Here is a 144,179-nt window from a genome sequence, read left to right on the forward strand (position 1 = left end):
CTGCTCTTAGCGCACATTTTCTCTCTCTCTCAAAGCCTTTGTTCTCTCACCACTCCCTTTTCCTTCATGACTGCTTGACTGAAGCTACACACGACTTGGCTGTTAAGAGACTGTCAGCATTACAGCTAATGTCCAGAGTAGAAAGGTCAACAAAGTTATATGTTGGAATTTAGGTACAATGGCTGAAAGCGTAACCGGCAGCAAATAGAGACACTAAGTCAAAATGGCAGCAGTAGTGCATCAGGTGATATGTTCCCAGTTTTGGAGTTTAAAAAAAGCAAATACCTACAAAGTACAAAGGCTGTCGCAGAAGAAGATATAAAGAAATGTTTCTAAATCAGATGACAGGGAGGAAATTAATTACGAAATATAAAGGGTGAGGCTTGATGCGTTGACAGAATGACAGGGTGTGTTTTTGGTTGGGTGTGAGGGTGGGGGAGGTAGAGAGTAGAAGGGCGTTTTCCCATGAGCATGTTACAGTTCTGCTGAACTACCACGTCCTATAACAACTGACTCAGCATAGAGTGTCAGAGATCACACTCCTTTACTTCTACTTTTCTTTTTGCCCCCAGCGTCTTTATCTCCCTCCCTCTTTCCCAACTCTGTCTCTCTTTCTGCCTTTCTCTCTCGCCGTCTCTTTCTCAAATGGCAGAGCTCTTTCCTCTTCTTTGTTTCAATCCTTCTTCACCCCCCCCAACCCCTCCCCCCAGGCCTCTTTCACTCACGGATCGGGTTTTGGCAGTGTGTCCAGATGGTTTCAGTTACAGGAGGTCAGAATAAGTGATTCCCCCTCCTCCTACTCCTCCTCCCTTGACATAACAAATGGTGCACAGTACACTAATTCACCCAGGTATACAGACATGTACACACACGCAGGTGCAGCTATTCATTCTGCTCAAACAGGTTATAAAAACTTTTGGTCACAGAGTTTTGCCAAGATGTTTGTGGATGATGCTGTCGAAGAAGGCATCAGACACATTACCCATTTATGTTTTTTTTTTTTTTTTTTTAATGTTCTTAAAAGTCTCTGAAGTATGAAGAGCTCACCTTCTGTTGGGCAATCCAGGCCATGGCATCATTAAAGATCCTCCCCCCCTCAAGGGAACCCACGCTGCCTCTGTTCCGTCGTATGGTCACACTACTGACTAATTGCTGTTGCAAAGCACCATGCATGTGCTGGAACTGTTCTAAGCTGTAGAGTTGTACAAAAAAGGAAAATACTTTGTGAATCTTCTAAGGCACAACGATGGATTAAGAGCTTAAAGAGCTCATCTTGGCAAATACAGCTGAATGACAAGAATAGTCAGAGAGCATATAACTCCTCAGAATTACTTTGTCTTTAAAATGGTTGGTTTAACTACAAAATGAAATTCAGATGCTACTCTAATATTAGGGGTGCACGATTCAGAAAATGTCACGATTCGATATCGATTTTTAGGCTCAAGATTCGATTCTAAATCGATTTTCAATTCAAAAAGGATTTTCCATTTAAAAAACGATTCACAGTATGTAAATGTAGTTACTTTTTCCCATGTGATTGCAGTAAACATTCAATTTAAAAGAAAAGAAACACAAAAAAATGAATGTAGTTTGATATTACTTTATATGTCTTCATATAAAAATAAAAACATATGCAACTAAAAACTTTCAAATACATTTAATTCAAGTATAAAATAAAACTGTTAAATAAAAAGAGCTTTTCGTTCGGTGGGAGGTTAGAGCTGGCATGTTAGTTACTTTAGGTCGTTGTTCGATCATGTCTTTAATGTTAATCTCTGGGTGTACCATGTGAGTTCTCAAGTTTGTGGTGTTTCCAAAATACTTAACTTTCGCTTTGCAAAGCCTGCATACAGCATGATTCCTATCAAGTTCCGTCTTCCCCTCGAGGTTATAAAAGCCAAAATGTGCCCAAACTCTCGCCTTCAATGAGGATGGAGGAGGTTGAATAATTCTTTCTGTGAGGTTTTCCATTGTTTGCGCCGACTAAACTACTTCTGCTGCACTCGTTCTTCTTTTGTAGAAGAACGAGTATATATATATATATATATATATATATATATATATATATATATATATATATATATATATATATATATATATATATATATATATATATGAATTGATTTTTGGAATTCTATGAGTCGATTTTGAATCGGTAGAGCTTGAATCGCGATACGAATGTGAATCGATTTTTTCGCACACCCCTAAACTCTATGACCTCAAATATTGGCAAATTTGACCCATTAACCTGTAGGAAGAATGTCATGAATGAACACGTGCAAATGCAAACATGCAAATACAGCAAACAAACTCACACTGCACTTTTCTTTTCTTACCTCCTGAAGATGTTGTTAGGTATACGCATTTGCTGCAGCTCTCTGCCATAGGCCTTCATCTGCTCCATGGTTTCTGCAGCCATGATCAACAGTTTGTCTACCTCCATGGCTGGACCCCCCTATAAAATCACACAGTATAGACACTGAACTCTAGCCACCAGCAAAATTATACTTCATTTTAACTGGCTGATGATATTATCTGTTTTTAAAAATCTGATATGGCATTATCATGTTGATGCATTTAAACAGAAAAAATTATAATAATGAAGTCAATATCATTCTAATTACCACCAGAAGTGAAAACAAACACTTGAGATCAGTGTAATCTGTGTGCTACACTTACACCCTGGAATATCATATTCGCTCTCTCCAGGAAATCCTGGCACTGGCTTGTCAGGAACAAAGCTTTTTGCTGAATTGCCAGGACACTACACATAAGGACAAAAACAAAACAATACATTTTCAGAGCTCGTAATACGTGTTTTAATCAATCAATTCTATGTACGGCTAGCTTTGTTTTATTTGTTTTTTAAAGTTTTGATTATAGTGTTTCAAATACAGATACTGTTAATTTAGTTAATAAGTTACTAGATTGGTAAATGCTTGTAAATGATCATTGGATTTCATGGAAACTAAAATGAATACTATCTGATGCAACATTCTTAATGAACAACATAACAACAACAACAACAACACCAGTAAAGTGTTAAAATCAAAGAAAGGACAAAGTAGTTTCTAATGAGGCATAATCCTTTAACAATTATAAACTTGTATTTTACTCTAACACAAACTCGTTTATTGTTTTTACTCTGTGGCTGTGGGACATGGAAACAGGTCACCAAAGGGTCACCAATTAAAAAACTAACCACCTCTTGACTTTCTCTCTTTAAAGAGCTTGCAACTCCCCCATGCACATCCTGTATTTTACTTTTAACCTCTGTCCATCATGAGTTAAGAATGTGGGAGATTTTTTTCCACACAGAAAAGGAAATAGTTTGAAAAGCTCTGTCACAGACATCACTGTTATAACATTAGACACTGACATCATGATCGATGATAGCAGTGGGAGGACATTCAAGGGGAGTGTTCACATAATCCCTCTACTGTAATTCAGAATATTATGAAACACATCAGGAGTGATACACCTAGGAGTACTTAGAAACACGTTACGAAATCAAATTAGAAAATACTTCTTCTTGTGTTCTTGAGCTAGCTCTACAGAATTCAGTAACATGGTTGTGCTCTTCAATGGAGCTAGCAGTGGCCTTTATTGGAACCGTTTGGTGACATGTTTCTCTTTAAATGGTAGTAGCCTACTGATAAAGACATAATCCCCTAAAACATTTCCAAATGGATTTTATGGCTTTGCTTGGACACGGTTGACATAATATTTCTCAAGAATTTGCATGAATTTGTAGTTTATGGTGAGCATTTTGTTAACTATAGGAAGAACAAGCTGCACTTTTTTTTTTTTTTTACATGAACATTTAATGGCAAATTCAAACGCATGCTCGTGCCGTAACACTAATTTCAAAGCAACAGGTGATAACTTACTTCATTCCACCACCTCCGCCCGCCGTGCCGAGGACTTGTGCTTTCGCTGCCCCCCCGCCGTGCATGGAGGTCCTGGAGAAGGAGGTGTAGGTGGTGCCCTGTCCTTGGTAATCTCCCTGGAAGCCGTTTCCACCGACGAACACGTCGTTTCGACCTGACAAATCTTGTCGCGAATTACTTCTCTGGACCCCGGTGACCAATCTTGGGTTCGAGCCGTACAAACTCATGTTTGCCGAGTTGTTGTTGTTGTTGTTGTTTTTTATGTTTGAAGAAAGTATTGAAGTTTGAGTCGTTTTTCTCTGCTGTACAGACAGAGGACAGACCGCGCACCTCTCCCCTCACCGTCTCTTGTTGCGCAGATAATGGTTTGCTGTGAATAGACGGAAGCTGACCGCTTTTGGACAGAAACCACACCTTGCTTGTGTTTACGAAACACTCTGCACCCTCTTGCCTGTGTGGGAAGATATAGTGCTTGGGCTCAATGGGTTCTCGGTTCATTCTGCTAAAAAAGTTATGTTGCAATCAGAAGTTGGATTTCTCAGTTGAATTATTAGGAATTACAACATGGGTTTAACCGTACGAATATAGTCCCGTGAAAGGGAGCCTATTTAAAGCGTGTTAAATAGGCTAATTTGGATATTAACAAGTTGCCTATCTTGTTATAAACAAAGACATTTGTTTTCCATCTTCAAAACATGTAGCCTACTAGAGGTTTATACAGACAGCTTAATGTCTGAGACATTTAATCATCTGGTGAATTTGAGTTATGCCTATTGTTACAGTAGGTGCACCTCATAGCCTATTTTGTGAACTCTAATTGGAATAAATTGATCTTTTCATAAAGCTGTTGCATCTATATACATCTAATTTGACTGCAAAAAAACTGGACAAGTCTGCCTTTTACTACATGATTTACATAATTTTTGTTTTTGCATCTGGCAAAGGGACAGCAGTTGAAAATCAGCTTTTGGCCGATACTAACACATTCACAGTGATATTGATCACTGTGCATTTTTCCTGTAATAAAATAAAATAGAAATAGAAATACATTCTAATAATAGTTTTGCTGTGGACTCCTTGTCCTTTCATTGAGGCTCACTGAACCTCATTTATACACCCCCTGAAGAATTATTCTAAACTCATAATGGGATTTCTTCTTACATTTATGTTCCCAACAAATTATCTTGCTCTTATTCTTCTCTGTTATAGCTCAGGAATGTTTGCTCATTTAAAGTCTGGCGAGTAATAACGCCACACACAGTTGACAATAATTAAAGAATACAGCAGCCAACACATTTAATCCCCAGAAGAGTGAGTAGAGATAGTGGTTGAGCAAGGAATTTGTCATCCTGGGTTCAACATTCTTGAGGTCAAAAGGAGTCCATTTGAGAGTTCAGTGCTTTGCATAGCTGCTTAAAGCTGAGCCAAGTCCACCAAGTAGATTTTTTGTTTCCATTTTTTTTCTCACTTTGTCCTCTAAACACACCACACATGACAGATAGGCCTTTTGAAAAGTGAAAGGGAGTGAAAAAGACGAGTGTGGAGGGTGACACATACCTTTTGTCAAGTGTCAGGCAGTGTTTAAAAAAAGTGTGGGAAAAGAAAAGTCTGAAGCATAAACACTTAACAATGCCTGAAGTGCTTTGGTCTTACGTCATAATAAACTCCTACAGCCTTTATGACCGATGCAGAAAACAATAGTAGACTAGGCTGACAGACATATTGTGCCCTCTGGTGTTTTATCCTTGAGCTATAGCCATTGAATCCACACAACTACTACACTACATCACATAGACGTGTGAGAACAGAGAGAGATGGGGGGAGATGGAGGCATGGGTCATGGAAACCAACACCCTAAACTAGAATTTTCAAACCATTTAAGCATTACTATACTTTTTTTTTTTTTTACTTTTTAAATGCATATATTTGAAAAACCTGACCTGACATGTGTGACCTATGTCTCTTGAAAGACCAGTTTCAAACATGAAACACACCCAACTAAAGACACACCCTACATTTTTTTCTCCCTACTAGGTTCAGGTGGGTTGCTTTACATGTTTGCTTTTTCCACTCTTAATGCATGTCCTCCAAAGAAAAGACACTGCAAGACTCAGCATGTACACTTTTCCAAATTTCAGTGTAATAACAGCTTTCGTGCCAAGAGAGACAGACTGAACAGTAGGGCACTGAACCTTGCTGTACTGTTTAATGAGATAGTGAAGAATAGTTGGAAGCACACATTAATTATAAGCTCTTCAACAGAAAGGGTTTGGCCTTATTAAAACAAGACACACAACTCACTTTTCTTCTTCTTTTTTCTTCTTTTTTTGTGCAAGATATGAATGTTTGTGGGCAATTTCAATGTCAAGGCAGTTAAAGTGAGGTGTGGCAAATAGTGCAGGGATGGTTAATTTTTTCAGGTTTTTCTAATACCTGTCTGTCATGCACTGGAGCCAGCCTCTGGTTTATCCTCTTTTATCTTTTATCTCTCTCTTTAATCTCCTTTCTGTCTGCAATGTTCATTTAGATGAACACGCTCAATGGTGTTTTTTGCCCCCAACTGCTCCTTCCAGGCAGCGCTGCGACTGCTGCCTTCAAGGCACGTAACCCTAACCTTAACCTTAACCTTAACCCTAACCCTGACCATAACCAGTGCCTCCCAAAGGTGCCACCACTGGGGGCAAAAAACACAGATAAACGATGAAAACAGGGCTCTTTGCGGAGAAAAAAAAACTTTTTTGACCGTATCTTCAGCTTGGGAGTAAATATTTAACCTAATGTTTGCTTTCTGCACTGAAAACCACTGTGGGTCACTAACTGCTGTATTTCCCGGTTGTGAAGAGAATATTTTTGGCAAAGGTACATTTTTCACTCATGCATGTTTTACCCACACCAAACTGACATCTGGAATATAAAACTAAAATGACTCACACCAAATATATATATATACCATATATCAAAAACAATGCAAGGGCAACACCAGGTTAACTCTCACGTATTATGTCCAGTGATTCACAGTTACTGTCAGACCTGAAGTCACACATATGATATCATTTCCAGACACTGGTACTGATATCATTCACTGAGTAAACAGTGAGAAAAAAACAACCCTGACAGCTGGTTTATTAAATTACGTAGACAACTGACATTGTCATGCTTATTAACGCTGTGATCTGAGTTTCCCCAGCAGCTTGTTAACATACAGATGGTTCCTCAGACGTTCCACTGCTTCAACACTATTGAAAAAGAGTCATGTCTTCAGTGCTGCTTTACAGGACCACTGGTAGATAAAGACAAGTTCTCCACATTGACTACATAAAAAGGAATTTGGCACAAAAAAAAATTGCCATGAAATTATAGATACTGATGATGAATAGTACATTTTAATCTATATATTAGTAGGAAATTCAATATAAACAAATGCCCAATATTTGGAAAAATATATTGGTAATTGTAGAACATAAACTCTTCCCCAGGTCATTACCATCATCCCAAATTTCCGAGAATATTAGGGCCATGGCCTAAGTTATCGACTGGGAAACACATCTACAACATCAGAGGCCATTCTGCAATGATTTGAAGCTAAAACACCTTTGTGTCAACTGCGTTCCCTTTTACTATATTTGCTTATCTGCTGGAAGATTAACTAATGACTCCTTAGAGTATCAGTTTTTTTTATATTATATAATTTATAGTTTTTTCTTACCTATTTAAGTTGATACTAACCCCAAAGTAATAAATCACACAATGGTTCACCAGTCTATCTGTTGGACTTTGAAACAAAGTGCACTAAAAGTTATATACAGTATATGGTTATATATGGTTGCATTGTCTGTGGAAGGATTAGTTGTTTTTTAAATCACAATACGTTATGATACAGTAGCCTACATACGTACATACATAAACACTATTATCTGACTGTGAAAAGTAAAAGTACTGTTGTCTTTTTCACAGCAGAATAGATATGAATCACTCACTGCAGAGTGAACGCTCAGCCACACCTCTGGAATTTTTTTGTTTTACACCAGCCGGTTTATGAGACACAGGCAGACACATAACACATGCATGCACACTTTCACACACACACACACACACACACACACACACACACACACACACACACACACACACACACACACACACACACACACACACACACGCACATTTGAGCTCACTCACAGCATCGCCTGGGCGAGGTCCTGTCCTAGACACACCTGAATTAGTAGGGAGGGACAAGCAGGTTTAAATGATAACAAACAGCACAGTGAGATAGTGTGACGGTACAATGGTTGTCTGGTTTCTGTTGGCCCACAGCCATGCAATATTTTCTGCACACTGCAATAAAACCCATTGTCTAAATGACAGATTTGTAAAGTATGCAGATGGAATAGATCCGGTTAATTGGGTTTCTTTTTGTAAACTTTCAGACAATAGAGCAGCAGGCAAAAGAAAAAAAAAGTCAAATAGGTTATCACTTATATCCTGTCCTTTATTTTGTGAGAATGTTAAACCTGCTTTCAACAATAAAAGAAAATCCCCACTTCAACTTCACAAATGTTAAATTTGTTAAATGTTGTTTATTTTGCATGATTGTTGCCACATGAAAAAAATAGGCTGCAAATGCTGCCATGACGAGAAAGCAGTGCTGTTGCTCCAGTCTGCCTGCAGGGGTCATCAGTGTGTAACTAAACAAGACTCTGCAGGCCATTCAGGGGCCCTCATCATTCCTGGGGCTGCTCAGGACCTAACATGTTTGCTGTGCATGCAGTAATACCTCTGCAGCAATAGCTGTGTGTGTTGATGCTTCAAATGTATATGAAATGTCACGGTCTACTCCAATGTAATGTGTCACAATTTTGGGGTATTTGTTTCTCAAAATAATCAGAAAAGAGAAGAAATGCAGTTTCAAATAGTCAAAATAAATAAATAAACAAATATCTTCACTTGCAGATCTTTGAGAAACTGATACAATTGAAATGTGCATGATCCAACACCTTGAGTAATGAAAGAAGTATGTAATAGCACGTTATGGCCAGGAGGGTGAAGCATTGCTAAACACATTCTGTTCATGAAGTAGTCATCTGGTTATCACATGGTCAGAGAAATAATATAGGCTACGAAGCTAGGGGGTGGAAATCAAACATTATTGAATACCAATATTGAACTCTTTCGTTCAGTTTATCCCACGAGGCTTCCTTAAATCATTTACAATGAATATTACAACACAAATAATCAAGTTCATAATTCAAGACATCTGTGGTCAGGTCAAATCTGAGTGATAATAATACACATAATGAATTCATGTGTTACTGTATTATGTGTGTATTTTGTTTTGTAACCAAATGTCTTATTATATTCACAATAATACGTTAATTTAATTATATGTCTTGCAAAACAAGTGGTGGAATTTCAGTAAAATGAGGACAAGAGATATAATAAAATATACAAGTAATTAATAATCTGAAAATAACAATGTGTAACACAGCGTGTGATGAAAATCTGATGTGTTGCTATAAAGAATGGACCCACTTTCCAATAGGGCACACTTTATAGAGGGTTTATGAGATATGGCTTTATTGACAGGTAATAAACAATGTAATAATTATTTACATATTAATACGAAAACACTTTGGGTTGCCAGGTTGTGATACAAATCAGTTGGCTGCCTGGTGTTTATCTCTCTCCGGCATATTGACCTTTTTAGTTCTTCGGTTAATTAGCAAGAGCCCTACATATTTAGTTCAACCACTCAGCTGTGGGAAAGAGTTGAAGATCATCTGGAACAAAATCCATTAATTAACAACCAATTAACATTTACAACTCAGACAAGATACATGATTAGAGTAGAATCTCCTTATTGATAGTATAATATCATTATTAATGACTTTCTAACATGTATAACTACGAACCTGTTAAATTGAGAAATGCAAGTAAAAGTAGTAATACCAATGTGTACCACAAGTCAAAATGTTACTCAAGTAAAAGCAGAAAAGTGTTAGCGTCAAAATATACTGATATACAAAAGTAAAAGTACTGATTATATAGAATGGCTCATTTCAAAATCACATGTATTGCATTATTGGATTACATGTTGCAGCTGGTAAAGGTGGAACTCATTTTAATTACGTTGTACACTGCTGGGTAGGTTAACATTTAACAATACATTATAATTTATTAGTTGATTTATATTTTGTTATTATTAATGATCTGAATATGAAAAGTAACTAGTAAGGTTTGGAATAAATGTAATGGAGTAAAAAGCACATTATTTTCCTCCAAAATGTCGTAGAGTAAAAGTATGAAGTAACATAAAATGGAAATACTTGAGTAAAGCACAAATACCTCAAAAGCATACATAAGTCCAGTACTTGAGTGAATGGTGTTAGTCATATTTCACCACTTTTCTTTTTTAAATATCGTATTATTGATCTATAAATGCATTGTGAGTAATCTTGAATAAAGGTAATATGGAGAGTTACAAACCCTTTAAGATTTAAATTAGAACATAAAGTATTGTATGGAGCTGCCCAAATTAGGGCAAAAACCTCAGTGAGATTTGGTCAACACAACTGTATAAAGTCATAAGGAAGTAGAAATGACTGCATAATGCTGACTTCTATGACGACCAACAAAGTAGTAGCCTAAACAATAAAGCCTACAATTTATAACAAGACAAATTATTGATTTGCCTTTCTCTCTCTCTTCGATCACTCATGAACAGTCAAAATACAATCTTACTCTGTCAAGCCCATAGCCCTTTAAATGCTGCTTTCAACTGTACACTGTTGTGCCTATACAACAGACATAAGTCATTTTCTCCCATATTAGTGGTTTCTGCTCAAATGTTTGATTACAACTTAGCCTATATAAAGAGTATTAATCTTTTTTTATTATTCACCTTTGCTGGCAGCTAAACAAGTATTGCATGTTGTTTTGTTTGGTACAGAACTGGGCGGGGACAGAGCTCCTCCTCCTACCCATAGGACATCTGTCCTGTGCATTTAATTAATTAAAATCTGAACGTATGTAGGCCTATGCCCTTTTATATAGTCTATGGTATGTATGTACAGGTATGTCTGCAACCTATTCCACAATGTTTGGAACAATGTCACTTGGAAGAGCCTCAAAAAGGCTAATGGGTCTTGTGACTTTCTTGCAAAATTGAATGGAATTCCAATTTCTCCCCAAAATTGGGTGTGGAACAACAGTTGCCATAATTTTGTTGGATTGTATTCTGTCATTATATAGGCTACACATACCATGGTTGCAAGCACATGATTCAACAGTGTACAAATGTACTGGTGTCTTTTTACTGACTGTTATACAACAGGCCAAGGAGCTATGCTAACGTTATTTTTCAGTAGCTCTGCCTTGCTCTAACTGCTGCACAGAAAATGAGAATTTCCATTCCAAAGGGGTTACCAGTGGTAACAGGTGGCCATGTTGAGGTAGAGTCGACAACACAACGCCTTTATGGGCAGGTGTGTTACCTGTGGCTCCCTAAGGAAACACTTCCTAGGGTTCTGCCGACAGCTGCCCGACAGATCAACCAAAGAATGAGACGTCGTAAAAGACCATAAAAATAGTTTTCGTCGTCACTGCTTTAATTTACTGCAATCCGCATTCATTTCGGAGCTCGAGCCGGTCAGACAGCCCCGCACAGGTTTGGGTGGCAGACGGAGGAGGGAAGAACTTCCTGATAATAAAGAGGTGCGTCTTATTTCCATTCCAGTGATTGACTGCGCACGGCTTTCACCGCCGGAGCTGGGGGCATTGACGCATTGTGGAGTCGACAGGGGGTAGCACTGCAACCCCGGCTTCGCTACACAACGGAGGCATCTATCGGCGAAACCGCGATGGCCGTGGTGCAGCTCGACACGGAGGACCATCAACCTGAGAACGGCTTCGTGTCCCCCGATAGTACGTCGGGGCTGCTGACTCGCATCGACGGCTCTGTTCTGCCGTTTCTCGGGGGATTTGGGAAGTACCAGAAACAGCTGATCGTGCTGACATGGATCCCGGCGTTATTCATTGGATTTAGCCAGTACTCTGATAATTTCCTCCTTGCGCAGCCGAACAACACATGTATCCAGCCTTTGGCAAACCTGACTAATCAGACTACAAGCCATTCATCGCTGTTAGACGGTCCAAAAAACACCAGCGCGCGGCCAGCTTATATTTATGCCAATAGAAGTTACAGCGCCCAATACGGCATTCACAATGAAACGGCCAACATGCAGTGTAGCTGCAGTGAGTGGACATTCGAGCTGCACACGGGACTTGTACAGAACGTGGTTACCAAGGTAAGCTGTCCATCTTGACGGTGGACATCCTTTTCCATGTTGTGTTATGCATCTGTTTCCGCCCTAATCATAATATATTTGCATATTAAGAGGGAGCTCTTTGTTGCACTTATCAGCACGACACCCATCAAAAAAAAAAAAAAATCGCACTTTCAAGCAGAAGCATTCATTTAAATAAAAAATGATGTATATTATTTGACTTCTGGATAGTGGTTGTGGTTATGCCCCCATTTGTTCATCCAACTGGCGTACATTTCTTTACAGTGGGTCGTTTAGCACTGGGTCATAGCTACATTCCGTGGAGATTCCCAGATTCGGCTTACATTAGACCTGAAAGTAGTGGGCTTGTGGATATGTGAGAGCATGCACCGTGCTGACAGTGACTGAGTCATCACAACAGCTGACACAAGGTGTGACCTATTGCAGAGAGACGCCGCCATTGGCACATTGGGCAAACCTGTCAGGGCTGGTGGAATTTGCCGGTTGTCGTAATAGACATAATAGACGCGGAGCTTTTGATTTGGAGCAAAGGTCATTAGTGCGCTCTAGAATAATGCAACCCCATCCCTGGCCAAACATCACCCGCCCTATGCTACCCTAACCAAACACCAGTGAGATGTTCTTATAGCTTTCATTGTGGGCATTTTTACCCCGGATCACATCACCATTGTGTTGTAATATTCCTATCTGCACAGGCCAGGCTGAGAAGACAGCATAGGCCTGCAGTCATCATAGTTGGTCTGCTAGCTGGAGGAGGAAGTGTCTTTTATATATCTCATTATGCATATCAGCTCTTCACCCATTGTGGATGCTGCATGATAATATCAAGATATTTGTATTTTTAAGATTCCACAGGGCTCCACGGGATAAACTTGACATTGGTGGAATAACAATGTGATTCAGTATTCATAGAAAATACTCTTATCACAGAATGCAATTAAGACTTTAGAAAGAGTAAATAATTAGATAGTAATGTTCAACGCTCGGTTTTGCTTAGAAAAAGTCTAAAATGTTGATACACACTCTGATAACCTTTCACACCCTTGTGGAGAACGGTCAATTGCATTTCAGTCTGCGCTATCATCCCCTCGGAAGAGTTTGGCACTCATGCCATAATCAAAAGTTTTATCAGGAAGAGTTATATCTGAAGCAAGGCTTTGAAGCTTCTCTGTGCTGCAGGAGGGGGTTGTGGCAGCCTGAGCTTGTGCCCACTGTAATGCCAACAGCCCATCTGCTTATCACTGATAATGTCCCCCATTTAAATTAAGCAAATAAAATGCAACTTTGGCATGTCCCCCTGCATCATAAGCCAGGGGGACAGTTTAAGTCTTGATTTAATTTACTGTCCGCAGGGTAATTTGGGGGGTGGGGTTGCATGAACTAAAGCCAGGCTGATAAACTGATGTTATGGATGGAGGCGTTCAAAATACTCCCATACTGCAGCTGAATATGAAGACATATGTGAGGGAAATCGATTGGGTGGATCCTTATTACTAACAAACAGAAAATGTCAGTTCTCTCATGAGAGAAAAGCCAAAACAAAGAAGTTTCCAATATGAAGGGTTTGGTGCTTAAACACTGTCGGCTCTCCTCTTATGCTGGTGTTAACCTGTAGATACTAATATTTGTGTTGCCTTTGCATGCATACGGATAATGTCATGTTGACACTACCACCACTGCAGATCTGTGTGACGGGCCTGAGCAGTTGGTAAAAGTGTCTCGCCTTCCCTGACCCATGCATTTCACATTCTGACAAGGTCGCTGTCAGGAGAAATTGAATCGGATGGCATGAGGACGAATCCCGAATCAGAGCCAAAATTGAAGCAGAATCGACTCCCCCACGTGTCGTTGGCCTCGTCATCTGTTTTGACGACCTGTCCCTTACTCTTCCAAGTCCCCTTTTTGCCACCACAGAGCAGTAACAAGGATGACACTACAGCAGGAAGTGATGACTCGGCATTTCTCCCTGTGTTTGGATTGCATAGGCATAACTGCACATGACTGGGCTCAGCTGTCTGTGACACTTCATCCCTAAAACCGTGCCAGCACCGACGAAATGCGGTAGTGTCTCTGTCAAAATGTACCAACACACACAATTCTAACCCCATGTTACTCTGTTAACACTTCATATCACATCAGGAAAACATGTAATGTATGTAGATGTTTTCACCTTGTGTCACATAGGGATTGCCTCCAGAATCCGTAGCACGTCTCTGCTCACTCCTTTTTTCTCAGGGCATCACAGAAAGAAGGCTTTAATGGAGGCGGAGGAGGTTGAGGTGGTGGCGAAGCATCCAAAGTGGTTAATGTGGAGACCCATACTAATTGAGTCAAAACTCTCCTCAGGGTACGTCTTAATTGGACTGAGCCTTAGAAATGAGAATGTATCATTACTCAGAGACAGATAGAGTCTCTCAGCAACCTATCCTACTCAGCTCGCATTCAGAAGGCTAGCAGCTGTACACACCTGCCTGAAATAGTGGCCTGAGAACACCATCAAAGCAAATTGATTCCCTGTTGAAAGGTCGGTTCTTGTATAATAATCCGAGACAATTGCCATTTAGGGATTGATGAGGATTGATCTTTGTTCTTTTGTGAACCTTTACTGTAGAATGGCGTTCGGACTGGTACACAAAACCATGACACTGTCATGCATTTAAGCAATTGTTTTTCCTGTTTAGTCTATAAGATGTCAGAAAATGTTAAAAAAAAAAAAAAAGATAATGTCTACAGATTGATTGTTTTGTCTGATCAACAATCTAAAACCCAAAAGATATTCTATTTAAAATGACAAATGAAGCAGGAAATCCTCATATTTTAGAAGCTAGTTGCTTTATAAATGACCACAATGAATAATCCATTATCAAAATTTTGGAGATTAATTTTCTCTTGATTGTTGAGTTAAATTGATTAGTAGATTAATTGGTTAGTCGGTTAGTTCAACAGAATAATAATAGGCAACTATTTTGATAATCGATTAATTGATAATTGTTTAAGGAAAAATGCCAAATAATCTGTGGTTACAGCTTCCAAATTGTGAAGATGTGCTACTTTTCTTTGTCATATGTGATAGTAAACTGAATATCTTTGGGTTTTAGACCTTTGGTCTGACAAAACAAGACATTCAAAAATGTCAGGTTGGGCTTTCGGAAACGTTGGCGTACATTGTTAAGCATTTTCTTACATTTTATAGACCCAACAAATAATTTTTGTCATTGATTAATGACAAAAATTATTAAATAAAAATAATTAGCAGATCGAGCAATTGACAATACAATCAGTACTTCTTCAGTATACATGGTGCAATTGTACACTATGTCAGTGCCATGTTTATATGATTTTTCTTTTAGGTTAGAGTATTTTATAAAAGCGATAAGGACAATATGTTGTAAAAGAACATTGGTGGGTACACCCAGACCCAGTATCACTGTGCTGGAAGTTGCACACCCATAGATCTGAAAGATGATACTGTAGTTGAACACCCATACAGGCCTCTCTGCTCTGTGTCCCTTCATACTGTTTACCCAGCTGGTTGGCTCCTTCCACAGACCCCAGATCAGTGTGGGACACTTTGGAACTGTCTCAGCTGTCGAAAGGCGATGACCCCACTGCAGATACCCAGTCAGCACACAATGACAGCCACTCACAGCGTCAGCTGGGAGGAAAGACACTTGTGTGACCCAAAGATAAAGCTCTGTTGAAGCTCTATGTGTGTGTGTGATAAAAGTGTGTGCTGCAGGCTTGTTTCTGATACGTCTTTTAAAAGGGAGGGGTGAGCGTTGTGGGTTGTCTGACCCACGGCTGTGTTTTTAGGGTTGTGTGATGGAATTTAGGTTGCAAGAGTGTTGGTCGGTTGTTAATACATATCAGGTCTTTTGGTGACAGATATGTGTACTCATGGTTCTTAACTGTCAACAATAGGAGGCAATGAATAATAGATTGATGGGAAAAGGTTAGTTGTTTTACCATCTGTCACTGTTGGTTTGCAGGAACAAACTGCCATCAGCTAACTTGCCAAACATGTTAGTGTTTTTCATTTGGTGTGTTGTATAGTCCGGATGCTACAGTAGTTTGACAGTTATTTGAAACATGGTCACACCTAGATAATATAAACTTGCTCTCAGGCTGTAAGTCCCTCAGGCTACATCTCCAATGTCAGATATCAGTGTGTTGTTTCCTTCTTGTTTTTTTTGTTTTTTTACCCCAAAAGTGCCATGGAAAGAAAGTATGTGTAGTATAGATTTATCTTTTTGTTGTCTCTTTTGTTATTCTCTCTCACCCTCACCTAAGCTACCACAACATTACAGGATTTTAACACTTCGGTGCGGCAGTGTTTCTAAAACTAGCACTCGGAAGCAGTAAAAGTCTGATAACCACGGTGACGGTCTGTTGCTAGGCAGTAACTATGCAGCAGTCTCTCCATGTGTTTTCTCCTCACAACTGCTTTTAAGCATCTCTATCCCTCTCTCTTTAGCTTTTAGTTATCCTTACCCATACTTTCCTTTATTCTCGGCATTACTCTCCCATCTTTTTGTATATTCTGTTTCTACATTGTAGAATCTTTATTCCTTCCTCCTCATGTGCTTTCCACCATCACCCTCCCTCCTTTTAACCCCCCTTACCCACCGCCTTAGTTCAATGAGTGCAGAACTGTGCAGCTGTAGTTGAGAGCGTCTTCATCTGAGCTAGTAAGACTAACTGGTGTAGACTGATCATTGGTGGCCGGTCATTTGAGAGAGGTCAACGGAGCGCCCTGGGGATTTTAACTGATTTGCTTTTGGCCCTTCATTGTTCTGCATTTTCTGTCGGCCGTTAGCTTTATATGCGTATAAACCAACTCTTCACACTGACTTCTTGTCATTAATCCCAAATGAGCAAGACAGTAGCAAAGTAGCAACTGGCAGAAATAGGGGGCATAGCAGACAAGCTGCGAGGATTTGACTTTGACTGAATCACGTGCTAATAGTGTGGATGCCATTAATGATTGTGTATGAGACAGTCTGCACAGTCACCAAACTGTATCCACCATGCCGCCGGTCTGTCCTTCATCCACTCCTTTCATTTCTATATTGCTTTTCCTTTCATTTCCACTACTGTCCCTTCTGTGCATTTAATCTATCCAACACCATTCTGTCCACCATACCTTTTCTAATCCACTTTCCATTATTCCACTACCACTTTTATGGTTTCTTCTTCCTCCATGCCACTCCTTATCCATTCCTTTCATCACTTTCATGCATTCTCCACTCCTGGTTTCTCTGTTTCTCCTCTCTCTCTCTCTCTGTTTCCTCTCTCTTTCTCTATGTATACTCTCTCTTATATATATACTCTCTCTCTCTCTCTCTGTATATATATATATACTCTCTCTTATGCTATATGCTATGATATATGTATGTATATATATATATATATATATGTATATATATATATGTATATGTATTCATATATATGTGTGTATGTGTGTGTGTGTATATATATATATATATATATATGTATATATATATATGTGTATATATATGTATATGTGTGTGTATGTGTGTGTTGTGTATATGTATATATATATGTATATATATGTGTATGTATATATATATATATGTGTATATGTGTGTATATATATGTGTATATATATATATATATATATGTGTGTGTGTTCTGTATATATGTGTGTATTATCTATTATATGTTATTGTGTGTATATATATATATATATATATATGTGTATATATATGTGTGTGTATATATATGTATATTGTGTGTGTATATATATATGTATATGTGTGTATATATGTGTGTGTGTGTGTATGTATATATATATATATATATATATATGTGTGTGTGTGTGTATATATATATATATATATATATGTATATATGTATATGTATATATGTATGTGTATATATATATATATATATATATATATATATATATGTATATGTATATATGTATTTTATATATATATATATATATATATATATATATATATATATAGTATGTATGTATGTATGTGTATATATATATATATATATATATATATATATATATGATGTGTATATATATATATGTATATATGTGTGTGTATATATATATATATATATATATATATATGTATGTATGTGTATATATATATATGTATATATATATATATATATATATATATATATATATATATATATATATATATATATGTATGTGTGTATGTATGTGTATATGCACCTGCTATGGCCACTGTCTGCTTCTTGCTACCGCTTCTGTCGAAACAGCTGGACAACCTAATGTCCACCTTCTCTGTGGAATTCATCTTCTGTTCCTCTCAGGATCAACTATATTACTAGGATCATTGAATAATAATGCCAATGGTAGTAAAATTGCGGGTTCGGGTAGATTTGTTTAGGTATTACGTTTCTTCCTACAAGCAGTTCACATGCACATACTCCACTGGGGTTTACAATTGCTGCTGCACCTCTACGATCATTGCTTGTGCTGTGTACAAGGTCTGTTTTTCAAAACTTGTCACTACTGTGGAATGGGGTGGGGGAGGAACTCAAGCATACTTTATTAATGCAAAAGCAGCCTTATTATTGCATAGTGCATTATTTGCACTCAGAAATTCCTCTGTTAAGAGTTTCAGTAGACAAAGAAAATGAGGAGATTCAGAGTTGACTGTAATAAGAGGAGGCATAAATAAATAATAAAATAAAAGACAGTTTATGTACACCCAATGAATTCTGACTGAGGAAATGATCAGTATAATATATGATTTAATCCCTGATGTTGATTTGCAGAGGACAAATGAGCTTCGCCAAGAGAATCACTGTTTTCAAGACCACTTATATTGTTTGGTAGTTACTCCATTGGAGAAAATCTAAAATATCAAGCCTGTTTGGAGATGCATTTTTTGGGGATTATTGAGCTGAAAGATCAATATTAAACAATGATCAAAACTGAATATAATGTTTGGAATGATTAACAAAGGAAAGGTAATTGTTGGATGAATGACATATTAATGTTCCTATTAGATGAAATACCAGGAAGCCCTGTTACAGAAGTCTACCCTTCTCACATTTCAGTGTTAATGTGTTTTGAATGGTGATAATGCCTAATAAGTCAGTCAGATCTAGTGTAGAGTTAGTCAATATATAAAAACAGTTTCATCTCAAAAAGATATATAGCTGTTGCCTTTTTCATTACCATTACCCATCATACAATTCTTGGAACTAATGCCTTTGTATATTTGTCTCTACAGTGGAGTCTGGTGTGTGACTCTGCATGGAAAGTCCACATCGCCAAGTTTTCTCTGTTGGTGGGATCCATCTTTGGATACCTGACGTTTGGAATCCTTGCTGACTGGTAAGATTTTCAGAACAAAGTTCTTGCACAGCATACAGTTTTATTTACAGGTGTGTAATATCAAAAACTATTTATTTTTTTAACATTGAAGAAAACAAAAATAAGTTTTACCTTGCTCCGTAGGTTTGGCCGCCACCCGGTGCTGATCATATCGGTGTTTTTCATGCTGGTGTTTGGTCTGACTGTGGCCTTCTCTGTCAACGTCCCCATGTTCAGCACCCTGCGCTTCTTTGAGGGCTTCTGCCTGGCAGGGATCACCCTTTCTCTCTATGTCCTCAGTAAGTCTTTATCGCTCAACTAAAAGCTCTGGGCCAATTTACCTATTGCTAAGCCCTACCCCGCTTGTTATTGTTACTATGCCTGTCGAGCTAGCACAGTACATAGACAGTTTACCGAATTTACCACTCAAAATTTATCGTAATTTTTGAAACGATAGGTCTTAAATTTAACACCACAGTATACGAAAGCAGGATTCACATTTCTAGCCAGCCACCATCGATTTTGTCGGCTGAAATAACAGCTTTCGCTAGCAGACTTATAATAGCTATCTGGCTAATTGGTTGAAAACTCAATTTCGAACAGAATTTGTTATGTTTCCAGCTTACTTGTTACGTGTTGTTACTTGTGGAAATGTTTTTATTTAAAAGACATGACTATCCAAACTCAACTTTTAAAATACAGAATCTCGCTCTCACTGGAGTCCCAATCCCATGTACACAACCTTAGCATGTTGACAGAACTGGTTATGGTTGTAAGCTATCACTTACAATCACTTTTCCTGGGAAGGGTTTGGCAACATTTGGTTGAAAAATGAGTACTTATCTGTGTTGACTATGAAGGTTGAATATTTTGCTGACACATTTTGCTTGAGGCCTTTCAGGAAGCACTTGAAACGTTTGAAAGTGTGTAGACAATCCTAACATTTCACTGTTTCACTAAACAGAAGTGCTGAGGAGGAACAACACTAGCCTGGTCCTACCAGACTCTTGTATGTTTCATTTGTACAGAGAGTCTGGCCACTCTCCGTTGACAATTGTTAACTTTCTTGAAGGCGGGTACTCTGTTGAAGTTTAAATCTATTGGATCTGCCCAGAGCCACTCTGGATCTGCCATAACCAATCACTAACGTTTGATCGTGACGTATGTTATGCGCATGTGCAACAAGAGGGGATACCGACAACTATTGGCTTATATTTAACATTAGCATCGCTAGTGTTAGCCTTAGCCAACTCCTTCACCACTAACGGAGCAAGCTGGAAAAGCTAACTTTTCCCGAACCCCGGGGGAGGAGGGCCACAACATCATGTCCACCATCACAACTCAGCAAATATTGTTCTTGCTCAGGCTTTAACTTGTGGATATTCGGCAGCGTTGCCACAACGGACCAAATGGCTTCGCTCACGTCTTTCTACCGCACGTCCTCAACGTCATCGTTCTCAGCCACTCCCTCTGTTCGCTGATTGGACTGCCAAATATTTGGCTGGAGAAAACCCAAGAATATACTGCAAACCCAGATGGAGTACTGAAGGGAAATGAAAATTGAACGGAAGTATGTAGGAGGGCAGAGCCAGGCTAGAATTACACCGCAATAATGTAGCAATACTTTTATGGAAGATCTGTTTTCCTTGGTAGGGCTGAGTAAATATTTCAACATCATCATTTAAAAAATTTACATATCATAAGCTAGGAGAGATATTTTCATTTAATCAACATCTTGCACAGCATTACATTTTACATACTTGAATTCTTGTTTAATTTAAGATTGTGGCCCACTAAAAGACAAAATAACCATTTTGATTAATGTGATGAACATACATTTTTATCATTAGGTTTTGAATAATGATAATCTATGCAATATTAATTTAACCTGTACCGCCCACTCTCAATCCGTAGTATCCTCCCACTCATACTGTTCTTATTTTGACCAGATGCACCTATTCAAAAGCCTATTCTACTTTAATTCTTGTCTTTAGCTGAGGATAGCATTCAGCTAGAGTAGAGTAATTGTGTTGCAGTGACCTCCTAACATTCATTGAATTGAATACCATTGTTGGAATAAATTCTCATTACAGAACAACAACCAGTACCAGCCCATTTACCCTTGAAGTGAACTCTTTAATTTTCATTTAGGTGTACCAGCATGTGTCTTTTCCTGAGATTTTAATCCTTGTTACTGCTAATCAATAATCTGATAATGGCATAATGGGTTGGTGGTGGCGGGGGGGTGTTTGTGGTAACTTGTCTTTAATATAGTTTCACTCATCACTGCAGGAGGAGACTTTAATTTTCTCAGAAATGAAACCTGTCTGTTGATGTGACCTTCTCTCTGCATAGTAAAGGTTTGATAGTGTCCTGATAATTGGCAATGCAGTTAATGCAATGTTCTCATGTGGTGGCAAAAGTGGAGGGAAGGGGAAGATGAGAGGGAGGGAGCAAGGGCGAAATGATGAAGGGGCCCTCAGTGTCCTTGTCATTCTGATTTAGTCCACATTGAACACCTTGAAAAGCTTTGTCGCGCTCCCAAAATAGGACCGTTTATTCTGTTCCTGGGACAAAGGAAAGAGGGAGGGACAGAGGGAGGCAAACGGGTGTAGTTAAGCTGTACATTATGGTGTCCTATCAAATCTAAATTAACTTGACATCTGCGTCGCTTGTTTTCACAATATCCCACAGTTTACGGCTTAGAAAATCAGTGGTTCTCAACCTGGTGGTTGGAACCCAATAGGAGATAGTGGGGTCAACATTTCTCTACATCTCTTTGTCTAACTCTTGATTTTATCTTATGAAATGTAGAATAGTATTCAGATTTAGTCTGAGACTACAATAATCAAAAGAAAGAATAGGAATGTGTAAGTTGTAAATATGTATAGCCTCATGTTAAAGGAACACGCCGATTTATTGGGACTACAAACTGGGAACTATATTCTCAAAAGGTGAAGCACTGCAACTTCTGCTACTTGGGCGGAGTGATTTGCTCGCAGCACCTGAGAAGTCCCGTGGTGAGGAGCAGAGAGTAACAATGGTGCTTTTCAGGTGTTGCGCTAATCACTGCGCCCAAGTAGCAGTGCTTCACCTTCTGAGAATATAGTTCCCAGTTTGTATACAGTTAGAAGATGGCTGCGTCTCATGTGACCTCGTTATTTGTACACCCTGTGACTATACAAATCACAACATGTAAATAGGAAAATGTTGGCGTTATTTTGTCACTTATTGGGAGCTGTAGGCTAGATGGAGCCAATTACCTCCATGATCTGGGCTAAGCTAGGCTAGCGGGGGGTGTGCGTCAGACAGAGTTACGACACGCACGGAGATGAGAAGGGTATGTATGGACTTATCTAACTCTGGGGGATACGGTGAATAAGCTAAAGTCCCAATAAGTCGGCGTGTTCCTTTTAAAAGGTCCACTGCTAAATTGTACAATTCAGACTTGACACTGCAGTTCGTAGTTTATATGTCTGTGTTGTTTCATCTTGTCATGTACTAATATGTGTCCGTTTAATGTGTTGGCCATCATTAAAGATAAGATTCATCTGACATCTGTTCTGCATAGTGGCGCAGTGAACAATGCAACTTCCTTTTATATAAAGGCAGATTTAAATGAAAACATAAGTCATACGCCTCTTTAATGATTAAATGCCAGAGCAGCTGAGCAGTAGCTGACCATTCTGACTAATAAAAAGGAAACAGTATTTGAATATAGACAGCATTCCAAATAAACTTAATTTGTTTCTAAAGAGTCCAATTACTGAGTCAGAATAAAGATTTATATTTTCTCCTGTATATTTCCTCCTCCTTGCTTTCTTCTCTTTCTGTAGTTCAACTTCTATTGTTATTCTATCTTTCTCAGTCTCTACTTAAAGTCTACCTTCTTTACCTCTTTCTTTTGCTCTACCATTCTCCTATTTTTACATTTATTTGCACTTGCCATTTTACCATACAGTCTGCAATCAAGTGATTGCAAAGTAAATCGAGCGGTCACGAGTAATCTGTTGTAATTGTATAGGCATTCGTTATCTTTATTCTGGTAAATGCAACACTTTACCCTCTGCAGTCATATTCAGGTACCTGTGTGGTTGCACAATGGCTTAGAAGTTGCCAAGAATATCTTAAATAGGTTCAAGGTTTATGTAGCTTTATAGGCAAGTAACTCTAAAGGCAGTATTTGTCTAACCTTGTTCACCCTGACAAGCCCAGCATTTACCACCAAGACCAGGATTGTGGAGTCTGGTTAGATAACCCATGTTGATCCATTTGCATCAACAGCAAACACAACTTTACGGTTCCTTGATTCAGGCTGAAACAGGTGATTATATTTCAGGCTATCAGTTTCTCATTTAACAATCATGAAACGATCAGTCAGCCACAGACCTGTCAACAAATTAGACAAATATAATTCTTCCTCACAGTTAAAGCAGGGTTTCCCATTTTATTTGGGTACTTATTCATGAAATAATAATGAACTATAATAATAATAATAAAAATGTTCTTTTTTTTTTTTTTTTACTAATCAATGTCCTAATGATTCTTTGGAAATTATACCTCTGTCTATGAACAGCTTGCTGAAGTACTATATAGTGACGTCAACTTGAGCAAGGCTGAGCTGGAAAGATGTTTGTTTGAGATTTGCATATTTCTATAGGTTTTTGTGTTGCTATACCGCTGCCCTTATTTCTAATCATGTGTGGCCTCTGTCACATGATATTTACCCTGCAGCCACTCTGTATCGACAAAAACTCCACAAGAGCTGTTCCAAGAGGACGAGCACAATCGTTCAATAACCCATTACTGGAGAGGATCAATTGTTTTTATTTCAAGCCGTTCTGTTTAGGGTATGTATTGCATTTGCATGACAGTTGGCAAAAGCTAATGTTTATTGTATTCCTGACACTGTGTCAGTCATATGACATTTTCTGCATGTAACATTATAAACCACATGACCCTCCTTTGTGGCTTGCTTTGTTTAGCTCTGCTTACAAAGAAAAGTCGGGGTCAAATCCCAGCTTCGGATGTGTTTGCACTGGAGACAATACACTAATTCCCCCTTTCTCATCAATTCATGTGCAATTACATTTTAGTTCATGGATCTTGAAGTCTGGCCACAATTGTATGCTGCCCTTATAATAAAAAAAATAGCAATACAGTGATTGCAATCCGTGTACATTTTATACATCCTTGTGAATAGGGTATTGCAGTAATTAGAAGACAACTCCGACCTGCCCCTGCCCCTTGTATATGACCTCATTGTGCCCTGGAGGTATCAATGACAAAACCCATTGAGTTTTCAGTATATGGGTGCTCTTTGTAGAGCAAATTGCACACGGCTACTATCCATTCTGCCAGGATGGCCTGTCGAAGTCAGGCCCACTGCAGGGCCTAACATGGCTGATATGATGTGACACTTATATGCTAACTGGCACAAAGGGACACAAGACATAGGGAAAAGAGAATTGGTTGCCAGGTGGTTTCAGAAAAAGGGAGAGAGTAGTGACTAATAACTAATACGAGTAGGGAAAAGGTGTAACGTAAAGACTGAGAGGAATGTTGAAACGGCATATGGATGGAGAAAGCAAAATGTTTCACCTATGATTCTGAAGAGTGATACAATTTCACCAATACTGCAAGTGTTTTTTGCATGTGTGTAACATTAAGCCCTTTCATGTATAAACTAGGCTAATGGATAGTTGTATGACAATGATCTATAGTATGTTGGCTCCAAAGTATAACAGCAGAATAGCAAAGCTGATGGCTATAGAAAGTCATCTGATGCAGTGCTGCTATTTATACCCTAGTGCTCAATTAGCGTGTGCTAGCTTTTTTAGCATCACAGCACCAGGCGGGACAGGCAAGGCTCATATAGTACATATAGCTTCGCATCATGGTGCTGCTCATAAGGTAAACAACCTCACCACCCCAACCCCCGACCCTCACCTTCTACTCCCCTCACATACAAACACAAACCGCACATCAGCTAGCTGAGTCATGCTAGCTGGCTGCGATGGGTGTTTGGGAGAGAATTGTGATCAGCTAGAGACAACGTGATTGTGTTCTGGGGCATTGGGCCAGAGCTTGCTTTTTGTGTGTGCAGGTTATATCATGCATCCACATCAGCTACTGTATGTGGGGCTAAAATCAGATGCTTGTCTAGACATACATTGCTTTTTTCCCTGAAATATTTATTCACACTAAAAATATGAGTTTGATTGAGTATTATTACAGAGACCAAAGTACACCTACTGTATAACTTAGTGAAACAGTTGTGGGTTGACGTGAGGTTTCTCTCTACAAAAATGCCAGCTGAAGTGTGTACATGTATGCATGAGCTCAATGGTTTTCATCTCACATCTTTAATTTCCCTAAAAGCAAATATTAAATTTTAATAAGAGGCAGGATGTTTACTTTGAGAAGTCTGTATAATGGCCTTACAGTAAAGAGCAAATGTCTTGTTTTTGCTCACTTTCTTGTCTTAATCCGTAGAGGCAAGCCTATACATATCAAGGGTGTGTGTGAGAGAGAGAGATAATATACATAGCAACGGCCTGTTATACATAGCAGCTCTTCAGAAATAACAGGCTGTAGAATGCTGTAAGTGACCAATCAGAATTGAGTATTCAACAAAGCTGTGTAATAAAAAAAGAGCTTTATAACTTCCCTGTCAGTAACCTTTGACATACAGTATTCCGGTATGCTCATGATTGCTCTCTGTGTGATTATTTACATGGAAAAGGTTTTATTTTATGGATGATGTTCTGGGGCAAACTCATGCTAATGGTTTGGGGAAATGACCAGCTCAAATTGTTGCCACTTATGTTTTGACAAGGAATGGTGTGTTCTTTAAGGTTTATTTCCCTTTCTCTTGATATTTACTGTACACATTGTTGATTTCTGAGGTGTTACTTAAACTAGCTGAGGGATATTTCCCAATATATTATGTTTATGTTTCTAGTCCTCTAGATAACTAAACATTTAAAAAATATATAATATCAGTGTCAATTAATTTGGAAATCTTCAATTATTACTATGTGCCACAAAATGTCAATAATGGAGCAACTAAACTAACTAACTAAATATGTTTTCAAGCTGATTTAGTTTTGTGGTTTGCCTCGAGCCCTGGCTAAAATGCACACATAATTTTTTTTTTGTCCCAAGAGGCTTGGATTTTGTTATTCACTGCTTATGGAAGCTTGTCACATCTGGGAGAGAAGACAATGAGAGAGAAATGGACAAAATAAGCATCAGAGAGACAGACAGAGGGTGATTGTTAAATGTATCACATTTTCGTTTAGTCCATGAATGTTACATGACCCCATATTAGCAAGTGCAATTTCTAAAAGAAAATAAGTCTTGTATTCATGTCACTAGGGTAAAATTACTGCTGACATGCCCAGACACTCAGACTGTATTGATTGGGGTAGTGTTTGCTGTCACTCCTTTTATCATAAATAAATAAATACATTTTACTTGAAACAAAGGGAGGGGAAGTACATGAATGTTATATGATGATGGATGGCCTGAGATACAGTGGTATCATAGCAAGGAATCAGTGATCTGATGTACAATAATTAAATGAGCACCATACAGAAATTTGCATGTATGTGTATGGACCACATAGAGATACATGGTCATATAGATATGATTATATATAAAGCATGTGGCTGTAAAAGGATTTATGTGCCATACTCAGCAATAATATGACCTGTATTTACTGTTAATAGGAATGTGTGTAAGTGAAAACATTCAAAAATAGACCACAATACGGGCAATTGAGAGCATTTCCTTTCTTTTATTTAGGAATCATATTCATGATGCAAAACCAAAACCAAATGTTTGGTAATGTGGCAACACTCATTTACTTCCTCTCATCTCATCTGTCCTCCATAAGATTTTACGGAAATGGTCATGTGTGTTCCCCAGCTGTCTGTGTGCATGCCTTGTGATGGTAAAGTAGTGCTCCGACAGGATGATCTGTGGTGCAATGCTTTTCTGCTGCAGTGTTATATCAGGCTAGCCAAGCCAGTCTTGTCCTCTTTCCAGTGTTGCCTGTAATGAGGTGCTTTTTTTTCCTCGTGGTGCCCTCCTATTACCACAGGCATTAAGCTCTCTGCACACAGGTGAAGTGCAAGAGGCAGCACAGAAAGATGGAAGCTATATGTGTATTTATCTGTGTAAATGGCTTTCTTTGTGGCAATGTCCACAAAGATTCCTTTTTGTTGGTACAGTCTGACAGACGGCATGCTTTGTTTGCTTGCCTTCTTCCCCTAACCTGTTTTGCTCGGTTTGTGTGTAATGTCAGTGATGGATATCACTGGGTTTGGCCTGATTCGAGTAGTGCGTGCCATATCTGGACTCTGAAGATTGAAGCTTTTCATTTGCTATCATATGGCTATGCCTCCCTGAGGACAGCAGCTAGGCCCACCTCACATCACTGCAGAGATATTGTGCCATTAAATGGATGTCACTAAAGTGACTTTTTCTTCATTCTGAATGTTAACAAATGCCTAGTCTCCCATTGCCAGACCTTCCTCCACGGCACTGCAGAGGAGGGTCTGGCTAGTCCACACAGCATTCTAGAAATGGGAGAGAAACGTGCTCTGGTTTATTGGCATTTCTTTAAACCAATCACAATCATCTTGGGCGGTGCTAAGCGCGGAGCGGAGCCACGATGCCACTGCAAAAAAGCAAGGAAAAGAAGGAACTTGTTTTGGTGGAAGATATATAGATAGATAGATAGATAGATAGATAGATAGATAGATAGATAGATAGATAATTTATTCATCCCGAGGGAAAAATCTAGCTGCTCTAGCTGTGACCTGAAATATGGGTTAAGGTGAGCTGTGCACACCCCTCCCCTCCTCTCTAAGCAGGGTAAAATTTCCCTTTTGTGCAGAGTTTGCGTTTTTGGTTGCTCAGTGGACTTCCTCCCCTAACAAATTAGGCTACATGCGTATCCTACATCTGTTATTTGTCTGTGTCTTCATTTTAGGAGACCACTTCCTTGCTTAAAGGCACACTCTGTGACCTAATGGTCGTGGTCAAATTTTTAACCTTTGTTGTCTGTGAGAGACATTGCATGACATAACCACAAGCTATCTCATGTTGCAAATTCCTGAGTGAAGTCCAGTGATTGTCAGAAACAGCATGGGCAACCTTTGCACTTTCTTGTTTCAGTTCTTCTTTAGTCAGGCTGATGGATCTGTTGTGTTAGGGCAACTCTGGACTTAGTCTTCTATGTGTGTCAGAGTACAAGCTGTATATCAGTCACTCTTTGTGTGTGGGAGGAAGGGGGTGGCAGTGGTGAAGTGGTGGGTGTAGTTAGGACATACACACTCCCACTTTATCAAAGAAAAATACTCTTCTGGTAGTGTTTTACTTATGGTTTGATTGCAGAAAATTTCAGACTACACAGATCAAAGGAAAGTGCCTGTGGCTTGTGGCTAGTTGGCATTCTTTTCACCTCCAGATAAGGGACTAATCAATGAGTATGACCTTATTCTTAGTCAATAGCCCCTTTTCAGTACTTGGAAGAAAGGAGGACACCATAGGACATTTGTGAGCTAAGGCAATCACACTATATATAAGAAAAGCGAGAAAAAATACTGTGGAATCTCCCTTGGGAGCATTCTTTGGTAGTTACTTGCCAGAGCAAAATTGTAAATAAACTGCAGTTTGTTCTTGCTCATATGTACCCAGAATCCCAATGATCTACCTTCATTATAATTGGCTTTTTGGATGACTACATTCTGTTAACATGTGAAGGGTACATTAAGAGAAATGTGTCCTATTCTCAGAGACTGGTTAGCTGTGGGTTAAACAGTGCTGTGCACTCACCCCCACACTGTGTGGTCACTATGTTCCACTGAGGATGCAATTTGCCTTCACCCAAAAATCTCTTCGATCTGCAGGAACTCTAGACCAAGGTTCATTGGGTCCTAATCAGGGAAGTGCTGTTTGCTGACAATGTGCACTGGCATGTCACTCACAAGAAGCACTCCAAAAACTCATCAGCAGTATGCACATGCCTGAATTGAGTTTGGTTTCACCAAGCATTTCCATCAGTGACCACAGCTTTGAAGGTGTGGAGCTTTAACCAGGCAAGTGAACCAGGCCCGTGAGCTTACACCCAATAAGTACATTACTATGTAGAAGCAAGACTTGGAACGTGAGCATCTATCAGGAAACAGACAACAAATTAAAGGCCTGAATATGTTTGTGGAGAAACCATATAAATGCAGATGCGTCCATACAGGGCACAAATGGGCCCTGGTTTGGAGTCTGAAAATGATGAAAATTACGTGAGTCATTAGCCTTTACAGTCACCCGATCTCAACCCAATTACACCCATGGGAGATTTTGGATGGTAGGCTATTCACCCCATCTTCGAATGTGGCCATTTTCTTGGCCATTTTTCTTTTCTTCACTAATTTGAATGGGTGTGGCTAGGTAGCTAGCTATTAAGAAAAAATGACATTCCTTTTTTTATTTCCACCAACAAAGCTTTGATTGGTTGACAGCGGTAAATGAGCATAACAGCAGACTTATTTTAATTGCTGAACCAATCAGAGATGTGTGTGGTGATTCAGAAGTCTGAAACCATTTGGTACCATTCACCCTGAGGCATGAGAATTTACAGAAGTTCAGGTAAAAGACACGGAAGGAGAAGAGGGAACACATCTGCGGGATGTCAACTGCAACACAGCAGCACTTAATGTTTCACCTGTAACACCTGCAAGTAGGCCTGTAGCTCCAGACTCGAGAAGAAGTCATAGTTATGCCATAAAAATCAATCACAGCAAACAAACCTTGTTATTTTTCAGTATAGAGAAATACTTAAGAGTCTCCCTTATCATGAAGTTATACTTAACAGACCGAGTGGCCAGGATAGACAGTGAAGTCATGGCACCAGGCTATATGGACATCATGTGACCAGTAAAAGGTTGTGACATTAGCCTGTGTGTACAGGGCGTGGCTGCACTGAGTGCATTTAGTGGTCAACCAATCTTTCACTTGTAAAACAATAGGCCTTCTTGACTGAGCTATGTACTTGACAGAAGACTAGTGAGCTACTGTGGAGTGTACCAGAGAGTGTGATTCATATACTTGTTTTGCCAAAGTCAGCAACCCAGCTAAAGCTTCTTTGGGGATTATCTTCATTATTAATTGGCTATTGTTTTGATCAGTGATGATGTCATTTCCACTTTGTACAGCACAGTGTCCAAATGCATTTAAATGGGCCTATTCTCCAATAGCTTGTATGTCCCACTTGTTTTGTCCCCCACCCCCGGAGATCCTCAGTTAGCATCGTCTGTCAGTTTCTTGTATGTGTCATCAGATTAATTAATAGATTTATGTCATGAGAACACAGGCGGCAGCAGGGCATTGTGGGAATGCTGATCTAGTGGGTTGTGGAGGATTAGGGTCAGCAGGAGTAAGGAGCTCAGAACTCCTTTCCTTTCCACAAACTCTGGTCTTCATTCTGCAGCACCATATACACAACACATGCCATATTGTGTATATATATATATATTTACACTTATTTTAATATCTTTATATCAATGATATAGTTTGTAGTGTCATATGTCTGTGTGTGTCAGCAATTTTTTCATACCTCACCCCAGGATCTACCCTTTCGGTCACAATGCACTGGCCTGTTCAGTGCACATGATGCCTTTATAAATAACCGAAAAATTCAAATCCCATGCAGTCTGTAACCAGTGAACCGTCACTTTTCTCCCAGCAGTACACAGAAAAGGGGTCTTGGGGTTAGTTGGTTCAAACTCAGCAGGTCTTGCACCCATCGCCCTGCTCTCAGCTCATTGGCTTTGTCATTCCAGCTGTGATAGTGTCTGTGAACAGAGAGCATTATTCATGTCCTCAGAAGGGGGCAAGTCCTAATTGAAATTCCGGTCTTTTTCACTGAAATGAAGTGGGGCCACCGACACCCACTGTATTATGCTGGCCCTGTCACCTTGAAAGGCCCATCTGGAGACTGTTCACATTCTTGGGCAGCAGAAAAGACCCATTAGAAAACTAAATTGTTAAATATAACAAAAAGGCATGAATGTAGGACAACAGATTTGGGCATTCCGAGAATAGTAGTATTACAGTGAGGTTCACTGTTCTATGGTTTGATGAGAAGCCATTCTCTACACTGCAGTAACTAAAGGGCTGGACTGTCTGTGGTTGCTGGCTGCCCGTGTGGTGTGCATGCTAATGGCTGGGTGAATGAATCAGTGCCATTCTGATAGAGGAGAATTGAGTACAAGGAACCTCTTTCTAGTTAGTTCACTCTGACAGTAGCCTATTGTCGTGGCCTGTCTACTGTCTCCGAACAACAACTGTACATGGTGATTTATCAGGGTTTCTCATTTTTTATACACACAAAAGATTGTGGCAATTAAGTATTGCCACTTTAAGTTTCTTTTAACATAATATTTGTTTAGTTAAACAAGTGTTAATCAGTATTAGGTGTTTCCTGTGTTTAAAAGTCACCGTTTTAATACAGTAGTAGTCATAATGTAAGTTGGCCTGGGAATTGGGTCTATGTGTAATAAGGACAACGTAAACCTCTATTCATGAGCATAATCATCGCCGACAGGAACCATGTTCTGGCTTGTCTGCCTCACCTAGGCACAGGTTGTATTCTGTTTTGATAATTCATCTACTCTGGCCTGTTTCTGTCAGCATGAGGAAGAAACAGCTAATGGTTAAATCTCACGGAAAACACTGGATTGGGTAGCACCAGTTATTTGGGAATCCATTACCATAACTCTCTTTTAAGTTAACTCAACTCTAAACTAATTAGCTTCAAAATAGTGAATTACTAAATGGGCTTGCTACCATTAAAACTTAAGAAATTACTTATCTGGAAAAGTCTAAATAGGTTTCTCGGAAACGTATGTTGCACTTTACAATAAAAAGCAACCAGCTATGTGTACTGGATGTTACTGTAGCATCCCGAGCTGTAGCATAACTTCCAACGATTACAGGGGCCAAACAAGACATTAAAGGGCTAGATTTACTAACACTAGCGCAGTTTGCGCTGCGTCCGTTTATGCGAGTTCGGTAATAGCGCACGCTATGCTTCCACAGTTTGCGTAGTATTTATCAACCCTGACACCCATCAGGCAATCAGCGTCTTTCTCCGCCCACTATACCGTAAATTGCGCTGTAGCAAAGCGGTACTGGTGCTATGATATGGCTGAGTGCAGACTGCGATATTCCCACTGCTGATGCTATGACTGTTTGAAATGATCCTGATGCCAATATTTGTAATGTAGCGAGGAGTTTACGCTGAGTGGGAGATTCAATTTCATCTTTGATTTCTTCCAGTAACTCTAATATTGCATGGCTGCTTGATCTGTAACGCTAAATTATGTTGTGTTCACTGACAAAGTGTGATTCTTCTGTTAAAAATATTTTCAGCCTCGCCTATGTCTTCGTCTTGCTCAAATTGCTGTTGCCATTTCACCAGCGGCATAAAGGTCTACGAGGAAACTCGATTGCGGCTGGTTTAAAGAGGCGGAGAATTTCCCCCGCAGAATAGAGGCGCGCTCTTACTGACAGTCTTTGTAAATACCACGGAATATATAATTAGGTGCACTTTGCGCTTATCCTCCCACCTTTTGGGTGGAACACTTTCCCCACGACCCTCCCACGAACGCATATTGAAAGCGCAACTTGTCTCTTCTCGCTCATGTGGCAGACAATCTGCGATTTTACCCAAGTGCGCCCTGTTTGTAAATAGCCCGCATCGGTTACGTCCGTCTTTGCGACCAATTAGCGCCTGGAAACAGGCGCAAACGGCTTGATAAATCTAGCCCTAAAGTGAGGCTAACTACCAATGCTTTGTAAATGTATGTATTGCTTTATTTAGTATCTGTTTTAGTATATGTGTTTTAGTATATGCATCCTTGGAGAAATATGTGTTTCAGATTTCGTAGTATTCATGCAGTTTAGAATGAGTGGGAAATAAACAGTTGTGTTAACCTAGCTGACGTTTTTATGTCACAGCCTCATCATCGGCAAGACATTTTGTAATTTGTATGTTGTTATTTTTCTAAAATGTAAATCTTCATCTCCATCATTGTGTCAAATATGCCGAATATAATATATAATATTTGTTATTAGTATAATAAAATACTAATAACTAATTTCTACCTAAGAACAATATCACATGCTGCAATCTCTTTTAATTTACTTTGTAAACTAGTAACTAGGCTAAGTTTGAATTTACGAAAAGCTGGTGTCATATTTACAAGAAACCTTGAAAATGGGTTATTTTCCTTGCTGTCATACATGCCCATTTTGTGTCTTTTGGTGTCTGTTGCAGAAAAACCTATTAACACTGTAGTTTCTCTTTCTTTTCCTCTCTGCCAGGGATTGAGCTGTGCCTGCCAGGATGGCGTTTTTCCATGACCATGGTGGCCAGTTTTGTGGTGTTGGGTGGTCAGCTGCTGATGCCCGGGATGGCATACCTCTGCCGGGACTGGCAGGTACTCCAAGCTGTCATCATCTGCCCCCTGCTACTGATGCTGTCTTACGTCTGGTAAGGATAAGAGACGAGCATCACTTTGGCACTAACCCGTCATTCTGTTAACAAGATGTTTTACAGTTTAAATTCTACATGAGACTGAAAAATGTTACCTTGCACGGCAGCTGGAGTCTCACGATATCAAGAGATCACACAAGAATTGCGAGATCACAAATCACAAGATAATCCATCTTGTAAGGCTTCAACTTATTCGTTTTTTGTCTGAACTACCAGCTTACCGAACCAATCAGCGTCCAGTGAGGAGCTACTGACAGCTATTGGCGTGGTTTAGGTGTGTGTGACGGCTGCGACTGTTCGTTCAAAACAACAATAACGGATGTGATAGATATATAGATTGATTGATTGATTGATTGATTGATTGATTGATGGTTCATCCAATCACCTGCCAGGTATATGTTGTAAACGCCTGCCCTTTTCCAAATTCCAATGACGAATTCTCAGGTGGTTCTGTGTAACAAACCGTCTGGCACGTCAGGTTAGGAAATATGTGCCATTTGCAATTAAACTCTACATGTGTTAGATTCTAAGCAACCAGTGATTTAATAATCCCCCCCAAAAAATGCTTAAGCAGATTTACATAGTTCAAACAAGAAACCAGAAAGTCTTTTTCACCAGTGAATTCCCAGCTGAATGTTTTTTTGTTAACTCATTTGCGGCAACCTTTACTGTGAGTGCAATCTCTTTTTTCCAAAGCTCCGGCAATAAATACTTGTGTATTCACCTCCAAAAGTCCATTTATTCTACCATGATGCCTGCCTGGTCTCACAGAATTCTGTGTAGAAAACTGTTAACACCGCATTACGTGGTGGTGGCATAGCATTAAGAGTGACTACGGTAGCGAGTATGAAAGCCCGAAAATCCGCAGAGGGAGGGTGGTTGGGGTGGTGGATGGGTCAAACACAGGACTTTCACCCAGGAGACCGGGGATCGTGTCCCGTGTGTCACCTTTCCTAAACCCAACCGCCGCTTTCTTCTTTTACTAAACCCAACCGTCCCGTTGTTGTCCCACGTCCCATTATTGTTTTCCCAAACCCAACCGTTTATTCTTTTCCTGAAGGCAACCGTCCCATTGTTGTCCCGTGTGTCATGGAAACGTAAGCCCACCCACGACCTTTTCCTTAACTTAAGGGGCCGTGTTCATTTCACGGAATTCTTCTGTGGGCCCATCATGGAATTTTTTGCGATTCCATGAAACTGCTACAGATTTTGAGTTAAGGGGCTGTGTTCATTTCACGGAATTCTATGAGATCAGGTTTGTGATGCACAGTGATCAACACCACTGCTGGTGTGTACAAAGCCAGCAGAAGAAAATCCAAAAATATAGATTTTTATCATAGGTTATCAAAGGCCTTAGCTTTGTTCAATGCTGTGCTGGAATAAAACAGACCCAGAAACAGTCCAAATCACTAATCTGATCAAAGATCAATACTGGTGATATGATGCACTTCAATCAGAGTAGGACACTGAGGGCCAGATGTACTAACGCTTTTGCGCCCACTTCAGGCGTATTAGTTTTGCAATGTGCGAGTAAAAGCATGGCGAGGTATGTACAAACAGGCCGCACTGAGGTAAAAGCGCAAACTGCCAGTTGCGGGGACTGAAAATGGCAAATTGCGCTTTTCCGTCATGCATATGCATTCATGGGAGGGTGCAGGGGAAAGTGGGAGTTTCCCATAAAGAGATGGGAGGAGAAGCGTAACATGCGCGCAAAAGGCTTCATAACTTACAATTTCGTAGGCAACAGCAACTCCACAAGTCAACTCAAGCGACTGAGTGAGCAGACTCAGAGCCGGAAGCTCGCAGACCATGGGATTCATTCGAGAACTCACGAGTCCTCGTTGATTCATGAGCTGTCGGTGATTCATGAGTTGTCGGGTGATTCATGAGTTCTCGCGCGAATCAGCAGGCTACATGAGTGGATCTGATTCAGACGAGCGAGTGAAGTCTCTCCTTGAGCTCAGAGTAAAGCAAATCCACAACAAAAGCTATTCTTTCACTTCTGAAATAACATACAATGTTCTGCATGTAGCCTAGCTAGGCCTACTGTAGGTTTGGTTTATAAACGTAGCATGTTAAAATGCAATTAGGTCGAGCAGACAGTCCGAAACATTACAAGCTCGCCTCGGCTTGGCTGGCTCGGCTCGCAAACAACTCATGAGTTGTCGACAACTCACGAGTCCTCGATGACTCATGAGTTGTTGATGACTCGTGAGTTCTCGCAGGAGTCGGTCAATCCCGCGAAACAGCCGAATCAGCCGGCTACGTTGTCATGAGTGGATCTCAGACAGTCCGAAACATCTCGGACTGTCCGACAACTCGTTTTTTTTTTTTGTCTTCAAAAACCTTTATTATTCAAGTACAGATACACATACACATTGAAAACAGTAAATGCATACATACATGAAAAAGGTGCACATGGAATTTACGTTAAAGAGGTTGTAAGTCATTGTAAATGTTCAGAGTCCGGATGCTTTCTTATTTGTCAGTCCTATTAAAGTTTCAAAATATAATTTCATGTCATTTTTAAATGAATATTCGGTTTTCTTTCAGACCATTTACATTTATGGATATAACGTTTTCCAAATAAAATTAAAAGATTCTAAATGAAAACATGACATTTTATCCAAATCAAAAGCTTGCCTCGGATGTAGCATACAATACTGACAACCCAGATCAGTTTAGTGAGTGACTCAGAATAACCCGAATCCTTAAAAGGAATCGAGTTTGCCAGGCCTAATAGAAAGATGCGCGCAATTTACGGTATAGCAGGTGGAGAAAGCCGCTGATTACCCGATAAACTGCAGGTTTGGTAAATACGACGTAAGCTGAAGTATCACAGCATGCGCTTTCTGCGGGTTGGCCATGGAGCTGATAACGCTACATTCGCAAATGTACATACATCTGGCCCAGAGAGAAGAACCGATTTTTTTACCATGATTCAGAGCAGAGGTAAGAAACCTTAGGCATACATCAGGGTAGTCACTGCACAAACAACAATAACTCAGCAGTCAGGTGGCTAAGCTGTGGAAAGGGTTTTGTTTGTCTGCTTTGATGTGATTATGGCCTTGCTGGCTAAAAAAACTCAAGGACATGAAGCGGGTTGTGAAACAGATATCACACATAACACAACCTGCAAGGTGCAGGGCAAGCTTTTACTGGCAAACCAGCCAACACTTTAGTCTCTTTCTGCACATGTAATAGGGCTGTCCACACAGCACACACTACTGAGATACACAAATGCATCAGCGACACAGCCAGCTGGAGTCAGGCTTCACAAAAGGATTTTGGGAATTCATTCATTCTCTTGATTAAGCCAGACAGCGTTTAAGGGCACAGATTGGATCCATCACTGACAAAGTGGCTGACTCTGCAAATATAAAAATACAGCTGATTGGGCTGAAGAGTTCCAACACAGCAGGTGATCTAAGTTTGCTGATTTGGGAAAACAACTTAAAACCACACTAGTGCAACATAATTAATCCTGCACTTTTACTCACATAGACCGACTGTTCCAGAGAAAAGCAACCAACTGAGGCAACTGTGGCATTGTTTTTGCTGACTGTCTTTGAATCGCCATATGGCTGTGAGGAGAAACCTGACCACTCACAAGAATGTTGCCACATAGTACAACTACCAGATAATAAAGCATGGGAAATGAAATCAGGGATGGGGATAGCAATGGCTGGCAGGCATGTGTTTATTTGTTGTTCCCACTGTAAAGACATCTGGGAAGGCTATTAGGTATGTAAGTGTTTGCGTGTGAACCAGGTTTTGTTTTGTTTGTTCAGGATACAATTTCTAAACTTAGCTTACCAATACGGTTTTCTTTTCTGCATTTAATAAAAACAGAAACAAACAAGATGTGATACTTCTAACCCTGATTAAGAGAGATTTCAATCTGCCTTTTTAAAAGGAGAATTAATTTTGTTTTGACTCATCGTTTTGACAATTTTGTCTTATTAACGAGGACATCCCCCGTCTTTTCGACAGGATCTTCCCTGAGTCACTGCGTTGGCTGCTGGCCACTCAGCAGTACTGCCGCTCCAAGTGGATCATGGGACACATAGCAAAGAAAAACCAAGTGAACATGGAGCTTGACACCGACAATATCCTCACAGGTAACGAGATTAACACTAATTCTGAAGAAATCAGCATTAAAAGACATCTTCCAAGCTTTCTGTTTTTTTTCTTTTCTTTTCTAAAGAGCTGGGTAGTATCCCCAGCTGTGCTTTCCTCAATAAGACAGATTGACAAGGTTATATCTGCTTCCTGTCTGGTTGCCATAGTAACGGACCACTCCAGAGGTAGCAGTGGGTGTTGAACATTGCATTATGACACACTACAACGTTCAGTAATTTCATTATAGCCTGAGTGGGGGGACATGAGCTGACAGGATGGTGTGCGGGCGGCAGATGGACGCAGGTCATGCTCTTTGACCCCCGGGTTAACTGTGTGTACCTAAGACCTGCCAGAGGCAAAGAGCAGAGTGAACTTTGTTGTTGATAAATGTTGTAGCAGATTACATTTGTATTAAACTTTAACCCCACAGTTGACTGTGGTAAGTTTGTCTTGCTATTGCTCACTGTATTTATCAATCAATTTAGAAAAACCAGTGCTACTGCTGGGAAAAGGCTCAAAGAAGAACCACTCAGTGTGAAATTGGCTGCATCTTTTTAGAATTTGGAGACCGTGTGCTGATGCAGCATTGAGAAAAGTGCAATGCAACCGATAATAATATATCCACTCTTGTCTTTATGGTAACTGGCTGTCCTCAACCCTTCCTGTAATATTTACTTTTACTTCTAACTGCTCAGCACTAAATACAACGTTAGGCACTAAATGTAATAACAGCCGCTATAGCAGAGCAGTTGAGCAACTTTTTCAAGCACTCAGACACGACAGATGCATGTGTAACAACTTATTAGGTCATCTTTGGAAAGGAAGCGGATTGATTTGCATATATCTCAGTTGGGATAGTCTTACTCAGAGGTTTGTAGCTGGGCCAGGGGATCACCGGAAAGTCTGAGTGGTGCAGCCCGAGATAACCTTGAGACGGCAGTGTGGAATGTTGTCACATGCCTGAGTCAACATACAGTACTGCAAAGCAGAGGTGTGTTTCTGTGGCAACGCGCAGACTGATACAAAAACATCCGCCATTTGCTATGTCACATCACCTGCGGGATAGGGCGGTTTCCCTCTCATGAATTGGTTTGGTTTCTACCTGTCTCACAAAGCAACGGGAGACTGGTGTGGGATGAAACGTGCTCACTCAAATATACATGTGGACTTTTTTGTGGCTGCAATGAATCAGGCGTGTCCTTGTTTGAATTTAGAGAACCCAGACTGCTGTCGAACTTTCTTTGACCTGAAAACTGAATTTGACATGATGATTAACTAGATTACCTAGAGCCTGCTGGATACATAAGCAGGCTGATGACATTGGCTGAGAACACCTTATTACAGATATGTTGGATTCACTGTACTGTATACGTTGGCTGATATGCAAGCAGAATTGTGGACCACATAAATATTTTATAGGCTGCGTTTGTAGGTATTTTTGACCCTTGTTTTTCTGAATACGTGTGTAAGATATTTTTGTTGTATTTTGTATATTATTACAATTAAAATGTAATTTGTATAATTTCATAATAAAGTTTATTGCCCATAATTTGATGCTATCTAATGTTTACTCTTACTGCCATCCTCAATAGAGAATTGAATTGTTACTGTAAATATCCTCATTAAATGTCTTTGTTAGAGCCCCTTTTCCTCATTTTTGGGTAAAAAAGCGCCACTAGGTACAAATATTATAAACATTTGATAGATAAACAGATATTAAAATGTCAGTTCTGCCTTTCTGTTTTAGTATACTGCTTAAGTCCAACAAATTGCTTGTTGAATTAAAAAAAACTTTTTTTATTGAACAAAGTAACCATGGAACTGAACACAACGGATGATAGTTAAATGTTAAAGTGCCATTTGTACTTATTCTCTTTCAACTACTAAAAATATCCCTGAGTGTCTTTATTATTGTGCACCCCTAATTTACATAGCAGTCATAATACATAAACCATAACATAGACGTAAACTTGTGGGAGAAAAAAAAATCTATACTTACAAGAACACAACACAAGGTATTTTTTCTTTTTACAGAAATAATTATATGTTATGATGCGACAACATAGGATAAATAATAATAATAATAATTAATAATAGTAAATAATCATAAAGCCCAAAAAAATAATAATGCATTCATGCAGTGTCCAAAATAAGCAGGGCAGAAATGTAGCCTATTTTATATACATTGTTGACCATTGCACTTTAGACTACTCAAAATGACCACACTTTGCATTGCTAGACCGAAAGTTATGAAATAACTTAAAATAGATGTTATGCTCAAATATTGACATGGGCCTCAACAGTCCGATATCGGTCAGACTCGAGGATTAACATGTTTGCTTGTTTTCAGAACTGCAGAGAGCTCTTCAAAAGAAACCCAAGAAGACATGCATTGTGAAAATGGTCGGGACGAGAAACCTGTGGAAGAATATTGTTGTGCTCTGCGTCAACTCGTACGTGTCTTTTGTATTAGTACTTTGAAAAACAGTTTGGACATTTACATGTCATGGTGCTTATCTGTGTGGAAAGATATGAAAACTAGATAGAGAAAGTGGGTGTGTGTGTGTTTGTTTTTGTGTGTGTGTGTGTGTGTGTGTGTGTGTGTGTGTGTGTGTGTGTGTGTGTGTGTGTGTGTGTGTCGGGGCGAAGCAATGCCAGTCAGAAGCTCCATTTTGAGCAGTGGAGATAGCACTATTAACCTGGAGGCTCGATACAGCATTGATCAGTAGCTCTCAATGCTTTTGCCCTTCCAAACTGTATGTGTGCTGCTCTCTCTTATCATCTCCGGTGGGATCTCTCCTCTCTCTCCTCCATCTGAGACCTCATCTCCAGCTAGGCTGACCCAGCTTTAGCTCTGCTTCAGTGCACGGTATCCTTAACTCCCCAAGTCAGCATAAATTTTACATGAGCTCTGTCCTTATGAAACATTAGACAATTTGGAGAGAGCCTGTGTGAATGTTTGCTCCTGTTTTTGTGTATGTTTGAGAGGGTGTGTGTGCCTCTGTGCCAATAAGTCAGTGTTTACATGTGTGCAGTTTCTTTGAGATAAGTTGAGATGAGAGAAAATGTGATACATCTCTTCCGCCTCCTCCCAACCTCTTCATCTTTTAGATTTGCTTGGATGTATTTTCTCTGTATCTTCTCCCCTTGTGTTTACAATGTTGTCCATTCCTTCTTTTTCTTTCTTTTCTACCATTCACTTATTTCTCTCCTACTGTACTAGTATCCCCTAACCTAGACCTGTGTATGTTCTTTACCTAACAGGCTAACAGGCTATGGGATCCACCACTGCTTTGCCCGCAGCATGATGGACCCTGAAGCTCAGGAGACAACCATGTTCCATAACTTCTATGCAGATTATTACACCATGGCAGGCATTGCGCTGGCATCATGCATGGCGCTGTGCCCGGCGGTTGGCCTAATGGGCCGGCGCGGTGGCCTTCTTATGTTTATGATCATCACTGCCCTGGCGTCACTGCTGCAGTTGGGCCTGCTCAATTGTGAGTACTTTATGAGTAACGCATGTCCACTTAGGATGATACCACAGGGATGTTGTTTATTGGCTTTGAATATTTGTGGCAGGCTGGTACAAATCTATATTTTTCTTATTACCAACAAATCCAATTAAAAGACCAAAACTGGCAATGACCTGATACTACTACCAAAAATGAATAATGTCTGTGTACCCAAAGCCACATACTGTATATCTTATTCCTCTGTGCCATAGAGCTCCATTGTTGTCCAAAAAATATATATTTTTTTAAATATCAATGAGCCACAATTTGGCACTAGGGGACATGCTTCTTCATTACAATGAACATGTGACTGATGTTTCGAGTCTACATACACATCCTGCTGCTGGAAAAACTCACCAGTGCACCAAAAGTGTGTTCATTCATGGCAGACAATAGTCCACAACAAATGCATTATTTACTCCTGTTTGCTAAAAACAACAGGACCCCTCTCATTTAGGGAATTGTTTAGCCTTTTTAATAAATGAAACATATTTGTGACACATTTTTAAAGTGTATGTTAAATCGTATTGAAAGTACTTGAATTAACTATTAAACAATTAAACAATTAAATGAATACGTAAAATAGAAAAATTTGGCGGTAGGTTTGACACAGTTTGTGAGGAAGCTGTAGTCCGAGAGCAACTTCTATCATAGCGGAGGTTTCCTGTCTGGACAATGACTCATCAGTATTGTTTATTGACTTTCAGTACAATCACTTTATGACGATATGATCATATTGCATAGCACCTTACAGAATTCTGTAAATGGTTCCAAGCTAATTAAAAAGTAATGGCAGAAGTCATTGCAAACACCCCGATATTTTATTTTTGAATCGATTTTTCATTTAATGATATATCTTGATATTGAAAAAATATATTTTTTCATAATATTGACTTCAGCCATCTTGCTTGTGTCTCCTACACGTAAAGTACATTATGTAAGATCTTAGTTTCCTTTAGTTGTTTTTTAATGGAGTAGTCGAACATGTTTACAAACTGTTTTGGTCAATGTGTACTAAAAAGTGTTCTAGGTGATCAAAACCATGCACAAGTCAGTTTATTCAGTTACAAATGAGCGAGCCATAATGTTTAACCTGAGTCAACACATCAAGGTTATGCACATGATTCATGTTCCCCTTTGAAGCTGTTGATGTTGTAACTGTGTGTGTTGACAAGCTTTGCTCAAAATGTGTCCATGTTTTTGTTTTTAATGTTTTACTCCAGATTTTAATTGAATTTACTGTCAGAGCACATGCGATGATTTTTTGTTGTTGTTGCTTTGAATCTCTCACTGATACATATCTGTTCATTTCTCTCATTCTCCTGTAGTGCTGGGGAAGTACAGTGGCCATCTGAACATAGGTAGGATAATCTCTTTATTTCTATTCTCCTTGAGTCTAGTATTTGAGTTGGGTTGATAAGTGATCAATAATTAAGTACTCTTGCATAGTTTTATCAGCTTCACACTCCTTCAAAGTGTGAATTGAATTGTGTCATACCACTTACACCTAGGTTGCTGCATTATCTTGATGAGCTTTTAGGAAATGTGCTGCAAACAGACATCCTGCAATATTTTATTAGGCATATACAAGCCCTGCAGAGACACATAATGAAGTCCTAGATTTAATTATGGCTAGCTTTTCACTATATCATCCCCCTTGTGTTGAACAGGGCGAGTCTCTTTGCTATCGAGCTGTGAATCTCACAAATAGCCTTCTTTTACTGTTCTCATCTGTTTATCAATGTCTTTATCATCTCCTCACTAATCCCTCTGTGGGAAGCAAGAGCTGAAGCACACTCCTCTGATCCACTTTATGCCATATTCAACACGTCTTATTCATAAAAAAAACACTGTATTCAAACTAGAGCTGCCTATCTTTCTCTATAATACCATTCAAATTTCATTTGTTATTTTTAAAAATATTCAAATAATATTCAAATATTTAATACTCAAATGCAGCCAGTTAAATACACTACTCAGGCTTATGCATTGTCAATGCCACTATAAGGCCGGTTACACACTGCCTGCGTGGCGTGAGCATGGCGTTTCTGTTGCGTGGCGGCTGCGTGGATTTTTCTGTCTTACACACCAGAAACGTGTCTGACGCGGTGCTGCTGCTAGCCTTGTCTGGACACATGTATGTTTGTCCCTGAATAAAATGAAATACCATGTTAAACATAAATATATACTGATTTGATTACAACAAAGACCAACCCGTTCTCATTCCGAACTCGTAAAATAAGTATGTTTGGTCAGTGGCCTTCAGCGTCTGATGCGACAAAAAAGTCACCCTTCGGCGTATTTGTGTAACGTACTGGGGAGAGCCGCAGGCGTCCTCCCCCGCTTGCTGGAGTCGCTTTATAGAGTCGCTTTTTTCTTTCCTCCCAACGTGTCACAGAACCGTACGCCCACCCACGACCCTTTCCTAAACCCAACCGTCCCGACCAAGCGCGTCAAAAGGGACGGCAATAGTGGCAACCAAGCACGTTTACATGAGACACTAAAGGAGACTTTTAACGTCAATAAGAAGGAGAAAGGCTCCTGACCAAACGTCCTTATTTTACGAGTTGGGTGTGAGACAACATCGGCAGTATTGACGGCAAAATAGGCTACAGAATATTTTGTTCTGTATGGACAGATTCTTTTTTTTATTACATTTATATCTGCATTTATATCAAAACCTAGAGACTTTCAAACATCAACATGTCATTTATTAATATGTATTCGTGTCTAAATGACATATAAACATCTTTTCCTATTCTACTTTGCCTGGAAATGCTTCCAACACGCTTGCGTGTCGTGTGAAAAATAGGCATTGGTTCTATTTCTAGCAGGCACGCGTTTTCGGTGCAGCTCGTGTCACGCAGGCAGTGTGTAAGCTCTAACCTGTTAACATGGGAGCTGAAATATAAACGGACACGCCACGCAGCTGATACGCTCTTGCAACACATCCAGTGTGTAACCGGCCTAAGTATGTGGTTGTTGTTGTTACATGTTCTGTCCACTAGAGGGACTTCTAACATTAACCTGGCCTTGAAAAAGTTGCATGCAATGCACCATGACGTAGGTACGTCAAACACAATCAACAGAGAACTCTGTAATGAAACATTATCTAACATGTGTAGTGCTGTGGCTCTGTTGTAAAGGCTAACAGTGCTCGGTTAGCACAATGACATCATGTTAGAAAGCACAGCCGAAATCATAAACTAAGTAACAAACGATGCTAACGGCATTAATACCTAAGCCAAACGGTGCTGTCAATACTATTTTAGTGATTTATAAGCAACTTGTTTCTTGCAGATACAGCTATTAGAAGGTAATATATGAAGTTGAAGCTAACTCTGACAGCTGTAGGGCAGCTAACATAAACTTTAGCTTTCTCCATGAAGCTCCCAGCTAAGCTAACGTTACTATAACTCGCGACCCAGTTAGGAAACAAGAACGAGCTAACTAATGTTAACATAAGGACTTTGGTTGACGTACTCAGTAATGGTTACATTTATTAATTAGGTACACAGTTGCTTAAAAATTCAAATTATTATTGCCCTTTAAGCTTCCATATACCTTTATCCTTATTTGTTTTCTTTTAAGCCATCAATCTGCTAGGGACTACAGATGAAAATTAGCCTGCATGGCCAAATCTGGCACATTTACATGTTGGACTCTGTGCTCATGTTGAATAATGTTGGTTGTCCCTTTTTAAGTAAAGAACTCATTTAAAGGGCAACTATTATATAGCATTTTCAGGTTAATACTTTTAGTATTAACCTGAAAGTATTATTAGTAGTATTTTGTGTTTGTACTAGAACATGTTTACATTTTTTAATGTTCAAAAAACACTTTATTTTTCTCATACTGCCAATGGCTGCTGCACCTGTATTCACCCTTTGTATGATACGCTCTGTAGGAGCGCCTGGCTATTTAAGCCCCCCTCCCGACAAAGCCCAGTCTGCTCTGATTGGCCAGAGTGTTTCCTGGAATCAGCGCTTCACTCCACTGTTGTTTCATTAGCAGGGGTGTCGGACTGGGGGGGGGGAAGGGGACTGAGTACCCAGGGCCCTCATGTGAGGAGGGCCCAAAAAAGATGCTAGAATGAATAGCTGTGGATGCGGGGAGGGGCCCATAGAAAATGCCTTTCTACAGGGTTCAGAATTATGTGCTATGCCCCTGTTCACTAGTATCAGCTGGAGCTACAGCAACACAGAAAATAGCAGGACTTTGTACCGTGAAAAATCATCAACAGCCCCCCCCTCCAGCCCTTATTTACATATGCCTTTTATAGACTACACAGTTTACTGAATACAAATTGCCATACGTGTGTCTTCTGCTTTATCTACAGATAGCTCAGTTACGCTGAATAAGAACTTCTCCATCGCCTTCTCCATCATCGGCATGTTCTCTTCCCAAGCAGTCAGCAACCTGAGCATCTTCTTCTGTGCTGAGATCACACCCACTGTGATCAGGTAGGCCCAATGAAACTTTGGGGTGACGAAATGTGGAAACGAAAATGTGTCGACATTTTAAGTGTTTCTTCTACACCTGTTTTAATGTCCTGATTCGTTTATAATTAACTTGATACAGTGGTTGGTGTCCATAGCATCACATATTCCTGCAGATGGATTAGCTGCTCCACCTCCTGTCAAAGGAGGGTATGGAATCATTGACTCTCGCGGTTCAGTGTCAAATGTAATCCACATCTTGTACAAATTAGCCATCCCCTTTGAGAATATATGACACAGCACTGGATGTTCATTATCTGGGGTTATGTAAGGGGTGTTGTTCTGCTGACAGTGCTCCGAGGGTGGCCTCTGGTGGTGAATTTAGGCAATTACAGGAGAGGAAGGGGACTCCATGTAGAGGAGGGCGTTTGGTAGTGCTGCAGCATACATCAACAGAAGAATGAAGAAAAACAAAACAGATCTTCCCTTTTATATGAATGAATATATACGATATTTCAGTACATGTCGATTGGGATTCACTTTAATTGTAGTGAACCGTCTTCCCCTGTGGCTAGTTTATACAAGGTTCATGAGGTTTTTAGGTATGTGTGATCATAAATCATAAAATGAAAAACATTTTCCATCTCACCATAGGGGTGGTGGGCTGGGCCTGGTGCTAGCCAGCGCTGGCTTCGGCATGCTGACTGCGCCCATCATGGAGCTCCACAATCAGAAGGGCTATTTTCTTCACCATATTATCTTTGCCTGCTGCACTCTAATCTGCATCATCTGCATTCTCCTGCTGCCCGAGACGCGCTTCCAGCCCCTCCCTGAGACCCTGGCTGATGGCGAGAGCTACACCCGTCAATCTCTCCTTCCACCGAGGAAACCTGGAGAACAGCGCCTCCTGCTGGCTCAATCCGAGAGCAGTAGGGACTACACCAGAGTACATGACACGCCGCTCCACGAAGCAGCCGCCACCGCGGTGTCCACTATGGACTCCACCGCCTCATCAGCTGTTGATTTGACCGTTCTGTCGGTCGGAAATATGAATGCTCCCACATTCATGGAGGTGCACCCTGGCAAGCCTGAGCTTAAAGACCCCAACGGTCACTCAGTTTTATCTTTATCCACAACCCCCATCACAGCCGTGGGTAAAGACGGCATCATACATGCCAGTAAAGAGCACCTGCTGTCTTCCACTCCATTACACAAACCCCCATGTGTCACAGACCCACTTTTACCCGATGCCGAAGAACCTCCAGCAGAAGTCCTGGAATCTGTTGAGCCATTGACAGATTCTGCCATTCCTGAAATGAATGACATTGGTCCTTCCCCTACAAAAGAGTCAGTCACTACCCCTTCCCCTCCATTAGACCGTTCCACTCCCCCGGTCCCTCAAACTGTGCCTGCCTCCCTATTGATCTGCACCACACCCATCATCGAGCCCCTGCCTAGCTCCACCTTAGAATCCCCCAACACAGTGGGAAATGAGATCGACAGTAGAGCCCCAAAATTCGACCCACCTTTGCTAGAGGCCGTTAATGCCACTTTAGCAGACTCCCCTACTCCATCTATGCATGACAGCCCCCCTCCGTCCCCTACCCCCTCTCCTGTTCCGATAACAGATTGCAACATTTCCACTGACCCTCCACCCTCCATTAGCACACACTCTGACATTCCCATCAAGTCAGAAATAGTGGAGTCATCTACATCTACTCCTAGAGACTCCCCCATACCGTCTGTCATAGACCCCCAACCACCACAGTTAGACTCTACCTCTCCGTGTGTTAATGTCATATCCTCTCGTTCCCCTACTCCCCCTAGCCCAGTCACTGTTTCCCCTTCACCCACTCCCCCTCCACCCATTGAATCAGGCCATACACCCTCAGCGGCCTCTTCCACTTCCCCGGTCATAGGTATTCTCAACACTACTGCACCGATTCCTACCATTCTCCCCGTCACAGACATTCTGCACACCTCCACTCCGGAATCTACCACTCTGACTGTTCAGCCCACGCAGGATTCAGCTGCATCCCTTGCTGTAGATTCAGCAGCAACTTCCATCACAGATTTAGGCGCTACAGAAGCAACTCGCCCCTCTCTTATGGTCTGCACCGTCTCCTCCCCCATAGACTTTGGCGTCCTTTCCATCAGGGACAGTGCCAGCACAGAAAACAACACTGTCAATGGTGTGGCGTTGTTATGATCCAGTGTTGCAGTCAGGAGACAAAGCTTTATGGTTGCATGAGGAAGCAGCCCACGCCACACAAATAACCAAGAAGGGGGCGAGGAGGGGGGCACAAACTGTCCTACTCAGACTTCAGGCACTTACTGAAGATTGTCCTCACCTGGAGTTGAGTAGACATGTCTTACAGAGATGCTGTATGTTTCTCAATGTCCCCCCCCCTTCCTGCATTTAGCCAATAAATGAGACCACGCAAGTGAGAGAGTGCCAGAGGCTGGTTTGTGACAATATGACAGTATCTTCTGCTCTTTATGAATGTCACTGGAAATCACCAGCCTATAAACTACTTTGATGTAAATGAATGGGAAATCACTGTCTGTCATTTTAAAGAGACTTACAACTATACCCACAATCACTGAGATAACTGGCGAGAATACAATGATGCTAAAAACAAACAAACACAAATCAAATCAATGGTACTTTTGCTCAAATGAAATGTCTGTCCAACATATTTATACAAAAATATCGCCTTACCTGTATGGACAAAAAATCTGAATGTTACATCATACTTTTTGCCGTTACAGAGGTAAACAATCCAAATTGGAGTGATTTTTCTAAATAAAACGCCAAAAACTACTCTGACCAAAATTAAATGTAGACATTGTGCCAAAAAAATTAGTATTAGTATTTGCCTGTTGGGGGAAATACCGTTTAGTGCAGTCCCTGCCATAGACTGTATGTGGATTAAAGTGAATCAGATGAACCCTTTTCCAAAGTTCAGAAATACAAAATAAGTAGTAAATTGTTCATCAAATTATTGAAAGACTTAAAGCTATATCACCATTTAATGAATTAGAATTGAGAGATGAGATCGAGATTGCTAAATTGCTTTCATGAACACGTGGTTCATTGTATGAACAGCGATATTAGAGAAAAGAATGACCCATATTTTGTCGGTCTGAAAAAAACTTATTTTTCCAATCGTTTCAGTCAATGGAATTTATGGTATGCAAATGCTTTTATTTGTAAATGTGATATTGTAAGTAAATGCATAATTAGTTGTTGAGCTTGATTAAGTCTTTTTTTCTAATTCAAAGTATTTCGAATAATCTCCCATGGCGTGCCCTTATTGTACAAAGCTATACTACATTCTTACAGTATTTGTGGCACCTCAGTGTGATGCCACCTTATTCTTTGCAGTTGGGACAAAGCATGAAAATAATTGTGAACGTGTCAGCAAAACAAACCTTAAAAGCAAACCTTAAAAATACACAAAAGCTATTTTTAAAATGAAACCAATGGATGACAAAATGTTCGATGTGATTGCCAACTGTCACAGCAAAGCTAACCTTTAGTGTGTTTTCCAAATCATGTTCTCGTTCTCTGTAGTTTATGTACATATGTCAATGTGTTCATACATGCACAACTAAGTTTACCTTACAAAAAAATGCAATACATCATATATTTGTCAAAAAGACATTTTAAAATACAGGTCAAATCCTTATTTATAGGTAGAGTAACCTAATCATAATATTAAATTGAAAAACTCTTGCTTAAGGAGGCACTTTCTCTTCCATAGCCTGTGTCCACCTGTGGACGGCGTTATACTTGACTTGTGTGTAACTTGACCGTTGTAATTACACACGTCATGCTTTGGAGGTTGTAATGTTTGCCAGAGAAAGATGTATGATTATGGATAGACCATTGTTTACAACAACAACAACAATAATAATAATACTACTTATAATGATACATACTAATAATTACACTTTACTGTAAAACTCAAGAGCCAAGTGAATGATGTCTTGTCAGTTCAAATGTGATACAACTCTCTCACAGTATGTCATATTACATTCATCCAGGGAGTATTGGTGATCTCATTAAGGTGTCATCCAGGAGTCAAAGACAACACCAGACTTGTGTTGTTCACACCATCTGGTGGTACGCTTATGAAGAACCTTCCAGGTACTTTACTCACCAAAATCCTCTTTTGCTTTCATCTAAGTCAAATGTGCACAGACAAAGGCGCTGCATGTCTTTAGGTGTCTGAATGATTGCTTCTTTTTTTTTTTTACCTCAAATGCAGCTTGAATCAAAGTATGAAAGCAAATTTTTTTCTCGATTTAATTGATCTTTCAATAGATCATCAAGTCAACAAACTTCCATTTAGTGAAAGATTCATATGAACATTTAATGTCTTACATGTCATGCTGCTAAGCCTCAAAGCACAATGCCCTGCAATCATGTGAAGTCAAATTTAATGGAACTTGGCTTGACAGTAAAAAAAAAAAAAAAAAAAAAGGGAAAATGGAGTGGGACTTTGAATACAGAAATTCTAGTATATTCTACTAGTAACTCATTAACTTTTGCAATAGACCCACATGTAATGTACTTTGTGGAAGAGTGTGTTGACACTGGATGTATTAAGGAATTCTTGGCATCTGCAGTAAAGAGTGGGTTGGCTGTAGTGGTCAGTAGCTTCACATTACTCTGAGTCTGCGTTGTCTGTGAGTATTGTTCTCTCTGTCTCAGTGTGCGTATTGCAAAAATGTAACTGTGTATTGCAAAAAGCCACATGCAGCAACAGTGTAAAGACAGTAACAAGGCACAATACAACCATTGTCTATTCTAAGATCTGTTGCTTCCATTTTCAGACCTCTCATGCAGCTATTTCACGGTGCTGATTAAGAGTAATTTATCTGGAGTAATATTCAAGTACAAATCTGTAAAAGCGATCCAAAGCAATGTTAGCACCAGCGACAGGTTGGACTAGGAGACAGTGACCTTCGGAAAAGCAAAAAAAACAACTGGTTATGCCTTTGTAAATAGTAGATGTGTGGAAACGCCCAGCGTTGCTAAAATGAAGGAGCATAACATGGACTAATGAATAGTTTTGAACCGAGATTAACTCCCCAGTGTACACACATTTCAGGTTTTGCTTCTCTCAACTGTGCGACTCAGATTCTCCTGATGGGAGTTTTGAATGAATGTAAAAACCATGGATTGTACCATTTATAATTTCAGATTGTTTGGTTTCATTTTGTTTTTGTTTTAACAGACATAATGCACTTGTATATAAGCCATACCTGTTGTTAAAATAAACCACTATTTATTGATCAACTATGGATATACCCGAGTGCTTCATTTTATAGCATGGATTTTATTAAAAGTAGATCCTAGGCAAAACGGCAGTCAAATAGTTTCACTGCTGGCTGGAGGGCTTGTACCTTTTTTAAAGAACAATAAAACAGGGAGTGCATGACTGTTTGCTATTACAGTTTTATTTTAGTCATCCAATATGGTTTCAAAGGCTAGATTACCGAGCGACGAAATGTCCCAGACCGTCAGGGGCACCCTGCCAATTACTTTGTGGTGATATGATTAATTAGTGGTTCACAAGGGTTGAGCTGAAACCTTTCAAATCCAGACTAGTCTGAATCTGTTTTGTGTTCTCTGTGTGCGAGTCCTCCCTTGCTGCACAATATATAATTAATTACCAATTTGTTTGGTGAAATGTGTCACTATAGCACAATTAACAAGGCTAAGAGTCCATAGCCATGCTGGCTGTTTAGGCACAGAAATGCTTTGAACTAAATGCTACCGTCTGCATTCACAATTGTGAACCACATTAGTGGGGCAAAAGGAAAAGTCACGGGATCACCAAAGTCACTAGGATTCATCCTATGTGGACAATGAATGTCTATTAAATGTAATGGCAATCCAACAATCCATCCAATAGTTGTTAAAACATTTCAGTCTGGATCATAGTGGTGGACCAACATCAGACCAAAACAGCCTTCCTTGGAGCCTTCCAATGGCAAAAAACTACAAACCAATGGCCAGTGTAGCTCCTGTTTTTTTTTTACCCAATCTTGAGGACCTGTATTATAGAGGGGCCCTGCATGTGTTATAATCTAGTTTAAATACGTATTTAATATTTCAGTTAAAGTGCTGATATTGTGCTTTTTGGCTTTTCCCCTTTCCTTTATTTTGTTATATAGATTTTTGTGCACATTATAGGTTTACAAAGTGAAAAAGCCCAAAGTCCACCCCAAAGGCGCTTACCATCTTCCAGAGAAAACACTGTTCACAAACTGCTCCAAACCATACCTGCCAACATTTGGTGCTGGGTAATCATCAATCAGTCATTTTTCCCGCCGTGCGCTACATTAAAATCAATGCGACACACCTTATAAAAAGCATGGAGGTTGTCGATATGACTAGGTAAGATGCATGTAAATTGTTGCGCCCATTACTGTTGAAATTTACAGCTATATTTCGATTTCTTTGCGGCAACACCACCTTCACCTGCCTTTTTTATCGGCTCGTTTTCGTGTCTGAACTTTCCGCGAAGCTTGCGCAGAGATCAACTGCGCAACTGGGTTTTGGGTTGCCAGGCTGAGGTGACAAACGGGTTGAAAATTGTATATGGTGTGTGGATTGTGTGAATAGGATGTGTTTCATACAAGATCTGGCAACTGGTCAACATTAGACAAACATATTGGTCTGATTATTTATAAAGGAGTTTGGGCCATGCAAATTACGGGAGTTTCCCGGGAGAAATAACAAACCGGGAGGGGTCCGGGAGAGAGGGCTAAAAAATGGGAGAAACCCGGGAGTGTTGGCAGGTATGCTCCAAACTGCTCTATTGTAGTCCAGCCTTTACTTCCGTGACAAACGTGCGTCACTTTGTAACACATGTTATACAGTAATGCTCGCCTAGCTGCTAGCGTGGCACTCCCTAATACTCTGCTACTGACTAGCTAGTAGTAATTACTGCGCATGTACGACTCCCAACAAAGATGGAACAGAAGTGAGATGTCTCACTCTGTAGCTAAAACAGAGAGCTCAACCCACAGGGTGAAAAGAGGAGCTGCAGCAGTGTGCAGTACAACAAATATATTTCTGAAAATTAAACCACATAAACCTATTCTGGTACAACCTCTAAATACAATTATGAACCTGAAAATGAGCATAATATGAGCACTTTAATAGTATGCTTATGTGGTTGATTAAATTATTAACTAAGTCTAACTGACATCTGGGGCAGGGTAGCAGCGTAGAACTACTGGTTGGTTTCTGGGATTCCGGCCAAAATGGGTTGGGGAACATCATGTGTAAGCCCCAATGGATGACCACAGCTCATCTTTGTCCCCTGAGCAAGTTAATCCGGCCCTGCAGCATTTTCTTAATTATCAAGAGCATCTACATTATTCAAACTACAACAAAAACATCTATGAGTTAGGGTTACAATGCCTAATAAGAATGTCCAATTATGTTTTTCAACCTGAAGTTTGAAACAAACAGATTTATTTTTATAGGTTAGCTACTCCTGAACATTGTAGACCTATTCACACAGTCCTAATTGAATCAGCACAAAAAAATAGGCAACATTTCCCCTGAATGGGACAGGGTGATGTCAGGAGGATGATGCGGCATGATCCTCTAGACCACTGCATCAAAGCCGAGCGCTCCTATTGGCAGACAGGGATATTGGGATGCTGCGCTGTGTGTAACGTCATCTGACCAGCAGCACGTTTATCTATCTCGCCGGCTCAACACTCGCTCTAGAAATGTGGTGCAGATTTTGAGAAACACAACGGCAAGAGACGGAAGACTGGACGCCGGTAAAGTCGAGACAGGACGCTCTCTGCCCGCATCCGCAACGCACCATGAGGGAAATCGTTCACATCCAGGCTGGACAGTGTGGAAATCAGATTGGGGCGAAGGTATGGATATTGTCATTCAATTTAAGAAGGGGGATGCATGTACGTACTTCTAATTTTTAATGCGGAACGTGCCACGTGTTAATGTTTCAGTTTTTATTGTTGTTGTTGTTGTTGAATCATTTATAGACTCGAGTCATTTAAATAATTAGTTTGGCGTCTCTTGGCCATTTATAAATAACCATCTCCTTTTTTTTTGTTAGAGATATTGAGATTTTTTATTGATATTATTTATTGTTTATGTAACCTATGTGCAGGGTGCGGTTCAGCTGGGCTGTGCAGTGATGTGGATATTGAGATTTTTTAATTGAGATTATTTATTGTTTATATAACCTATGTGCAGGGTGCGGTCCAGCTGGACTGTGCAGTGATGTGGCCCCCTGCTGCTGCATGTCATTTAGTCACCAAGCAGAATGCGCAATCACTAAAATAAGGCCTGACAGTACGCGCTTTAACTCGTTTTCACACCATGTTATGTTGCTAAATGACCGCAACAACTGAAGTTCATATGATTATGTTTGTTCCATCTTAGTTCTGGGAGGTGATAAGTGATGAGCATGGCATCGATCCAACCGGTAGTTACCAAGGTGACAGTGACCTGCAGCTGGAGAGGATAAATGTCTACTACAATGAGGCATCAGGTAAAGTAAAACAGGGGAAACAGTATGAAAGTTTTAAATAAACCACATGTTTGCATCTGAATAATTTATTATTCCATAAAGCTTTGTTTCCATTGCTCACTACCCTTGCATGACCTTATGCTACACAGACCTCATTTGAATGCCACAGTATGCTCATATCATAAATTTAGCTGCAAGGGGAAAGTAGGTCCCACAATGAGTGCAGGGAAAAATTAGGACAGTGAATCTGCTAAAATTTCTCTCTCTCTCACTCTCTCACTCTCTCTCTCTCTCTCTCTCTCTCTCTCTCTGTCTCTCTCTCTCTCTCTCTCTCTCTCTCTCTAGGGAGCACAGGTATCTGCAGTCTCTGTATAGCTGACCCCGAGCTCACTGTGCCTTGGTCTCATCTCAGTATCTGATTTTTTTGGCGTGGCATGTTGAAGGTCATTACAAATGCATCGCGTGTCATTCCTCGCAGCATTGAACAGTCAAACAACGACGTTCAGTAATTATGCAGCTCTGAAGCTATAGTGATTCGGTCTTTGAACCGATGCTGTCAGAGGACAAGTCAGTGCAGATCTCGATATATGTGTGTAGACAGGACTGAGATTACTCATCGCCTTTGCGTGAATGAAAGGCCTGCGCAAGAGGCACATCTAAGCCTAAGCAGCATATTCACTACCACTAACCTATTTTTCTAGCAGCAAGCATTATTGATTCTTTGTTTCTATGTTGCATGCTGGCATCAGTGTAACCTACTTGGTCACTGTTGCATCGCATAAATTCATTTCTCCCTTTAAATTAAAAGAATAGACTGGAATATGTTTTCAGAAGCAAGCTACATTAGGAATTACACAGGCAAGGAAAGGGAAAAAAGAGGTATGGGTAGGGGAAGATTGCTTTGTTGGAATGCATTCTGCAGTGCTCAGCACTTTGTGAGCCCCACTGGTCTAGAAGAAGCAGTGCAGCATGCTGCAGCAGTTTGCTGTAGTATCCTTTAAACAAAATGCTGTTTCCCTAAAGGATTACATTACTGTACAGTACTGCTGTATTCATATGCCTTTAGATCGGTATAATTATGGAGAAAATACTCTTTAGAGTTTTTTCTCATGGTTTACTACAAATGTTCTGACATCATGCACACTGAGACTGCCGATATATTACTCCACCCTTCCATCCATTACCTCTCTCTGTCCCTCTATCCTCTGCTCTTTTTCATCCAAAGGCAGCAAATATGTCCCTCGTGCCATTCTGGTCGACCTGGAGCCAGGAACCATGGATTCAGTTCGCTCCGGCCCGTTTGGACAGCTATTCAGGCCTGACAACTTTGTCTTTGGTGAGTAGACATTAAATCATGTCAGTGCTCACACTGAACCAACTGCACATACAATATGTGTGTGTGTCAGCAGTTGCTGTCATACCCTGTAAAGCTGTGCTTCGTTTCACCTGACAGCACTGTACAGCAATGTATTTTTCCAGCATAAAGCCTCCGCAGTCTCTCCGCGATGGACCAGTAGTGTGATGCATTGTCCATGTGCAGCTGAGTCAGACCGAGACAGCTTTCATGGTGACTCAGCGAAAAATATATATCTACTTAGAGATGATGCTGCAGTCCTGCTCACAAGTGAGGATACAAAGGCCAATAAACTCCACCACAGGATGACTCCCAATTATAGAATTATAGTTCACCAGAAATATAATTTACCATGTCTGGCTCTTGAAGGAGCTAAATAACTCATGGGCATTTACTAATCATTACACGTTTTATTTTCACATTTATAATAAATAACATAAGGTATTTGAGTGGCTGTTTCTAACAAGGAATACTTTATGAAAATGTTGTAACAAATTGCTCTATTAATGGTTAATACATGATTTATTAATGCTCAATAGATCCTTACATCAAGAAGAACACTAAGAATTTACAGCCATACTAGTTGTTCTGTCAGGCTGTAGGAACAGTGCTGCTTTGAGCTAAATGCTAATGTCAGCCGTTTCACATGCTAACAATGACAATGTTAATATTTTGATTGAGCTTTTTAGCATTGTACCTTGTATTTCCTAATTGGCAATAAATACAAAATAAAGCTGGAGCTGATGGTAATATATGAGGCAAATTTAAAGTTTGACCTTATGATGGCGCTACATAAAATGAGGTGTTCATTAAAGTTATTAGAAATAATCTTGAAGGGGACATGAATGTCTATACCAAATTTCATGGCAATCCAATAGCTTTTGAGACATTTCACTTAAAACCACAAATGTCAGTCTCATGGTGGCGCAAAAGGAAAAGTGAGGGTATCACCAAATTCATTAGGATCCATCCACTGGGGACCATGAATGTCTGTACAAAATTTGATGCCAAACCATCAATAAAGACATTTGTTACAACTTATAAAACCGTTATAAAGTATGCCTTAGCAGAAAGCGGCACCATTATTTGTCCAACATGATTTGTCTTTAAACATTGCGTGCGTCATGCAGGTCAAAGTGGAGCAGGAAATAACTGGGCCAAGGGTCACTACACTGAGGGAGCTGAGCTGGTGGACTCGGTGCTGGATGTGGTGAGGAAGGAGTCAGAGAACTGCGATTGCCTCCAGGGCTTTCAGCTCACCCACTCACTGGGCGGAGGCACAGGTTCAGGAATGGGTACACTGCTCATCAGCAAGATCCGCGAGGAGTACCCCGACCGCATCATGAACACCTTCAGTGTCATGCCTTCCCCGAAGGTGTCTGACACTGTGGTGGAGCCCTACAACGCCACTCTCTCTGTCCACCAGCTAGTGGAGAACACAGATGAGACCTTCAGCATTGACAATGAGGCCCTGTATGATATTTGCTTCCGCACCCTGAAGCTGACCACACCTACCTACGGAGACCTCAACCACCTGGTTTCAGCCACCATGAGCGGGGTGACTACCTGTCTGCGCTTCCCTGGCCAACTCAACGCTGACCTCCGTAAGCTGGCTGTCAACATGGTGCCCTTCCCCCGCTTGCATTTCTTCATGCCGGGCTTTGCGCCCCTTACAAGCAGGGGCAGCCAGCAGTACCGTGCCCTCTCCGTGCCAGAGCTCACGCAGCAAATGTTCGATGCCAAGAACATGATGGCAGCCTGCGACCCTCGTCATGGACGCTACCTCACTGTGGCAGCCATCTTCCGCGGCCGTATGTCAATGAAGGAAGTGGATGAGCAGATGTTGAGTGTGCAGAACAAGAACAGCAGCTACTTTGTTGAATGGATTCCCAACAATGTCAAGACCGCCGTTTGTGACATCCCTCCCCGTGGCCTCAAGATGTCCGCCACCTTCATTGGCAACAGCACGGCCATCCAGGAGCTGTTCAGGAGGATCTCTGAGCAGTTCACAGCCATGTTTCGCCGTAAGGCCTTCCTCCACTGGTACACCGGCGAGGGAATGGATGAGATGGAGTTCACGGAGGCCGAGAGCAACATGAATGACCTGGTGTCTGAGTATCAGCAGTACCAGGATGCTACCGCTGATGAGATGGGCGAATATGAAGAAGATGAAATAGAGGATGAGGAAGAAGTCCGCCATGATGTTCGCCACTGACTGTAAAACACTGACATGACCCTCTGAGAGAAACAAAATGTAAATTGTTGTTGGACAGCGCAGTGAGATCATAAGAAGTACGCTACAGATGCAGTTGTTTAGCTAAAATTATTTTGCATTTAGATATGGCTTATACTGACAATAATCATGTTGTGTAATCACGAGTGGTGTTAGAACCTTAAAAACATGCAAGAACCATAGTAATTGATTTTCCAAGTCATGCTTTGCCAGTTTAAAAAATAAGTACAGTCTTGTTCTAAACACAGTTTTGTAACATTTACCTCAACATGCATCCACTTTCTCAAGTCTCCAATAAAAGATCCAGTCCTGTCAATACTTCATGTCATGTTTTTACTTGATAGTTACACAGGTGTAAAGGTGAAGGGCAGACTTGCTTTGCATTTATCACAATATCCTTGTTTTATTTGTAATGTATGATATGTTTACACATGAGACATAGTTTTGTTAAGGTATGATGATTTTTTATATTTTTCTAATTGTCAACAAATTCCATGAACCCCCAAAACCAACACAAAATTGAAGCTACCTGTACTATCAAGTACTGTATGTGTAGTCGTTTGTGCCATAGACCTCCATTGTTCAGAAACTATTAAAAACTGCACGGCTGAACTGGGTGACATGTTCCTACATTTGAATAATGGTATTGTAGTTTATTTTTAGTCAATCCCACATACAGTCATAGTGCAGTAAATACTACAGAGCCCAGCTGTTTTAGGAAATTATTTAGCCATTTCTAAAGCTTGAAGAATATATTCGTGATCAGTTTTTAAAGATTTACATCTTCAATATGAAAGAATGGGCTTTAGTGCCACCAACAGGGTAGGGAACTCAGAAAGTAATGAAGGACAGACACTGCATTGGTAATGTAATGGGATTTGATGACAGTAATAAAAATATAGAATTTCCTCAGCCTTAATCTTTAATGTACTGAAAGTACAAACGTTTAGCTTTGTTAAGACCAAACATATCTTTAATTTATGCAGAGAGTCCCCTTAATATGACAAATAGCTACCTCTTGTGATATACATGTTGCAATTAATACAGTTGAGTAACCATAAGCCTGGAAAGTTGACAAAAAATTGTTGAATTTAGTAAATGTGCAGAAGCCACTCTGAAAATGTGATCTACAGCATTTTTATGCAGATAGGGATTGGATTGACACACATCCAAGCAACCAGGGAGGAGCCCAGTGACAGTAATTGAACAAATCTTGACAGAACATGCAGAGAAAGTGATAGCAGAATTTCATACCATGCATTAATCACTTGTCGCTGTCAAGATATGACAACGACGTGATGAAACTTGATGCTGATAAATGCTTAGGCCATCTGACAAGACAAACGAGCACACAGTGCTGTTCAGACAGGGCAGAAACTGTCTGTTACTAATCTCTCAGGGTTTAAATATGTTGCACTTTTGGCCACACCCCAATCAAGGCTGTCAAAGCAAAAAATTTACACTTGACAGCTGATAAAAAAACATCTGCTTTGACATGAGTGATGGCCAAAAGAGCTAAACCAAGAAATAAACCTAACCCAGACAGACTAGCGGAGCAGGAATTTTTTACCCTGAGCCAGAGGGAAAAGATGCTCATTACAACAGGCACTTTGGTATTTCTTTAGTGGGGAATTAGATTTAAATCATGTTAACTCTTCTCCTCTCTTTTTGAAGGAATGAGAAGCAAAAGCAAATATGGATTTAAAACAAATGATCCCAGTCAGAAGAAAGACAAAAAAGGAGAAGCAAAAGAGACAAAAAGAGGAAGTAAACTTTGCAAGCTAGAACGGATATCAGTAACAAGCTGTCAGTCAGAACACCTCAATCAAGCCAATAACTATATTTCGAATTCCAGATCAGAATGCTGTGTCCACTGACAACATTTAAAAAAAGTTGGGGTAGGGTGGCATATTATCTAGATGACACTTGTTTTGGTTAGACTTTCGTATAATTCCTAAAAAGCAATTAAACCATATACATTGGCTAAATACTCTTTAGTTTTGTGGATTTTTAGAATTATGTAAATATATACACAAACCGAACAATGTCCCTCCACAGGGAAGAAACAGAACAATTAATGGGATAAACTACATGAGATATTTGATGAGACGTGTATAGCTATAAGCCCAAAAATACCTTTCATGCTATTTTTGTACATTTTGCACAAGCAAACATTTTAATGGTTAAGTCATATTTAAAATAATTTTGGATATCAATGGTACAGTAGAGAAAATAGAGAGGATTATTAGTTTACTCTTTAATAAGCATCAAGATAATCAGTTTCAACTCAATGCGTCCATATTTATAATTAACTTTCCCCAACTCATCTGTGGTACCTGAGACTCTATATTTGCCCACAATGATACATATCTTAGTGCGTTTTTCTTACTGTGGGTATTGTAAAGAAGACACATTACAATACTGCAGTTTTTACTGCAGTATTGTAATGTGTAATGTCACACTGCAAGTTTTAACACTTTTTATATATATAGCATACATCAACTCCTCCTATGCGCTGTCAAACCCATACCATACCCCCATCTGTTGACGCATGGCTGGTTGTTTTGATATCTGAGATAGTGGTAGAACGTGTTCTTTGACCTGCGTAATCTTCCTTGAGGTAAAACCGGAAAAACGGAATCCTGTGTTACTGACTTTATCTTTGAATGCAAACAAAAAATAAATAAATAAAAATTCATAAGAGCTAAGTCTCAGATCTGATTAGAAATATAAAAAAACTGGGTTTTGAGCAGCCACATTTCTTTAAGGCCACTCTTTGGCCATTTTCAGACTTCACCTGCATTGTAAATGAAAGGGGAAACCTGATATTTTACATTCTCTTCTTTGTTTATCATAAGCATGACTGAATCTTTTTTAGGTCCGCTACAAAGGAACCAGTTGTATCTGATCTACATAGGCATGCCATTGTTTACTTAGACAAGCAACGTTTTCCTGAAAGTCTCACTGAATGAGGCATGTTTTACTGATAAGGAAATAAGTTGTAGGTCAGGAATGGATTGTTATCAAACCCAACATTCAGTTGGCCTGAAAGGTTATTGTATGTGAATTTGACAGTTTCTTTGACTGAATTTTTCAATTCAACACAACTCCACTGCTTTTACTCATCAAAGTCTTTACAGGAGTACCCTTGATAAATAAATGCTGCCTTTACAGAATTTGCTGAGGTTTTAGTAGAAAAGTTGACTGCAACTTGGCATTATATAGACGTTATAAACTATTTTAAATCTAGTATTTCAAAACACTATACTGTATAAATGTATCAACCCTTTTAGAAAGACTACTTTACATAACAGTGGAATAATGTATTCGTTTACAGCTGATTAGCAGTGCAAACTGCTAATTTTAGCATTTTTTTTAGATGAAAGATTTTTGTCTCTTTAAACAAACTATTGTATCATCCAAACACATACTGTATGCCTTTGCCCTTCCAATGCACTTGTTACAACACATATTTGAAACAAGGAAATAAGGGTCAATACAACAACTTTTTTTCTATTCAATTTTATTTCGACAGGAAGTGCAAAACCTATATGCTTAAAAAACTTCCAGTATATCCTATATTCATACAGCACATTAGAAACTACAGATGAAAATACATATACATCGATAGCAAAAACAGCGTCATTGCACCAAATGTTTTCAGTAGTTTTGCAAGCTCATTCTTGATTACTTTACCTTTCCACATTATGGATATATAATAAGACCGATCCACATACCCAAATTATGTTACCACTAGACAAACACACACACAATAAAAACAACACAGTAAAAGCCTTTATCCCACGGCCTTGTTGAATACTGATTCTGATTGGTCAATCGTGGCTTTCTATGGTTGGCCCATGGTTGCCATGGACGGAGTTCTGATCATAGATCATTTTTAAATCAATAAAATCTGTTTGAAATCAACATTTGTGATCATGAGAGAGGGTGGAGGAAACAAGGATCGCTAACAGCCCTAATGGCAACAGTGCAAACAGAGCTTTAGAATAGAATAGAATGAATAGAATAAAATCTTTTCTTTGGCTCACCAGCCATACAAGACAGATAATACAGCCGAAATCTCAAACATAATAAGTGAAGTATAAAAGATTAAATGAAGCTTGTTAGCTCCATAGTTAGCACACTCACTTGTATCATCCTGTTTGGGTTCTTATTCACAATAATGACCACCTCTCTCTACATTATCTCTTACATAATTCTGGCACAATATAAATTAGAAAAAATAGGGCCAACACATTTAACATTTTACAGATTTGGCACTTAGATCTTTTGGAGTTTACACTTGGCTTATTGTAAAAGCACAACTAAAAAACCCACACATATTCCATAGAAATAATAAAAAGAGTGCAACAATAGAATTGAGAATTTGTGCAGTATTCTCTTCTTTGGCTTATAGTCTGATGACTTTATTGTCTACTGATACTGAAACAGTCTACTCCCTTCTTGGTGCACTATATCATTCAAACACTTTGGTTCTTCTGCAGAGGGTGCTTTCATCACTTGTACATTACAAACAGCATTTATCTATGTTCCAGTATAACTCAGCAATCTAAAAGGTCAGCAGAACGGCTTATGGCATGGCGGAAGCTAAAATATTCCAAAATGCAACCAAAGCATTTTTACATCACACCACACTATGAAAATATAGTACCCAGAGCACTGTTCCAAGCCTATATGGATACATGCAACATTATAGTAACTACTTTGTTATACCTAGACTTTAGTCACTCTCAAAATAATTGTGCTTCTCAGACTAACAATTTACGGTATAATTAGAGTAATTTTTACAGGCAAGTGACTGAAGAGCTCTATGCTGTGTTGTTCTAATCTAGAAAAGCAATAAGTAAGATTGTATCTGCCCCACAGGACAGAGTGATCATAGTGTATATATAACAGTTTATTAAGAGTATTAATCCGTACCAGTGACATGATTATTTGTCAGGTGCTATGATTTTGCATCCATTATAATAACCTTGCGAGCCTTTAGGAGCATCTATCTGACACTTGCATATAGCTGTAATCGGACATGTAGGGGCAGGTAACCTTTTTGTTTATAAAGTTCTGTTATATTTACTTTGGCTGTTCCTGCACTGAAGCCATGCAGTTTTCTACCTGAAATAAATTGAATGGTTTTAAGTCATTTGGTGCTTAAATGGGCATTCTTGGGACTAGAGAAAGAGGGGAATTACATTTTGCTAAGTATTGGACATGCAATGCTTTTTATGGCCATGATAGTCATGTAGTCAATGCCATGTGTTACACTGAGCAGTAGTGTTATCACTAGATGTGAACAAACAGTATTGCCCTTTTGGTTAAGCAGACTAAAGTATGCTTTTTACCAGGTTACCACAAGTTATCACAATATCTATCTGTATGGCCATCTACTGTATGTATTTACATACTGTAGTATATTTTAGTATACTGAAATATATTTCAGTATATATCTAAACTAGTGTGACTAGTGTATATGCTAAACAAAAGGGCTGCTTTACGCCCTTGTACTAGATTCAATATTCCTCTCAGTGACAGAGACCTTCTTACGTTGCACAACCACTCTCTGGCTTCCTTTCAATTTGGGTGTGGCTGTCACAGTAAAGTCCTCATTTGATCCCGCAGAACCGCGTGAACCCAGTGAAAAACTCTCAGTTTGAACATTCAAACCTTGACCTCTTACCTCCAAACCCTGCTCTGCAGACCTATGTCCTGTCTGAACAAAGCCCTGTGCTAAGTGTGCACCTTGCTCTCCCCCTGAGGACCCGTTCTCCACCACTAACACCTGTCTAGACCTGGAGTGGGTTCCTTGTGAATGGCCTTGTGCTACCTGCCCTGTCACTCCACCCATTCCTACTTGCCTATCTACAAGGACCACACCATGAGAACCTTGCAGGCCACCAACCTGCACCATCCCCTGACCACTTTGCAGGCCACCAACCTGCATTAGCCCCTGACCACTTTGTAGGCCACCAATCTGCACCATCCCCTGACCACTTTGCAGGCCACCAACCTGCACCACCCCCTGACCACTTTGCAGGCCACCAACCTGCACCATCCCCTGACCACTTTGCAGGCCACCAACCTGCACCAGCCCCTGACTTAGCCCAACTTGGCCTACTTGACTCATTGCCTGGGTTGGTGCCCTGGTAAAAACACCTTGACATGCCAGCGTTTCACTTGGACATGTGTACGGTGGGAACGGTGGCTGAACCCTGGGCTCTCTCAGTGATTCTCTCCTCATGCACAATGGTGGAGGATCCAGACGCTACATTGGAGGTGTTGAGGGTGTTGATGTTGGCGTGGTCCCTGTCCCTGATTTTTTCTGTGTGAGTATGGACATATGTGTGGGTGGAGGGCCGGACAGGAGACACTGGTCTGGGTGGAGAGAAAGAAAGCTCTGCATCCACAGACTCCGTTACCAAGGTCGACCCCTGACAAACCTCAGCCAGGGTTTTGAATTTAGGCCCGAGATCATTGAGGAACGCAAGGTCATTATCATTCTCAAGAAGGCTGCAGCAACCTATAGAACCTGCCAGGGACTCCTTACCCTCATAGTCATAGACCAGCAGAGCGTCCTTTTGCTGGGATTGGTGTGCAGCATGGTTGGCTTTCTGCAAACAAAATAAAACCAGAATATATTGTTGTTACAAACTTACAATTCACAATGTTAGGCTTTTGTTAAAAATCATTAAACTTGGATTTTGTATGTGGTGTTTTATGTACTCACACTTGAATAATACTCCTCCAGGAACTGATCAGATAGAGCCATCCCATCAAAGGCCCCAGCCCTGTAATGGGAGAAATTATTTTCTTGTCCTGTCATCATCCCAGCATTACTGTAGTCCAAGCCCCCCTGCCAACCGGAATGGTTATATTGGTTGTAGAGGCGCATGTCCTCGGCTGTCATGGTGAAAGTATTTAGGCCCCTGCCGAAGGCTGCGTCTCCCCCTGCTGCAGCTCCAAATTCATTCAGTTCTCCAAAGTTCCCCTTTCCCTCATAGGTGTTGATGTTTTTGGCATTCATTGTGCCACCATCAACTTCCACTGGGATATGTAAAAGAGGTACTTCCTGTGGGGAAAATGTGAGATCCCATCAGAGATGCAGCATTTTGGGCACATTTGGTTGACACATTTTAAAACTAATACTGTATAGAAGTATTATATGCTAATCAAAATACCTTGTCTTCTCCCTGTCCCTCAGTGTGATATGAGATGAGCTGTTGCTTCGTATCATATGGGATGGCCTTGAAATCTCCAATAGCTGCTGCACCTCCACACAGGCAGAACAGCAGCAGAAGGGGCAGCACTGAAAATACACATTTCACACTATGTCAAGAGAAAGTCTTATGAAAGTCTATACTGGTCAGGTTAAAATAAAGTCCACCGATCAATCAGTGAATTACTTTCATTCAACAGAGGGATAATACTCATGGGTAGACAACAGATATTTGTGTAATGCATGATAGAGTCATGATCTGCCTCTTTCAAAAAATTCCAGTGAATCACTGGACTTTTCAGATTACTTTTTTTTTTCAGATTACACCCATTTTTCTTTTCTAAATGTCTCCAAGCACGCTGCAACATGTCAGGTTAGGCAACCATGTAGAGGAAAGTTAATGATTCTTATCAAAACACCCAACCAGGAAGAGAAGGAAATAAGGATTACTCTTACTCACATAGCAGAAGCAGCAGTCCCAGGAGCAGAAGCAGGACACCTTTAGCTCCAAAATCCACAGTCTTTGCAGTGCGCTGCGTACAGGTTTTAGTGACATCATGGCAACTACACACAATTACGTCCATCATCTGAACATCAGCACATGACTTTCCCTGCTGGTCTTTGATCTCCAATGCCACTTTGTATGTGCCTGGCCACAAGTTGGCTTGGTCTCGCAGAATGGCTGTGGTTTCTAAAGAAAGACGAGAACCACGTTTTAAAATGTGCTGTGGGAGTTATAAAGAAGTTTGTTTGTTTGTGTCTTGTAATATATGACAGTGCTTCCTTTCTTTATACAGACGTGATAAAACCAAGATGGACCTTTTTAACTACAGACAATTACTTGTTATGGCAGGAAAAATCAGAGATGAGGCTTAAAAAAAGTAATCCATGCCGGTGATTAAAGATGCACAATAGTATTTCCCTGAAACTAGAACACCTACATTATGTTGAATTCAGTAAAAAAAGATAAGTGATTTCCAATTAGTTTTGCAATTATTCTATGTGCAAAACACCCCTGGCTAAGTGTATTTGCAGCAACATTACATGTTTATATTAATCACAGAAATGTGTACCATCTGAAGCAAATTAAACATATACATTGTAATGACCATAATCTGCTTGCAAATCTAATGTGGAGTTTAAAACTAGAGCTAAACACTAAATTTGTCTAAAAATGCCTCTTTAATGTAAACCTTGAAGAGCACTAAGACCGAATGCCCATGTAATGCAAATTGGCTGGAAAATTGCCATGCCCTAATTGTAACCTTACCATTAAGATACTCCACTTTCCATCCCCCCTGGCTGCTCCCCTGAATCACAGTGAATTCAAATGGTGCAGAATTGGGAAACTTGTCTTCGTCTATGGCTGTGGCGTAGATGACACTATCCTCGAGGCACATGGTCTGGATTGCAGTGGTCAGTTTCGGACAGTGATCATTAAAGTCCTCCACCTGAATGGCTATAGTCCCTGTGGCAGTTTTTGAGGAATCATCTGAAAGCCAATCGAAAGAGTGATTATTATTAAACCTGCTGTGCACCATATCAGCCCATTGGAGAATCATTTTTTTTACAGAACTCACCATTGGAGATGCATATAATTTCAGCATAATATGTTCCATTGATCAATAACTTGGACTCTCTGTCAGGAAGCTTATTCAGCTTGATCTCTGCCGTCTTCTCATCAACAATCAACCAGTTGCCCTCATCTTTGAATTTAGCATACCTATAAATATGAAAATCCATATATGTGAGGACAAAAAAAATGCTATTTATGTAAAATACATCAAATCAGAGACGCAAAGAAAGATATCTATACATCTGCTGTTTAGTGACTTTTGTGATCTTTCACTATGTGGCTGTACCTTACGTTGGTGGCTGTTTTTAGTGTGTCACTGTCAATAGCAGAGTAGGTAGTGATAACTTTGTTGATGAAGACAGAAGACTGGTCCTCAGAGATAGTCACCACTTTGACACTTGGTTGGAATCGGGGGCCTTCCTTCTGATTGATCACATTGATTTTAATGGGGTAGGTTTTTGGGATTATAGGCCCAGTCATCATCCCACTGCCAAAATTGTATGCTGCTTTGTTAGAAAGAGCCACTTCCAAGTTGAGCGTCTTTAGTTCCTCATAGTCCAAGGCCTGCAGATTAAAAGGATAATACACAGGATATGCAGTTAGCCTTAGCTTTTGAAGTAATGTTTACTCTGCTCATGGAACCACACTGTTGACAATTTCAGTCCATCAAAATTAAACTACACTCTTTTACCTTGTGAATCATGATAATTCCCTCATTGGTCCGATTATCAGTAGTGATAGTGAAATAGCCTGCCTCATTCCCTGAAACAATTTCATATACAGCCAGCCAGTTTTCAGTGTAAATCAGATCCATGTCAACGGCTTTGATCCTCATCACTTCTACATTGATAGTGTTCTCCTGCACACTCCCTTCATACTGTAAAATAAAACACACACAAAAAAAGTTACTTTAGAACAACATTATTATAAAAGCCAATTTAAAAAAAACAATACATAAAGGGTTGGTTTTGGTAATTGTGTCACACATACCGATTCTTTTTCCAGGGTTGGAATATTGTCATTTATGTCCAGAATTTTGATCACAATTTCTCCGGTTCCTGACAGTCCTCCGTCTTTTCCACCCATATCTGATGCTTGTATAGTCAATGTATATGTATCCTGTGTCTAAAAAAAAAAAAAGACCAGATATACAATGCACTGATTAATACATTCTAGTTTTTAGTTTCCAGTAAAAGTCGTTGACTAACATCAATATGATTCTGTCTCAATATTTGGTTAAAATTGCTAAAAAATGCACAAAATGCTACTTTCTCATTGACAGTGATTCAACAGATGGAAAATAGAAGATGTTTTCATAGTGTGATGATTAGAAATGGTCTCATCATCACTGTGTGATACTGATCCGATACAGTGTTACAAGTTGAAAGCTCTTCCAATGAATATAATTGGTTGTACTGGACGACAAGAGAAGAATTTGCCTCACCTCTCTATCTAGAGTGCTTTGTCGAACAATGACCTCTCCAGTTTCAGAGATGATGGAGAACATCCCAGCTGTGCTACTCTGCCCCACAATTTTGTAGGAAATCTTGGAGTGGGGTGTGTTCTCTTGATCAGCATCAGTTGCTATCACTTTCATCACAACAGTATCTAGGAATCAACAGAAGGAATTAAATAATACATCAGTTCATTGAGTGCATGTACAACTATATTTGCCTTCACAAACACACTTGTCTTAAAATACCTGCTGCACTTGATTCATTGACATATCCAACTTGCTGTACTTTAATGATCGGTGGGTTGTCATTTACATCCAAAACAGTAATATAAAGGTCAATATCCTTTTCAGCAAGGGTCCCATCAGTGAATTTTGCCAAGCCTCGTAACTACAAAAAGAGATATCAGAAATACATTACCATTTCCTCAATGTACAACTTGAGGGTATGACTTTAAATTCTTTAGATTTTACACAAAGGATGTTTAAGTGCTCTTACATGATAGGAGGATATCTCCTCTCGGTCCAGAATGGAAAAGATTTTCACGAAGCCAGTGTCACGGTCAATAGCAAATCTACCAACAGGGGACTGGTCAACACCAGGCCCCGATAGATAATACCATATTGTGGTGTAGTTCTCCTTATCAGAGCGAATCTGAAAAATTTAGAAAACAAACACCAAATGAATCCACCTGATCTGGTAAGATCTTACAATTACAATTAATTCACTAAATTAAAAGGAAAAGTGTACAGATTATTTACTGTCAATTTTATTATAAAATAATACATTTCATTTTTTCACACAACTGTATTCTATCAAATAATATAATAATTTCAAATGAATGCTACCTGCATTCAGATCATGTGAATGCAAGCATGTGGCATAACATGCTGTGGCGGAGGTATAGAACTAAGCGCATTTTACTCACTCTGAGGTACTTGTACTTTACCATTTTACTATACTCTACTTTATACTTCACTACATTTCAGAGGGAAACATTGCAACTTTCACTTCACTAGGCCTATATCTATTTAAGAGCTATAGTTAGTTACTTTTAAAATGAAGATTTTTACATACAAAACATATGATCAGTTTATAAAATATGATCTATTGTTAAGGATTCAACTCCCACAAGTACGTGAAATAGTTCAAATTAGCTCCACCTAGACCAACTAGAACATTAAAGTACCACTTACGTTTCAATACATCAAAAACAATGATAAAAACTAATACAAATACTATAACACTGACAGTAGCCACTCTGCATTATGAGTACTTACTTATTTTGGATGCAGGACTTTTACTTGGAATGGAGTATGTTTATACTGTGATATTGCTACTTTTAATTACGTAGATGTTTTGAATACTTCTTCCACCACTGATGATATGTACTTAACTGAAATATGGCATGTAACCAGTTTTTGCTCTGATGAGAACAGCCAGCAGTGTCTGAACTGACTCATTATGAACATGGAAGTTTGTCAGTGTCATGGAGCTGTTCTTACACACTCCGTAAGCTAAAGATTTTAAGCAAATAAAAGTTGCCTGGGGATAAAACCAGTGAGGCGGAAAATACAATCAATGTACTTAGTGTAACTACTGCAAGAAATGGAATGTTGGTGTGCCGACATTCACTGTCTGCATGACTGTGAAAACATGTTTTAAATACGTTTAAAAAAGAATTAGGATATTCAGTTTTAATAAAATGCTTCAGAAATAAATAAAATAAAAAGTATACACACTCTAGCGATATGATCCAAGGTTGTGTAATCGTGGTTCTCCACGAGCTGTCTGGGAGCTATGATCCATTCTCTTTTCTGTCTGTGAAAGCCTTTTCCTTCTGCCTCCACAGGAACGAGCTGCAGGTAAAGAAAGAGGGAGAAAAAACGTGATCATTACTAATGTGTAACTATACAAAATCTTCGCATATTACTGTTGCTCCTGAGAAATAGGCCTACACATGACCACACAAGTTTACCCATTAGGCTACCTATTCATTTTCATCACGATAGGTTAGGCACATTGGCGATCTCAGAGATCTTTAAAAATAAAAATAAAAAAAAACTTGATGTTTGCCTACAGCAAATTGACTATTTTAATGTCAATAAAATGGCCTGTTAAACAAATGTACAGAATGCCAACTTTAACTATGGACAATCTACATAACTTTACGTAACATAAAAAGGCTTAATATCATTCATAGTACAATATACATATGTAATTGTCACAAAGCTCCACAACTCCTCTAATTTGACGTGACATATTTATCAGGGATAATCGATATGTGATTATGACTTGATCAAGACTTGAAAAGTTTCCCCCTCATCTGGGAAAGCTGCTTTACTGAAAAGAACATAACAATACGGAAACCTTACAGCACAAAGTTTGTGTCCATGTAGACTGCGCATTTAGTTTTACTTTCCAATCTTTAGCTTTAGCATATCTACACGACGACTGCAACTACGCGTTGCCTACAGACAAACAAATCCGGAGAGTTTAATCCCTCACCAGAGGAGAGCCACACCTGTGTAACACTCCGATATTCTACACACGACAGGGAACATCTAACAATAGGGATCGTTTACTTACCGTTATTACGCACGCCAGCAGAATAAAAAGGCTGCATTTCAGCAGTGGAGCCATCAGGCTTGGAAAATGTAAACTTTATTAATCCGCCTCTTGAGGTGAAATCGCGTCAAATCTGCCTTTGACTGTAGTCGTTGGTTTCGTACAGACTTTGACCCTTCGGAGTGGAGGAAGAACTTTTACAGCGATAGGCGGTCCCCTCTGTCTGATTGCTCACCAGCTACTGATAACAGGCGGAGAAAGGGGTGGTTATGTCCACTGTGTGCATAGCTGTAATGTGTGCAGTCTATTGTCTTTGACAGTGCAGGAGAGAAAAATAAATCTCTCCAGTATTGGCAACAAAATGTGTCCAAACCTGACACACATTGTTAATGATCAATGTGAATGTTTTTTTTTGTGTGTGGATAAAAACAAGGCTTAAAATAAGTTCACTTTTTGACTTTGCAGTATAGGATTACATCTTTTTATTTGTGATTTTATGATGATATGATTTAAATAATTAAAAAAAACTATTGCCCTTTCAGACCAACTTCCTCACTCATCTGTAAAACTTCCCCTGTGCCTGTGAAATTCCCAAAGAGTGCAGCACTCATAAACATTCAGCTGCACAATGGACTGTGGGTGTGTGTGTTTGTGTGTGTGTGTGTGTGTGTGTGTGTGTGTGTGTGTGTGTGTGTGTGTGTGTGTGTGTGTGTGCATGTAGTTGTTGAGTTAGTGAGTTTATGTTGCCAGGATACATGAAAGTTGTACTCCCCATAGTCAAAGGTGTGTGTGGGAGAGGAAATACAGTACCATTTTTTATCTTGCCTGATTAGGCCACTAGTTTCTACAGGAGTTATGACATATTAGTCTGACAGTGAAGCTCACAATTCACTGGAATTCTGCAACCTGTGCGTTATATTTTTAGCAATACTGTATTCGTCATTGACTTTCTCAATCAGCGTCTAACAGAAATATGAGCACAAAGGTGATTGCGTGGAAACAACGCTCCCATTTGAAGACAAATCCTGCATGATTTGCACCTCAGATAAAGAAATACTTCTACTGTGTCAGATTGAAGCTAGCAACTTTCTTTATCACAGTCTCAAAGTTATTAATGTAACACAGATTTGATAGAGATAACAGAAATGTTAACAGACAAAAGTTTTTGACTAATAACTTTACATTGGGCTTACAGTACCCTGAAAACGCAGAGAGAGAGAGAGAGAGTCATGCCTCAAGAGCTGGGTGTGTCACGTCTGTCCAGTTTGAGTGACCAAACCGCTTTTGGAGAATGCAACATTTCAAAGTCCTGAGAAACATTCATTCTAACAACACTGCTCAAATAACACCATCCTATTGGTTTGTATGTAATTTGACAGAGCAGTGACTGTATATGCTCAGGTATAGGTTCAGCATATCAGTAATTAGGAATTAGCTGCAATCATGCAATGTCTTAGTCCATATTAAAACAGTATGCTGTAAGATCTTTCAGTAGACACATGACACATTTTCTTGACAGCTGAATTAAAATATAATGTAGTAGACCATCCAGCTCAATCAATCAATCAATCAATCAACCAATCAATTCTGGTTTAGATGCACTCAGTTGACATTTTTTTAGATAAGCCTACATAAAACTGTGGTCTAATATTACAGCTCTGCATTAAATCCTCAGATTTTGTTGAAACTCTGAGAGGTGTTGATTCAACTTTATTTAATGCTGTCAAATCGTATTGTTTCATAGGCCTACTAAGAGGTTTTTCTAAATATCGTGTCCACTCCATTTTTAAAGACCAGGGTAATATTACAAACACCTCTCAGTATATAGCAGTACAATTCAAAAGCGAAAAAGTACCATGAAGTCAACATCTCTTTGTTTTTAACTAAACTTGAACCCACCTTCATTTAGGTAGTATTGCAGGGCTGTCGTGGTAGACTGTTAAGATAGGATATAAGATAGGCATGCCTGGCTGTAATACACTGGTAACTTAAATGGTAACTGGCAAGCATATATTTTGTGACATTTGATTACAAAAACAATGAATGCAGTTTAATCTGACAAGTATTGCAAATGACAGCTAATCGGACAGCTATTAGTCGTCACATTGTTCTCTCGAAACACAAATACCGGTACTGAGCATTGAATCTGACGTGAATGTTCCGCCCTGCCTCTCGCTGGCACTCACGCAGCAGGAGTGGAGAGAAGGGTGGAGTAGTTGCATTAGGCAAGACACTTTTTTACCGCAGGCATATGACACATTCATAAACAAGAACTGTCTCAGCTTTTTTAACTTTCAAATATGCCATCTGAAAGTGAGCACACACAACTTGTTGTAATCATGCAGGTGGTTTGCTCCATCTAGCTTTCACAACCTCATAGTGACACACCTTGTGTAATACCTGGGAAAATAATAACAGTACTGAACATGGGTGTTCAAAAAGAACACACACACCCTGATAAAATATTTTTTAGCTTCCTTCAAACTGTAGAGAAGTCATTAGGTAATGCTTTGGTTATTTACAGGATCTGTAGTGACTGATTTGACCACAGTATATAACAATGAGTGCAGTGTGGGAGGGAAAGGACAGACATCCTGTCACCAATAGAATAGGCAGAAACACAATGAGTTTATCTTTTCAAACATACTCTTTATGTGTAATATATGAAGCCTGAGTACAGCCATAAGTATCTTTCATTTTAGTGTTGGAGTGATATATTTTTGCTGAGTCTGTTTTGTATTTTCCGTTAAGACTCTTTCATCAAGTCCACGCCCATGACTCACAGCAGCGCTGGTCTTCCTGACATTTTTCTCACCTTTCCTGTTCCTGCAGCCCCACGTAGTCTGACTTCCCTATTCACTTTTTTTTAAACCAGACCTACCCCATTACAGAAGATCCAACTGGGACATGGTTTAAAGGACACAGGCCCAGTGTTGCTGGCTTTGACCACTCTCCCTTTTTATCAGCAGTTTATAGAGATAGTGAGCACAGCTTCGCTGTGGGAGCAGAGCCTCCCCCACAGCAGGCTTCATTCAGAACACATTCCTGTGGCGTTAAGTGAGAAGAGCAATGCTGTTTCTCCTACCAGAATGCTTCAGTGGAGCTGCAGAGGAGAGAGGAGGGGCACGCAGGGGTCACTATCTGTGTCATCAGACAAACAAACAAGGATAATGCCAGACAATTCTAAAACATGGACACTTGTGGCTTACATAACTTAAAGCACCTGCACAAGATTTATAGAAATCAATATAATATACATGCAAGTGCTTTTTTATAAACATTTGTATATCATATAGTACAACAATCATACATTTCCATGGGAAATGATAGTGTTTAGCTTGGTTTTGATTCATTAGTGTAGGCTACAATGTATGACAGAATAACTTTAGCTAGGAAGAATATTTAAGAAATATTTCCCCCTGCTGGCAGAAAAAAAGGTATAAATGCAAATTTTACGAGTTGAAGTGTTCAGTATGTTACAATAGCAACACAACACTGAGCACAGCCCAAAGGTGCTTTCGCCTGGGAGAGTCTGGGTGTGGCAGCCAAGGTGTGTCTGTGTTGACTCACGGCCAGTAGCGACAGACACCGCGGCTCAGGCTCACACTGAAGTCTGCCTGTCCTTTATTCAGAGCACTTGTGCAAGAATCGACTGGTTTCTTCGTCTGACGCCGACACAAATCCATCAACTGTTGGACGATTCACTACTGTCGGTGGAGCTTCCTCCATACGGACATAGTCCATGAAAAGTTTTCAAACATGGCGAACGTTTTAATTTTCAACATTTGCCTGGTGTTGGTAAGTGCTTTCCATTTGTGTTTGATATCCTCTGATACAAAAGTATTTACCGATACAAATGTAACGTTGTACGAGTATCGTGTTAAGCTTCTAACTGATACTAAAGATAAGTAGCCTATTGATATTATGCAATTGCTTTTAGTGTAAAACTTTCCATTCTTTTTTATTTTATTTTTCGATAAGCCTATTTGAAACTCACTTTAAAATCGACTTTTTACTTCAGATGTTGTCCCGTGTGGAGTCGTGTTTTATCCCGAAGTCTCTGTACATAATTGTGCCCGACACAATTCCGACTGGACACAAAATCGCAACAGGTAGCCTACTGCACTTATTATTTGTTCATTAATTATTTATGGAAAAGTTTTCTCCATTCCAGGTTGTCTCGGCTTTTGTTTTGTAGCCGCCTTTAACCTTTCCACCTTTCCACTGTCCCTGTCTTGGTTTTCAGTTGAAGTTGCTGACTGCGACCCCGAATCAATGCACTTAACTTTGGAGGACCGACGTTTTACAATAACGAGTAATCGAGCAATAGTAGCTGTAACGCCTGTATCAGTGGCACCAGGAGGGCGGACATTTTCTGTGTGGGCTCGGGACAACAGTGGACTGGAAAGTGAGATGGTAGTTCACCTTGTCCACAGTGCAATACGGCAAAAAAAGGTAAGACTATGCATGCTTGTAACCGTTTATAGCAGGTTAAACATGTCAGAAGTACCTTTTCTTGTTTAGTTTTTTTTTTTCTTTTAACATTCCTGACCTGTTTGCATGTCACAGCCCACAGGCTTCCTGAAGCGCTCCAAGAGACGTTGGAGTCCTCCACCCTTCAACATTTTAGAGAATGATGTAGGACCTTTTCCAAAAGAAATTAACAAGGTAATCTTAATTTTGAAAATATAGGTAAATTATAACCTTGTAGTGTATTACGTTTACAGTAAATGGCCTTTCAGTCTTTATCACAGCATTTTCAATACAAACAAATCCACACATTCTCTTCACTTTCCTGTTTCTGCACTTGCCTCACTTTTCTCACATCCCCCCCAGATTATGTTATTCACACACCCAGACACACCTATTAATTACTTTACTTTTCACCATGGGCGATTTTAGACCCTTTTTTTTTTTTTAAATCAATGTTACTTCATGTGAGTTACAAACTTGTCTGTTAGTGACAGAGGACAAAAAATTACAGGTTCAAAGGGCTTGAAACAGGTTTAATATCCTGTGTCGCTGTAGCCAATGCTATGCACCTGTAACCATAGATATAGATGCCTGTAACCCATTGAAGGGTCAACAGAAACGTAGTTTTGGCCAATCGGAGGTGGTTGTGCCAGACACCTGCCTTTGGCTGAATCTAATCTGTCAGAGGGAGAGCAAGAGTGTGGTTGTTAAGTTTAATGTTGGTAGTCCCCACAGAAGAAGTTGGTAATTTCATGGCGCAGATTAGAACCCAAATTGAAATGTGAGCAACTAAAGTTGCTGAATGTTAGAACACTGTGTCAAATTAGTCGTTATTACTGTGACTTATAAAGTGTCAGGTTTAGTTCCATCATATTGTTATTTATTAGTGTCAAAAAACTTTGACATTGTTGTTCAGTATAGCTCAGAGGTTGTCGGTTAATGAAATGACTGATTTAGCGGGGGGGGTGGGGGGGGGGTTTAACACTTTTGCATGCACTGTATCCGTGTCAAATTCTCATTAGGGGCTGAGCCCCCCTAAAGGTTTGATCCTAGAATCACCCCTGATTTCCACTGACTTTATGCAGTGATTAATTCCTTTCATGTTTTTATACCCGTACCAGATGGACAGTTTTTGTTATCATGTTTGATTTTTTTGGTTTCTGTTATAGATTGTATCGGACTCGGAAGCCAAGCACCAAGTGTACTACACCATCACTGGACCTGGTGTCAATCAGAATCCAGTGGGATTGTTCAGTCTGAACCCTGAAAGTGGAATGTTGATGGTGAACAGGGCAATTGATCGTGAAGCGTTCCCATCATTTACAGTGAGTGTGAAACAGGCCAGCGAGTAATGATTATTTCCCTTATCCCTTATTAATCTCATCAATTGCTAGGTCTATAAAATGCCATTAACAGAAAAGAGGCCCAAGGTTGGAACAAGATTCTGTTAATAAATGATATTAACAGATTTGGCTATATTGTGAAACCAGAATGTTTATTAAGTTGATTTGACCCTTAAGTGAAATCACTAATATTTTTACATCACACTTTTTTCACACCAAATTACTAATCTAACATTGAAAATAAACGAAACCATATGATATCCTCGCACTTTCTTGGGGTATTTTTGTGTGGGCTAAACTTGTAAAATTGAATTTGTTTCATCACAGTTAACAACCAGAGTTTTCGACATATTCACAAAAAAGGAGACAGACTTACCTTTGGACATCCAAGTAGTTGTAGATGATGTGAATGACAACGCTCCAACATTCGTAAACCAACTACAATTCACTGTGCCAGAGCAAAGCGTCACAGGTAAAACAGATGAACACATAACACACACCAGTAATCCTCAGTTTTTGACTTTCAGTGTGGCTGATAATAAACTCGATGATTGTTTTACACCACAGGGACAGTGGTGGGGAAGGTGAATGCTACAGACAGAGACCTAGCAGGAACCCTCCACACCACGATCAAGTATTTTCTCACAACTGGGTTAGACCTGTTTGCCATCAACTCACAAACGGGTGTCATCACCACAGCAACTAACACCCTGGACAGAGAGGTGAACACCAGCACCATTATATTGTGATTTTTCTCTGAAATACGACAATTATAAAATCTTGGTCTCTTGCCTCATCTTAACATGTTATTTACCTTTTTCTGGTATCATTTTGTCACATTTATTTCTTTAGGCAAAAGACAAGCATATAGTGACAGTTGTAATCAAAGATATGGAAGGTGCAGTAAATGGCCTTTCAACCACAGGAACTGCAACCATTACTGTGGGAGATATCAACGACAACGTGCCCACTTTCACAAAAACATCCGTAAGTGATTAGCGATCACTTACAAAAAGATTGCACATCTTGAAATAATGTCTTAATGTTTTGTGACTATAAAATTAAACCCAACAGGTGCATGTTATATTAAGTCTTTACCAGTGTGTTTTAAACTGGTTTTACTGTTATCTGATTTAATAAGTAACAACTTTTTCTTTCCTGTAGTATGCAGTTGATGTCAAAGAAAATGAAAGTGAAAAACTCCTCCTCCGAATTCCCGTTGAAGATAAGGATTTATTAAACACACCAAACTGGATTTCGAAATTCGTCATTAGTAAAGGAAATGAAAATGGACATTTCAGAATAGATACTGACCCCAAAACCAACGAAGGGCTTCTGTATGTCTCAAAGGTGAGTGAGATTTCATATTATTTTTTTAAATCAATATGTAGTTTTGTGTATCTGCTTTTTAGGGAGCCTATTGTAACATTTGGCCAGGGACTGCAGATGAAAACTAGCCTTTTGGCTAAACCTGGCATATTTACAGAAATGTTTATTAATATGCACTGTCCCTGTCAAAAATACATATGAAAACATATGATATAGAGAGTCCTTCCCTGTTTTTCCAGCCCTTAGATTATGAGCAGAACAAAAATGTAAAGCTTGAGATTACGGCACGTAATCAAGCTGACCTGAGTGGCACCACGGACCCATTGAGGTCCATCCCTGTGGATGTCAATGTCCTCAATGAAGATGAGGGTCCAGCATTCTCGGCTCCTACTATCCGCTTCACTGTCAAAGAGAACACACCAAACGGCACACTGATAGGAAGTTACATAGCTACGGATCCTGAGACCAAGAGCAGCAACGGCATCACGTAAGCATTCTTACTTTATATTGGTTTTAAAACAATTAGCTTTCCTATGTTACAATATGGCTGATAACAGACACAATTGCAACTAAATCTCAAGATCCTAACTCGAGTACAGTATATGTTACTTCTCTTAAACACTGGAGGGCAGACTTTCACTGCTGAAGAATACACAAGTACTTTTTCCACCCTCTCTCAGGTATTACAAGCTCACAGACCCAGCCTCCTGGATCAATGTCGACAGAAATAATGGAGAGCTGAGAGTGGCAAACACAATTGACAGAGAGTCACCGTTTGTCCAAAATGGAATTTACAACATCACCATGAAGGCTGTTGATACTAGTAAGTTGCTTGTAAAGGCTAAACATTTCCTTTTAATGACTTCTATAAGCCATGGACTCCATTATGACAAAAAAAACATACTTATGTTCCTCAGATAATAGCATAAGCTCAAGTACATCTCCTGTACTTCCATAATACTGCTGAACCTGATTGACTGATGAAGAGGCCTCAACCCTGCGCTGTTGATTAATTTCTGACTCACATCTATTACTGGTTTTATAAACACTGTGTTTCCGTTGGGTTTGGCAAAAATACCAAATCAAACTGTCACCAAGAACTGTGGTATGGGAAAGCGTGAAGTATGCATGCCAAATTAACAGAGACATCACCACTTCGTGCCTTTTGATTGTATTGTTAGAAAGTAATCAAGAACACCAGCTCCACCCTCAGCAATATCTGTCTGAACAAACAGCATGTCCTGACTTTGTCTCACGTGGGAACACCTGTTATTACGATGTGATGTGACAAGTCATTTCTGATGACTCACAATTCTCTGATGTGATGGTGAAAATTGGCCTCACATCCCAGATGCTTGTTAGAATTTAAAATGTCGTCATAATTTACACCCAAGTGATGGCACAATGCGACCAACTTGGTCTATCAAGTTTTTTTTTCTCTCAGTGTCGACATGCCTTTTTTTTAATTATCTTGAATCATTTCTAATGTAATTCCAATGTATTTCAGGCTCCAAAACAGGAACAGGAACAGTCATTATTGTGGTGGAGGATGTCAACGACAACATGCCAGTGATCCCCACCCCCGAGATGGTGTTGTGTGAGAAGGAAGGAGAGCTCGGCTCAGTGCTGGTTGTGGCTGAAGACAAAGACCAGAAACCCTTTTCTGACCCCTTCAGCTTTAGTCTGCCACATGGTCATGATGGCAAATGGTCCTTGACAAAAGTTAATGGTAGGTGGTTGTACCTTTATTTGATCTACATCCTTATAAAGAATGTCTTTTAAACAAAATACAAAAAAATTGTCGAGACATTAACAAACATTATTGAAACATCTGTAAAAGAAATGTGCAAACTACTCACAGCATAAAAAAGTTTCAGTTATTCACTGAAATGTTTAGGGACAAACACGTTATTTTTTTTGCAGGTTTGTGTGAATAAACCACTAACACAGTGGCCAGTGAACGAGCCAGAGTCAGGCATAAAGCTTGTAAAGCTTGTAAACAATACACAATTACAAGTTAAAGTCCTGCATTCAAAATCACATGTATCTATGTATTACAGAAGTATCATTGGCAAAATGTACTTATAGTTTCAAAGGAAAAGTACATTTCATGCAGCAGAATGAGCCGTATGTTATATATATTACGCTACTGGATCATTATCATTGATGAGGGTAGTTTACTTTGTATCATATTTTAAGAGCTTATTTTATGTTAGCTGTCAAATAAAAGTATAGATATAATAAAAGAGTAAAAACTACAAAAATTGCCTTTTAAATATAGTACAGTAGACAAATAAATTAGTCGACAAAGAAAATACCCAAGTACAGTACTTCTGGAAATGTAAGTAGTTACTTTCCAGCACTAGAAAGATATTAGAGTTTTAAAAATCTGATAACGATATATTAGACAATATATTTTTAACATGAATGCAAAGCATAAACATTTTTTGACCTTAATATGTACTGAGTGGGACATTTTACAGTTGAAAAACAAACTTGTGCTCCCTGGTGGACAAACTATGTAATGTTGACTGTTTATAAAGTGCTGCAAACAAATTGTATCTTTTGTATGGTAATTTCTCATTAGGCGACATATGTGCTGATACAATATATGTATGATAAGATATGACATAGATAATACTATTTACCTTCCACTTTATCAGTTGGGCTCTAGTATGTGTTTGGGACATACAGAGTATACATCTTGATTATTTAAACATAGATTTTTTCTGTATTGGCAATGCTTTAAATAAGATTTAGCATACTGACTGTTTTGACATTGTTTGCTGATGTTTAAGTGGGTGTAGAAGTCATTTTTATTCTATGTGTGATTGCAACCAATTTGTATGCTGTGTTCGAGTTTTTGTTTGTTATAGTGGGTGAATATTTTGATACAAAATTACATTTTCGGGAAAAGTTTCTTTTCTTTTTTTTAAACATCATAATGAACACTTACTTTGATCTGTCCTGAAAAAATAACTTTAGTGTTCTGCACAGTGTTGTGTTTCTATTTCTTGGAGAAACTGGAAGACTCTTTATAATTTTGTACACGTGTTTCCTCCTCAGGCACAGCAGCTATGTTGAGGCACATCCAAGAGCTCCCCACAGGGATATACCATGTTCCCATAGACGTTACAGATCTGCAGGGCTTTGGTAAAACACAGACGGCGAAAGTGAGGATCTGCCAGTGCAGGAATGGAGCCTGCTTGGACAAGGACCACTCTGTGTCATTAGGGCCACTGGCTTTACTGGCTATGCTGTTGCCTCTGCTCTTCCTCCTACTGCTCGGTGAGTCCCCCACTGCTATACTATTGCCAGCAAAATTGTGTAGGCTACGCTGTGTAGATAATAAGCAGAATTTGTGTGCTTAAGCATGTAAATTATAATGCCATTATGCTCACTCTTGTACCTACCATATGTGAAGCACTGTTTGTTATAAAATGCACTCCTTGTGCATTCATTTTTAATGTACTATCTTTTGTTATTGCAGGCCTACTGCTTGCATTTTTCTGTGTGACAAAGAGAGAGAAACTAGAATTCGAAGATGTAGGAGACAGTGGTGGAATCCTGCTCAAATCAAACACTGAGTCCCCAGGGGAAGAAGTGGTAAGGACATAATAATTAAAGCATTGCCTGGGCTCATACTCTTGTAAAAAAACAAAAACAAAACAACAACATATTTTTATCTTAACTTTTTTTTCTTTTCTTTTGCCTAATTTATTTAATTGTTACTCGATTGCTCTCTCTTTTTTAAATGTTGTTTTTCTCTACAGGATTCAAGCCTCATCACTATTCCCACTACTGGGATTGACCAAGCAGTGAAGGGCTCAGTGAAGGGGGTGAATGCAGGATGGACTGGGAACAAGAGCTTCAGCACAATCGGAGGCCAAAGCACACATGGGAATGGGATGTATGGGGCATCCGGTGTTGTCACATCCGATACGCAAGAGTACTATTCTGGCCAGTATGATAACCAATTTGGTAATCAGTCTGGACATTTTGGTATGGGTAGCGGTACAAACTTTGACAACAGATACCTCGCCCAGGACGCAACATTTCTTCACAACTGGCAAACAAATGGCCGCTATATAAACAAGGTAATGTTGTTTTATCGTAAAATAAAAAAAAAGTTGGGGGGTGTCTAAGAGTGGAAAGAAGCACAAAAGTGGGAGAAAGTGGCAGAAATAAATGTATCCAGATGTGTACACCTTTCATTCTCTAAGATGTAATAACTACTTGGTTATCTGTAAGAGATAGGTAACTCTCACGTGTAATATAATCTTGATCTCTAAGCCATAATAGTATCTTCCGTAAACTTTATTATTTCTCCAGGTCTTGGTGAAAGAAAATTGTTTCTCTGTGTAATGTCAGACTTCCAGTCATATCCTGAGCAGCTTTGTGTTATTATCACATTGTGTAGTATCTCCCCTCCTATCGCTCAGGCTTAGTCCACCGCGAGTAACAACACGCTTCCTCTCTCTTCCACTCTGTCTTAAAGAAGCTGGCCTATTTTGGAACAGAGGATGGACGGTACGCAGATGACCTCATCCACTCCTACGGTTTTGAGGGGGCGGGCTCTGCAGCTGGCTCTGTGGGATGTTGCAGCGACTTTGGTGACAACGATAACCTCGACTTCCTGAACACGCTCGGACCAAAGTTCAAAACTCTAGGAGCTGTCTGCAGAAAGACATGAACAATGAAGCTCAAAAGTAAGGCATAAAAAATTATTGTTTGGTTCCGGTTGGTTCTCAGTTGAGGTCATGGGTCGGTAGGGAATTTATTTTATTTTTATTTTTTTCCAAGTGGCAGCAAGGGATAGGTAAGGATTTTTTTTTCAATTTTCCTTTACAGTAGCGATGGATACTCTATTTTTTCATAACATAGCTTGCCTGTACTACATGTACTCCCAGCATGTTACACACACACACACACACACACACACACACACACACACACACACACACACACACACACACACACACAAATTAACTGTTACTAATGTAGGCTAATTAAAAACTGACAGGAGCCCGTCGCTGGACGCACCGGAGGACAGAGACACAAAGTAAACCCAGTAAACCTCAGTAAACATTTTCATAATGAGTTCATGATCTCAATTACTAGTTTTAAGTCTTCTGCAACACAGAATGATGTGATTGCCAGTGAAAGTGTGTAACGTAACGTGGCTCCTCCCTCACTCTTCCCTCTTGTCTAAAATCGTCACATCCGCAGCCAGGATGGCTGTGCCCGTTACGGCAAACACGACGACTCATAGCAGATCTCCACACACCAATGGGTGACGTCACACATGCTCTATACAGTAATATTAACAGTCTATGGTTTAGAGATGATGTGACCGGCAGGTAACGTTAAGGGAGCTGACACACCAACCAGAAGGCCGACCCTCGGCAGAAAAGCCAGTCGAGATGATCAGTTGTGTCCCCTAGGTCCAAAAAAGTGCTACAGAACAGACCAAAAAGACGAGAGGAGACGAGACGTAATACATCTCTATAACAGCAGGTGGCGCTAATCTGTAATGTTGCCCAAGAAATGAAAACCGGCAGCTGATTGGACTTGGATTTGTGTTTGTTTTCTCCGGAAATTCAAAGCCAGACTGTCATGGCGGCCGTTCAGAATACGATCTCATATTGTACTAAAATAGTTCACTGAAACGTGTTTCTGAAAACATTTTAAGCGAGAAATAGGCCATGCAGTCTTCATTTCTGCTCAACAAAGGTCAGTTTAAAAGATTTTCATCAGATTTTGAGAGACTCTAGTCACATCATCCCGCTCGTCATTTCCGGGTTAGTCCCGACTGCCCTGCTGCCGACCGAACATGTCAGGTCGGCCAAAATGAACGCCGACAGCCCCCGGACTGACGACGGCACGGGACACACCGAACAGATTCGAGTCACTGACCTCGCCAGACTGTCTAACGGCCGAAAATCGGCCTGATGTGTCAGCACCTTAAAGGTTAGCTGCTACCATAGCAGAGCTGCAAGTAAACGCTGAACTGAGCTGTATGTTTTCAGTGTTAAACACAGCTGCAGGTATTCATGCACGACTGATGACTAATTATAGTTCTCCTCAAACTTTTTATTTGTGTATTATTTAATTTGTATTATTTCTTCCCCAAGCTCATAAAATAAATTTGATAGGGTTGGTCGGAAACAAACCATTTTTTTTATGCCTAATGATGTTTACTTTTCACTGTACAGGATATAGACGGGCCTGGGATCTGAATGCTTGGTATTCCCCGTGAACACAAATGAGAAAAAGAACAAGTAGATGGCGTCAGTGTGTGCACACTGCTCTATCGCTTTTTGTTGTTAGTTTGTTTTGCTGCTTTTTGGTAAATGTATTTTGCACTGAAAACTATGCAGAATGCTGTCAGTTGTACATAATTTGTGCCGTGTGTTACTCAGAGGCTTGGTTTCCCATCTATCCATCCATTAGCCATACTTGCTTCACATTGTATAAGAAGGTTGGGGGATTGTTATATTGATCGTTGTATTGAAATATGCCTTGAAGGGCTGCAGGGTTTTCTATCTATTGTAAGAGTAACAGAATTGGGTATTTTGGTTAATGTTAATAATCTGTGTTCACAGTAAATGATACAATTCTGCATTTTTGCAATTGCTTGCTTAATTTAATAGTTTTGATGACAATTTTTTAAAGAAAAATAAAACAAGTAAATACCTAAATGGTATAAGACAATAATAAAACTGCCGTCTTTAATATTTTACATGAACATAATTCATTTCAAATTGCATGCTTAGAACCTTTACCAGTTTTAAACAATAATGTTGATTGTCTTTCACTGGTTTTCCAAATCATACAGTATTTATCTGTGCAATCACATTCCTCTGCAGCTCTTGACCGTTGATTGGGCGTAGTTTCAGCCCTGTGTGTCACCGAGGTTGTTGCAATATACTGCCAGTAATCACATGAAAGTCAACGCGAGGGCGGGAATGTGATGAGTAAGGTATAACTGACACACCCTAGAACTGTTTGAATACAATACTGACTAGACACAAGAAAGAAAAAAAGCTAAAAGGATCAGAAAAATGTCCTTGATCCTGCAATGAAATCTTGATATTCCCATATGTGTTTATTAAGTTATTGAAGTTGTAACTTTACATGGTCATTAAAGAATATGTCTCTAAATGAACGTGTGCTACTGTAGTAATACTATAGCAGATGTAGTTTTATAGAAGTCTTGGTTTAATTTAAGGGAATTTCAAATATCATTTATGAAATAAAATAGTTATTGAACAAGTTATTTTAAAGTTAACTGTAACTCAACTATATGCCCTAAAGGCTTGCTTGCAGCTTGGACCCCATTTTACAGTATGATCTTTATTAGCACTAACTTGTCAACAACAAAAAGATGCTTCTCGTACTGTTTTGACTTTTGTACCTTGGCAGAACGATAAAACAGAATGTTGGAGCAGAAACAGTGGTTCATCGTGCCCAGTGTCTGTGTGTACTCTGGTGAATGATTGGCACTCTGAGAAAGAATTCACTGTAGGGTCAAATCAACGTTGCTTCCAATTAATCATTGATAACATTTAAAATGGTGAAAACAAAAGTAAGAGTGTGCAAAAAAATGTATTCACATTCGCATTGCGATTCAAGCTCTACCGATTCAAAATCGAATCCAAAAATCGATTTATATTTTTTAATAAAAAAAATGAATTTTATAAATTGTATGTCTACTGCAATCACTTGGGAAAATTAACTACATTTACATACTGTGAAAATCGTTTGTTAATCGACTCTTGAGCCTAAAACACGATATTGAAAAAGAATCCTATCAAACACTGGAATGTTGTTAAAAATACAACATTATCTGCACAGATTACAATAACACTGTTACAATTATGGGAGGATGGGAACGAGATGGGAACATCAAGGGTTTTGTTGAAAATCCAACTGGGGCCAGTTAGGAGAATCTTGAAAAGCCACTTAACTCATAATAATAAAAAATAATCAGTTAACCCAAATATCTAAAGAAGGCATTCCAAGAACAGACGGCAGCTTGGTTACTCCTATTTTACCAATTTGTCATTCAGTGTGGCGATGTGCAGCAATCGACACAATGTCTATTTAATGCCTCTTTTTTGTCCCGCTTCTAGTCAAGGAGCCTTGCCAACACGTGCACACGAAATACATAAAAACGCGTGTAATGACCAGGAATGGTGTGCTATTTTTTTTCAACGAGATTTGCCGCACGGTTTTCACGAAATCGGCAAAAACGGCGCAAAATTTCCCCATAGACTTGAATGGGAAATCTTCGTGAAATTGCTTAACATCGCTCAAAACAACCCCTCTTTGGGGCCATACTGTATCAACATACTTTAATGTAGACACATCATTAAAAGTTTAAACCAAAGACTTTGACATTTATTGGGCTGAATGGGCATTCTGATATCAAGCACAGTTTCTACCAAATCACAGTTTATGTATCGTCCAGTTTTTAAATGTTTCAGATTTTCCAGTGTGTGTGTGTATGGGACCGGAATGTTGAGAGCTAGAGGGTAGGACAGAGGGTGAAGCTACCATTCTCTGAATTATTTCCAAACAAATTCCTCTCTCCCCTACATTTTTCATTCTTCATACCTCATTGTTGGTCAAAATATAGGCAATCTTGTGCTGGTCGCCGACATGTAACTGTGGAATCCACCGGACCTAAACTTTTGGATGTCTTCCTACCAACTGCCGATAGAAACAATGAAATAAAATGGAGCTGCAGTACCATTCTCTCAACTTTCTTTCCAAACAAATTGCTCTCTCCCCTACAGTTTTCACTCTTCATACATCATGGTTGGTCAAAATGTAGGAAATGTTGTGCCGCTCGCAGACATGTAACTATGGAATCCATCTGACCTACATTTTTGGCTCTGTTCATACCAACTGCTGATAGAAACAATGAAAATAAATATGTGGAAATACGCAGATGGTTCCCTATTTGTTACCTGCTCTGTGTCACATATATTTAACACCACAAACATAAAAACCACATCAATGCGTTCGCCAGACCTTTATCTTTGTTGTGATGATAACATTTTGCCGTTTGGACCGTTTTTGAATTACAGAACAAACTTAAGAGGTATAATTATCATTAAATGGACATGTTTAACCCATGGAAGATATCACCCCCTCCCTCCTCTACTCCCTCACTGTGGAAATCACCATAGCAACAACTTCTTACACACACACCTCCTATCATAGAGACTCTTTACTGTAGGCTGTGTTGTCCTCTCTTTACAGGACATGTCAAACAGCAGAGTAAATGTAGCTCAGATCAGCAGTTACTAATGATATTAACTATATACCTGTGGTGACGATGACCTTTACTCAACCATTGTCGAATCACTTTAGCAACACGTACTGCCACAGGAGGAGGAGAAGAAAAGGAGAGGACAAGAAGAGGAGAGAAAGGAAGGAGAGAAGATGAAGAAAGGAGAATAGGTGTTATTTTTCAGCTAAAATGTTGTCATGATGGAGTAACTGACCAACTGACTGACTCTTAACTGACTTCAGGCCTCAACACCAACAGCTGTTTTCACAGAGACGAGACTTGAAGAGAGGAGTATGAGCGGAAGGAAGGAGAAGAAGTGTTATATGTCAGCTAACAGTGGCGGTCTCTAGCTCAGCCAGTGAGAGTGTTCTCCCCATGTTGGCTGAGTCCTTTGCAGCGGCGCAGGTTAGAATCTGACCTGCTGCCCTTTGCTGCGTGTCATCCCCCATCTCTCTCCCCTTTCATGTCTATCCACTGTCACTTCATAATGAAGGGAAAAGCTCCAAAAATAGTCTTCAAAAAAAAAAAAAAAAACACCAGACTCCATGTAAATAGTCATTTTAGCATCGTAAAACACACATGCATTTGTGGTGTCTTACAAGCCCAGCCATCCATTCCCTATTCCTATTGTTAAACAATTAGGCCGGGAGCCAGGTCCACTCCTCAGGATGTTTTTTGCTACCTTTTTTTCACTATTATTTCCTATTATCTTTTACCTTGGGCCATCACAAGTTGATAATGACCACCCCCAACTCGGCCCCGTTTGGTCTCAGGGGCCACAAAACACCCTTTTTGGGAAAAGCTTTTGGCGGAATGATGTAATTGTGAATATTAAGGTACTGCAGCTACATAAATGGTCATATAAACTTAAAATGTTGCATGGTGTATCCTGACACATAGGGGGAACTAGCAGAAAAGGATTCTGGGGATTGTTGACTTTTTGCTGTCAAATATCAGCCTCAACATACCCCAAAAGACAAAAAAATGTCTGTCCGCCTGACAAATTGTCATCAAAAGGGATCATTTTCAAGCATTTTATTATAGACGTCACTGCCTCAAATGTACATTAAAAACTTCCCAAGTTTATAAGCTTCAATTTAAGTCCAAGATGACCTTTCTATCTAGAGGATTACAGCTGGTATAACCAAAGTTCTCCACTGTACCTCAAATCGAAGAAAACAGAACTTTCAAGCATTGCCATTCCATATGGGATTAAGCATATTTTTTGCAAGAGTTGAGATTTGACTTATGTAGCCTATTGCTATACTATATGAAGTGAATTACCTTACAAGTGAATAATATTAAGCCCCTAGGTGGACTGGGGTCATGGTGTAAGATAAAACAATGGTAACCAGGTTACACACATAAACACACTAACCAACCAACACACTAACCCAGTGGTGTAGTCTAATGTATTGTAGTTGGTATGCTGGGCCTTTTGGGGGGGCATATCAAAGTGTGGGGTCTGGGTGTCCTCTCCCAGGTTTATTTTGAGCACCAAAGACTACTAAAGAGAAAACGAAGAAAGATCAAATTAAAAATAGTATTATTTTAATTAAAAATAGTAAAAATAGTATTATTTTAATTAAAAATAGTATTATTTTACTACGCTACTAGGAAAAATCATGCCATAATTAAATGTGAACTCTAAAAGCTTAAATGGAAATACTTAAATTAAAATCTCAAATAGAAACTAGAACTTCAAGCAGTTATGAACGGGTTCCAAGCCTCCCTGGCGCCAGTCCCCCCTGGCGCCAGTTGCCCCTGACGACGCTAAGAGCCCATGGAAGCGGAGCCCGCGAAAGGAGAACCCAAAGCACGATGGCGGCGAGGCAAAAGTCAGGAAATTTGACCAAGTGCGAGCTCCAAAGTCTGTAGTGAAATGCAATTGCAAATTTCCTCTTCATCGCGTAAAAGGCCAAAACACTTCTACCTCAATTACAGCGCCCCCTAAAGGGCGATCATCACCAAATCTGATGGAGAGCCGCAGAGTGGTATGTCCAACAATAATCTCAAGTTTTGTGACTATAGCATTTACTGCAGCAGAGATATTTCATTGCAAATTATTCCCATTTAAATGCATTGATTTATTTGCCAAAAGGCTTCTACATTCATTATAGCGCCCCCTAACGGCCGATTTTCACCAAATTTGGTAGTGAGGCTCGGAGTGGGATGTCGAACAACAATACCGAGTTTTGCTCCGATACCTATTAATTTGGCCGAGATATGCTAACGTTCGTGTTTTGTGGCTAGCTACGAAAATTAGTTTGCTTGTAAATTGCGAAAGGTGAAACATAGCAAAATTCTTTTGATAACTTTAGGTCAGGTCCATATGGAGATGCTACCTGCCAAGTTTCGTACCATTATCTCGTACGGCCTAGGACGAGTACAAAATGTTGGTTTTGCGCATTGTGCGATATTGCGAAAAAACTTCTTAGCGCAGATGGGCGAGGCCTATGTCATCAGACTCAGATGGATTCAAGAAACACGTGGATATAAAAGTTTATAATCTGCGATGTAGACTGTGGGAGTTATAGGCAAAAACACTTTTTACGTCATTATAGCGCCACCTAGTGGTGCATGTGTGTAGTTGCTCACATTAGTGTAAGTGGTGAATCCAAATCTGGATCCCATAGGCCACGCCCACTTTGACGAATCAGTACCCCACTGAAGGCGTGGCCTCAGGAGCGGGCCGAGATGGTACACGCAAAATTTCGTAAAAATCGGATGAGCCATTCATGAGATATAAACTTTTTGTACTTGTAGCGCCCCCTAGTGGCCAATTTTTATGAAACTGTTTGGGGAGCCTTAGAGGGTCATGCTAAACAAGATTCTAAAGATTTGCGATGATACCATTTATTTTGGCCAAGATATGACAATGTTTGTGTCTTCGTAGCTAGCTACACAAATTTGGTTGTGCGTAATTCACGAAATTTTCATCCGACAAAAATTATTTTGATAACTTTTTGTCACGTCGGTCTGGAGAGGCTACCTACCAAATTTCATGCAGATGGGTCGCACGGTCTAGGAGGAGTACGAAAAAGCAGGTTTACGATAAATCGCGATTTTTCACGCATAAAAGTCTAGGCGGAAATGGGCGTGGCCTATATGACGTGATTCAGTTGGATCCAGTGAACGCGTAGATGTATGGTTTTTGAATATCGGTTGTACGGTGTGGGAGTTATAGGGCCAAACGCGTTTTTTCTGCTATAGCGCCACCTAGTGGTGGAAGTGGGTGAATTCTTTTGTCCGAGATCCCTGCAGAGATCCTGAAAACGGCTTTTTCCAGCCTCGGGCTTGGACCCCTAAAAAAGAAATAATTTTATTTTAGCCTTTCCCCTTTATAATTTTCAATTTGACATTTTATCTTTTGAATTTTATGTTTTACATTTGACATTGACATTTTTATGGAGGACTAAAAATGGAAAAGGAAAAATAAATAAATAAATAAAAGTAGAAATAAATAAATAAATGCAGAAATATAGTGAAAATAAATACATTTTGGTAACATAAATGGCTATTTCTGTATTTTTACATGTATTTATTTATGCATGTCTATATGTATTTATTTATGTATTTATACATTTATTTATATATTTATTTATTTATATATTTATTTATTTATTTCTACATTTATTTATTTCTACATTTATTTATTTCTGTATTTCCACATTTCTACATTTATTTATTTCTGTATTTCCACATTTCCACATTTATTTTTCCCTGCGCCTGTATGCCAATTGAGTGGGGGGTGCCAACATCAGTCTGAAGAAGGATTGGTTAGCTGGGGGCCGTATCGCTAACCAGACAGAAGCAAACGATCCATCCATCTCTGGACGCAGGCTACCTATGAATGCTGCAGCTAGTGTGTAATAAGGTGTGAAACTGAATTACTTGGCAGGTAGCTTGTGACTGAATTAATAGTAATTTATTGTGTTTGTGCTGGTTGCACAAAGTCCAGTCTGTCAGGAAATCGTGTACATAATTTTCCTTAGTAGGAAAAGCAAGGTTTTTCGTTTTTGGGTGCGTTTTGTGCAGGTGAAGTGAGCAGACTTCACTGCCGCGTCTGTCACCACACAATCGACAATAGACCTGGAGATTTGTTGGAGTCTCGGATGGGATTTTGGAGTAAGGACAATGTGAGGCTGATTACCGATGCTGTTCCCTCGGAACCCACCACCATCAAAGCTTTCACCTGAATCTGGCGCGGGCAGGACTGGAGGACCAAGTGCTACCACTTGCAGAAAATCCTGCACCGAAAAAGAGCTCTTAGCAGAGTAAGTCTTACTTTTAATTCTTGTAACTCTTAATTTGGCTGATTTCGTAATGTTTTAGTCTAATAATTTCAGAATAAAGAACTAGTAACATACATGTTAACTTGGCTATTGCATTAACAAACATTTGGTAGCTGATGATTTGATGACAGGAGTAGCTAAAATTGCGTCTGAAAGCATTCCCTCATCTGGAATAAAAATGCACTGATTGTAAAATCCTAGCATCAGGGCTTCATAGAACAGGTTTTCGTAATTGTCTGCCTTGACATCAATGCAGCTGGCATTAAGCTAGCTATGAGCTGTTTGCAGCTAGCTAGCCCAAACACCCCCGTTTTCCCCGCATTTTATTAAGCTATCTTTGAGCTGTTGGCAGGCAGCTAGCTAGCACAAACACCCCCGTTTTCCCCGCATTTTATTAAGCTAGCTATGAGCTGTTGGCAGGCAGCTAGCTAGCACAAACACCCCCGTTTCCCCGCATTTTATTAAGCTAGCTATGAGCTGTTGGCAGGCAGCTAGCTAGCCCAAAACTCCAGTTTCCCCTGCATTTCAATTCAGACCGTTCTCCCGCACGATTTTGTATCCCAGTAGGCTACTCTCTGGTAATTTAGAAAGTCCAAATTGATATATTAATCAATATGCTGAAATCTCCTAGATTTTGCCACTAGAGGTTTTGACACGTCAGAGCTGCTTTGGTTTTATTTCTCTTTTTTTTAAATTATTATTTCTGATCCAGTTGGTAACTAAGCTTGTAACCTATTTTTGTGAGTGATTTTGAACCTCCATGTTTTTCAGATTTTGGCAGAGAGTGCAGCCAGTAATGAAGGGATAGATGCACCTAGCACTGTAGATTTTGAAGAGACAGAGGGCTTCTCTCTACAGGATCCTGGACCATTAGTGCTTCATCGTGGGTCACAGTGCAACATCAGATGTCTGCAATGCTCATCAGGTAGTGTAACTTGTATCTATCATTAGCTGTATATGACACATAAACATTTACAAATTACTTCTAATGGTAGGAAGAATACATTTCATACTGGACTGTATTGGGTTGTGCATGTGTTGTGACCACTCTCTTTTTTTTTTTTTTGCCTAGCAGTTTTCCTTGGACTAGGGTGGCCCCTAAATCATGGCTGCAGCTGTCGCCGTGGTCCTGCTACGCCGTGCAATTCCCTGCTACGTCCTGTAACGCCCTGCTACGCCATGAACTACTGCAACTACTATTTATAGTCGTAGTTCAATTATCTTTATTGTGACTATTATTGCCACTGTTCATCACACCCCCAACCGACACCGTCAGACACCGCCTACCAAGAGCCTGGGTCTGTCCCTTTCCTCACCACTGTCACACTGAATGCTTGCTCTTGGGGGAATTACTAGAATTGTTGGGTCCCTGTAAATTATAGTGTGGTGTAGACCTACTCTATTTGTGACTTGAGTGTCTTGAGATAACTCTTGTTATGATGTATTAAAGTTGATAAAGATGAGACTTTATTGATCTGGTGGTGAAATTCACAAGCTACCTGCCAAGTCAAACTTCTAAAAGTAATGCAAAAGTAGTGTAAAGTACGGTGGCCCTGAGAGGCCACAGCACGCAACAATAAGACAACACATGCAAATAAACCACAGCACGCACTAATAAGACAACACGTGCAAATAAGACAACACGTGCAAATAAGACAACACACACTAATAAGACAACACGCACTAATAAGACAACACATGCAAATAGCCCACACCACAACGGAAGTGTTTCCAGGGGACACTTTTAAGTGATGCACACGTGCCTCAACCATTGGCTTTCCGGTACATAGACAGACCAACAACAGGACAATTTTAACAATTCTTGCCATTTTATTCATCACTAAATTCACTTCTGAATACATTTTAGGCGAGAAATGAACTCTTTAGATTTCGAATATAGGCAGTCTTGCGTAAATCGTTGCCGATTGTCAATTTGTTTCTAAGTTTTCGGAATTGAGAATTGAGAAGCTCCATAAAGTGACGCGACAGCCAGCTATCGCCTGCCGGGGCGCTAGCTCGTCGCTCAGACAGTCCTGCTCAGAGACCCCGCTCTAAGCTGGAGGTCTCTCAGACCGGTCTCGTAAATAAGAGGCTTTTATTTCACCGTTGATGGATTATTTGTTTAAGTATCACAACACATGTCCATTTTAAGAGTAACCTGTGGTTAGCTGCATTTTCGGAGTTAAACTCCACAAGCGCTTGCAGGCTTAACAACCTCGCTGGCCGGCCGTCACACACACACACACACACACACACACACACACACACACACACACACTCGCCGATACATAATAATAAAATACTGAGCACCCTACATGCACTGTAAATGCCTAGGGACAACAGATGGAAATTAGCAATTCAAATTATAAAGGTTGGTGTCTCCCCTTTAGTCTACATAACATGTCATAGCATGTTACCACTTTATGTACAACTGTTCATTTATCATACAGACTGAAACTCAACTTCTAATAAATCAGAAAAAAAATACACCAACAAAAAAGTATGAGCTAAATACCAAATCTAATGTATATAGCCTATGTCATAATTTAAACAAGTCTCCCGCATCTGCCTGCTGCGCTCTGGCCGTGTGTGTGTGTGTGTGTGTCTGCATAGGCGCGGATTTATGTTTTCCAAAGTGGGTGCTCACGGGCGCACGTCCTAAACAAAAAAAAAGGAGTCAAAAATTGTTTGCATTTCAGAACGTTAGGAAATGGACAGCGGCCGACGCGAACACACACACCTATTAACTCGATAATAAAGCCGTAAAATAGGCTTTCAACTCAGGACAGCGCCACTTCTCACAAATACAGATAGGATTGAAGATGAGTAGTTAAACTGGCACGTAAACGCGATCAGCTTCGTGGGAAATTAAGAATCAATTCCACCAACATAACCAATCACACCATGACAGACGCTCCACTCAGCACCAACTGCTATGTTTAATTTTAAATGAATGTAGCCTACTGGTAGTCTGGCACATGTAGGGTGCTCAGTATTTTATTATTATGTATCGGCGAGTGTGTGTGTGTGTGTGTGTGTGTGTGACGGCCGGCCAGCGAGGTTGTTAAGCCTGCAAGCGCTTGTGGAGTTTAACTCCGAAAATGCAGCTAACCACAGGTTTATCTTAAAATGGACATGTGTTGTGATACTTAAACAAATAATCCATCAACGGCGAAATAAAAGCCTCTTATTTACGAGACCGGTCTGAGAGACCTCCAGCTTAGAGCGGGGTCTCTGAGCAGGACTGTCTGAGCGACGAGCTAGCGGCCCCGGCAGGCGCTAGCTGGCTGTCGCGTCACTTTATGGAGCTTCTCAATTCCGAAAACTTAGAAACAAATTGACAATCGGTAACGATTTACGCAAGACTGCCTATATTCGAAATCTAAAGAGTTCATTTCTCGCCTAAAACATATTCAGAAGTGAATTTAGTGATGAATAAAATGGCAAAAATTGTTAAAATTGTCCTGTTGTTGGTCTGTCTATGTACCGGAAAGCCAATGGTTGAGGCACGTGTGCATCACTTAAAAGTGTCCCCTGGAAACACTTCCGTTGTGGTGTGGGCTATTTGCATGTGTTGTCTTATTAGTGCGTGTTGTCTTATTAGTGCGTGTTGTCTTATTTGCACGTGTTGTCTTATTTGCACGTGTTGTCTTATTTGCATGTGTTGTCTTATTAGTGCGTGTTGTCTTATTTGCAGGTGTTGTCTTATTTGCACGTGTTGTCTTATTTGCACGTGTTGTCTTATTAGTGCGTGTTGTCTTATTAGTGCGTGTTGTCTTATTAGTGCGTGTTGTCTTATTTGCACGTGTTGTCTTATTAGTGCGTGCTGTGGTTTATTTGCACGTGTTGTCTTATTTGCACGTGTTGTCTTATTAGTGCGTGTTGTCTTATTAGTACGTGCTGTGGTTTATTTGCACGTGTTGTCTTATTTGCACGTGTTGTCTTATTTGCACATGTCTTATTTGCACGTGTTGTCTTATTAGTGCGTGCTGTGGTTTATTTGCATGTGTTGTCTTATTTGCATGTGTTGTCTTATTGTTGCGTGCTGTGGCCTCTCAGGGCCACCGTAGATAAAGCATTACAATTCAGAGACATTAATATTGTAATATAACTAATTACTCTGAAATGACAGTAACTAGTAATCTATAATGAACTGTATTTTGGAAGTAACTTGCCCAACACTCCTAGTTACTATCAATGAAATTATGAATACATTTTATACAACAAGACACTTTGTGATTGTGTTCATTTTGTGAAAACAAAATATATTTATTGATTGCCTCCCTTCCACTGGAAACTGCCTCCTGATTGCGAACACAACACAGCTGGTATTGCCTTCCTGATCTCCCTGCCCAGAAACCCATATGTTTATCGGACCACCTGCCTGTAGGCTGTGTATCGGAATTGCCTAGAGAATGATAGGGGTGCAATGTTGATATTAATAATCCTGTTAACATAGTCAATATGATTAAGAGTGATAGACTTATTTGATGTAACATTTTCAGTTATTCTATTCCATAAAGGTATGTATGCACATCAGAGTTTAAAGGGGTGATAGAATGCAAAACCGATTTTACCCTGTCATAGTTGAATAACGACAGTTTGGTGGGTAAATAGGACATACATAGAAGCTCAAAATCCCACTGACACCCCTTTACTATGAAAATCTCATATTTTGAAACTGCCTCTGAAAACGGGCGAATCCCAACAAAGCTGAGTTGCTTGCGCAAGCATCTCAAAATCCGGAACCTTAAGAGAACAGTCACGCCCCAACATTTACATAGGCTACACAACTGACCTGAGATCAGGTAGTTTTCTGAATCTAGCTAGGTCACGCAGATCTCTGCTATTCCATTACAAAATTCACTTCTGAAACTTTTTATGCGAGGAAATCAACCATATAAAGCTCGAATATGGGCCGCCTTTACGAAAAGGATGGCTAATTGCAAATTTTCTCCGACTGTGTGTCGGAGTTTAGTGCCGGGTTGGTGCTGCCTGGGTTGCTACATCGCCGCCCTGACCGAGTGTGCTGCGAACTTCCCACAATCTTTTACCGCAGCCCGCAGGTTCCAGTTAATCTTATAATGGGTATGTGTGTTGAGTTATTTAAACAAACAATCGGAAAATAAAGCCTCTTGTCCGCGAGTCTCATTGATAGAGCGCGCGGTGAGATGGAGTCCATCAATGAGAGCTAGCTAGCCTCCTCCTAACTCTGACATTCACAAAAATACATTCAAGTGTTAGCTCAGCTTTGTAAGACCTTGAGGAACCTGTAATATTCGTGCCGTGACGAAATTCAAACTGTAAATATACTTTAGTTATGGACGCGAAGAGTGCAAGCTGCGGTATTTCCCCATTGTAATTAATGGGACATATAGCAAGCAGCTGTCTCAACTACAAAGACGCCTGCATGCGTTCATAAAAATGCCTTAAAATCAAATCGGCACAACGGTTAGCTTTATAAGACATTGGGGAATGATGTTGTATATGGGGGTGGACGAAATTCAAACTGTAAATATAATTTAGTTATGGCGACAATGTAGCTAGCTAGCTGCGGTATTTCCCCATTGTAATGAATGTGACATATAGCAAGCAGCTGTTCGTCCTACAAAGACGCTTTATGCGTTCATAAAAATGCCTTAAAATCAAATCGGACACAACGGTTAGCTTTATAAGACATTGGGGAATGAGTTGTATAAGTGGCGGATCGAAATTCAAACAGTAAATATAATTTAGTTATGGCGAAGTGTAGCTAGCTAGGCGCGGTAATTCCCTCGCAATGTAATGGAATGGGACATATAGCAAGCAGCTGCTTGTCCTACAAAGACGCAGCGTTCATAAAAATGCCTTAAAATCAAATCGGACACAACGGTTAGCTTTATAAGACATTGGGGAATGATGTTGTATAAGTGGCGACGAAATTCAAACTGTAAATATAATTTAGTTATGACGACAATGTAGCTAGCTAGCTGCGGTATTTCCCTATTGTAATGAATGGGACATATAGCAAGCAGCTGCTCGTCCTACAAAGACGCCTCGCGTTCATAAAAATGCCCTAAAATAAAATCGGACACAACGGTTAGCTTTATAAGACATTGGGGAATGTGTTGTATAAGTGGCGTGACGAAATTCAAACAGTAAATATAATTTAGTTATGGCGAAAGTGTAGCTAGCTAGCATAGTATTTCCCCATTGTAATGAATGGGACATATAGCAAGCAGCTGCTTGTCCTACAAAGACGCCTCGCGTTCATAAAAATGCCTTGAAATCAAATTGGACACAACGGTTAGCTTTATAAGACATTGGGACATTCAAAACCGTAAATGTATTATTAATAGATATAGTTATGCCGGCAGCTGGCCGCGGAGCCCCGTATGCAGTATCCACAAAGGGTGACTTTGCCCTGGGTATGGAGCGCCAGTAGGCTGTCGCTTTGGTCAGACTGTGTGGAGCTCCTAAAGTCCGACACGTCTTACCAAATTTGCAATTAGCCATCAATTTTTGTAAAACGGCCCATATTTGAGCTTTATATAGTTGATTTCTCGCTTAAAAAAGTCTCAGAAGTGAATTTGGTAATGAAACATTGCAGTGTCTGGAATATGAGATTCTGTCGCTTCTCTAATGTATGTGTATTGGGGATTCGCTCAACCAATCAGCGCGCGTCTCTAATGTCTGCATATGGCAAGTCGCTCAACCAATCACCGCGCAGCTCATCTAAATATTCATGACCAAGGAACAGTGTGAAATACCCTATATAATCATTCTATCACCCCTTTAAAAATCTGCTAATCCCTCAGCATTAATAATGCACATTAGATTAGATTAGATTATACTTTATTGTCATTGTGCAGAGTACAAGTACAAAGACAACAAAAGCAGTTTTTGCGTCCAACCAGAATTGAAAAAAAATCAAATATGTATAACTAAGTGTAAGTAATGAACAACTTGTACAGATATGTGCAATGTAGTAGGAGTAACATAGTAAGAATATAGATATATGCAGGGTATTAACAGAATATAAGAAAAACATGGATAAATATGGATATTCAGTATGAACCACGTAGACAGATATGTGCAGTGTGGTAACAGTACCATTGTAGTGCAGAAACGGTAACGTAAGAATAAGTGTACTGTATGTGCAGGAGGAATAGTATGAAGTGCAGTAGAATATGGCTATATATAAGTAGTTCCAGTATGTACATTAATTATTTTGATACAGTTTGTTATTTGTGTAGAAAACTGACGACTATAATAGAAGTGTATAATAATATAATAGTGTTATAAATGACTCTCCTCTAAACATACTCCTGCCTGAAGTTGAGGTATGCTACCTGCAGCGAGAACAGGTTGAGGCAGCAGGCATCAAAGCCGGGATGGAGCGTCAGGCAGGTAATGTCCGTGGCCGGGACTAAACCCTCAACTAGTGCCCAGTAGGCATCCACCTCTCGACAACACATGCTGTCCACCGCCGACGCCATAGCCTCACAATGTCCGCACAAACACCTAGCCAACAAAACGATTATGTGCTAGTGCTAACCTGCTTCTCTTAATACATCCATGGCTTGGATGGACTCCACAGCGGAAGTTATTTTATCACAATTTTATCTCAAAATATCGTTTAAGGCGGTTATATATTCCTCCAGTTTTGAAAATCTAGTTTATCATTAATATACACTATGCTGTATAGGGGTGTTCAACCTGCACATAAGCAGCAGAGTAGGCTTCCTTGTACCAGTGAAATCAAGGCAGTAGTAGTAGATTCGATCACATCGCTCTAACCAATCCTCCTTCAGACTGATGTTGGCACCCCCCACTCAATTAGCATACAGGCGCAGGGAAAAATAAATGTGGAAATGTGGAAATACAGAATTAAATAAATGTATAAATGTGGAAATACAGAAATAAATAAATGTATAAATGTATAAATAAATAAATAAATAAATAAATAAATATATAAATACATAAATATATAAATATATAAATAAATAAATAAATACAGAAATATATAAATAAATGTATAAATACATAAATAAATACATATAGAAATGCATAAATAAATAAATAAATACATAAAGAAATAGCCATTTATGTTACCAAAATGTATTTATTTTCACTATATTTCTGCATTTATTTATTTATTTCTACTTTTATTTATTTATTAATTTTTCCTTCTGTCATTTTTAGTCCTCCATACATTTTAAGATTCACCTTTTAGATTTCGATTTAACATTAAGCTTTTCATTTAGAAGTGACAGGTGTCAATTTAAATGAGGAGGCGTGGCCCAACGGCTGGTGGGAGGGTCTGAAACGACTTCCAGCTGACAGCGGTTGCTGTGAGTATTACTGGCCGCCGGTAAGCAAGCGATCCCGGCCACCGCCAGCTGGCTGTCACCTAAGACTGGAGCTTCCAAGTCCGACAACATATCGGAGAAAATGTGCAATTGGCCATCAATTTTAGTAAAACTGCCCATATTCAAACTGTACACAGTTAATTTCTCGCATAAAACAGTCTCCTTACAAATGGGGCACCATTTGAAAGGGAACTAAACAGGCTTTCCAACGGTATAAGATTTATTGCCAAAAAGCATTGTTACCACAGAGAAATAATCTACCAAACACAAATTTCCTTAATTTTTGTGCTAAGTTTCTATGCCCTAAAGGCTTTTCTTACAGCTTGGACCCCATTTTACAGTATGATCTTTATTAGCACTAATTTGTCAACAACAAAAAAATGCTTCTCGTACGGTTTTGACTTTTGTACTTTGGCAGAACGATAAACCAGAATGTTGGAGCAGAAACAGTGGTTCATCGTGCCCAGTGTCTGTGTGTACTCTGGTGAATGATTAACTGGCACTCTGAGAAAAAAATCACTTTAGGGTCAAATCAACGTTGCTTCCAATTAATCATTGATAACATTTAAAATGGTGAAATTCTGTATTTAATAAGTTTAGCTACATTATGCACAGACCTCCATCGATAAATAATACAGTATAACAAAAGTATTGACAGCCACATTAAAATCCCCCATCTGTTATTGATGTTATGCTTAGGCCAATTATGGATTATTAAATTATAAATAATATAAAAAAGGATTGGTGCTCGTGAACAATTCACCGACTTTTGTTTAGATGACATGCAGACAGAGGTGTCAAAAGTATTCACATTCATTACTCAAGTAGAAGTATAGATACTAGGGTTTGAAAAGACTTCTGTAGAAGTTGAAGTATCAACTCAAGCTTTTTACTCAAGTAAAAGTGTAAAAGTACTGGTTTCAAAACTACTGAAAGTATAAAAGTAAAAGTAATGTAAGGCAAGAAAAATGCCATTAAGGACAAAAGCTTAGCCCGCCCCACATGGGCCTACAGTGCACTACCCCATGTCCCCAAAAAACATTTTTCTAAAGGCCATAATGACTATAATATTATATTAAAATCATACCTGCAAACTCAGAAGGGCAGAAAAAGGTGACCCTCTCTCTCTCTCTCTCTCTCTCTCTCTCTCTCTCTCTCTATTTAAAAAAAGCACCTTGTTCAATTGTATTTGTATGTTCAAAAATATAAAACAATAAAAAGTCGATCTAAAAAAAAAAAAGGAGCACAAGGCGACATTAAAGAAGGGCTTGTGTATTGCTAAGGCCTCAGGGTCCAAATTAAATGATTTATTAAAAATGTAATAACAATAACTTATTTCAGGCTGAGTCTGTGTTGTTTTTCAGACAACGGCAGCTACAGTCTCGTGTTAGAATCCTCTCCAGTGAAATACAGACACACTTTTTACATACTTTTACACACTTTTTTGTCGTGTCTTATAACTAAGGTAAAGGACACACACAATATTAATACTCGTGGCAGCATATCTGACCGGTGTCCTTAATACATTTAAGACAGTGTTAGGGAAAGGAACCTTTGCATATAGGGGCAGTTCAGTGGAACAAGTTAGATCGTCATATTAAAGTCATTTCCAGCCTGAACTCTTTTAAAAAGAGCATCAAGGTCTGGTTACTAGAGAGGGTTGCGGAATAGATTAAAGGGCAAGTTACTATTTTTATTTATTTAAGAAAAATGTTTTTATGTTATGTCATTGATTGTCTTGTCTTGTCCTGATGTGTGTTGAGGACCACAATGGAAATAAGTCTTGAACTTTATTGTGTTTTTATCCTCGATTGTATTTGATGTCCTTTTATCATGTGTAAGGCACTCTCTTACAATTAAATAAATCAAATCAAATCAAAAAAACGTTTAGCTGTCAGCATTTTAACCATGTTTACTCCAGCTGCTAGCTAACAGTAGGCTAACGTTACCGGCTGCCAACTGTAGTGTTAACTAACGTCCCGTGCGGCGATGTTTCAGTTCCCTCTAACGTCCGTTTTGAGCATCAGAGAGAAGCGCAGTCATTTAAGTGGCACCTAAATAAGGCACCGAAATCCGCTTTGCTATTCGGTCCAGTAGATAAGTCGTTAAGGCACCGGTGCCGTATTAGCACCGGGTCTGTGCAGGTGCGATGGATCGCGTACAAACCAATAGGGTGTCGGAATGGTATATGTTTATACTTCTCATCCAACCCCAATCAAATTCACTCTATCCGGATGGCGCGATTTATCTGGATAGGTTTTTTTTTTTGTGTGTGTGTTTTTAACGATGACAAGCCGGAATGAAAACAAGCCAAACTGAAATAGGAGTAACGAGGAATTACAAATCTAGAGTTGGAAATATAATTAGAGGGTTTAGAAAGGACCATCTGTCATGTGATTGTGATGATGAGAATCAAAGATGACAGTGGAGAGCAGGAAAAAAAAAAAGGAAATCAAATATTGTAAAGAAACTGGTCTCGTGCTACAATCAAACACTGGAATGTTGTTAAAAATACAACATTATCTTCACAGATTAAAATAAAACTCACAATTATGGGAGGATGGGAACGAAATGGGAACATCAAGGGTTTTTGTTCAAAATCCCACCGGGGCCAGTTAGGAGAATCTTGAAAAGCCACTTAACTCATAATAATGAAAAATAATCAGTTAACCCAAATATCTAAAGAAGGCACTCCAAGAACAGACGGCAGCTCGGTTACTCCTTTTTTACCAATTTTTCATTTTAATTACTATCCTGGGCAGAAATAAAAGCTTTTGTGTATAACTGGTATCCCAGAAATCTGAAATGAAAAGCTGCAATGATTCAAGTTCCTAGGAATTTTTGGACACTGTTGAAGATAAAAAAGTTAAAACCATGCTTATGTTTTAGTACAATATACTTTTAGGTAAAAAATGTAACTTAAAAATGTAAACTGTTGTGTGACTGAGTGAAGGAATGTTTCAATACTGATTAAGCCTAATCAGCATTTGTCTGCCTCACCCCAAACTCAAGCTTCTAAAGAATTAATTACTTTCCGCACTATAAGGCGCACCGGATTATAAGGCGCACCTTCAATGAATGGCCTATTTTAGAACTTTTTTCATATATAGGGCGCACCGGATTATAAGGCGCATAGAATAGAAGATACTGCAGTCAAACGTTTGACTGGGGTTGCGTTATGCATCCACTAGATGGAGCTGTGCTAAAGGGAATGTCAACAAAACAGTCAGATAAAGTCAAACTTTATTAAGCGTTCTGACAACTCTGTTCACTCCCTCCTTATAGCATTTAAATCTAAGTGGTCCGAGAAAATGGCGATTGTCTCAACCATTGACATATGGTCTCAACGTGGTCCCTGACATGTTGTCATCGGCTTGTCCGCTTCCATTGGCCATATCAGAGGCAAACCTGAACGGATTGGCTAATAATGTAGCAAGCTGGGCAGAGAAGCTAGCGGCGATGACAAGTGCGGAAATGGAAAACGCGTTTTTCCGTTGTGATTCGGCCAGAAACTTCAACATTGTGAGGCGAACAGATCGTTTTGGAATATAAAGCTTGGATATTACATTTCCTTGGACTCTTGTGGATTTATGAAAATCAAGTTTTGGGCAAAATACCACTTTGTTGCTGAAAGGACAACGAAATCAGGTATGGATGCACTCTCGACACCTGCGCAGATTATGGCTGAATTGTTTTATTGTAAATTGTTTACTTTGTAACAGTTGTGTAACTGCTATAAATCATCGTATGCTTTGTATGTGGGCTTAAATTAATCATTAGAGGCTAAGCTTTCAATTGGTGTGTCGCATGGCTTTATATTTTGAATATTTAATGCTTTAAAGTTATAAAAACGCGAATGAGTGGAAGTTTTATCGAGGTTACAGCGACGCAGTGTCCCGTCAACGGGGCAGTGATCCTTGAGAGGTTGATCCATATATAAGGCGCTCCGGATTATAAGGCGCACTGTCGTTTTTGGAGAAAATTAAAGGCTTTTAAGTGCGCCTTATAGTGCGGAAAATACGGTAGGTCATGTCTGTTATTCAGTATGAAAGTAGATGCTGTAGAAGACTCATTGTCCTCACAGAAAAGGTAACTGTTGTTCCTGCTTTTTGGGGAGCCACTCCCTGCTAGGCCAGACTTGATTAAGACAAAGAATGAGTATTCCTGTAGTTTAGAAACAATTGACACCGCCTTGGTAAGATCCTGTGACCGGGTGTAGCCTCAAGACACATAGATTGGGGATTTACACCTTTTCTTTTGAGAGACATCTGACCAATAGGGGAAGATTTCATTTGAGGAACCACCCAGGTGAAGGGAATAAATGTGTGATCCTGAGAATGATTCAGGGCTTCAACTGTGACCCCGCAAGGGGAAGCATGTTGTAGTCCGCTGTTTGCAGTGTATTGTTTTGTCATGTCGCATGTCTCGGGACTGATTGATGTAATTCCTGAAGAGGAGGCATGTCATTTCAGTCCACTGCGGGCAGTGTTTCATGTTTTATGTTTGATTGTTTTTGTCATGTCGTTTTCATCGTGTTGTTCATTAAACCTTTTGCTTAATCTTTCAATTGGACCCAAGCCTCTCCTTCCTCCTCAGAAATCAAACGAACACGTCTTTTAGAGACTTTCTTTACAACACCCATTTCTGAGTTCCATCCAAAGTATTTACCATGGTTACCATGGGCCAGATATTTAACATGCTGGATATGAGTATCTCTATTGTGCTCCTACTAACAAACTGGTCACAGTGATGAAACAGCATTAAGGCCTAGGAGTTACTTGAACAACTTTAGTTCATTTGACACATAGCTTATTTATAGACGTGTACCATTCAACTGGTGTGAAATGTATCATTGAAATCCAAACTGAGAACCAGGGAGGAAAGAGGTTGACGTGCCAGTATCAGATCTTATACCATAAATTACCTCGTTTGGCCTTACTCTTTCACTTCTGTACACTGGCTTATGTTCACAAAAAACGTAGATAGTGCAAAAAAAAAAAAAAAACATTTTTGTAAAGGCCTACTGCACAAAACAACATGCTCAGCTGTCCTAACATATGGCGTGTGTGTGTGTGTGTCATGGTAGCTGCATGACAAAAAAATTCCTTCGAGGCAATTAAAACGACAACAAACAAGAGTTTTAGATCATTTCTTATTATCAAGTGCATCCCTATGTAAACCAATGGCACTGATAAGCCACATAATTCAATAGACCACTTTGTGTGTCCACCCTTATCAGAGCTGCTTGAGCCATCACTTCCAGTCACTTCTGTAAAGATGCTTGTAATTAGTTTTTGGCATACTGCGAAAAACAATCTTTCCAGATACGATGTTTTCACCCTCCACCAGTGAGTCCGAGGACACTTGGCTCCATCTGAGTTCAATATGGAGTCGTGCCTTCAGCTGCCAAGAAAGTGGTCCACAGAAACTTCTTAACTTGACTTTAGCTTTAGGAGTTGTAGTTTTATATGGCATGTGCGAGATATTTCAGTTGCTATGAATGCACATGACAAAGTCATTTCTTCATTGTGTGTCTTGGGAAAGCACAAACCAGGTCTAGTATATATGGAATTTAAATAGGTTTGTGAATAATTAAACAAACACCTTTAGTATTTACAGATACAAATGTAACGTTTGAGTATCATGTTAAGCTTCTAACTTCTGTCAAAACTAAAGAGAAGTAGCCTATTGATATTATGCAATTGCTATTAAAGTAAAACTTTCCATTCTTTTTTATTTAATTTTTCGATAAGCCTATTTGAAACTCACTTTAAAATCGACTTTTTACTTCAGATGTTGTCCCGTGTGGAGTCGTGTTTTATCCCGAAGTCTTTGTACATAATTCTGCCAGACACAATTCCGACTGGACACAAAATCGCAACAGGTAGCCTACTTCACTTATTATTTGTTCATTAATTATTTATGGAACAGTTTTCTCCATTCCAGGTTGACTCGGCTTTTGTTTTGTAGCCGCCTTTTACCTTTCCACCTTTCCACTGTCCCTGTCTTGGTTTTCAGTTGAAGTTGCTGACTGCGATACAGAATCAATGCACTTAACTTTGGAGGACCGACGTTTTACAATAACGAGTAATCGAGCAATAGTAGCTGTAACGCCTGTATCAGTGGCACCAGGAGGGCGGACATTTTCTGTGTGGGCTCGGGACAACAGTGGACTGGAAAGTGAAATGGTAGTTCACCTTGTCCGCAGTGCAATATGGGAAAAAAAGGTAAGACTGTGCATGCTTTTAGCTGTTTACAGCAGGTTAAACATGTCAGAAGTACCTTTTCTTGTTTAGTTTTTTTTTAACATTCCTGACCTGTTTGCATGTCACAGCCCACAGGCTTCCTGAAGCGCTCCAAGAGACGTTGGAGTCCTCTAACCTTCCACATTTTAGAGAATGGTATAGGACCTTTTCCAAAAGACATGGAAAAGGTAATCTTAATCTTGAAAATATAGGGAAATTATAACCTTGTAGTATATTAGGTTTGCACTAATTGGCCTTTAAATCTTCATCACAGCATTTTCAATACAAATCCACACATTCTCTTCACTTTCCTGTTGCTGCACTTGCCTCACTTTTCTCACATCCCCCCCAGATTATGTTTTTCACACACCCAGACACACCTATTAATTACTTTACTTTCCACCATGGGCGATTTTAGACGCTTTTTAAATTTCGTCTTAGCCCCCCTAAAAATTATAATGTCAAAAAACTTAAAAAAAAACTTCAAGTGAGTTACATACTTGACTGTTAGCGACAGAGGACACACAATTACAGGTTCAAAGGGCTTGTAACAGATTTAATATCCTATGTCGCTGTAGCCAATGCTATGCACCTGTAACCATAGATATAGATGCGTGTAACCCAGTGAAGGGTCAACAGAAACATAGTTTTGGCCAATCGGAGGGAGTTGTGCCAGACACCTGCCTTTGGCTGAATCTAATCTGTCAGAGGGAGAGCAGGAGTGTGGTTGTGAAGTTTAATGTTGGTAGTCCCCACAGAAGAAGTTGGTAATTTCATGGCACAGATTAGAACCCAAATTGAAACGTAAGCAACTAAAGTTGCTGAATGTTAGAACACTGTGTCAAATTAGTCGTTATTACTGTGCATGCACTGTATCCGTGTCACATTCTCATTAGGGGCTGAGCCCCCCTAAAGGTTTGATCCTAGAATCGCCCCTGATTTCCACTGGCTTTATGCAGTGATTAATTCCTTTCATGTTTTTATACCCGCACCAGATGGACAGTTTTTGTTATCATGTTTGATTTTTTTGGTTTCTGTTATAGATTGTATCAGACTCAAAAGCCAGGCACCAAGTGTACTACAACATCACTGGACCTGGTGTTAATCAGAATCCAGTGGGATTGTTCAGTCTGAACTGTGAAAGTGGAATGTTGATGGTGAACAGGTCAATTGATCGTGAAGAGTTCCCATCGTTTAACGTGAGTGTGAAACAGACCAGCGACTAATGATTATTTACCTTATCCCTTATTAATCTCATCAATTGCTAGGTCTATAAAATGCCATTAACAGAAAAAAAATGACTGTCACTATTTCCTAAGACCCAAGGTTGGAACTAGGTAGAGTTATGTTTGGTATTTTTGCCTAAAAAACGATTTAAACTGTTAATAAATTATATTAACAGTTTTGGCTATAGTGTGAAAACAGAATGTTTATTAAGTTAAATCATTAATATTTGACATCGCAGTACATCACACTTTAAATGACTAATCTGACATTGAAAATAAACGAAACCATATGATATGCTCACACTTTGTTTCATCACAGTTAAAAATCAAAGTTTTTGACAAATTCACACATATGGAGACAGACTCATCTTTGGACATCCAAGTAATTGTAGAAGATGTGAATGACAACGCTCCAACATTCATAGACCAACTACAATTCACTGTGCTAGAGCAAAGCGTCGCAGGTAAAACAGATGAACACATAACACACACCAGTAATCCTCAGTTTTTGACTTTCAGTGTGGCTGATAATAAACTCGATGATTATGTTTTACACCACAGGGACAGTGGTGGGGAAGGGGAATGCTACAGACAGAGACCTAGCAGGAACCCTCCACACCAAGATCAAGTATTTTCTCACAACTGGGTTAGACCTGTTTGACATCAACCCAGAAACGGGTGTCATCACTACAAAAACTAACACCCTGGACAGAGAGGTGAACACCAGCACCATTGTATTGTGATTTACTCTGAAATACAACAAAATCTTGGTCTCTTACCTCATCTTACCATGTTATTTACCTTTTTCTGGTATCATTTTGTCACATTTATTTCTTTAGGCAAAAGACAAGCATATGGTGACAGTAGTAATCAAAGATATGGGCGGTGCAGACACTGGCCTTTCAACCACAGGAACAGCAACCATTACTGTGGGAGATATCAACGACAACGTGCCCACTTTAACAAAAACATCTGTAAGTGATTAGCGATCACTTACAAAAATATTGCACATCTTGAAATGATGTCTTAATGTTTTGTGACAATAAAATGAAACCCAATAAGTGCATGTTGTCTTTACCAGTGTGTTTTAAACTGGTTTTACTAAAATATTGGTTATCTGCTTGGACAAGGACCACTCTGTGTCATTAGGGCCACTGGCTTTACTGGCTATGCTGTTGCCTCTGCTCTTCCTCCTACTGCTCGGTGAGTCCCCCACTGCTATACTATTGCCAGCAGAATTGTGTAGGCTACGCTGTGTAGATAATAAGCAGAATTTGTGTGCTTAAGCATGTAAATTATAATGCCATTATGCTCACTCTTATACCTACTATATGTGGAGCACTGTTTGTTATAAATTGCACTCCTTGTGCATTCATTTTTAATGTACTATCTTTTGTTATTGCAGGCCTACTGCTTGTAAAGAAAGACAAAGAGACAAAGAGAGAGAAACTAGAATTTGAAGATGTAGGAGACAGTGGTGGAATCCTGCTCAAATCAAACACCGAGTCCCCAGGGGAAGAAGTGGTAAGGAAATAATAATTAAAGCATTGCCTGGGCTCATACTCTTGTAAAAAAACAACAACAACATATTTTAACTTTTTTTTTTTCTTCTATTTTGCCTAATTTATTTTTTACTCGATTGCTCTTTTTTTTAAATGTTGTTCTTCTCTACAGGATTCAAGCCTCATCACTATTCCCACTACTGGGATTGACCAAGCAGTGAAGGGCTCAGTGAAGGGGGTGAATGCAGGATGGACTGGGAACAAGAGCTTCAGCACAATCGGAGGCCAAAGCACACATGGGAATGGGATGTATGGGGCATCCGGTGTTGTCACATCCGATACGCAAGAGTACTATTCTGGCCAGTATGATAACCAATTTGGTAATCAGTCTGGACATTTTGGTATGGGTAGCGGTACAAACTTTGACAACAGATACCTCGCCCAGGACGCAGCCTTTCTTCACAACTGGCGAACAAACGGCCGCTATATAAACCAGGTAATGTTGTTCTATTGTAAAATTTTAAAAAAAGTTGGCGGTGTCTAAGAGTGGAAAGAAGCACAAAAGTGTGAGAAAGTGGCAGAAATAAATGTGTCCAGATGTGTACACCTTTCATTCTATAAGATGTAATAACTACTTGGTTATCTGTAAGAGCTTAGCTAACTCTCACGTGTAATATAATCCTGATCTCTAAGCCATAATAGTATCTTCCATAAACTTTATTATTTCTCCAGGTCTTGGTGAAAGAAAATTGTTTCTCTGTGTAATGTCGGACTTCCAGTCATATCCTGAGCAGCTTTGTGTTATTATCACATTGTGTAGTATCTCCCCTCCTATCGCTCAGGCTTAGTCCACCGCGAGTAACAACACGCTTCCTCTCTCTTCCACTCTGTCTTAAAGAAGCTGGCCTATTTTGGAACAGAGGATGGACAGTACGCAGATGACCTCATCCACTCCTACGGTTTTGAGGGGGCGGGCTCTGCAGCTGGCTCTGTGGGATGTTGCAGCGACTTTGGTGACAACGATAACCTCGACTTCCTGAACACGCTCGGACCAAAGTTCAAAACTCTAGGAGCTGTCTGCAGAAAGACATGAACAATGAAGCTCAAAAGTAAGGCATAAAAAATTATTGTTTGGTTCCGGTTGGTTGTCAGTTGAGGTCATGGGTCGGTAGGGAATTTATTTTATTTAAAAAAATTTCCCAGTGGCAGAAAGGGATGGGTAAGGATTTTTTTAAAATTTTATTTTCCTTTACAGTAGCGATGGATACGACCTGTACTACATGTACTCTACCAACTTGTGTGTCCCAGCATGTTACACACACATACACATATACATATACACATATACATATACATATACACATATATACACACACACACACACACACACACACACACACACACACACACACACACACACACACACACACACACACACACACACACACACACACACACACAAATTAACTGTTACTAATATAGGCTAATTGAAAACTGACCGGAGCCCGTCGCTGGACGCACCGGAGGACAGAGACACAAAGTAAACATGCCTCTCTGACCGGTACCGGGGGGTTAGCGGTTAAACTGAGCAGAGGACAAAGCTCAAGCTAACAGGCTAACGGCTTATTAGCCAAACACCGAGCGGTAACATCTGCAAAGGTTGGATCAGTGAGCGCATTAATATGCTCGGTGTGCGTCTTATAACAAAGAGAGCGAGCAGCCGCCGGACTCTAACATCTGTTGATCCGTGCAGGACTTCACTATGAGCGGACTGTTTAGAGCATTGACTGTAAATATTAAAGGACAATGCATCTGCTTCGGCGAAGTGCTGCAAATGCGGAAGTGCCTCAAACCTGCATTCTATCTAAATGCCAGCAGGGGGCGACGTGCGGTTGCAAAAGGAGTTTGGTTTCTGTAGAAGTCTATGAGAAAGTGATCCACTTCTCACTTGATTTATTACCTAAGTAAACATTTTCATAATGATTTTATGGTTTTAATCGCTAGTTTTAAGTCTTCTGCAACACAGAAGGATGTTCATGTTTTGAATTATGGTCTCGTTGATTTTAAAATCGGCGATAAAGCAGGGGGTGTTTTAGGGCGTGGCTATGATGTGATTGCCAGTGAAAGTGTGTAACGTAACGTGTCTCTAAAATCGTCACATCCGCAACCAGGATGGCTGCACCCGTAGGCTAACCGTGCGTTCATGGACATCGGAAAAACGTTTTTCCGAGTGAAAATGTCATCATTCACGTAACTTCCTGTGGGAATCAGAGGTGGGAAACTCGGGCTGGATTTTGATAACCGAGTTCCCCAGTTGGTGACGCGTTGTTGACAACTGACGTTTGATGTAGGCGACTTTGGTTCACTGAACATATTTTAATGACAATAAACTGTTTATTGTGGACAAATGCCTCTGCCAATAAACATACACAGACATAATATGTTTCAAATTATTCATAAATAGGCCTATGTATAAAAAAACAACACATTATCCGTGTCATTTCCCGTTGGTTGTCCTGCAGATAACATAAACAAACACCTGGCGATGTGCTGTTTGGATGCTCGTATAAGAAAACAGCACAAAATCTTTTGTTATTGTGGCCTCCATGTTTTCACACACCTGATGCTCTAGGCTACGGCCAACCGTTGTTGGCAGTCATGCAACAAGTTGTTATGCCAAACGGCAATATAACAGAAGAAGAAGAACACGCATCCCGACCAGATCCCGACCATGTGAACGCTGCCAGTCGGAAAAACAACGTAACCACGGGGGCGATCCCTGTTATTCCGAGGTGGCATGAATGCGCCATAACAGCATGCTCGACGACTCATAGCAGATCTCCACACACCAATGGGTGATGTCACAAATGCTCCTTCCATTAATATTAACAATCTATGGTTTAGAGACAATGTGACCGGCAGGTAACGTTAAAGGTTAGCTGCTACCATAGCAGAGCTGCAAGTAAACGCTGAACTGAGCTGTATGTTTTCAGTGTTAAACACAGCTGCAGGTAGGTGCACGACTGATGACTAATTATAGTTCTCCTCAAACTTTTTATTTGTGTATTTATTGAATTTGTATTATTTCTTCCCCAAGCTCATAAAATAAATTTGGGTCGCACGTAAATTGACAGGGTCAGTCAGAAACAATCGTTGTTTTTTTTATGCCTAATAATGATTACTTTTTACTGTACAGGATATAGACGGGCCTGGGATCTGAATGCTTGGTATTCCCCCTGAACATGAATGAGAAAAAGAACAAGTAGATGGCGTCAGTGTGTGCACACTGCTCTGCTATCACTTTTTGTTGTTAGTTTGTTTTGCTGCTTTTTGGTAAATGTATTTTGCACTGAAAACTATGCAGAATGCTTTCAGTTATACATACTTTGTGCCGTGTGTTACTCAGAGGCTTGGTTTCCCATCTATCCATTATTGAATTATATTATTAGCCATACTTGCTTCACATTGTAAAGGAAGGTTGTGGGATTGTTATATTGATCGCTGTATTGAAATATGCAGTGAAGGGCTGCAGTTTTTTTTAATCTATTGTAAGAGTAACAGATTTGGGTATTTTGGTTAATGTTAATAATCTGTGTTCACAGTAAATGATACAATTCTGCATTTTTGCAATTGCTTGCTTAATTTAATAGTTTTGATGACAATTTTTAAAATAAAAATAAAACAAGTAAATACCTAAATGGTATAAGACAATAATAAAACTGCCTTCTTTAATATTTTACATGAACATACTTAATTTCAAATTGCATGCTTAAAACTTTTACCAGTTTTAAACAATAATGTTGATTGTCTTTCACTGGTTTTCCAAATCATACAGTATTTATCTGTGCAATCACATTCCTCTGCAGCTCTTGACCGTTGATTGGGCGTAGTTTCAGCCCTGTGTGTCACGAGGTTGTTGCAATATACTGCCAGTAATCACATGAAAGTCAACGCGAGGGCGGGAATGTGATGAGTAAGGTATAACTGACACTGCCTGGAACTGTTTGAATACAATACTGACTAGACACGAGAAGAGAAGAAAAAAAAAAGAAGCTAAAAGGATCAGAAAAATGTCCTTGATCCTGCAATGAAATCTTGATATTCCCATATGTGTTTATTAAGTTATTGAAGTTGTAACTTTACATGGTCATTAAGGAATGTGTCTCTAAGTGAACGTGTGCTACTGTAGTACTACTATAGCAGATGTAGTTTTATAGAAGTCTTGGTTTAATTTAAGGGAATTTCAAATATAATTTATGAAATAAAATAGTTATTGAACAAGTTATTTTTTTTTAAAGCCAATTTTTTGGGGGGCTTTTCCCTTTATTACATAGTGACATTGGATAGACACGAAATGGGGAGAGAGAGATGGGGGATGACACGCAGCAAAGGGCAGCATGTTGGAATCGAACCCACACCGCTGCAGGACTCAGCCAACATGGGGCAACTGGATGAGCTAGAGGCCGCCCCAGGTTATTTAAAAGTTAACTGTAACTCAACTATATCCCCTAAAGGCTTTGCTTACAGCTTGGACCCTATTTTACAGTATGATCTTTATTAGCACTAACTTGTCAACAACAAAAAAATGCTTTTCGTACTGTTTTGACTTTTGTACTTTGGCAGAATGATAAACCAGAATGTTGGAGCAGAAACAGTGGTTCATCGTGCCCAGTGTCTGTGTGTACTCTGGTGAATGATTAACTGGCACTCTGAGAAAAAATTCACTGTAGGGTCAAATCAACGTTGCTTCCAATCAGTCATTGATAACATTTAAAATGGTGAAATTCTGTAGATAACAAGTTTAGCTACATTATGTACAGACCTCCATGAATAAATAATACAGTATAACAAAAGTATTGAAAGCCAAATTGAAATCCTGCATCAGTTATTGTTGTTGTTATGCTTAGGCCAATTATGGATTATTAAATTATAAATAATATAAAAAAGCATTGGTGTTCGTGAACAATTCACATACTTTTGTTTAGATAGCAAGCAGATCATGCATCAATGAGATGAATGACAAATCATCTAAAGCTGGAAATATAATTAGAGGGTTTAGAAAGGACCATCTGTCATGTGATTGTGATGATGAGTATCAAAGATGACAGTGGAGAGCAGGAAAAAAAAAAGGAAATCAAATCTTGTAATGAAACTGGTCTTGCACTACGATCAAACACTGGAATGTTGTTAAAAATACAACATTATCTGCACAGACTACAATAACACTCACAATTATGGGAGGATGGGAACGAAATGGGAACATCAAGGGTTTTTGTTCAAAATCCCATCGGGGCCAATTAGGAGAATCTTGAAAAGCCACTTAACTCATAATAATAAAAAATAATCAGTTAACCCAAATATCTAAAGAAGGCACTCCAAGAACAGACGGCAGCTCGGTTACTCCTATTTTACCAATTTTTCATTTTAATTACTATCCTGGGCAGAAATAAAAGCTTTTGTGTATAACTGGTATTCCAGAAATCTGAAATGAAAAGCTGCAATGATTCAAATTCCTAGGAATTTTTGCACACCCATTTCTGAGTTCCATCCAAAGTATTGCATGGTTACCATGGGCCAGATATTTAACATGCTGGATATGAGTATCTCTGTTGTGGTCCTACTAACCAACTGGTCACAGTGATGACACCGCATTAAGGCCTAGGAGATACTTGAACAACTTTAGTTCATTTGACACATAGCTTATTTATAGACGCGTACCATTCAATGGGTGTGAAATGTATCATTGAAGTCCAAACTGAGAACCAGGGAGGAAAGAGTTTGACGTGCCAGTATCAGATCTTATACCATAAGTTGCCTCATTTGGCCTTACTCTTTCACTACTGTACACTGGCTTATGTTCACACAAAACATAGTTAGTGCAAAAGAAACATTTTTGTAAAGGCCTACTGCACAAAACAACATGCTCAGCTGTCCTAACATATGGCGTGAGTCTGTGTGTGTGTGTGTGTGTGTGTGTGTGTGTGTGTGTGTGTGTCATGGTAGCTGCATGACAAAAATACCTTCGCAGCAATTAAAATGACAACAAACAAGAGTTTTAGATCATTTCTTTGAGGATTATCAAGTGCATCCCTATGTAAACCAATGGCACTGATAAGCCACATAATTCAATAGACCACTTTGTGTGTCCACCCTTATCAGAGCTGCTTGAGCCATCACTTCCAGTCACTTCTGTAAAGATGCAATTAATTCTAAAGCAGTAGCGTGAAATTAATTTATTGCTTGTAATTAGTTTTCGGCATACTGCGAAAAACAATCTCTCCAGATACGATGTTTTCACCCTCCACATGAGAGTCTGAGGACACTTGGCTCCATCTGAGTTCAATATGGAGTCGTGCCTTCAGCTGCCAAGAAAGTGGTGCACAGAAACTTCTTAACCCCCGGTTGACTTTGGCCTCAGGAGTTATAGTTTTATATGGCATGTGCGAGATATTTCAGTTGCTCAGAATGCACATGACAAAGTCATTTCTTCATTGTGTGTCTTGGGAAAGCACAAAACAGGTCAAGTATATATGGAATTTAGGTTGGTTTGTGAATAATTAAATCCCTGAATGTGTGTGGCTGCATGCAACAGGCCTTATTCAAATTATTGTGATGTATTCATTAAAGTGACTGTAATCATGCATTGTTAAAAAATAATTTACGTGTCACTAATAAAAATAATTTACGTGTCACTAATCATACAGGATCCATATGCGTTTTCCTTGTGAAAAAGCTTTTACAAGATGTTATTACTGTCAGTGCCACTAGGTGTCACACTTACACTCTTATCCACACAGGCTGTGGAGATGGCTGGGGGGTATTTATATACATTTCAGTCAAGACACTTCCTCTGTCTGTCACAAGTGTAACCAAACACCTGAAATCACTTCAATTAAGCTGGGAAGTCACGACAGCCCAGTTAAAGTGAAGTGATGAGACAATTTGTGTCAGGAGCCTTATTGTGCTCCAATGTGGCATATGCCAGACTGTACGGTTATTGCATGCTTTTAGTCACCTTCACTGATATTTGGTGTCACTTATCTAACAAGATCTGGCTTCTCATTGCACTGCCATGCTCATTGTAACTAAAGTGAGATTGAAGCTGACCACCACCTCCCAATGATAGGGTGCTAATCTATGGGGCAGAAACTGCCAAGAGTGATGATAGTTAATTTAAAACTCACACTTGTAATGATTCCAATATTTACCCATTTCTAAACGATTATAATATTTTCCCACAATTAATTTAAATCACAGATCAAAGAAGGATCATGTTATGCTTTTGTCATTTAAATGGAACAGTGTTTTATTTACAGAAAGCACACACTAAATAACAAAGAGTAGAATTTAATTGCAAAGGTTATTATTACCATGCACATTATATGGTATAATCATGACGTCTATTCTTACCATTTGGCAGAATGTGCTTTACATTTTTCTATGCAAGAGTTTTAATGACTTGTGACATCATTTGTTTGATGTATTGTGCTTCTTTCTGGAGTTGCCATCCATGTCTTTCACATTCAAGCGAAATGTGCAGCTTACATATTAATTAGATAAATCTGTTTGGCAGCAGAAAGCCTCAGTGAGACATCTGGGTCTTAATTAGTCAAAAGGATTCAAGTGATGAACAGTCTAAAGAATATGTGTAAAAATGCTAAGTTAACTCATTCAGTTACACCCATGACTATTAACAGTAGAATACCTTACATACAGATTAAATATTCATTTGCCATTCATTTCCTATTTCTCTTTCATTTGTTTTTTGAGATGCAGAGATGTTTTTTTTAATGATTTTTAACCTATTAACTGCTTTCTAAAATCGTTTTTGTTCTCTCTCATCTCTCATCGATCAGAGATATCAATTCATCTCCAAAAGGCTTATGAGAGGACTGACCCTGGTAATTGTTGTCTAAATAAATATGTCATTAGTCTCCCTGAATTCAAACCTGCAGTGTGGAACTTTTGGGATTTTACATGGTAAAAGCATAGGCGGAAATGAGAGGGTACTGGGGAATTGTTTCAAAATTACAATTACATGAAACCATTTTTGTGTTGACCTCTTTTCCGCCCAGTTAATGGCAAAAAAAGATATAGGAAAGTAAAGAACATAGCAAGATGAAAGCTTGACTTTCATCTTATTTTTCCTATTGAGAATGTAACATTAGAGAAGGAACTAAGCTGATGCATTCATCAAACATGTGCTTCACCATTAAGTGTCCACCACAGTAACAGCCGGGAGAAAGAAAAGCCTCAGACTCATACTGTATCGAATGAATGGCTGAGGTTGACCACTAGTGAGTTCATTCATCTCCACAGCCACACCTCTGAACCACATCAAAAGTGTTTAGTTGTTTGGTCGAGATATCTCCTGGTGTTTGTCTCTATTTAACAGAAATATTAATGTGCTATGAACTAGAGGGCAGGGTCCAGCAGCAGACATAGTACATGCAAAAATCATAAGGCACGGCTCCTGTTCATTATTGTTCTTCCAGCTGAGGCTTACAATACAGATTGCACTCTGGGTTAGGTGGTTATGCTTTGAAAAATGTTCTGAGCGAAATTCACAGCTTGTCTTGGTCTTGCTGGTGTGAAGTTGAAATTTCTTCGGCAACTACAGTACTGTTTGTCAAAGTGCTGCACAGCATAATCTGTTAAACGCATACACTCATATAAAAAATAAAACAACAAAAAAAACAGCCGCAAACAAAATGATTACAGACAACTGCTGCAATCTCAAAAGGGCGCTGTTGGTGCTAGAAAACCTTCAGAGAAAAAAGAACGGTTGTCACATGAGTTATTTTCCGACTAGGAGCCTCATGTGACGATATTTAGCTCAGTGGCCCCGTTACATTTATCGGATGGAAACAGAAAGAAAGAGGACCTGACAAAGTGTTTTCCTCTGTAGTAGTCGTAATCAAAGTCAGCCCTCTGCAAAATCTTACTGTCATGTTCCACAAACTGCTAGAATTTAACAGCCGAACTGCTAGGATTTAACAGCTGAACACGCAAGGATCAGCAGAGTGCGAGTTGAGTAAAAAGAACGAGATAGACGGGGTTAGACATGCTGAGGAGAAATAGGCGGGGGGTTAACAGGTAGATTAAGAGCATAAAGACGAGAGGCAGAGTGCCCGACATACACACACAAAGAGGTGAGACAATTTCCAGGTGGCTGTTTGTGAGTTGATTTTGGGGACTGCTGTTGAGCATTAGGTCGGCACAAAGATGGAGGCTCACTCTGGTTCCTAGTGTGTAACCCCTGTAGTGAAGATCTATAAGACTGATTAGACCACCTTCTGTGTGAGCTGCTGCTTTTGCCTCACTGCCATTTTCTTGGCAGGCTGCAGACAGACACTTCAGCAGACTACAGAACGCAGTCTCACACAGGGGTTATGCCCTGATAACCGCACAGTCTTAGCGAGCAATTTAATTGGCCCGCTGCACATTTGACTTCAGGGAATGTTTTGACACTGTAGGTGTGAAAACAAGATGAGCTAAAGGTTGTAGCTGTAGCTACAAAGCGTGCAACCAAATCTCAGCCCCCTCAGTTCTCTGAGCTCAATGGCCATAACAAAAAATGTGCATATTGATGAGGATACTTTACTAAGTTTTAAGCCATGAGTAAACATTCAAATAAAAAAATAAAATAAAAAAAGGATTATTTTACTAAACGTAAACATCACAATTTTTAAGGAAGTACCATTTTCTGATGTATTTTTGGGCAAATATATGCTTATTCAGAGCTGTATATCAGTCACGGAGGATCTGCATCAGCAAGTGGGGGAAAATACGTCACAAATGCACACACTGCATGTATAAGAGCACGCATAAGAGTACAACTTCATTATCTTTGAATAAATATAAACATGGAAGTGGCAAAAAATCCAATGCTGCACAGGAGCAAATCTCCTACTAAGCCCTGTGACCACTCTGTTGTTTATTTATACCAAAGTCTGGAGAAGTTAAACCACACCGACATTCCCTACATGTCGATCCCTTTGATGTTCTAAGACTTAGCTCAAAAGACATTTTTTTATATCCACCAACACTGATGCTAAGGGAATACAATTTATTGATTTGCTGTCAGACTTGGATCAACATGGTCCTATCAGGAGGCTCGGTACATAAAAACACAGCCGGTGGACGGCGAGCAGAGCACAAATAGACCAGCAAATGATGATGTGGACTGTGGAAAACAAAACAAGCGTTGACCCCATAGCTCATTCGGCTGGCTCAAAGGGAGTAGCATCACACAAATCTGCTGTGCTCCGTTGGGTTCACTTGGCTTACATTCCCAGACAATTGGCAGCTGGGTGATAGGCATATCAGATAGATATCAGACCTGATTCAACTGAATTAGTAAATCAGATAACCAATACAAAATGAATCACAAAAGCATACTGTACTTTTACTGATCTATCTTGTGTTCCATATTGTAAAGCTGCAGATGGGGCAGTCTTAGTCAGGGTCCTCATTCAGGGTCATAGTGGTCTGAGGGTAGAAGCTCCCCCTTGCAACGCCTGGTGTATGTATTCTTTAGGCAGGGTAGGGCACCGCCTATTTTTTTGTTCAGCCGAACGAACCGTCTTCGAACGAACAGCCATTGTTTTTCACCCCTGTTTCCCATCTTTGTGCTAAGTTAAGCTAACCGGCTATTGGCTGTAGCCTTGTATTTAACGGACAGATGTGAGAGTGTTATTGATCTTCTCATCGTAACTCTCAGCCAGAAAGGGAATACACATATTACCCGAAACAACACATTCTATCTTTAAAAATTGTGAAGGTACATGAATTGATGTGGTATGTATTTACGGGTACTGGTAAGAATATTAAATAATCCACAAATCCAGGCTAGTCATTTCATCCTCCGTCTCAATGATGGCATTGTAAACAGTGTTCATGTTACAAAGTAATCTACCAGAAAAAGTGCTCTTGTACTTATTTGATTCGTCGATGCAGTGCATTGTCACAAAATGTTGCATTGTGCTAAGTCAGATTCATCATTGATCATTTTTATTGAAATGAACAAAAGGGCTGTGTGTTTGTCGCAGTGCTATTGCCAGTTTGAACACGGCCTTGATGCTTTTGTTGCCATAATGTGTCATTTCTAACACCTGCTCACAACACACACCTCATTCAGCAAACAGGCAACCTTGACCTATTTGCTTTACATGCAGGATCACTTGTTGCCCTGGTTGCTATGCAATACTTGACGCTATGCCTTTCCCTTTAAATAAGAACAAAGTTCCTTTTTTTTCTCTTTCCCCCCAACCAAAAAAACCTCTTCTTCTTCTCTCATCGATTGCCACCCCAACATCCCAGAAATCACTCCGTCTATTGTGAGTGGCAGGTAAAGGAATGACGGAGGAGGATAAATCGATGCAAGTACATTTGGCAGTCATTCCTTTCTTCTAACCTTTCATCCTTTCCACCAAGAGGTCAAATCAAAGCCCCATCATCAGCGATTCCAAAGATGTGGAATGAATTGTTGCATGTTATATAGTGCGAGACGTGTCTAGACAATATGCAGGACCTTCTGTGTGACCTTTTTTACCGAATCGGGAAAGCAGACTTTTCCTTTTTTGAGGAGTTCTTCTAGCATTTCCTGCTATGATATAATATGATATTTATCATATTGTGTTATCTCATTAATTGTGATGTATTTCCGGTCACACAAATCATTGCCTTTGTGAAATTATTTCAGCACACTGTGAAAGGGAACACATTTAAATTCAATCCAGGCACTGACTCATTTATTATGTGCATTGTGATTAACTGGTATTGACTGGAGGAAGCCCCCTTGCATCCTACAAATACAGGAATGACCAACACCTGGGGGGTCTGACCTTTCGAGCTTCACTGTCTAGCTCGATGAATCCCTCTAAGATCAAATGAATGCATTACCAGGCGCCTGTGATTAATTACTAACAGGGCCCACAGCAAATTGCTGCCACAGATGACAGCTAGTGTGATAACATTTCTTATCAGCGACCTCCATCACCCCTTCCATAACTCACATAGATCACACAGCCCTGATTTAGACCTTTTATGGAAGGCATTATTAATGGAGCCATTGTTGCTATATGATTGAATCCATGAGAAGAATTTATTTTCTTGGGGAAAAAAAAGGATCTAAAAGGATACATTTAAAAAAGGAAACATGTTGTACGGACACAGAACCTGGTTAAGATCCAGCTGTAATCCAGAGTCTTTATGTTTTACATAAATTGTGCTCAAAGTCGCTTTAAAAGGTAAAATATTCTGTGTAAATATAAGATGCTATTTTTTTGTGCGTAATTAAATCAAATGGAAGACATTCAAAAGATGCCTGTTTCGGATTGGCTGATTGCTTGTCCTGTGGTATTGCTGCTTGCAGCTTTCTGGGGAACCGATCATCCAAACAACTTCACACTAGACACTGCGCTTCATTGGGTCCTGAGCAATACACCCGCCATGACATAGTTTGCTCACATATCCAAGTCGCGGCTACTCACGGTCAGAAATTCCGGTGAAATACACTCTGGTTTGCAGGAAAAAAAACACCAGAATAACACCAGAATAGAGTTTAAGAGAATGAGATAATGCATCCAACAAAATATGTACATCAAATTCAATATGAAAACAAAGTGCGCATTAGTTCACTTTAAAGCTCAACATAAATGAAATGAAACATGGCTGAAATACATTATATCTAATTCAGCGGTGAAAACACAATTTAGCAGCCTACAATATCTACTAAACCATTTTGTAAAGTTCTCATCTCAATCACAAGCCGGCATAACAAAAACGTAAAGCTTGTTTATCATCAACATTACAGTGGAAACTGCTTCTATTAAAACAGCTCGAGGGTTATGTGGGAAAAAAACATTACATTGTATTCCCAGTTGCGGACAGTGTATTTATGAGGTAAAACATTTTCCATTAATATTGTGGAGACTAATGGCTGTTAACGGCTGTTGCCAGCAGAAAACAGATAAAACCCTGTATAGCTCCGCTGCTTTCAGCCCTCAGTGTGTTTAAAAAAATTATACTTATATTACATACCTGAACACAGCATTCCAGTATTTAATTAGAAGAGCCCAAACGCACAACCTCATTCTCTATATAGTCACACATATGTTGCTCATCTAAAAAACACATGACAACCTTAATTATTCATCTGAATAATTATTTTATAACATGCCATGATCAAACCAGATGAAGAAGCCTAATGTGATCTTATATACATTTCATGACATAGTAAATGAACGCAGCACGCCAGCCTGCACATGTGTCTCTTTAGAACTTTATAAATTATGTTTGTGTCTCTGTGGGATTATCCAGCTAATGGATTGAAAAGTCCCTGGGCAACAGCAGCATAGGCACACAGTAACTCAGTCCATAGGCAGCAAGTAGCCATAACAATGGAGAATAGGGCAGATGAAGGTTGCATGTAATTACACCTACCCTCAGGCTTAATTAGGTCACCCTTAAGTGAGTATTGTGTGATATTGTGCCTGTGTGTTTTGGGCCGTGAGTGCATGTGTGTGTGAATGCAATCTCCAAACAAACCAGGAGTTCACGTCCGTGAGTCACAGGATCAGGATGAATATACAGTGGGCTGCTGAAAAGTGCCTCTCTACCCAGCTGAGAGCTTTTGGTGAAACATTCTTGTGCAATGATTCACACACACACACACACACATTCTGGTTATGAGTCAAATCCTGTTTTGGGAAACGATGTTTACATGGAACATGGAGGTTTTTTGTACGCCTGTGAACAAAGTTATTCACGTTTTTGATTATTGTTTGTTGTCTGCGCAGACGTGTATTCAACTCCTCAACATCGCAGTCAGTCTCTGTCATTTCTATGACTCTAGGCCTCATGAGTGCATTATCTCAACAGCTCTGAGACGCTGCTGCATTGTAATGCGGCGTTGTGGATTTGACTTTTTCATCTTATCGCTAGTAATGGAAGATTAGAGCTTATCGTCATATATTGTTTGTTTTTCTGACTAACTCCTGTGTGACTCCAGTTGAAGAACACTCCCTGCAGATAGCAGACAGGGAACAGATACCCGGATAAAGTTTACCTGCTTTAGTATCGTGGTTTCTTTTATAACAGTCCAGCTCACTAGTTTCTGCAAGTGCTTATCTATATTTCTTTAAACGGTATTTTATATGGACTGCATAGACATTCCTGTAGTATTGCAGTTGTGGCAAAATGTATTGTTTGTGTCAAAAACGATGTTTTTACATAAGTCTGGTCATGTTTGAGGGATAAACTTTATAGTCTTGTCTTGCATGTTGGAGAGACTAAAACTTCACACCCACCTACTTGGAATTCAGTTGTATTGACTCTTTTCAGATACTGTCATCACAGAGGAATGGCTGGAGCTACTCATTTAATCATATTGAAATTATTCCAAGGTGACATTACTGTCTGCATTCCACATGTTATGCTGTTTTTTCTTCCACTGCTTCCATTTTTCATTGTCATTTTAAACTGTCAACCTTTTGTCCTGCGCTCTCTCTCTTGCTGTGTCCTTGATATAAGTACCCACTGCTTCTGTCTGAGAACACGATTATTACCGTGCATGGCTGTTTGCTGAGGGAAAAAAAAGAGAGAGAAAAGCTAATGATGTTGGCTTGAGCTCAGAGCTAATTAAAATGCTATAAATATGGTGGAGGTAGGTGGCAAGATTGATGTAGTGTGTCAGAAGTCCGGTGAGCAGGGAGGTGCGCAGAAATGTCTGGGCGATCAATACAAGCATAGTGAATGCATGACACTGCATATGCATTTAATGAACTATCAGTTTTATCTGTTAATTACACACCAGGACACACCTTAGCATTCCTCACACTGTGCTAAACCTGCCTGGCTGTCCAGATAATGACCGGCTATTTCACACAACAAATCTGCAAACGGTGGGCACATTCCTCTATTTTTACCTGCTCACTTTATCTCTCCCCCTCTCCTGCCTGTGCTTTCATTTATTGCAGGTAATTCTCCATGCAGCAACACACTCCACGCTATATCGCTAAATGTAATGCATTTTTTCTTTTGTCCCTTGACCGCCTAGTTTAGAGTAGCATCGGTATTCATTCTGCAAACATTGTGTCTCTAAAGATGCCAGCGGTTTCTCAATGTGCTGGAAAAATTGTGCAGGCAGGCAGAGGGGGCAAGAGCTAATTGGCTAACAGGTAATGTTGGAAAAAACGAGAAATACAACTCTTATGTTAAAGCCCACCATAGAAATAATCTTCAGCAACTGAAGTTGTTTTTTTAAAGAGCCAATATTACTGTCAAAGCCCTTTTGGAAGTGCTTATGTAAAACTGAAACAAAGTAATAATTCAATGGCCATCTTTGCCCGTCGAAGCCACGATCACAATGAGATGATTGCTGATAGTGGAGTAGTAAAATATCTATCAATGCTTCTATTACACTAGTTACTCTATAATAGTTCTTTTTAAAGAACTTTGTGCCATTTCATCTTATGGCTTTGAAAATCCTGTAGAGTAAGCTGTGGTATAATCCCTTATTACAGGAGCAATTCGTCTGTGATGGTGAATTATTTTGAGGGTTAAGCTTTGCATATTATCTCGCACAAAGTAGTTTGTTGTGGGGTGAAGAGGTTATATTGGACGCAGACAGTTATGTAATTTACTGTGAAATATGAATGACAAATAGCGGTGAATAGGACATAATACAAAACCCTTGCTCTACTTTATTCATTAACTGCCACTCATGGGTCTCTAACACCAACATTTTTATGTCATCATATGTCATAATTTTCAGCGGTAAAATTACCATTGATACCTAGAAAGACCAGCCAGTTTGTATCAGTTTTTTCCTCTCTTGTCACTTAATGTTTACAGTGCTGTCCATCAATATTAGAACGGTCTTTTGTTGGCCTATACTGCAGCACATTGGATTTGAAAGGATGTGAAAATGAAGACTCAGCTTAAATTTGAACATGTTTACATTCACATTAGGGCTGCACAATATATCGTTTTTTTCTTTTGTGCAAATGTCGCAATAAACACATTTGCGAAAGGCTACATATCGCGAAAGACACTCCGAGATTTGTTGTGTTAGTTGAAAGAAAATATCAGTAGAAAACTGCACTTTAAAATGTAACTGTCATACTTTTTTTAGTGGTGCCTTTTATATTCTATTCAAAGTTCAATTTGTTCAATAAAGGAATGTTGGAAATAATTTCCTTTCTTTTGTTTCAAATTCAACAAGCAATTTGTTGTATTTTAGCAGAATACTGAAAGCAGAAGAAAGGCAGAACTGAGTACACTTTAACATCTGTTTATTTATCGCAAATAGCATCGCTATATTCAAAAACGATATCGCATATTGCATATTTTCTTATATCGTCCAGCCCTTATACACATTTTTTATACAGACTCCTTATGTTAGAAAGGACTACAGGTCCCCCACTAAGGATGTAAACACCTCCAAACACCCTTAAAGCTGCTCAAAGGTTTTATTTGAAATCCAGTGTACTTGAGTAGAGCACAATGAAAAACACATCACAGGCGCCTTGGTAGCTCACCTGGTAGAGCGGGCGCCCATATTATAAAGGTGTACTCCTCGACACATCACTGTCTTAATAATTGCGGACTGCACTGCAAGGTATTGACATACTGTAATTGGCATGCACACACACAGGTACTGAATGAGTTCAGGTTTTCTTAGCTGGAAGAGGTTAAGTAGAGAGCACAGGGACAGTGAAGCCTTGGCTGTAGTCAAAGAGCAGGGGGCTGGGGCTGGTGATAAGTTACTATTCTTACTGCAACCCTTTCAACATATCTGCCTTGTCTCTCTGGATTACATTATCAGAGGGATATCTTGACAGTTGCCAGAATTCCCTTCACACAGCACAATCCTAATAAGACTGTTTTCTTTTTTTTTTTTTGGTATGCTGGTTGGTATGGATACGAATGAATAAATGAATGCTGTTTTTTTTCAAAGAAGCAGAATATCCCGCTTTCACCATTTTTTTTCTTCTTTTTCTTTTTTTTGTTTAGAAAAATGCAATATCATTTAAATTGGATTATTGTAATGTGGTTAATGGTGGAGAGAGTGTGTTTAAACAAAGTCAGCACATTGTGGGCCAAATTTAATTCTATTATATCTTCTACTTCATTATCTTACAGTATTTTGTCAGTAGCCTTTTGTATCTGAAAAGTTTGTTCCAGACTTCAGCACAATTTTCGGAGATTTTCTCTTTCTCTTCCTCTTTGACACACAGTACTACTGTCACCTCTGGGCCATAAGGTCAGTCTCTTGAAGCTGACTCCAAAGCTCCCCCCCAACTGTCTTCCCGTAAGTGCAGTTTCTGTTTATTTTTAAACTCCAGCAGCTGCATCTTGTCTTTTCTTTCGCTCTTTCTTGAAACTCTGGCATATGTTCAGATGGGCTCAGATGGAGGAGGCAAAGCAAACATTCCTCGCCTTAATGCACTCCTCCCCCGGAAGAGCAATGGAGAATAAAAACTGTAAAATATAAAAGCCTTGTGTTTGTTTGTGATACTGCTGGTGATGGCTGTTATTTACATAAAAGCATTAGATATTATGTGACTACCAATTATTTGTGTATGTATGAGTCACAAACGGTGACCAACATGTGCCTCCTGTGGACTCGAGGTAATAATAATAATAATAAAAAAATTTTTTTACATTTAATTTTATTCGGACAATGCACATTAATCATTTCTGTAAATGTGTTTCAACTGTTTTCCTAGTTACCTAGCATGCATGTCTTTATGGTGGGAGGAAACCAGAGCAACCGGAGGAATCCCACGCAAACACAGGGAGAACAGGCAAACTCCACACAGAAAGGCCCTGCTCGGACTGGGGAGCGATCTCTAGTGCCAACTTGCTGTGAGGCAGAAGTGCTAACCACTGAGCCGTGCATGGGGTGGAGCCATGGCTTTACTTAAAGCTATAGTGCGTAGTTTCAGTCTTCCCCATGAGGAAAAAACAACAAAACTTTCGGCGCATCCACATGATACAAGCCTTCCGTGATCGCGCACCGCCCCTACACATCCTCCACGCAGTTGCTAGTAACCAAGGAGGACACGGAGGATTAAAAATCATGATCTACTCTGCAGAAGCGGTAATTATCTTCACTTGAGTCGCCAGACGACACTAGTTTCTGAACACAGCCATACTGAGAAATACAGAGAGAGTTTTGTCTAGCTTTGTATCAACTCATTTGTCAATGGCTTGAATGTAACGGATGTTCATTAATATACAAAAGTTACGCACTAAAGCTTTAAGCACTAGGGAAGATGAACATGCATACGTAAAAGGTATCCTATACAGCATACAAAACAATAGAGGAAAGATTGACTACAAACCTACACTTGAACAGGTGTGTCAGTTGGCCCCTCCTCAAGATTTCCCATCTTGCTAGGAGTTCAACTTATTTGTATGTAATTCAACAGTTTGTTTGTTTTGTAATGTTGTATACAGAATTGTAGGTTGTTAGGTATATCCCATGTTGTGTTTTACATGAAATTATTAAAATAACAAATGCCTTTAATCACCTCACGGTGGCACTGTGACGCAACGGGTCTACAGCATTGCTATCAAGTTGTAATACTATTATAAAGCGGGAAAATTGCCTGAGTCAAAATGACTTGGCAAAATTGCCCTGCAAGCCAGTACAGACTATTCCCCCTGCTGACCAGGTCAAAAGCCTGACAAAACAACATGTCAATGAGGTAGAATTATTTGCATGGCAGAAATATCAACCTGTTTTTGTCAAAGCGACCATTTGAACAGGCAGAATCACCCTGCATGGCTGAAATCTCTCCCTGCCTGTGGAAAATCAGGCTGCCTACTCGGTAAGGAGGAAAGAGCAAAGATCGGTTGGCCAATGGTTTAGCCAGAGGCAGGGCGATATTGCTCTGGTTAGCATGTCAATTTGCAAAGAGGCAGGGCAATACGTTTGGCATGCAGGGCAATTCTACCTGGTAGGCAAGTTGTTTCTACAGCGGCAGGGAATATTTCTGCCTTACAAGGCAACTCTGCCTGGTCAGCAGGTCATTCTGACAGAGGCAGAACAACAGGGCACGAAGGCTGATTCTTTTACGGTTCTAGTTGAATTCTGTTAAAAAAAGAATGGCTTGGACATAAAAAAGTGGTTCAGCTCTGACACTTACTGTAGCTGTCTTGACATCAAGTTCCTGCCTCACAAGGAATCTCGCTTAAAATGGCGGTCAGTGGAGTTGATAATGGATACAGCAGGCAACCTGCAGAAATAAGAAAGCCACAGGCGATTAGAAAAAGGTGCCAAAGAAGGCTAACGTTACTCAATTATGTGTGCGTGTGGTTCAAATTAAAATCTAATTTAAGGTAGCACCAAGATAATAAAAAAAAGTGTGTTTTATTTCTTTAATTTGCACAACTATTCCATTCCATTAGACATACGTAATTTCTGCTCATCATACACTGGGTGAAAGTAGCGCCCCAAAGGAGAGCTTTTTTAATTTAAAGTAATTAGTCCTGGAGAACAGGGATGAGCAAGCGTGCATGCATGTGTGCATTTCTGTACATGTGGGCGAGATAAGGAGATAAAACGAGAGGTAGAGGAGCAGGGGGAGATTGCAATAAGGAGGCACTTGTTATTTAGTAATTGAGTTTTGTATTGATTCCAGTGTATCATCTTTAAAACTATTGGACAAAAGAAAGACAACATCTCTTAAAGATTGATTCAACCTTTTCTATTCAAACATTTTTCTTAGCTTTTCAGATGAACAAACCAATGCAAAAACCAATACATGTTTTCCTCTCTTTTTCAGGTTTACGCTCTGCACCTCTACCCTGCCTTATTTGTGGTCATTTATAATCTCTTACTGTTGACACTAATAAAACCTTCAAATTACTCTGTTCGGTCAGTGTCTAGAGATAGATAAAAGGTGCTGAAATGTAGAGCCATATAAGTGAGATCCTGCTGGGATGACCTGACTGCTGCCTACTCACTTACAAAGTTATTAGAGTGACTCACAATTTGGCTGACCACGCTCATGCCCATTTACCAGCATTCAGAGGCTATGTCAGCATACCAGCCTCTGACTCTGATTGGAATGATTGTGCTCCACTCTGTAAGGGGTTTCATTGATCAGGCTTTGTGACTCATGATTTAAACAGGAAGACACAAGTTCAAACTAGCAGAACTAATAGTCTAGCCAAAGAAAAGAATAGAGTTCTAGAATTGCCATCAGTGTGATCCAAAAAGAAGGGCATCTCTGTTGAGCCACACAAAAATATCCCCATATACCAATTAGGCTGCTGCGGATGCACATACAGAAACAAATCACAGATACAATTGTTATTAATTGAAATACATGTTGATAATAAGGTTCCAATCTATTATCTTTTTTCTGTTCTCTTTGTGGCAATGAGGTCTGTGGTAGCTTATCGTAGTGCAACTACTAAAAGTGGTGTAACCCATTTTTGCATCATATCAATACAAATTCCTCTGTTCTGGCATTCACGGCAGAACAAGGCATGTTAGAAGAAAAGAGCCTGCAAGTTCTGGGCGCTATTTTAATCAGGAGAGACTTTCTTTAAACTAAACAATCCATTTTTATTCAATTACTATCATGAAGTAGTATATTTAGAGGGGTAGTGATGCCGTGATTAAGTCAGGATATTTCCCCCTGGGGTCTATAGACACTGGTGGTGGTGGTGGTGAAGAGAGTTGCTGAAGACCTGGATGATGTGATGATATGATGAAGCCTCGAGGTGAATTTCGTGCTGAAATGACAACTGGCGGCAGCAGATAGAAACACCCATTTTAAAGTTTAACAGCAAGGACATGATTGGCTAAGAGAGATTGTGGCAAGACCTGGTTGGACTACTTGGAGTTAACCCCCACAGAGCAGAAGCCGGAGGGAGAGAGAGGCAGAGAGAGATGAGAAAGAAAGAATAAAGAGTAAAGTCTTTCTGATTGAACTTTCACTAATCTTCATTAAAAATGCTTTCAAAATCAGAATTAGAATTATATCAGAATAGCATTAGTTCTTATTAATTTTTTTATTATCAAAGTGCCAATTCTTAATGATTTTTTTTTTATTGTAGCTCCATTTAAAGCACACATTTGTAGTATTATACCTGTGAAGGACAGCAGAATCACTTATCTAATCATATCAAGGCTACATAAAATAAAAGATTCCCACACACATTCCTTGATTTAAGGCAAAGAAAAGTATTCTCACACTTTCTAATATATTTTCTTTTGTATGTTTTCATGTTTGGCAAGGTCAACTATAATTACAGAAGATTCTTGTTTACATTTCCAAAGATGTGGTCATAATTACCAACTATACATATCTTATAGGGCTGGGACGATATGCTTTTATCCAGATTCGATTCTTTCACAATACATGGGTGCCGATTTGATTTGTATTGCGATTTTCTTTAACTTCTTTAACAAAAACAAAAGTTGACTACTACACTTATAGAGACAATATATCATAAGACATTCTGAGAACTAATTGTTTTCTAAGAAGAATGCAAATGTCATGTCATTTGTAAAGAAGTACATAACATGTATTTTTGTCATTTTCTGCTTTTGGTCTGTTTTGCTGGAAACGGATATGATGTACCGTCAGCGGTACTGTATACAGAAAATATTTAGGTAAACATAAAATAAAGGTAGTTGGTAAAAATAAAAAATATCAATTCTAGGGAAAATAATTGAGTTTAAAAATCATAGCAAAATAAATCACAGTACACACGATTTTCTTTTTTTTTTCACCCCTAATGTCTTATATCCAGAAAAAGCCACACTTAGCAATTGTGATGAATCAGAATGAATAACGTTGTGAACTGATCAACGGTTAATTGAAGACCATCAGAGTCTTTCTGGAGTGTGCTCTTAGACTATGGGAGCGTAGGAGTGGTGTTCTTGCTGGGATGGATGCACCAAAAAAACAAGAAACATTGGTCACTCTCTGTAGCGCTGATCACTGACTCCCATGTTAAGGGAAGCAGAGAGTGGGACAGCCAGCCACAGACAGCAATGCGCTCAGATAACACACCCTGTCAGCGCTGGCCGCCCTGCCAGTTTGATTAAACTATGTACATCAACAGGCCTGCACCCTGGAGGCCCTGGGTAACAGAAGGGCATGGCTCAGTGGAGTGGGTAAATGGTGTACACTGCTGCCTTTTGCCAATACTTTTCACTGCTGCTTTGTGTCAGAAAAAATATAGACACACAGGTAAGGACAAGTGGTGAGATCTCAAGTATAATTCTGTGGCATCAGAGCTGTGAGAGCGATACCAGCTGGCCTGTGAATGGTTTAGACCCACTGTGCTGCTGATGAATCTCTGCTCTGCTGTCTTACCAGGGAGTCTTTTATCTACCACACCACACCTGCAGAACAAGATATTCTCGAAATCCATCTCCTTCTCACCCATGTTGATGTTAAAGACCACTACCAAGAGAATCTCACATGATGCCCGAACCAGGCTGGGAGGCCTGACCCAGATATGGCATCCCAGCGTCACACCCACACCCACACCCACACCCACACCCACACACTCACCCACACCTCACCCTAGCAGTAAAGCTCGACACCTCTCTCACGCTTGCACACAGTTCTTTCTTTTCCCGTCTCTCCTTCTCACCCCCTTTTCCTCTTTTCATTTTTTTCTATTTAGCCATCGAAAAAGCTCTCCCGGGGAATAAGAATGAGACTTGCTAAAAGAGTTGCAGAGTGTGCCTGAAGAAAAATGTGCAAGCGTAAACTAAACAGTGAAGCAGTGAAGATATTGCTCCAGTTGTTCAGCAAATTTGTTTTTTACAGTATATAATTATGGTAATTATAGAATTGTTTAGAAAAAACCCATCAGAGAAAAATAATGTTCATTTATATCAATGACAATGCTTTAAAGAGTTTAAATCTCCTAGGTAAAAATTAGAAACTCTCGTTTTCCTCCCTAAATGCAATAAACAGCTCCAGTATTTCCCTTTTAAGATTTCAGTTTTTCTGCAGACAGCATACAGCGTACATGGAATGAAATACAACCAGAACATCAAATATACACAAAATATCTCAGAATTTTTTTTATTAGGTGTGAGTAAAAAGTGCCACCTTTGAGACTGCAGACGTTAGTAAATGTTAGTTCTACGGTGAATGACCTTCACTAAAATTGCACTGCCAGAACCTTTTTGTTCTTGTGACCAATTCCACAAAGAAAAAAGGAGAAATACACTGAAGTAAGCACCAGTAAATCCAGCCGGGCCACTCAGAATGAGAAATGCTATGGGTAAGAACGGGCTAATTTATCAGCATTAAGTCAAATAAGGACGAGGTAGAAAGAAGCGGTGGAAGTGGAGGGTTGGGGTGAGTGGAGGAGATAGTGTGGGCTGAGTATACATCAGTAGGACAGAAGCATTTCAAAGAGACATCAGCAGATAATGACTTCAACCCCCTACATCTTCACTAAGCGTACAGCGGCTTGTGGCACTCCAACGGGGTCTTCAATGTACAGTACATTGAAATGATAGACCTTAGAGGCAAACACATGCTTTTCTCAGTCCATCGCTACTCATTTCATCAAATGGCCTGTATTTAGAAAGTGGCATTAAATTCAAGCAATCAAAATAGCACAGAGGATTTACCGTGTCATGCTAACAAAGATTCATTGCTCTTTCTGTCTTTCTTACATACTGTTCACATGCAGATACATACATGCTTATTGCCAGCCACACACACACACACACACACACGATAGCAAAGAGACCGCCATTGATAGCGACCGTGACAGATTCATCAGTGGGCGTTGGGCGTGGGTGAGTGTAGGCGGACATGATTTAATACACACTGAAGCTTACTGCAGTGAGACACGATTGGCTGTTTAAAACATTACTTTTTGTTATAATCTTCTTCTTGTCTGAAAATAATTTTAACTGTAATATCTTGTTTTTTTAAAAATATTTTTTTTTTTTTTTTTATTTTTTTTTTTTAAAAAAAAAAAATGCTAGATCAGATCTGCTAGACATGTCAACGTAGTTAGGTTTAGGCATGAGGAGTGGGGATTGGTAACAGTTAGGGTAAGAATAACAGGGTAAGCGAATCAGAGGCAGAATAAGACAAAAAATAAGGCAGGCCACGAGGCACGTCCTGTGAGGTAGACCGATCTAACATTTACCAAGAGAAACCCTCCATAACTTTTCCCAGAATCCCTCAGGCCAAAACAACAACTGTGTACACAGGATGTCCCATTATCTCTGGTACACAACAATGTGAGGTGTAATGGACATTGCAGCCTCTAGGGGTCACAAGCAGGGCTTCAGTTATAGTTGAGAGTATTAGAATTTGATGGGAGTTTGTTGATTGTCAGATTGTGTCCATGTAAACTGAAACATGGCTTTAATTCCATATGCATTATTTTTGTCTATTTGTATTCTTTAATTTCCCTCAAATGTTTTAAATCCTTACTATAATTTATGTGAAATGTGCTGTATAAATAAAGTTGCCTTGCCAGTAAATATTATTACTGTTAGAGATTATTTGTATGTGAATTATTGTTTAAGATTCATAATGTTAGGATTAAATGGAATGTACCCACAAGTTGCATAATGTCCACAAAGGAACAAACAATAATAAAAAGTAAAATCACAAACTAAAAATCACCAGAATTGAGTAAAAAGGGTTTCATAAGACAGGTGCAATATGTATAGCTTTGCTTTGATTAAAGGTCATCTCTCTCCTTTGTGTCTGTGATAGAGTTTGCTCTGGGCTCCAGCTGGGGTTCCTGACAACATCATGCCACGGTTTATTCCCCTGCTCAGGAGGACAATCATCTTTCAACCCTGCGGTGCTCCTTGTAGTGCAAGACACAGAGAATAAATCACTGCTGCCCAGCCCAGAGAAATGGGAAGGCTGTTAACAAGTCCAAGAGGGGCCCACGGTGCAGTCCAGAGAGGGAGTCAAGGGTCAAGGCTTCACTGCTGGGTGAGTAGGTGGACTCCTGTCCAGGTAGGCTGGTACAGTATTTGCTTGTGCAGTGGCTTACTGAATTCTTGAATGGTATGATTTTGACGGTTTCAATTCAGAGCAGTGGTCAGTAAATGTATATATTTAGGCTACTTACACATTCAGTCAGTTTGCGATCGTTTGCCACGCTTCCTCTCGCTGTTTCATTACAGCAGTTTCTTTTTTTATATATTCTCCATTTTAGCATCAGTAAATCTGTAACAGATAAGTTAAGAAAAGCCGTGAACGCACATCTATCCGAATTACTTCAGCCTGGCTCGACCTAGTCGCTCCTCCTCAGCCTGGTTTGGCCTTGGTGAAACGCACCAAGCCAGGCTGCACAGATTAGACTAGGTCAAGCCTCGCTTTATTGGTTATCCTGGATTTATAAAATTCAGCTTTTGTGCAACAGCCCGCAGGTATACATTTGGTCTTTGTTGAATACGAAAACCAGCAAAAACTAGGCCTTTTTTTCACAGCTGAGTTTTGACTTCTTATAGTAGAAAAAAACAGAGGTGTTACTCATAACATTAACAATGACTCCGTAACTCACGACAGTGTGAGAGTGAACCAGCAGCTAAATAGAATTTAGCCATCATTACCTTTATTATTTACACCTATGCGATACTGTGACATGTCAAAAATGTCTTTAGTGGAGAATGCCTATCAACATTTACATGTGAAAATACACAGATGCATATTCATATATATTTCCATGTGTTTACACACAAAAACTGCATTGAGAAGGAATTAAATGAGTGGAATAGAATTAAGTGCCTGCATGCTGAGCACCTGCCTGTACTTGGTTAGTTAGTGTTTCATTTCCTTGTTAGGAGAAGCACTTTGTGTTGCCTCGTTCAGATTCTTTAAATCACTGTAAAATGGTGAACGGTGATAGCACAAAAGCTGCGTTATGGCTTTGTTTGGAAAAATTATAAATCTGTGGATTAGTGCTTCCAGTTTCATTTGACCATTAAATTATGCCTTTAGCTTAAAAACTTTCACAGATAACAGCCACATTTCCTCAGATATTACAATGATAGCAATCACCGAGGCTTGGCTATATAAAAAAAAAAAGCTGCACTCTCCATTTGCAGTCTGACCAATTTTAAGCCACTTTGCAGTTACAGCAAAAACACTGCCCAGTCATTTGTTTTTAAAACAAAGAGAACGCCTTGCTAAACTTTTTCTCCCATAGAAGTTATTGCAATCCAAGGGCTCTGATGAAAGCATTTGAAAACTAATTCCCACACATGCATGAAAACTAGCATCTTCCCTCTTGTCTAATACCCAGATTAACATTTTTAGATATGGCATTTCCCCCCCCCCTCTTATCAGCACAATACAGTGTGAGATAATTATATGCCATAGCACTCCATTGTCTGTACAAAACACTTCTTCAGCTACTTCAATCAATATCAGTTATGCTGAGATGGATAAACAGTTTGCCTGATTAGAAAATAGGGAGTTTCATGAGTGTCACTGCAGGTGGAAACATAATTCATTCATTGTTAATGAAAACACAGTGGTGTCTTAATGTCAATTTTTTCAAAGCACCAGGCAGACCTTTACTATATTATAATGAATATCTAATTATAAATCTCTATAAATCTATGAATATCTATGTAGACAGATGCAGACGAGAATGTGTGCTTCTGAACCCCCACAGAATGATTTACAATGATTAAAGAATGTAATCAATTGCAATGTATCAGGACATATCTGGTCATTCTCCTACTTAACCTTTAACCTGCTGTCTCTCTGGTATTCCTGCGTCAGGAGCCTTCACTAACACTTCTGATTCTGAACACATGTTGTCTGACGCTGCTAATACACTAAGACTTAAGCATAGGACTTTTTGATTAGTAGTGACCTTATTAATTCATGATCAATGTGTTATCTTGCAGTGTGTCTGAACCTGCCAAGCCAACTCAATATCACCTCTACTCAAAAAGTAATGAAAAGGATGTCAAAGCAGTAAAACATTTGACTTGAAACCTGGCCAATACAAATCCTGTCAACTTGAGCCTGTCGCTGATGTGCAGCACACCAATGAATAGTGACACGAACGTGTGACACTGAAGTGCAACTGAGTATTATATTTTTTTTACTAGCAATTTCCTTCTAGTAATTTCCTTTGTAAAAATGCTAGGTGTTTTTTTTAAATAGTATTTTGGTGTTATTTGTTAGTATTGTATTATTTGATCATGAATCCATTAAATAGCTCCTATGTATTTCCAAGTGCAAATCTGGATGTGGTTAAAGGCTTGTCTCATTTAACACTACATCACATTAAATCGAACATACGCCTAGAGCCTAGAGTATAAGTTATCCTCATGTAGAATGGCTGTGATGAAGCTCCTCTTAACTCCTGTTCCCATTTCAATTTAACTGGCCAGTTGCTTTGATGGGTAGCATTGCTTGGAATATGTCTATCAGTAAGAGCTTCGTTTTAAAATGGCATTCTTGGTACCCACCTTTGTCTACAAAACAGCCTGAATTTTTCCGGGCATTGATATTTTACAATTTCAAGTACTGAAAACATCGAAAGGTTCTCTGTTAGCTGAGATTGTGGGCAGTGCAGGCCATGGGAGTAAACAAAAGTCACTGTAATGGTTCTGGACCTATGTTTAATGGATGGCTTTTTCATAGCATAGCACATTACCGTAATTCATTTGTCCATAAAAAGATCCACTCGGCCAAATTATGCTCAATTAGTATAGCCTGGTTCCAGACCTCTGAATCACCGCCTACACCTCCAAAGTGCTCAGTGATTCAAACAGGTCTGGTGTTGTACCCTTTGACAGCTGTTCGAGAAACAGATAAAGATTGAGGGACATTATCTTCCTATAGCTAGCTAGCAAGCTAAATCCTTGTAGAATAGTGACAAGAAAAAAGGGTCGCACAAATGTCCATAAACAGATGTATAGGATCCACACAGCTGTACAGGTTGTTGTAAATTGACTTACAGAAATAATATCTCTTAAATTGTCATTTTTGTTTTTAATTGTAAAACTGCTAATGCTACAGCATTGTCCGTGTGGATGGAAAAAATGATGTCAATGGGACAGGCACATCACTTGTTACTGATGGGTTGTGGCTGGGCAATATGAAGAACATCAAATTATCATATCTTTGACCAAATACCTCGATATAGATATTGTAGAGTTGACAACTGGACTTTGACAAAATATTGACACAATCAGATTTGAGATAAATAATCATCAGTAATGTGGATATAATGATTAAGTGGGTAAAGGCAAATAATAGAACAGCTAGAACAGCCTAGTAAGTCCAGAAAATGACATCACTTAACTGTAATGCAGCATTTAAAACCAGGAAAAGACAACACTTGGGTCATATTACAATATCACAATATTCAAAATCTAAGACACTAGCTTGTCTCATATCATAAAGAATTGGCTACCATGCACTCAATATTGGAAAAAAATGAATTAAGTAAAACAAAATAGCAATTTAATCTAATTATAAGACTGCAAATTGTACTGTGGTGAGTATACAGCAATATCATATTCTGGCATGTTGTTCTATGTATATGTTCCACAAGGCTCCTCTGAACATCCCTGTTGCATTAAGCTGCTGTCTACTTGCGGCCTACATTTAGCTTAAATGGCTCTTGTTCTCGTCTGACTTCTCTAACAACAAAGCAGGACAGCTGTCGACTGGATGTTTTTTAACGCATCTTTTTCTGTAAACTCCTAGAAGCACAGTGCATGAAAATCCCAGGGGTGTTTGTGGTCACAGGGTTTCTGAGATGCTAGAGGCATATCAGGCACCTGTCAACATACCAAGTTCGAATCACTTACAATAGATCACATCTTGCCTATTTTAACATTTAGTCAAGCAGTAAATGTACCGGCCTAACCTGTCTGCATGCTTTATACTTATATGATGCATGATGCATTTACCATCCCATGTCTTGTCCTTGGATATGCTTATTTTCTGAAATGTGTAAATTATGTATTGGATTTGCGACAAGACTGAACGTGAATATCAAATGTGATGAAATTGCAATCAAGTACAAATCTTGCTGGGAACACACACACACACACACACACACACACACACACACACACAGACACAGACACACATAGGCATAGGTTTACAGTAAATTATTTGAAAATGATTTTTTTTTTAATTGTAGAGGCAGGCAAACGGCAAGATTAATGTGAGTTTAACCCACAGGTGACAAGTGTCAAATCACCAATTGGGTGAAGTATCAGCCTCTCTAGACTGCAGTAATAAGTTTGGAAATTCACAACAGATTGTTTTGATATTCAAAACTTCGGAAAAATCTGAGTAGCAATGCACGCATGACCAAAAAGTGGAAAGCAGAAACAGTCAGCCAAACCCCCTTCAGTCCAAGAACACATGCAGTTTGGTATGGCAAAGCTATTAACATAAACACTGATAATGACTTCTCACTGAGAAACAGGGGCCCACAACATGTTTTCCACAATAGCTACACCATCCAATTATCTACAGATGTTAACTTCACGGAATGCTGGTTCACCACATCTGTTTGTTGGTGGGAGATCTCATTATAACATGCCTCTTTTAAACCCCAGCATCAAGCACTGCTTGGCACATTTTATTGCAGCGTGTTGAGCATTTACAACAAACATTCCTGACTGCTTGAAAAGTTTGCATGTTAGACCTGATGACTTCCAACAGTCAGTAAAATTCTCCTCATCGCTGCCGATTACAATCGACAGTTTCCATGTCGACCTATCCTCCATGTTGTATCACTCAGTACCACAGAGTCACAATGGTTATTTTTCCTAGACATTGGCCCTCATTTATCAACCTAACATAGAAACCTGCGCAGAAATCATCTTACGACAGGCTTCACGTGTGATTCATGAAACGTTCGTATCACACCAATCAGAGCGTAAGAATGGACGTACATTGCAAAAAAAAAAACCCCCCAACAAAAAAAACCTAAAAAAAAAAAAAAAAAAAAAATAATATCAATGATAATAAACTGTTTTATTGTGACAAATGCCTCTGCAAGAAATACAGACATATGTTTTATAAATAAATTGGTATAACATATAAAACAACACATTATCCGTGTCTTTTCCCGTTCGTTGTCCTGCAGATAACACAAAAAAACACCTGGCGATGTGCTATTTGGATGCTCGCATAAGAAAACAGCAGAAAATCTTTTGTTATTGTTGCCTCCATGTTTGCACACACCTGATGCTCTAGGCTACGGCCAACCGTTGGTGGCAGTCATGCAAAAAGTTGTTATGCCATTGCCAATATAACAGAAGAAGAAGAACATGCATCCCGACCATGTGAAGTTGTTATGCCAAACGCCAATATAACAGAAGAAGAAGAACACGCATCCCGACCAGAGGTGGATCTTGAAACCCTGACATCTCAGATTCATTTGCACTAACGTGTGTACTATTTGGCAGCCTGAAAAGTGGCATTAAAGGCTATAGAAAGAATGCGGAATGGAAAGAGATCACTGATGCAGTCAACAGTGTTGTCCTGGTAAATCGGACTCCAGCTGAAGTTTATTTAATTTATACATCCTTGACATATGTATGCTATAGTCTTAATAGTAATATACAGGCTTATATTGCAATCTCTTAGGCCTACATGGTGTATCGATATTTAAATAAACACACAGTAGCGGAGTTTATGCACTATCTTTTATTTTACTTGTGTTTTTTTTCACGAATCAGAACCAGGCAACCGTGTGGTTGTGAGGGAGAGCGCGTGTCCTCTGCAGATGAGGCAAAACTATGAACAAACACAACATATTGTATGTTATGTCAAAGTTGAACCAATAAGCTGGTCTGTAAACCGTGATTGGTGTTTACAATAGGATAATCATTTTGATTTACATGTTCATTCTCTCTTAAAATAATGATGTTGCCACATTTCCAAATCCCAACAATTTACTTAGTGGCTAAATTGTTATTATTAAAAATAGGATTGATAAACAAGTCTGAAAATAAGACCCATATTGTAATAAACTGTAGTCATCCTTTCATTTTCTGTGGGATCACCAGAACTAGTATTCCTCTCACATTACCGTGATTCTTTTGAAAGTTAATATAAAAACAAATGTCCTAATGGAGCTTAAACTGGTATTTAGGAAAACCCAAGAGCAAGTTTCACAATGCAGTGTAACATTCCCTGTTTACCGTAAAAAAAAGTCACCCCTTGAAATGCAAGAAGGGGTTCCCTATCCCCTGCGAAGAACGTTCAACACCATGCTATATTTGAAAATATACCTCTCACTCAAATTACGGAAAATTGCAAAGTAGACATTCCCGCACGTCAAGGACACAGTTGGAGCACGTGTGTGAAACCTCTTTATTTCACTATACCATCAGGACATGCGATGTCAAGCGGAGGTCCCATGCTGATAATATAATTGGCTCCTTGTATGGCAGAAGCAAAAGCATGACACCGTGCTCCCTATGAGAAAGATTAGGAAATTGAGCAGTGGCAAAACCTTGTTGACGTGCACACCTGCAAACATTTGTGACAAGTTACAGCGTTAGAAGGTAATTGCTGTGCTTCTACAACAAAACAGAAGCAAGAGTAAACAGTGAAACAAGAGTTTGCAGTACTGAATTAGACATTTCAGATACGATGTAATGTCAGTGTAATTTTTAAAGAGACCTCTTAACTTCTAATAGTGCAGATCCTACAAACAGGGCCTTAGAGAGGCCACGCTGCATTTTACACTCATTTTTTAAGCAAAAAAACTGAGGCCCCTCAGGTTAACAGCATAAATCACTGTTGAGTTGGAGGTTTGTGATGAATTTAGATACACTGTTTGCAAACGGTGCCCTCTATAAGGATCTTGTAGGCACGGAGGCAGCGAAAACATGACCTTTAAAAGCTGCTTTGTTGAGCAATCCATTCTTGCATACACTGCAGTACCCAGCGTCCGTGTCCCCTGTAGAATTAGGTTGATTGAGCATGGCCTAAATTGGATCAACCATATCTTGCATGCTGGAACCCAGGGCCCGTTAAATCGCCTGGACTGTGAGGCAGCCAAATACTTGGCTGTTTAGTTGGCGGGACAGTTTCCAACCCAAAGCCTGGGATAGTTATAAACCCATGGGTCTCTGGGACTGACTGCTGTCATATATATTGCATTGCTGATTTTAGACTTCAGACTTTTGTCATGTGTCATCAAACGAATGTATACTGCAGCAGAATCTACGAGAATGACAAATTGCCTCTACTTTAAATGACCTTTTTTGGCCACTTGTCAAACAAATAGTATCACATATAACAAACCGGCAAAATTGGCTAAATTCTGTTTCTGCTTATCAGATTTAAGAAATTACTCAGTTCATTAGTATTGTACATCCACAGTGTAAGTGAAGATGGACAGCAGTCGTGTATCAAAAGCTTTCAGCCTAACCTCCCTCAGGAGTCACATTACATGAAAGAGAGAAATTTACAATCTTACTTGGTGCCACACTAACAACTGTCTGCACCAATAAAAAACGACTCATACCCTCCTGAAATGTAACCGCTGTAGAAGCTATTAGTATCAATCAGATCTCAGTGGAGAAGGCCATTTGAGAGGAAAATGAGGCTCAAATCAGCTCTGCAAAATAAAATTGATGAGAAATATTAAGATTTACTGCTGCTCTTAACACACCTCCTTTTGTCTGTCGCTTTTCTCGTTACGCTCTCTCACTTCTCCGGCTCCTTTCCCAAGTGTGCCCCTATACGGCGTGCTATGCCTGGGTTGGGCAGACAGTTGCACAGCTGGGGGCTGATACAGTGAGGGATGGCTGACGAACCAGGCTGCAGATGGAGATGTGCCATGGGAGATTAATCCCCAGCACAGTCAGGAGGCTCCTGAGATTTTAATTATGCCCCAAAAAGGAGAAAACAAGAAAAAAAAAAAGTGAGGAATGCTGTCACATTAATAATTTATAGGCAACAAGAGAGAAATGTTTTTTATTTAAGCTGAGGGACTGTCATTTCCCAGCTGCATGGGACTTCTGTCAGACCTGTCCTCACTATGAGGGTTGACTGGTGGATGGTTATGGTGTAATGGCGGAATTCAGTAATTAGTGCGGGGAGAGGGAGGTGAGGACAGAACATCACAGGAGAAAGTGATACGGTGTATTAGGGGATAATAGCTGCACATGGCTGTCTCTTTTTTTCTCTCAATATTAACACTGTCTGGGTTCCTAAAAAATGACTCTCATTTGACAGAGACAGACAATTATGTAACATGATATACTGAAGAAGAGATTTTGAAAGAGAATATTAAAGGTCCCATGGCATGAAAATGTCACTTTAGAAGGTTTTTTAACATTAATATGAGTTCGCCCAGCCTGCCTATGGTCCCCCAGTGGCTAGAAATGGTGATAGGTGTAAACCGAGCCCTGGGTATCCTGCTCTGCCTTTGAGAAAATGAAAGCTCAGATGGGCCGATCTGGAATCTTCTCCTTATGAGGTCATAAGGAGCAAGGTTACCTCCCCTTTCTCTGCTTTGCCCGCCCAGAGAATTTGGCCCACCCATGAGAGAGAGACATCATGGCTTTCAAACTGGCAAAGTGGCAGTTGGTCAAGGCCACACCCCCCCTTCCCTCTCCTTCTCAATAGCTACAGACACAGAAATGGCACATCCTAAGGAAAGCTCATTGTAGGACTGACTCTAATGGCTGTAATTCTGCACCAAGGCTGAATTTCGGGAAAGAGACTTCAGATAGGGACCACAAAGGCATAAAAGCATCCAAAGAGCACCATGTCATGGGACCTTTAATGTTGACCATGTTTGATCCCGCTTTGTTGAGTGTGTCTGTTGGATAGGTAGGGAACTACTGAGCCCCAAGGCAGGTGTACCGGCTACTTGTTTAATTCGCTTGTGATTAATAAAGGTGGGAAAAACAATTTCATGTAAAAAAAAAAAAAATAATAACTTTTGCATTTAGCTGACAAAGATTACTATTACAATTGCCAGAGATAAAGTGAAGAGTAACTTTTGGTCTTTAGAGAGTTTTGTTTGGAAATAAAAATGACAAATATGCTATAATGATGTTCAGCAAATGGCAAAGATCTGAACGTAATGGTGCATAATATGATTTGCAATGCAAAATTTCATATTAAAACTGTATACAAGCAGCTAATGATAGTCATACTAATTGTTTCCATTATATGGTGGATGATTACATTTTATTAAAATTAAATGCAAAATCATTTAAACTGGATAACACTATAGGCAGCACATTTCATCCACTTTCCCACTTTGCTGTTTGGGAAAGGTTTGTGAAAGTACATTGCCTCTTGATGAGGGATAAATGCATGAATAAGTGCTATTTTTAATCCAGCAATTTGTAATATTGGAGTGAGGCTTTCAAGTACAAATGAGCTCATTTGTTTTCCCATTGAAAAGTCACTCAAACGCCTGCCTACGGAAATATTCTTAGCATGCCTCCAGTCTTTGTGAATCTATTTGAAACTATTTAGTTGTATCTATTTGGTCAATTACCGATAACAATTATCTTTATTGCGTTAATAAACCATCACAATCTAGGCATTATGTATTGGAGATATTACTCCTTGTACAGTATGTGGGTTGACTGCTGAGCAGCCTTCTGCTTGATTTATTCCAAAGGGCAATCATGGCAATAATGCTGTAATGGACTGAAGACAAATAGACAAATAATGAGACAATCAATAAATAACAAATGGGCATGAAATAAGCGCATATATGCACAATTACAAAGACACACACACACACACACACACACACACACACACACACACACACACACACACACACACACACACACACACACACACACACACACACACACACACACACAAATCAGGACTTTGAAGTTAGAGCTGGCAGACTGCCCTGTCCTGTATTCAGCTGTGTGACGTGCAGACTGACAAAGAGAGACAAAAAGAGGCTGTTTAGTGGGCCTGACTCATGCACTTACGCATCTCTGCCTAATAGGGGCCACCATTTTTCAACATAAAAAGAAGGATGA

General features: G+C 39.6%; 5 protein-coding genes across 11 annotated transcripts in view; 3 read left to right on the top strand and 2 right to left on the bottom strand.

Moving 5' to 3' along the window:
* Positions 1 to 4,318, bottom strand: part of LOC120568106 (desmoplakin-like) — a 17,981-nt gene extending 13,663 nt beyond the window's left edge. Inside the window, exons 1-4 of one of the 2 annotated variants that reach the window (XM_039815352.1) lie at positions 3,891 to 4,318; positions 2,680 to 2,764; positions 2,337 to 2,455; positions 1,048 to 1,192 (exon numbers count right to left, since the gene is read on the bottom strand). In XM_039815352.1, the coding sequence (XP_039671286.1) occupies positions 1,048 to 1,192; positions 2,337 to 2,455; positions 2,680 to 2,764; positions 3,891 to 4,117 (576 nt within the window). In that variant the 5' untranslated portion in view covers positions 4,118 to 4,318. The remainder of the gene's footprint in view (positions 1 to 1,047; positions 1,193 to 2,336; positions 2,456 to 2,679; positions 2,765 to 3,890) is intronic. The other variant, XM_039815353.1, reaches the window with a different exon arrangement.
* A 7,037-nt stretch (positions 4,319 to 11,355) lies between these two features.
* LOC120568105 (solute carrier family 22 member 23-like) lies at positions 11,356 to 51,471 on the top strand. 2 transcript variants are annotated; one of them, XM_039815350.1, is made up of 10 exons: positions 11,356 to 12,193; positions 19,438 to 19,541; positions 19,665 to 19,819; positions 33,915 to 34,083; positions 38,080 to 38,207; positions 40,559 to 40,661; positions 41,473 to 41,708; positions 43,052 to 43,084; positions 46,063 to 46,186; positions 46,817 to 51,471. In XM_039815350.1, exons 1-10 carry the CDS (start codon positions 11,747 to 11,749, stop codon positions 48,369 to 48,371), a joined length of 3,054 nt encoding a protein of 1,017 aa, XP_039671284.1. In that variant the 5' UTR covers positions 11,356 to 11,746; the 3' UTR covers positions 48,372 to 51,471. The 2 variants fall into 2 exon arrangements, with proteins under 2 accessions (XP_039671284.1, XP_039671285.1); XM_039815351.1 differs by lacking the exon at positions 11,356 to 12,193 and adding an exon at positions 14,181 to 14,540.
* A 2,396-nt stretch (positions 51,472 to 53,867) lies between these two features.
* LOC120568988 (tubulin beta-2A chain) lies at positions 53,868 to 58,601 on the top strand. Of its 2 annotated transcripts, XM_039816768.1 has the most exons (5): positions 53,868 to 54,079; positions 54,609 to 54,717; positions 55,042 to 55,050; positions 55,922 to 56,032; positions 57,181 to 58,601. In XM_039816768.1, the coding sequence occupies exons 1-5, from the start codon at positions 54,023 to 54,025 to the stop codon at positions 58,263 to 58,265; spliced, it is 1,371 nt and encodes a 456-aa protein (XP_039672702.1). In that variant the 5' UTR covers positions 53,868 to 54,022; the 3' UTR covers positions 58,266 to 58,601. The 2 variants fall into 2 exon arrangements, with proteins under 2 accessions (XP_039672702.1, XP_039672703.1); XM_039816769.1 differs by lacking the exon at positions 55,042 to 55,050 and having other exon boundaries at positions 53,869 to 54,079.
* Positions 58,602 to 62,669: 4,068 nt separating this feature from the next.
* On the bottom strand, positions 62,670 to 71,351 carry LOC120567909 (desmoglein-2-like). The gene is given in 15 exon segments (XM_039814977.1): positions 62,670 to 64,477; positions 64,479 to 64,909; positions 65,026 to 65,367; positions 65,477 to 65,604; positions 65,975 to 66,205; positions 66,785 to 67,006; positions 67,095 to 67,237; positions 67,377 to 67,654; positions 67,782 to 67,967; positions 68,081 to 68,215; positions 68,535 to 68,698; positions 68,793 to 68,934; positions 69,043 to 69,198; positions 70,287 to 70,403; positions 71,134 to 71,351. Coding segments are annotated over 15 exon segments (3,414 nt in total). The 5' UTR covers positions 71,188 to 71,351; the 3' UTR covers positions 62,670 to 63,792.
* Positions 71,352 to 74,579: 3,228 nt separating this feature from the next.
* dsc2l (desmocollin 2 like) lies at positions 74,580 to 113,205 on the top strand. 4 transcript variants are annotated; one of them, XM_039814979.1, is made up of 18 exons: positions 74,580 to 74,910; positions 75,134 to 75,224; positions 75,359 to 75,567; positions 75,682 to 75,780; positions 76,755 to 76,910; positions 77,256 to 77,400; positions 77,496 to 77,650; positions 77,781 to 77,915; positions 78,093 to 78,278; positions 78,497 to 78,744; positions 78,938 to 79,080; positions 79,765 to 79,986; positions 81,324 to 81,472; positions 108,806 to 108,878; positions 109,081 to 109,199; positions 109,350 to 109,673; positions 110,076 to 110,286; positions 112,374 to 113,205. In XM_039814979.1, the coding sequence occupies exons 1-17, from the start codon at positions 74,872 to 74,874 to the stop codon at positions 110,268 to 110,270; spliced, it is 2,688 nt and encodes an 895-aa protein (XP_039670913.1). In that variant the 5' UTR covers positions 74,580 to 74,871; the 3' UTR covers positions 110,271 to 110,286; positions 112,374 to 113,205. The 4 variants fall into 4 exon arrangements, with proteins under 4 accessions (XP_039670913.1, XP_039670915.1, XP_039670914.1 ...); XM_039814981.1 differs by lacking the exon at positions 112,374 to 113,205 and having other exon boundaries at positions 110,079 to 110,367; XM_039814980.1 differs by lacking the exons at positions 108,806 to 108,878; positions 109,081 to 109,199; positions 109,350 to 109,673; positions 110,076 to 110,286; positions 112,374 to 113,205 and adding exons at positions 81,748 to 81,863; positions 82,031 to 82,354; positions 82,756 to 82,966; positions 84,473 to 85,425 and having other exon boundaries at positions 74,581 to 74,910; positions 81,324 to 81,545.
* The last annotated feature ends 30,974 nt before the right edge of the window (positions 113,206 to 144,179 follow it).

This window comes from Perca fluviatilis, chromosome 11, assembly GCF_010015445.1.
Source record: "Perca fluviatilis chromosome 11, GENO_Pfluv_1.0, whole genome shotgun sequence".
In the NCBI taxonomy this organism is placed as follows: Eukaryota; Metazoa; Chordata; class Actinopteri; order Perciformes; family Percidae; genus Perca; species Perca fluviatilis.

Coding starts and splice junctions, on each gene's coding strand:
- LOC120568105 (XM_039815350.1), top strand. CDS start 11,747: ATGGCCGTGGTGCAGCTCGACACGGAGGACCATCAACCTGAGAACGGC. Junction 43,085..46,062: donor CAGTGGCCATCTGAACATAG/GTAGGATAATCT, acceptor CTTTATCTACAG/ATAGCTCAGTTACGCTGAAT. Junction 46,187..46,816: donor ATCACACCCACTGTGATCAG/GTAGGCCCAATG, acceptor ATCTCACCATAG/GGGTGGTGGGCTGGGCCTGG.
- LOC120568988 (XM_039816768.1), top strand. CDS start 54,023: ATGAGGGAAATCGTTCACATCCAGGCTGGACAGTGTGGAAATCAGATT. Junction 54,080..54,608: donor GAAATCAGATTGGGGCGAAG/GTATGGATATTG, acceptor GTTCCATCTTAG/TTCTGGGAGGTGATAAGTGA. Junction 56,033..57,180: donor GCCTGACAACTTTGTCTTTG/GTGAGTAGACAT, acceptor TGCGTCATGCAG/GTCAAAGTGGAGCAGGAAAT.
- dsc2l (XM_039814979.1), top strand. CDS start 74,872: ATGGCGAACGTTTTAATTTTCAACATTTGCCTGGTGTTG. Junction 76,911..77,255: donor AAGCGTTCCCATCATTTACA/GTGAGTGTGAAA, acceptor GTTTCATCACAG/TTAACAACCAGAGTTTTCGA. Junction 77,401..77,495: donor GCCAGAGCAAAGCGTCACAG/GTAAAACAGATG, acceptor TTTACACCACAG/GGACAGTGGTGGGGAAGGTG.